The sequence below is a fragment of the Tamandua tetradactyla genome, chromosome 8 (assembly GCF_023851605.1).
Source record: "Tamandua tetradactyla isolate mTamTet1 chromosome 8, mTamTet1.pri, whole genome shotgun sequence".
Taxonomy (NCBI): Eukaryota; Metazoa; Chordata; class Mammalia; order Pilosa; family Myrmecophagidae; genus Tamandua; species Tamandua tetradactyla.
This window is the reverse complement of record NC_135334.1, coordinates 123,968,875-124,107,080: the sequence shown is the minus strand read 5'-3', so window position 1 is coordinate 124,107,080 and position 138,206 is coordinate 123,968,875. Positions and strand designations below refer to the sequence as shown.

Sequence of the window (138,206 nt, the reverse complement as noted above, 5' to 3'; positions counted from 1 at the left end):
CAATACTACAGGAGTGGAGGCTCCCACGCTGGCTGGGCACACTCAAAAAATCTAGTTTTTCCCTTTTAAGGAGCAATTCGCCCCAGAGCTGTGGATTAGCAGCCCCATCTTGTGCTTCTCGGAATTTCTTGGGATCTGGGGTGCGAGGTCGGGGAAGAGTCTCTGGTGGCCTGTGGGACAAGGGCCCGTGGTGGGGGGGGGAGGCAGTGGGGGTGAGGAATGTGGGGTGGGAAATCTGTCCATCTCCAGAGGGCTTTGGCCCTGGACTCTTCTGTGGGTTTCCTGACTCAGGCCCCGAGGCCTCAAGGTGATGAGCTGCCCTTCCCCGCCCAGGACCCACCGCTGGCCTGTCCCGAGACCCAGCCCAGGCTCCTGCACCAGCCTCCCAGGACCTGCCAAGGCTGGGGGGCTTGCTGTCCCCTCGAGTCCTCGACCAGCCCCACTCCCCTCCCGTGCTCCCCGAGCCCCCTCCCCCCACCTGACCCTGGCACACCTGGCGCCCACCTGTGTCAGGTCCAGTCTCTCCGCAGGCCTGAGAACTCCTGCAGGGCAGAGCCAGGCTGTGTGCGCATGGAAGACACACAATAAGAAGCCGAAGACTAAGTGAATGAATGAATAAATGGACACATACAGCACACCAAGGCGATAATGAACGCATGTGTGGATGTACACAACGTCAGGCAGGGCCCCGTTCTCAGGAGGAGACAACACACCCCTCCTCACCTCCAGGCCGCAGTGCGGGGAGCAAGGACGCAGCTGATGCCCGTCTTCTCGGAAGGGACCTGGCCAGTGTAGATGCAAAAAATAAGTGAGGATGACAGTGAAGTGGGCCTAGTGATGAGCCCAGGGCTGTGAGTCCTGGTCTTGCTCCCATAGAGAGGCCCTGGCCTGAGTCCCACGGCAGGAACTGGGGGGACTAGTCCTAGTGGGAAGGGGATATGCAGCGATGGGGCAGACTGTGCACGGAGGAAACTGAAAGCTCAAGAATTCTCCCCCAGCGAGTGGATTCACTAGAGGTCAGTGGTCAAAAAACTTGCTCTTACTATTTCCCCTTCATCTCTCTATCCTCCAAACTAAAAGCTCTCTGAAGACATGGATCTTATCCAGTACTTTTCTGTTTGGCCTGCCCTTAGAATAGGACCTAGCATTCAACAACCAGCAGCAGGATGCATGGATGCCTGGGTGGGTGGATGGGTGGGTGAGCGGACGAATGGGTGGGTGGGTGGGTGGGTGGGTGGGTGGATGGGTGGATGGGTGGGTGGGTGGATGGGTGGGTGGGTGGATGGGTGGGCGGATGGGTGGGTGGATGGGTGGGTGAGTGGACGAATGGATGGATGGGCGGCTGACTGGCTGGGATGAGTGGGTGAGTAGATGAGGAGATGGATGGGTGGGTGGGTGGATGAGGAGATGGATGGATGGGTGGGTGGGTAGATGAGGAGATGGATGAGTGGGTGGGTGGATGGATGGGTGGGTGGGTGGATGAGGAGATGGATGGGTGGGTGGGTGGATGGGTGGGTGGATGGGTGGGTGGATGGGTGGGTAGATGGGTGGATGAGGAGATGGATGGGTGGGTGGGTGGATGAGGAGATGGATGGGTGGGTGGGTGGATGAGGAGATGGATGGGTGGGTGGATGGATGGGTGGATGGGTGGGTGGGTGGATGGATGGGTGGGTGGGTGGATGGGTGGGTGAGTGGACGAATGGATGGATGGGCGGCTGACTGGCTGGGATGAGTGGGTGAGTAGATGGGTAGATGAATGGAGTGCTGGAAAGATGGACCAATGAATGGATGGGTAGATGAATGGACAGATGGATGGGTGAAAGATGGACCAATGGATAAACAATGGACAGATGGAAATATGAACTGATAGGGAGATAACAAACACATGGTTGGGTTGACAAATGGACATAAAGATGGAGAGATGGACAAGTACATAAAAAAGATAGGTGGATGGATGAATGGCTTGACAGATAAATGGATGAATAAATGGATGATTGGATAAACGGATGAAGAAATGAATGTGTAAATGGATGAATAAACAAAAAGCCAAACAGATGGGTAGAAAAAGAGATGGACGACAACTCTTTTTCTAAAGTTTACAAACTCTAAAGTTTGTAAATTAAGACGACTAGACTGAGAAGGGGTGGGGAAATGGAGAAATGTGGGCTGGAATGGACTCCCTAGGGATTTGGAAGAATCTGTCCACTGAGGAAATTAGGAGGGAAGATGGAGACATCCAGGACCCTCTGGTGGAGGGAAGCCCACGCCATGGGGTGTGGGGGGAGGGGTGGCAGCACTGTGCTGAGGGTCCCAGCGTGGAGGCCCAGGGTCTGCAGGAAAAGCTGGCCTGGCAGTCACCGGACGAGAACCCCAGCATGCCTCACTGACCCAGGAAGTGGAGAGCCACGTGGGGGGTCTCAAGCATTTGTGGAGTTGGGGTTCAGAGCCCCAGCAAGGCCTGGCGACAGCAAAGGCCTCGGGTGGCTGAGCCAGCCTATGGCCTCTCACTGTCCCTGCCCGCCACAGCCCCAACGCCACCCCTCATCGCCGGCTTCCCCTGGTAGGGGCCTGGCCCCCACGGCCTCCCAGGCCAGCCCCAGGAGCACCACCTGCCCAGCCGGCCAGAGACTTCCTGTAGCGCAAGAGATTTATGCAAACGGGCTGGGGCCGTGATGTCACCCCAAGGGGACTATCTCCCAGCGGCAGGCCCAGCGATAAAATCAGGAACTTGTGCTGGCCCCGCAATGTCGAGGGAGGGGGCTCGCCCAGGGCTCCTGTAGCTCAGGGGCAGGCCCGAGCCCCGCACCCGCCGCGTCTGTCCAGCCCGACGGGGCGCCCCAGCCCAGGGGCTGCGCAGTGGCCCCGCGAGGCAGGGGACCCGACTGCTCGCATTCGGCTGGATGTTACAGGCGTGCAAGATGGAAGGGTTTCCCCTCGTCCCCCCTGTGAGTACCGGGGCCCGCCACCCGCCGCGGCCCTCACAGCCTGCTGTCGCTGGGAAGCGGGGTTTTCTCCTGGAGCCTGGGCACAGAGGGGCGAGGGCAGCGGCTGTCCGGGCGGCCTGGTGGGCCTGGCCCTCGGCGGGGTGGGGGCTGAGCACTGCCGGGCCTGAACGGCTATTTATAGTTGGGGCTGAGGAGGGCTAGGGCGGCAGGGGCAGGGGAAGAGGCGGTGGGGAGACAGGCCGGGGAGCCGGGACAGCGAGGGCAGAGGGGAGGGGGCAGCAGGCCAGCCATCCAGGCCCACGGCCGGGGCTTCTGGAGACGAGGTGCCTATGGCTCCCCAGCGCCCAGTCTGGGGCCTGGCACAGCGGACATGGCTGCTGGCGGAGGAGGCTGGGCCTCAGGCCCACAGGCCCGGGCAGGCAGCAGCAGGGGCAGGGGCTGGGACAAAGGCTGGGGCAGAGGGTGACACAGGGGCAGGGACAAAGGCTGAGGCAGAGGGTGACCCAGGGGAAGGGGCTGGGGCTGGGGCAAAGGCTGGGGCAGAGAGTGACAAAGGGGCAGGGGCTGGGGCAGAGGGTGACACGGGCTGGGGCGGGAGCTGGACAGGAGCAGCTCCTCAGAGGCTGAGATTGCAGTCGGACTAGGGCAGGGGCTGGAGCTAAGGGAGGGGCAGGGCAGGGCTGAGGGCAAGTTTGGGGCCGAGATTGGGGTTATGGCAGGACCGGGTTGAGCATGGGACTGGAGTGAGGGCAGGGGCAAGGGGCCTGGGGGATGAAGAAGGGAGAGTCCCAGGGGACCCCAGGAAGGGCAGGGCAGGGCAGGGGCATGGAGGGACCGGTGCCAGGTGCCTGCTCTTGGCGGCAGCCTCAGCGGGTGTGCAACCAGGCCTTCTGAGGGCGCGCTCCCTCCTCCTGTTCCTGGAGGAGCCGCCAGCCCAGTGCAGCCTGGTCTGACCCCCAGGACCGGCCGCCGCCCCCCCTGCCCCGGCCTACACCTTCTGGGGCCAAAGGAAATGCTGACTGCACTGGCTCTGACCGTGACCTCCACTCCCCACCTGGCTCCTACAGGGGCCCCCGGCCCCTCTGTCCAGCCCCAGGGCCACTCGGCTGCCTCCCGGGAGGGTGGGGACACCAGACAGCCCTGAGGGGCTCCACAGCTGTGCAAGCCTTGGGCGCACACTGTGGGGTGCAGATGCCTGGTGACTGTTGGAGGGCTCAGGGTGTGTGTCCGTACCAGTGGGAGGAGGAGGGGTGGGGAGGGGTGGGGGAGGGAGAGGGGGAGAGGTCAGGCCGAGGTTCTGGCTGCCCCCAGGCCCCAAGCAGGCCTCCACCCAGTCAGTGCTAAGGCCTAGGGCTTGAGGGAGGGAGCAGGGCTGGGGGGCAGGAGCCTGAGACAGGAGGATGAGTGTGTCTATCCATGAGTGTGCAAGTGGGAGGCAAGTGATGATGCTGAGGCCTGGGGATGCACATGTGCTGGTGTGTTGCCAGAGGGTGTTCCCTTTAGGGTGAGTGTGTAAAGTGGTCTGGGCGTGCGTGTGTGAATGTAAACTGTACAGCCATTAGACTGGAAAATGTGTGCCATTGGTGGATTCTGTGTGCACGCCATCTCTGTGCAAGTGAGGATGAATGTGACACGGGCCCGTGGCAGAGGTTTGGGTGGCTGTGCAAGTGAGTGTGAGACGTGTGGGTGTGAGGCGGAGGCTAGATGAGTGTGAGTCCATGTGCTTGTCCTGCAGGGCACGTGTGTGCGTGTGCACGTTTGAAGGACAGAACGCCACTGGTGTGAGAGGACAAGTGTGAGGCTGAGGTGCAGGAAGGGTGGGTGTGAGCGAGCGGGTGTGAGCGAGCGGGTGTGTGCAGGGTGGCTGTGGAGCAGCCGAGCCCCAGCCTCGGCCTGTGTGGGCCCCTGGCCTGCGGGCACCCTCCGGGGGCCCCCTGCCCCGCTCTCTGCGCCTCTGCGCCCCTCCCCCACCCCGTTCCAGGCAGGGGTCAGGCCTGGCCCTGGTCACGCGGTGCGGGGCGGCCCGGCTGACCCTCGTCTCCCGCAGCCGGCGGAGGAGCTGGTCCCCTACGACGCGGATCTGTACCAGCGCCCAGCTCACGAGTACTACCCCTATCTCAGCAGCGACGGCGACAGCCACAGCGGTGAGTCCGCGTCCCCGACCTCCGACCCCAGCCCTGCGGAGCCATTCCCGGGTCAGCAAAGAGAAAAAGAGAAATGGCTCCCAAGGGTTCTTTGGCATCCCGAGAACTGGACGCAGCTGGCTCTCAGCCCGAGCGTGCCGCACCCCCCGCCCCACGCCGCGTGCCCCCCGCCCCCCTCGCACCCATGCACCCTCGCCCCCTTGAGCCCACGTCCCCTCACACCCTTGCGCCCACACCTCCTCGCACGCTCGCACCCCACGTCCCCTCACACCCCACGCCCCTCGCACGCTCGCACCCCACGTCCCCTTGCGCCCATGCCCCCTCGCGCCCCACGTCCCCTCGCCCCCCGCAGCCATCCACCACGCAAGGCCAGCGCCAAGACACACACCGCGTCCCTCCACGTCCACTTTCCTGCCCAATCCAGTGGCCTTTTTTACAAACGCGGAGACTTAGGCCTTAGGGGCTTAGGGGACCCTCCCAAGGCCACCCTGAGAAGGCCGGTGCCTTGGCCGCCGCCCCAGCCCCTCCCAGCCCCCCGCAGCTGCGGGCATTTGGGGTGGGCGGCCTCTGTCTGGGGCAGGCCGGTGCTCTTGGGGCTCCCACCCACGGATGCAGCACTGTCACGGCATCCAGAATGTCCCCAGACCTGCCTAGGGTCCCTGGTGGGGCGAGCCCCCCCCCACACCCCAGAGGACCGCCCGCTGAGCCCCTCCCTCCAGGGCGCAGAGAGCCGGCACCGGGCGGGGGACCCTTCTCGCAGGAGCAGCCTGGCTGCGGGGCAAATGCGGGGCGGGGGTCGTGGTGGCGGCCCTGGGCGGGGGGGAGGGCTGAGGACTGCGGGGTGCCGCCCTGAGCTGCTCCCGGGCCTGGGGGCAGAGGAGGCCTTCCAGGGGCCCTGGCCGCGGGGTCCTCACCACCCCTCGCTCCGGCCTCAGACGACTGGGGGAGCTCCCACCCCGCGGCCACAGCTGGACGCCACGTGCGAGCGGCGCGGAGGGGCTCCCGTTGGGGGCTGCGGAGCCGGGAGCTCACCGGCACCGCCTGGCTCCTCCTGCGGGGCGGGAGGCGGGCTTGGGGTCCGGGAGGAGCAGGGTCCCCGCTGGGGGCCCAGCGCTCGGGAGGCTGCAGCATAGCCGCGTTTCCATTCTTTTACGTTTATTTGTAATTGTGCAAGATAGGCGTCCTCTCGGGGAAATGCATGCAAGGCACCGGGGCCGGCTCCGTCACCCCACTTCATCCCAGCTCCCCCACGCCGGGTCCTGGGCGGAGGCCGGGCCACCGGCGTCCCCTGGTGGCCGCAGCGCAGCTCGCTCGGCTCAGCGCAGCGCCCGCCCGGCCGCTCCCTCCGCACAGCACCACCGCTCTGGCCCAGCCACCGTGGGCTTCCCTGGGTCCGGGTTTCCCTGAGGCTCCCGCAGCCTCGGCTCTTCCGGCTGTGAGACCGGAGCTGCCCCTCCTCCGTGGGCCTGGGGAGCTGGGAGGGCACGCTCCCGAGTAAGCCCATGGTGTCCTGGGCGGGGCCCTGGGAAGGAACCCAGGCTGATGGAGGGGAGTCCATCTGCGCCACCAGCCCGCAGGCCCCCCAGGGGTCCTGGGCCCCGCCCTCAGTCCTTGCCACCTGGCACCTGGCCATGCTCTAAGCAGCAGCCGAGCGCCTCCTCCAGCAACTGCATGTCCTCTGCACCCACATTTCTCAGAGGTGACACTAAGTGGAAAGCCTTTCAGGCCAGTCCAGGCTCCAGTGCTCACCGTCATGGTACTTGGGGCAACTAACTTGACCACTCTGAGCCCCGGATCCTGGTCTAAAAGCCGAGAGCATAACAAGACTGGCCTCTTAGACTTTCCATGGTTAAATGAGGTCACGCATGGATGCAGTGCCTGAGCACAAGGCCAGGTGAACCCTCAGTATGTGGGATCTTGGCTTCACTGCATCCCACAGGCAGGAGACATGAAGCAGCTGGGAGGATGGGAGAAGCACTGGCATTGCCTGCAGAGGGCTCTGTGACTGGCCAATGGGTCATTTCTTGCTGACCCAGGTGTCTGAGAGACAGCCACCCACGCATCCACCTACCCACCCAGCCACTTCCATCTATCCCAACCACTTATCATCTATCCACTTACCCACCTGCCTCCCACCTGTCCATCCACCAAACAGTCACAGATTGCCATCATCAGACACTGTTCTAAGCATGGAGATTCCATGATGGGTCAGGTAGATGAGGCACCGCTTTCAGAGAGCTCACATTCCAGAGAAGGGAGAAAGAACAAAAAAACAATTAAACAGGCAAACACGTAATATAGCCTAGTAGGAGGTCTGATAAGAAGCAGAGTAATGTAATACAGAGTGTGGGCTGCTTAATTTGGGCGGTCAGGGCCTCTTTGAGGAGGTTGCCGTGGAGGTGAAGTCCAAATAAAAAGAACCAGCCTTGCAAAGGCAGGGAAAGTTTCCAGGTAGAGACAACAGCAAGTGCAAAGGCAGGAGGGCCTGGGGGGCGAGCGGTGATGGGACCAAGCAGAGCAGCGGGCTGCGGCAGGATCACGCAGGCACTGCAGGCCATCATGGGAGTCTGCGTTTTATCCTACTCAGCGGGAAGCCTTTGGAGAGTTTTGAGTATGGAAATGGCATGATTTGAATAGCCCTTTTAAAGGATCACTGGATACAATATGAAGAACAGATGGAGAAAATGCAAGCATGGGAGCAGGGAGCACTCAGGAAACTATTGGAATAAGCTAGGTAATAGGTGCTAGTGGCTTGGACGAGAGCGGTGGCAGTAGCAACAGAAAGAATTGTACAGATAAAGGATAGATTTTGAGGTAAAGCTCATAGGGTTTGTTAATTTGGATGGGAATGGTGAAGGAAAGAGAGTTATAAAGTATGATTCCTTCTCTCTATCCATCCATCCATCTATCCATTCATCCATCCATCCATCCATCCATCCATCCATCCATCCATCCATCCATCTACTCATCTCCCCATCTCTCCATCCACCCATCCATCATCAATCACCCATCTATCCATGTTTCTATCCATTTATTCATCCTTTTATACAACTAATTGTGTACCACCCATCAGCTTGTTCATACAGCCATTTAATCATTCACTCATCCACCCTTCCCCAACTACCAAGACTTCCATCCATTGCCCACTGAACTACTCATCTAATAATTTTTTACTAAGCATCTTTTGTGCCAAGCACTTTGCTTGGTATTGTGGGATGAATATAACACAAGTCCTGTCACATTTACTTTTGCAAAGGGGTGACAATTAAAAACCTAAATAATTAAGATACAAGGTAGAGAGTGATCAGCACTGTTAGATCTGGGGCAGGCCTCTGTATTCCGGGCATCAGTTTCAACATATGAACAATGTGCAGTAGGGGCTGGCCTTCAAGAGCTCTAGTCCAATGCCTCCTGGTTTCCTAAGAAAGGTTTTTCCCTGTCCCCTCTTCCTTGATTCTTCATTTTCCTTCTCACTCTTGAACTTACTTCTGCTCCCCTAGGAAGAGCCCTGGGCTTTAGGCTGGGGCTTCTGCTATGATGATAGGATCAAGTGAATGACACTTAAGGCTTAAATTTTTATGGGTGCATGTGATTGAGTATTATATATATATTTTTCCTGATGACACAGAAGTGTTACAGACAGCAAAAAACTAAGAAACAATAGAATGTATGAGGAGGACTTTGACCCCTGATTGGGAGCTGGTTTAGAGGGAGGAAATGAGAGGTCAGGATGGTGGGTCACTGCTGGCTGGCTGCTGGATGAGTGATGGACAGATGATGGTTGGATAATGATGGGTGATGGATGAATAAATGGGTAGATGATGGTTGGGTGGATGGATGAGTGATGGATGGATAAGGGATGGATGGTGGATGGATGATGGACAGATGATGGATGATGGACAGATGATGGATGGATGAGTGAAGGATGGTTAAAGGGTGAATGGTGGATAGACAGTGGACAGATGATGGGTGGATGGTGGATGGATGATGGATGATGGACAGATGAATGATGAATAGATGATGGGGTGATGTTGGATGGATGAAAGACGGATGAGTATAGATGATGGGTAAGTGATGGTGGACAGACAGATAAGAGCAGTCAATGAAGCCTCTCAGTGTCATCATGATCTTACTTAAAGCTTTCAATGATGGTCTCATTCCTTCAAGGTGGTATGGTGTGATGGTAAGGGTTTAGTGCCTGAAGTCAGACAGAGGAGGCCACCTCCTCAGAGTGGGGAGAGAACTGTTCTACTTTGCTAGCTGCCAGAATGCAATATACCCGAAACAGAATGGCTTTAAAAGGGGGAATTTAAGGAGTTACTAGTTTACAGTTCTAAGGCCAAGAAAATGTCCCAAATAAAACAAGTTTATAGAAATGTCCAATCTAAGGCATCCAGGGAAAGATACCTTGGTTCAAGAAGGCCAAAGAAGTTCAGGGTTTCTTTCTCAAGTAGAAGGGCACATGGTAAACACAGAGTTTCTCTCTCATCTGGAAAGGCACATGGTGAACACGGTCAGGGTTCCTCTCTCATCTGGAAGGGCACATGGCGAACACAGTATCATCTGCTAGCTGCTTCTCCTGGCTTCCTGTTTCATGAAGCTCCTCGGGAGGTGTTTTCCTTCTTCATCTCCAAAGGTCGCTGACTGGTGGGCTCTCTGCTTCGTGGTGCTGCAGCATTCTCTGCTCTCTCTGAATCTCCCATTCTCCCAAATGTTTCTTCTTTATAGGCCTCCAGTAAACCAATCAAGACCCACCCAAATGGGTTGAGACCTGTCATCACCTAATCCAGTTTAACAACCACTCCTGACTAAATCTTATCATCCAGGGAGATGATCTGATTACAGTTCAAACATACAGTATGGAATAGGAATTATTCTACCTTTATGAAATGGGATTTTGATTAAAACATGGATTTTCTAGGGGGCATACTTCCTTTCCAACCAGCACAAGGACTAAAGGAGATAACAGAGATTGAGTATTTAGCACTGTGCCTGTACATGAACATACATTAAAGATGGACTTTCTTGGTTATTTAATCAAAAACCGATATAGGCCTACCTACTCAGTACTGAGCACCTAACAGGCTATAGGAAGAGCCAGAGCCGTCTTCAGATACGCAAAGGACATTACATTCGTTGGAGGAACAGAGTCACGCTAAGGGGATGCACACTGCAGGATGGGCCGGGCGGGCGACCTAGTGAAGGGACAAAACCGGATAAAGGCACTCATGACGAGCCTCGCACTAGAGCCCAGGAGAATCGCCTCTGCACCATGAGGGGCTCCTTGGCCTTTGTTCCTTAGAGAGAGCCCCATATTTGGAACATTCTGCCACCAGACAGCGTTAATTGCATAATCGCCTGAGCACCCAAATCAAGGGTAAAGGCAAGGTTTCCGTTGGGCCTTTTGAAACCTTCTTCAGCTCTGGAGTCCCCTTGGTAGCCTTTGGGGACTCAGGGACATTGCTCCCAAGCTTCAGTGAGCAAAAGACTCTCCTGGGGGCCTGTTAAATGCAGATTCCTAGCTCCACCCTTAGCACTTCCAACTCAGTGGATCTCCAGTGGGGCCCCAAGCAGTTCTGAAGGAGGTGCTCCCTCTCTGGGTTCAGGGTGGGACCTCCAGGGTGGGCCACTGGCTGGGCTCATGGATCTGACGTGGAGCAAGAGCAGAGGTGAGGGGTGGGGGTGGGACAGAGCACAAGGAGACCCCTGACCCCACCAATGGAGAGCCGCCTGCACGCAGGACCCCCATTCCTGATCTGGGGTGGATCTGAGATCGGGGTGGGGGGGGGACTTGGTGGACAGGATCTATAAAGACCTGGTGAGCACTTCAGCCTGGGAAGGAGAAGTTAAATGGGGAGGGGGCAGAGCTGGCGCTGGAGGGGGTCTACTGTTGGCATGGAGCCTGGGGGCCCGTAAACCCCAGAGGTGCAGAAAGAATGGAGCAGAGGGAGGGGGGGGCGCCACAACAAATGGGGGTGTGGCAGCCTTGTCCAGGCACTGCCAGCTGAAAGGAAAAATTGAGTTTTGTTTTCCCTTTAGGTTTAGATCATTTCTTGGAGGGCTCTTAAGAAGTGAGGATTTACTCATTCATTCACTCAGGAATGTTTGTTGAGACCCACCGTGTGCCAGGTCCAGGTGCTGGGAGGGGGGACAGCCAGGCCCCCTGAAAGCAGCTCTGTGTCACTGTACTGACTAGGCGCCAGGGGGTGGGGAAGGAGAGGAGATAAGCGGATGCTAAGTGTCTGCTCTGTGCTCAAGTGCTAGGCCAGGCTCTTTAGAATAAAATAAGAATGACAACGGTGAGGGTGGTGGAGTCTCAGTGCCTGGCTGTGCTCTAAGCACTCCGCATGCCTCAGTCACTCAGCAAGTCTCGGAGACGGTGCTGTGACCAGGTCCACTTTAAGATGGGGTCGGCCGCGCGGAGAGACGGAGGGAGGCGCTGGCCTGCGCCACGGAGGCGGGCACAGCCGGCTTTGCGTCCCGCTCCACCTGCCTCCTTCGCGGGCTCTTTCCCTGGTGCCGTGGGCCCCACACGGGCGGGAGCCAGGCGGCCTGTCTGTGGGTTCAGGAGGTCTCACTCCCGGGTGGTCCCCGATGTTGGGGGAGGGGAATCAGAGGCTCAGGAAGACAAAGTGTCTTGCCCAGGGTCACACAGCAGAGCCACCACGGGGGCAGAGTTAGAACACAAGTCCTTTGCTTTCCAGCCTTGAGCTAAAAAAAAGTGAGAAGTGTTTGTGCAAGGAAAGGAAGGAGAGATGCACACAGGCACACGCTCATGCCCCGGGCCGGTGAGGGGCAGCCCGCAGGGCCTGGCCTCGTGGGTGTATGTCTGTCTGTGCACTCCCTCTTCAGGCCACTTGAGGAAACCCCAAGTGTCATCTCGCCATCACACCGCTTGGGGACCCAGGAAGGCTTCAGACACGCGTTAGTTTTTGTTCCTGGAAAAGGTGCCCAGAAACCCACGTTCAGGCCCTGCCCTCATCACGAGAGGACATGGCATGTGGCTCCAGCCCTAAGCCACTCCGCCACAGGCCGGAAGCACCGCTGCAGGGGAATTTCCAGGAAGGACTCACATCCCAGGGACCTCGCTGGCGCCCGGGCACCGCCATGGCCCACCCCAGCCACGGGAGGAGGCCACACGCCCCTGCGCCTGTGGACGGCAAGCAGCTCGGGATGGTGGGCAGCACCAGGCGAGGGCAGGCAGTGGCCGGGTCCCTGCTGGAAGTTTCCACAGGCGCGAGTTCATGCACATCCTCCAGTAACCGCTAGCCCCATGTCCTAGGAGGGTCAGCCACCCCAGCAGGCCAGCGGGGGGCCCGAGTCTGCGCCCCTGCAGCCATGTGGGCAATAGGCCTCGGACCTGGGCCCCTTGGGCACGTTCTGCGGCCTCCCCAGGCCTCAGGTCATCTATGAAGCGGGGCGCCCACTTCCCAAGATGGGGTGTACGCTGAGTGAGGTCGGCAGGCAGGCGCGTCGCCCGGCCTGGCCCCGTGAGGGCCCCGCGTGGCACTGTGTCTCATTATCGCTGCCTCCACCCCCACCCCCACCCCCGCCCCGGCCTCACTGCGCCCCCTGCTGCCCCCCGCAGACCATTACTGGGACTTCCACCCCCACCATGTGCACAGCGAGTTCGAGAGCTTCCCCGAGAACCACTTCACGGAGCTGCAGAGCGTGCAGCCCCCCCAGCTGCAGCAGCTCTACCGCCACATGGAGCTGGAGCAGATGCACGTGCTGGACGCGCCCATGGCCCCGCCCCATGCCACTCTCAGCCACCAGGTGCGCAGCTCTGCCCCGCCCAGGCCAAGGGCACACAGGAGCCGGCGCGCTCGTGCCCCACACTGCTTCTTGCCCCCCCCCCCCCCCCAGCGGCCTTGGGACCCTCCGGCCGGCCTGGCGATCCCACACCCCTCATCAGCTCTCGGCCCACGGGTGGCCAGGCTCCAGGCAGTCCCCATGGCTCTGCCCCTCCCAGCCAGCAGCCTCCATCGATGGGCGCCCCCAAGGGTGTGGTGTCCAGGGTGCTGAGTGCTGGGCTCTCCTCACCCTTTACTTTCCACACTGACCCCTTTGATGACCCTACTTGGCCCCATGGACTCTGTCCCCATCAGTAACCTCTACTGACCCCTACAAGCCTTCGCTGACCTCACTGCGTCCTTCACTCACTCTTCCCGCCACTTACTAAAGTCTGTCCAGTCCTAACCCAACCCACTGGCCCCTGAGCCCTCCTGCTCCCAGCCCCTGGAACCCGCTCATCCACTCAGCAGGAAGCTCAGCTTGGTGAGTGCCGAGGACCTGCACGCCCTTGTGCAGTGCACAGTCTGCACCCCTGTGCATGGGGGGCCTGGTCGCCTCTGCTGACCTGAGCGACGTCCAGCTTTCCCTGCCTCCCCTTAGTCTTTCTGCCCTCTGCTGACCACCCAGCCTCAGTGCTGCCCACAGCCCTGATCTCTGAACTGCCCCTTACCGACCTCAGCCCACTTGCCCTCACTTGCCCAGGTCTCCTACCTGCCCCGGATGTGCCTCCCATACCCCTCCCTTTCGCCGGCCCAGCCCAGCTCCGATGAGGAGGAGGGTGAGCGGCAGAGCCCCCCACTGGAGGTATCCGACGGGGAGGCTGATGGCCTGGAGCCAGGGCCTGGCCTCCTGCACGGGGAGACAGGTAGGTCCAGCAGGCCGAGGGGCACGGTGCCTGGGGGGTGGAGGGGAGGCGGCATGTGATATGTGCCAAGGGGTCCCCACAAGTTCCCAGCGTGTCCTCATGGGCCGTGTGTGCGCGCGCGAGTGTGTGTGTGTGAGCATGCATGCGCGTCTGTGCTGTGTGTGTGGGCTGAACCCGCGGGGGGGGGCGCGCCCCGTCCTACCCCAGGGGGCCGGCAGGGGGGAGGGGCGGAGGGTCCCGGGCCCGGCCCCCCAGCCCGCCCGCGCTGCTCCCCGCAGGCAGCAAGAAGAAGATTCGCCTGTACCAGTTCCTGCTGGACCTGCTGCGCAGCGGCGACATGAAGGACAGCATCTGGTGGGTGGACAAGGACAAGGGCACCTTCCAGTTCTCGTCCAAGCACAAGGAGGAGCTGGCCAACCGCTGGGGCGTGCAGAAGGGCAACCGCAAGAAGATGACGTACCAGAAGATGGCGCGCGCGCTGCGCAACTACGGCAAGACCGGGGAGGTGAAGAAGGTCAAGAAGAAGCTCACCTACCAGTTCAGCGGCGAGGTGCTGGGCCGCGGCCTGGCCGAGCGCCGCCATCCCCCGCACTGAGCGCGGCCGCCCGCCGCCCCGGCCACAGCATTAACCCCTCGCCCGCCGGACACGGGGAGGGGCGCGGGCCCCGGCAGCCCCCCGGCCCCGCCCCGCCCGCCCCGCCCGCCGGGACCAGCCCCGGGCGCGGGATCGGGCGGCCCCGCCTCGGCCCCGTGGACACCGAATGGTCCCTTCGAAGCCCCCCCGGGCTGCCCACCTGCCCCCGCAGGGCTCGCGAGTGACCGCCGGGACTCTCAGCCAGCCCCGCGCAGCGTTGTTATAAAGCCCGCCGCCGCCTCGCCCGCCTCAGCGTCCTGTGCGCCGCCGGGCCCGGGGTGGGGGGGGGGGGGGGGGAGGTGGGGGACCAGGCCTCGGGGGAGGGGGCCCACTGGGGCCCGGGGGTCCAGGCCTGGGGGATAGGGGGCTCACTGGGGCCCGGGGGGTCCAGGCCTGGGGGGAGGGGGCCCCCTGGGGCCCGGGGGTCCAGGCCTGGTGGATAGGGGGCTCACTGGGGCCCGGGGGGTCCAGGCCTGGGGGGAGGGGGCCCACTGGGGCCCTGGGGGACCAGGCCTGGGGGGAGGGGGCCCCCTGGGGCCCGGGGGTCCAGGCCTGGGGGGAGGGGGCCCCCTGGGGCCCGGGGGTCCAGGCCTGGGGGATAGGGGGCTCACTGGGGCCCGGGGGGTCCAGGCCTGGGGGGAGGGGGCCCACTGGGGCCCTGGGGGACCAGGCCTGGGGGGAGGGGGCCCCCTGGGGCCCGGGGGTCCAGGCCTGGGGGGAGGGGGCCCCCTGGGGCCCGGGGGGACCAGGCCTGGGGGATAGGGGGCCCACTGGGGCCCGGGGGTCCAGGCCTGGGGGATAGGGGGCCCCCTGGGGCCCGGCGTGGGGCGGAACCCAGGCCCGGGCGTGCCTACTGGGAAGCAGGAGCCCTCGCTCCCTACTGTATGAGTCGTGGTTAGCAGCCCTCGGGGGCTGGAGCCCGTCACCCGGGTGACGATGGCCGCAGCGTCGCTGCACTTTCCATGGTGTGAGGCGGATGCTGATGAGGCCGCACCGCGCAGTGGGAGAAACGGAGGCAGGCAGAGATCAGATGCTTCGGCCAAGATCACGCTGCCAGCGGGCGGCCATGCTGGAACCCCGGGCCCCGGACAGGAGGCGCCGGGTTGGCGGCCGTGGGGCGGCTCCGGCTCCGGCTCCCGCTCAGCTCGCAGCCGCGGGGACGCCCAGGAAGGCGGCGGCGGGGCCTCCCCGGCCGCGTGGACAACATGGCGCTCGGCGGCCCGTCCCTTCCGCCCCCGGGGCTCCTCCCGCCGCTGGGGGTCGCAAAGCCCCCCGACCTGGCCGGCGCATGTCTCCGGCCGCCTGGGCTTTCCCGACTTTTCCCCCCCCACACAGCCTCGGGGGGGCCCATCCCAGCTGCAGCGCCCAACAGGCCCCCCAGGGCGCGGGTGGCAGCTCCCCGCGCCCCACCCAGCGCCCCCACCAGGGGGTCACAGGCCACAACGGGCAGGCCCGGCAGCGACAGGGCCCCCCGGCCCCGGGCCCCTAGAGGGCCGCTCTGCTCAGCCCCCAAGTCAGGGCAGGCCCCCAACGCGGGGGGCCGAAGGTGGCTGCCCACGGGCAGGAGCAGCCCGGCCACCTGCAGCACCCCCACACCTCACGTACCCGCCCCCACGCGGGGGCTGCTCTCTGGTCCCCGGTCTCGCTTGGATGAGTCACGTGGGACACGCCTCTCTCCGCGTGGAGTAGGGTTGGGGGCCCCGTTGGAGGGTGGACCACAGATTGGGGACACCCAGGGGCTCAGCTCAACTCAGAGAGTCGCCCCGGCCTCACCCGCCTGCAGTGTTGCCCCCTCTCCAGCCCAGTGCCTTGCGGGCACCTTCATCTCCAATCTCCCAACCGGAGGAGCTGCCCACACCGGCTGGCAATCCAGCCCCGCTTTACAGGTGAAGCAGACGGGCATCAGGCTGGGGACTGCAGAGCCAGGCTCGGGGGCTGCCCACCTCAGGGCACGTGCCAGCCATGGGCAACCCAACCCACTGCCCCACAAAGCCCAGTGCGGCCCCGCCCGGTCCCACCCGGTCCCCCACTGGCCCCCACTGCCCCATCCAGCCCCCAACTGCCCCCCCACTACCCCACCCGGCCCCACATTGCCCCATCTGGTCTGGTACTGCCCCATCCAGACCCCCTCCCCCCACCCCTGCCACTGCCCCACCCAGACCCCACTGTCCCGCCCGGTCCCCCCACTGTCCCACCTGGCCCCCCACTGTCCCACCCGGCCCCTCACTGCCTGGCAAGTCACACAGCCACCTGCCGGCCTCAGGGTTAAGGTCCAGCCCACTTTCCACCTTCAATTTGCCTGTCAGATAGTCACACAGACTGGGCTTGGGTACCCCTGAGGGCACTGAGGATTGGGGTACAGAAGCTGTCCTATTTGTGTTGGGGGAGGGGAAGAGGAAAGGAACAATGGCCCAGACCCTCCCACTGCCCTCTCCACCCCGAGAGAGACCTGGGCTCCCTGGAATTTGTCTATATTTAGCGGGAGGCTGCTCGGAGGCTGATAAGGAGACCGGGGGAGGGAGTGTGACGGGGCCGTTATATAGCGGGGGCTGCCCGCCATCCCTCTGCGAACAGCCTGGGACTGTTCGGTGCCTGCTGTGGTCGCTCCCAAGATGCCGGAACCAGGGAAGAAGCCAGGTAGCTCCAGGCCGGGGTTGGGCTCGAGTGGGGTGCAGGGAGGGTGGGGTGTCTGCATTTGGGGGGCAGGGCTAGGAGCTGGCTCCCGAGGAGGTGGGGAATGCAACACTCGACAGGCCTCGGGCCCCTTCCTGAGGCTCAGGTCCCTTCCTGCTTCAGGGGACGGTGAGGCTGGACCCAGGGCTGGAGCACAGAGAGGGGAGTTGAGTCCCAGGGTGCCCTCCCCCATCTGGGACCTTTTTCAGGAGGGAGGCCTGGCCTGGTGGGAAAGGCTGCTGCGGGCGGGAGGGTTCCCCCCTTCTCTGGGTCTCAGTTTTCCCATCTGGACAAGGAGGGGATGGGCGGAGGCCCGCAAGCCTCCTTCCAGCTAAGCAGTTCCCTCTGCAGCCCTGTGACCTCCACACTGGGCATGGCCCCCACTCTGGGCTGATGGTCATGGGGCCCCAGGAGCCCCCGGCTGAGGGTAGAACAGGGCCCCCAACCTCCCAGGTCCTGGTCCCGGCCTGTGCCCCCACCAAGGGCACTGGGGCAGGCACCCTGTGTCCCACCCCTCCCCACCCCAGGCCAACTTTTTATCTCAGTTGCTGACTCTCAGCCCCAGGCCCTTGGAGGATAAATTTAGCCATACTCCAAGCAGCCTGAGCACCTGCCCCTGCCTGGGGACCCAGACTGGCCTGTGGGGGGTCCAGACCACACCCCCAGCTCTCCCGCCTACTGGCTGTGTAACCTTGGGCAAGCCCCTTAACCCCTCTGAGCCTCATGTCCTCATCTGGGAAAGGGACCTAAGCGCTGCCCCCCTCCTGGAGCTGAAGGAGCATTAAATGGGGGGACGCGTGCCCAGGGCCTCTCCCCAGGCTTGGTGGGGGCCGGTGGGGGGGGGGGGGGGTCCGGGCGTCCCTCAGCCCCGTCTGGGCCTCAGCCTCGGCCTTCAGCAAGAAGCCCCAGTCAGCGGAGGTGGCTGCGGGCGGCACTGCCGTGTTCGAGGCCGAGACAGAGCGGGCGGGCCTGAAAGTGCGCTGGCAGCGGGCAGGCAGTGACATCAGCACGGGCGACAAGTACAGCCTGGCCACCGAGGGCACGAAGCACACGCTGGCAGTGCGGGACGTGGGTCCCGCCGACCAGGGCCCTTACACGGTCATCGCCGGCTCCTCCAAGGTCAAGTTTGACCTCAAGGTCACAGAGGCGGGTAAGGGCAGACCCGTCCCTGAGGTCGACCTCCCGGCACAAGGGCAGTGCCACCTCCCCCCTGCAGGGTGCGGGCCCCTGTTCTCTGTGGCCCAGCCGCTCTGAGCACCCCAGGGCTCCTGGCTTGGGCATGCCCCCGGGGGAGGACCCACTGCAGGGAGGACCAGGCACAAGGGCACAAGCCGCCTCTGGGGGCCCCATGGGAACCGGCCTCAGGCCAGCAGGGAAGCCCCTGGTAGCCTGTGGTGGAGCTTCCAGCTAGGGAGCTGGATGAGGCTGCAGCCTCATGAGGGAAGGAAGGGACAGACGGACCCCGGAGCTGCTCAGGGCAGACCTGCAGTGGGTGAGGGTAGACAACGGCAAGGGAAGCCAGGGGCCGGCAGCTCCCCGCCCCCCCCCCCCAGATGACGCAGCAGGGACAGGAGCCCAGCATGGGACATCATCTGCAGGAGAGGCCTGGCCTGGTGCTCGGGAGGAGGGGAGGATAGGAGAGGGGGAGGAGGAGGGGAGGAGGGGAGGAGGAAAAGGGGGAGGAGGAGGGGAGGAGGGGAGGAGGAAAAGGGGGAGGAGGAGGGGAGGAGGGGAGGAGGAAAAGGGGGAGGAGGAGGGGAGGAGGAGGAGAGGACGGGAGGAGAGAGGAGGGGAGGGAGCTAGCAAGGGGTGAGAAGTGTCATGGAGGGGAAGGAGGAAAGGGGAGGGACAGATGAAGCCCTGTCTACTCTGGAGGAGCCTGCAGAGACTGGGGCAGGGCCGAAGGGTGTGGGGTGGTCTCTGGCTAGGAGCTGCTCCCCACTTGCTCCCCTCCAGAGACGGCAGAGATCGCCCCAGCTGCTACTGAGGCCCCGGGAGCCCCGGGGGGGGCATTGGCCCCGGCTGCTGAGCCGGAAGGAAGCTCTGCAAGGCCTGAAGGTGAGGGGGCTGCAGGGAGGGCAGGACCGGCTGCAGGATGTCCCAGGGCAGGTCCCAGAGGCCTCTGCTCACAGGGTCAAGTTCGGCTGCCCCCGAGAGCCCTGCCCCTGGATGCCCCAGCACCCCCGATGACCCCATTGGCCTGTTTGTGATGCGGCCTCAGGATGGTGAGGTGACCGCGGGTGAGTGCTGGGCAGCTGCACCCAAGGGTGTGGCGGGGAGGGAGGCAGCCAGACGCCCCCATGCCCGCCGGGCCCCCCACGGCAGCTGGGCCCCCTCCCCGCAGGCGGCAGCATCACCTTCTCAGCCCGCGTGGCTGGGGCCAGCCTCCTGAAACCACCTGTGGTCAAGTGGTTCAAGGGCAAGTGGGTGGACCTGAGCAGCAAGGTGGGCCAGCACCTGCAGCTACGCGACAGCTATGACCGCGCCAGCAAGGTGGGCCTGGCACAGGGGTGGCCTGGGGAGGGGCACGGGCTGCAGGACAGGGGGGTGGCTGGGGGCAGGGGTGCAGGGGATGGCGGGGGGACAGGACGGTGTGGAGAGCCCAGAACACAGCCCTGGGGGGTGGGGGGCAGGGCTCAAGGGGCCCTCAGGGATCCAGCAGAACGTCCGTCACCACAGGCACGAGGTAAGCGAGAGGCGGGAGCCCACGGGGGTGCGGCCTGGAGCCCGGGCCCCTGACCGCCCGCCCTGCTGGCCCCCGAGTGGGACCCCCTTTCTCCTGTGCGCAGCGTGCAGAGGTTGGGTGGGGGGTGGGGAGAAACCTCCTGGCCGCCGGCGCCCCAGCCCCTGCCTCCCCCAGGCCTACCTGTTCGAGCTGCACATCACCGATGCCCAGCCATCCTCAGCCGGCGGCTACCGCTGCGAGGTGGCCACCAAGGACAAGTTTGACAGCTGCAACTTCAGCCTCACGGTCCACGGTGAGGGCGCAGGGCCCGGGCTCCGTCCCGCCTCAGGACGGGCGGGCGCCTGGTGGCAGGGTGGGACATTGCATCGCCCGTGTGTCCCTGCTCCTGGCCGGGCCCAGCAGCGTCTGGGTGTCTGGCGAGCAGGTTGGGTGGGAGGCCCCCGCCTGGAAGGGAAGTGGGGACCCCAGGCTGACCCACTGCCCCAGGGCCCTGGCCCTGGTACAGGCCGGAGCGTGGCCTGGGGAGAGCCCTGCAGACTCTTGGAGGGGCCAGGGCAGGGTCCCTGGGAAGCCGCCGCTGAAGTCCTTCCCCTCTGAACCCAGAGGCCATAGGGCCTGGGGACCTGGACCTCCGGTCAGCTTTCCGCCGCACGTGAGTGGCTGTGGGGACTCTCCTTGGGGTTGGGGGAGGATGGGGGGGAGCGGGGGCCAGCGGGGGTGGAGGTGACACCCCCCCTGGCAGGAGAAGACACCACGTCTACCCCCGACAGGAGCGTGGCCGGAGGTGGTCGGTGCACCAGGTACCCCTTCCTGGCTCCCCCCAAGCCCCGGAGGCCCCACCTACCCTCTCCCCCGCCCCCAGTTCCCCCAATGCTCCCGCCCCTCACGGGCCCCACCGCGGCCTCACTGGCGATGGCGGTGGGGGGGGGGGATGTCTCTCTGCAGCGAAGGCCACGACGATGCAGGGACTCTGGACTTCAGCTCACTGCTCAGGAAGAGGTGGGTGCCTGGGCGCAGCTTGGGGGCAAGTCTCAGCCCAGGCGGGGCCCGGCCCACCCACTGACTTTGCTTCCCCTCTTCTCCTCCCTTCCCTCCACACTGCTGCTGCTGCCTCCCAGAGAGTAAGAAATGGGGTCTGGGGGCTTGGGGGCTGCAGGCACTGGGCAGGTGCAGAGAGCTGGGCCCAGGAAGCAGGCAGTCCTGGGGTGGCCACCCGTGTGGGTGTCTGGCTCTCGGGTCCCCCCAAGCCCACCTTCCAAGCTCAGGAGGGGCTGTGCTCATCGCGGGGGCGCCGTGTGGGCAGATGGGGGCACCGGGCGGGGGCGTCCCGGCAGGGCCCAGGCCTCTAATGAGTGCACTGCTCCTCCCGCCCCGCCTGGAGCAGCAGCTTCCGGACCCCTCGGTGAGTGTCCGCCGATCCCGGCACCTGGAGCTCCTCTGGGCCCAGCCCCTCTCGTGAGCCCTAGACCCCTTGGCTCTCAGGCCTGGCCTGGGACCCCTGCCCAGCTGCGGCTGCCCCACCGGGCTGGGGTCAGGGCAGAGAGTGAGGGGTGCATGAGGCCCCGGGGAAGGGGAGGGGGGCTGCGGTCCTGCCCCGGGGGGGGGTCCGGGGTGTTCCCTGAGGCCTCTCGCGTGGGCTGGGGATGCAGTGAGGCGAAGCTGGAGGCGCCGGCCGAGGAGGACGTGTGGGAGATCCTGCGCCAGGCGGCCCCGTCCGAGTACGAGCGCCTCGCCCTCCAGTACGGCGTCACCGACCTGCGCGGCCTGCTCAGGAGGCTCAAGGGCATCAAGCGGGACGAGAGGAAGAGTGCAGGTTAGCCGGCTGTGGGCCGGAAGGGGCAGGGCCCAGCTTTGCCCAGCGCCAAGCAGGGAGGGTGCAGCTTACCCAGCACCATGCAGGGAAGGCGCAGCTTCGCCCACCTGGAAAAGGACAGGGATGGGCCGGTGCCCGCACCGTGCTACATGGAGGAAGAAGAGGAGAGTCCAGCTTAGCCCAGAGACACCCGGGAAAGGAGGAGCCCAGGCTCACCCCAACTTATGTGAGAAAAACCCAGAGAGCCCAGGTTAGCCCCTTTCCACACAGACAAAGAGAAGGGAGGAGGTTAACCAGAGACACCTCCAAGCCAGGCTAACCCTCCTCACTGAGTCACAGTCGGGTTGCCCCCCCTGCCCCCCCCCCCCACAACCGATGAGAAGGTGCGGGGTGAGTCTCTTCTTCTCCGGCACACAACCAGCTAGTGGCCCCCAGGAGGGTCAAAGGGGGCCCAGGCTGGCCCTTCCCTTCAAGGGGTGGCGGGGGAGGCAGGGTGGGCTATGTGCCCCCCGCACCCAGGGTGTTCCCAGACACCAGGCACAGGAGGAGAGGAGACTTAGCCCCCAGCCCCCACCATTCCTTGCCACAGGGCATCTCCTTGGATTCCTGACCCCCCCCCCACAGCCCCCCTTTAAAGTGGAAATCTACTCGCTGCTCCCGACGCCTCCAGGCCAGGCACTGAGCGTTTACAATTTTGTCACTTCTCATCGCTGCCCTTCTTACAAATGAGGAAACTGAGGCACAGAGAGGTGGCTAAGGAGCGGGGTCATAGGGCAGCAGCAGAGCTCGCCTCACATGCTCTGGGGGCCCTGGACCAGTGTCCGGCCAGGGTGCGAAACCACGCCCCACCCCCAACTCCACCACGTGGCCCTGGGCGGGTTCTCCCCAGCCCGTGTCCCTCTGCCGCATGGGGGCCGCAGTGCCACCTGCGCCAGGAGCACCAAGTCCGTGGGGGTGGGGGGCACCCCAGGGGACACACGGGCTGCGGTTCCTGTGGAAACAGGGCTGAGAGCAGAGAAGGGCCACTTGACCCACCTCTTGGAGGGTTCCCTGCCCTTCTGGAGGCCCCTAAGCTGGCCTGGCCCCGTGAGCTGAGCAGGTGGAGGGGACTGCAAGGAAAACAGGACAGACAGGCAGACGTGCACACCAGCCAGACGGACAGAGAAAGCAAGGGCGCGGGGAAGGGGGCCAGGCCCGGGGGGGGGGGGGGGGGGGGGGGCGCGGGCGGCCAGCGCATCGCGGTGGCTCAGCCTTTCAGAGGAAGCTGGAGCCCGCCTACCAGGTGCGCCAGGGCCGCAAGGTGCGGCTGACCGTGGAGCTCACCGACCCCGACGCCGAGGTCAAGTGGCTCAAGAACGGACAGGAGATCCAGATGAGTGGCAGGTGGGTCCTGGGTGCCCGGCTGGAGGGCGCGCGGGGGGTGGGGGTGGGGAGGGGAAAGCTGCTCCCCCGCCCGCTCCCCCTGCCGCTCTGGGCACGCGGGTCCCCTGCCGCCCCCACCTCCTCTCAGTGCTCAAAGTCCCGGCGTCTGTTTGTCTCTCCGGCCCGGCCTTTCCTCCTGATCCACGTCCCTGGATCGCTCCCTCCCATTTGGAACGTTCCAACGGCCCCTCCTGTCCCCAGCAAGTAAGTGCAGCCGCGGGAAGGCTGGGGCTGGGGGGTCCCGGCGGGCGCATTCCCACGGGGTTTTTTGGGGCCGGCCGGCCAGGCGCCAAGCGCGTCCCCTGCGTCCCGCAGGTACATCTGCGAGTGCGCGGGCGGCAGGCGCACGCTGACCATCACTCAGTGCTCCCTGGCCGACGACGCGGCCTACCAGTGCGTGGCGGGCGGTGACAGGTGCAGCACCGAGCTCTTCGTCCAAGGTGGGCCTGGGGCCGGCGGGGGTCTGGGGAGCCGGGGGTCCGAGGGACCGCACACCCACCCCCGCCCCCCGCAGAGCCCCCCGTGCTGATTACGCGGGCCCTGGAGGACCAGCTGGCGACCGTGGGGCAGCGCGTGGAGTTCGAGGGCGAGGTGTCGGAGGAGGGCGCCGCGGTCAAGTGGTGAGTGCAAGGTGGGGGGTTGCGGCGGCGGGGGCGGGGGCGGTACGGGGGTGGGTCCCGGCGTGTGCCCAGTGGCCGCCAACCCCGCGCCTGCCCCGCAGGCTGAAGGACGGCGTGGAGCTGACCCGGGAGGAGACCTTCAAGTACCGCTTCAAGAAAGACGGCCGCAGACACCACCTCATCATCCACGAGGCCACGCTGGAGGACGCGGGCCACTACGCGCTGCGCGCCAGCGGAGGCCAGGCGCTGGCCGAGCTCATCGTGCAGGGTGCGCGGGGCGGGCGCGGGGCGCTGCGGAGAGGGGGCGTGCGGGGCGCCGCGGGGCTGCACGCAGGGATCTGGCAAGACCCAGCCCAAGGCCTGCGTGGACCCGGCCAGGTCAGTCGCAGCCGGGCCCCCCCTTTCTCACCTGCAGAAGGGGGTGCCGAGGTGACCGCCCAGAGCTGCCGGGAGCGTATGGCCTGGGTCAGCTGGCGGCCCGCACACCTGCGGCTGCTCGAGTGCGCGCGCGCGCGCACACACACACACACACACACACACACACACACACACACACGCGCGCGTGCACTTGGGCAGGCGCACCCCGACCCCCAGCACTCACGGCACCTGCCCCCCAGAGAAAAAGCTGGAGGTGTACCAGAGCATCGCCGACCTGACGGTGGGCGCCAGGGACCAGGCCGTGTTCAAGTGCGAGGTGTCCGATGAGAACGTGCGCGGCGTGTGGCTCAGGAACGGGAAGGAGCTGGTTCCCGACGGCCGCATAAAGGCGTCGCACATCGGGCGGTGAGGGGGTGGTGGGGAGGCAGGAGGGGGTGCCTGAGGGGGACGGGGGGGGGTGCCAGGAGGTGGGCAGAAGGGACTGAGACAGAAACAGAAACTGAGAGACAGATGTAGAGACAGAAAGACAGGCACAGACAGACGGAGAGGCTGAGGTAAGAGAAAAGGAAAGAAACAGAGACAGGCAGATAAATAGAGGTGGATGGAGAGAGAGGTGGAGGTAGAGGCAGAAAGGAGAATGATATCATGTAGAGGCAGAGGAGAGACACAGAGAAGGCAAGACTGCACCTGGGACAGAGAGAGGCAGCGGAGGTAGAGACAGAGAGGGCAGCAGGGTCACGCCCGGTGCCCACTATGGCTCTGCCCAGAACCCGCCCCCCGAGCCCCTCCCGCGCGCCCCTCCCGCGCCCGGGCATCTGGGCAACCCGTGCTGGGCCTGAGTTCCTGGCCGGCCTCCGAGGCCCCAGCCCAGGGGACAAGGTGGTTGAGACCCACTCCTGCACTGTCTACTTCTGAAACCAAGAGAGGAGGCTGGGAATGCCAGAAAGCATTTCAAAAACCCAGACTTCCCGCGAGCTAGGAGGAGGGGGCACGCGGGGGCCCGGCCAGGGTGTCCGGGAGGTCAGGGCTGGGTGGCCCACGGGTCCCCTGAGCCACCACTGCCCTGCAGTGTCCACAAACTGACCATTGACGATGTGACACCCGCGGACGAGGCCGACTACAGCTTCGTGCCTGAGGGTTTCGCCTGCAACCTGTCGGCCAAGCTCCACTTCATGGGTGGGCCTCTGCGGGGGGCTGGGAGGGCGGCGGGCGGCCGGCAGCAGGGCCAGGTGGCTCTCACTGGGCCCTGTCTTGGCCCCATGCCACTTGCTCTTCCTTCTCTTGCAGAGGTCAAGATTGACTTTGTGCCCAGGCAGGGTGAGTTCCAGCCCATGTGCTGCCTCAGCACCCTCCACTTCCCTGCTCCCACGCCCCCCCACCTCTCCTTACCATGGGGACAAGCAGAGAAAAGAGCTGGGGTCTGGATGTCGCGGTCCTGAGTCTCAGCCCCAGCTTGGCCACCCACAGCCACAGGCCAGGGATAATCTTCCTGAGCCTCAGTTTCCCCAACTCTGTAATGGGTGCCCTAATAGCCCTCTCCACAGGGAGGTGGGGAAATGAGATAGCACCGTGTGTGCGAGCCGTCCAGTGCATCACAGGTGTGAGATTTTATTACTAAACCCTTTCTTCTTTTGGACGTTGCCCCTCCTGCTTCTAGATTAAGCTTTAGGTAAATTTTAGAGTCCTTGTTTCAGGAGAAAGGGCCAGGCTGAGGCTCTCTAGGTCGGTGCCCAGTACATGGTACGATGCTCCATTCAAAACGAGTTCCCTGGGGAAATAAGTTTGGGAAACACTGATGCTCCACATCTGAATGATGGAGAAGGTGCATTAGCACATTGGAGGTTCTGAGAAGTCCTACAGCAAGGAACCAGGCTGCACTTCCTTGGAACCAGGCTGCACTTCCTTTGCCCCAGGCTTCCCAGTGGCTAGAGAACGCTTTTTTCCTGGCAGGCATTGGTGTTCCCTTGAACATAGTCTGAGAAATGCTGCCCTGGACGAAGTGATATTATGAACTTCTCAGGGAACTTCCTAGCTCTTGATTGGGGTGGGGAAGAGTATGTTACTTACACAGGTATATACAGTTGTCAAAACGCATTAAACTGTATGCACAGATCTGTGCATGTTAGTGTGTGTAAATTATATCTCAACACAACTGATTAGAAAGAAAACAAAATAAAACACGGGGCTGGGCAGGTGGGCTCGCAGCCCCCTCTCCAGGACTTGTGCTCTGTCCAGGCACCCCTCTTGTGGGTCTTCGTCCCCTTTCTCTGACTGGGGCCTCCTGCTCCCCAGAGCCCCCCAAGATCCACCTGGACTGCCCGGGCCGCAGTCCGGACACCATCGTGGTGGTGGCAGGGAACAAGCTCCGCCTGGACGTGCCCATCTCCGGGGACCCGGCCCCCACGGTGATCTGGCAGAAGAGCCTCACACAGGTACTGTGGGCCCTACCTTGGTTTCTCCACCTGTAAAATGGGTGCAAGGGACCCCTGAGCGCCCAGGCCTGGCCACTTCCTCCTTAGGGCAGAGTGGGCAGGGGTGGTGGGAAAGGAGGGGGGACACTGGGCAGGGACCCCCTCCAGGCTGAGTCAGGACCCCCTCTGTTCTCAGGGGAAGAAGGGCCCAGCACGCGAGGCCCCCGGGGATGACGAGTGGGTGTTTGACAAGAAGGTGAGCGAGCTGTGGCTGGCACGCGGCCCCTCTGTCCTCGCTGTCTTCCTGCAGTGCCGCTGTCCCCGCCCTAGTGGGGCGCTGGGGGTGCTCACACCCCACGGGCCTCGGCAAGGGTAGCCACCCCGCCTGGCCCCCCAGCGTCCTCACACGCAGCCGGGACAGGGAGGCCCCCCCCCCCCCCCCCCGCCATTTCTGGGCCTCTGCGGAGGCGGGGTGGGGGGCTGTGCCTGCTAGTGGTCCCCCCAGCGCCTGCTGCCCCCCCAGCTGCTGTGTGAGACCGAGGGCCGCGTCCGCGTGGAGACCACCAAGGAGCGCAGCGTGCTGACCGTGGCGGGGGCCGAGAAGGAGGACGAGGGCGTCTACACGGTCACCGTGAAGAACCCGGTGGGCGAGGACCAGGTCAACCTCACGGTCAAGGTCATCGGTGAGGCCGGCGGGCCCCACTCAGGGGACCCTCAGCACAGAGTCGCGCTCACCGCAGTCCTGCCCTTAGGGAGACCCCGGGGGGGCGTGGTGCAGGCAGAAACACCTACATTTCCTGGGGCGCGGCTGCATGCGTGGGGGTTCCAAGTGTCGTGGGGGCCCCGAGGGCAGAGTGGTGGGCGCAGCGGGCGCAGGGTCCGGAGGTGGCGGGGGCCGTGGCTCAGACTGGGGCAGCGCTGAGGCGGTCACCCCTGCAGACGTGCCGGACGCCCCCGCGGCCCCCCTGATCAGCGACGTGGGCGAGGACTCGTGCACGGTGCGGTGGGAGCCGCCGGCCCACGACGGCGGGCAGCCAGTTCTGGGTGAGCGCCGGGGCGCGGGGCCGCGGGGTTGCCCGGGCCGCGGGGGCCACCGCGCCCGACGCCGCCTCCTCCCCAGGGTACATCCTGGAGCGCAAGAAGAAAAAGAGCTACCGGTGGATGCGCCTCAACTTCGACCTGCTGCGGGGGCTGAGCCACGAGGCGCGGCGCATGATCGAGGGCGTGGCCTACGAGATGCGTGTCTACGCGGTCAACGCGGTCGGCATGTCCAGGCCCAGCCCCGCCTCCCGGGCCTTTATGCCCATCGGTGAGCCCGCGGCACTGCGCCCGGTAGCTCGGCCCCGCCACCCGGCTTCTCCCTGAACCCTTGGCCGGTGCCCGCTGGGCGGGCCACGTCTCCGTTGGGCAGATGAGGAAACAGGCCCGGAGAAGTCGAATGACTTACTTGCTCGAGGTTAGGTGGGGGGTAGAGCCAAGACCCACGGCTCTGGCCCGGCTCGACCCTTCGCCTCTGGCGCCTCATGTGACACATATTTGGGGTCTCCCAGAGAGCACAGTTGGGGCGAAGGGAGGTAAAGCAGGCGGGGCATCGGTATACAGCAGACGCTCGGTAAATGGGAACCGCCCCGCAGCCCCTCCCTCCACCCCGGGTGGGCGAGGGCCGTGGTGCTTGGGGGTGGCTGGGGCGCCGGGGTGCCCGTCCCTGGAGGCCTGACTTGGAGAGCCGATGTCCCCTGACGCCCCGCGTGCCGTGGGCGGGACGGGAGACCTGTGCCGTCTCACCCCCTAACCCCCATCCCCTGCCAGCGCGTGAGGCCGGCGGGGGCGGCAGCTTGGGGCGCGGCTGAGAGGGCTTGTGCCGGTGGGGAGAAGAGGGGGCAGCCTCTCTTTGGAGGTTGACTTCTGGTCGCTCGGACTTAGCTCAGCTCAGCACAGCTCCAGGGACTTTCGTGTCTTACGCGGGCGTCTGCTTCTCTTAGATCACCTTTATGCAGAGGCGCCACCTCTACCAGCGTCTGTGCTCTCTTGGGTGTCTTTTCCTCCTTAGCTCCCTCTTTCGTAATTGCTGTTGTTTTGTTTTAAATTTTAAGAAGCTTTATTTTTTTAGAGCAGTATTAGGTGTACGGAAAAAAATTATGCAGAAAGTACAAAGAGTTCTCACATTTGCCCCTTCCCCCAGTTTCCCCAGTTTGTAGCACCTTGCATTCACGTGGTGCATTTGCTATGGTGTTGCAATGAATCAGGAGTGAAGCATCATCGGTACTAAGGGCTCACTCCGCCTTGCTGGGTTGCGTGGGTTTTGACAAATGCACAGTGTCATGTATCTGTCACAGTAGCATACAGAATAGTTTCACTGCCATAAAAATGCTCCCTGATCTGCCTGTTCACCACTCCCTCTTCCCCAACCCCTGGCAGCCACTGACCTTTTTGTCTCTATCTATAGTTTTGCCTTTTTCAGAATGTCATGTAGTTGGAATCAATCAGTGCGTAGTCTTTTCAGACAGGTTTCTTTCACTTAGAAATACCTATTTAAAGTTCCTCCATGTCTTTTTGTGGCACGAGAGCTCATTTCCCTTTATCACTGAACACTATTCCATTGTAACACAGTTCATTTATCCACTCATCTATTGAAGGACATCTTGATTGCTTCCAATTTTTGGCAATTATGAAAAACCTGCTTTCAACAGCACTCATGCACAGGCTTTGGCGTGGACGTAGCTTTCAGCTCATTTGGGGAAAGTACACAGCAGTGCGGTGGCCGCACTGGGATCTCACTTTGTAAGAAACTGCCAGGCTGCTGTGCAAAGGGTCTGTGTGGGGTGGCATTCCTGCCGGCTGTGAAGGAGAAGCCCTGTGGCCCCATATTCTCCCCAGCGCTCAGGTTAGTCAGCTTTTTGGGTTTTAGTCATTCTAATAGATGTGGGTTCGACTGTTTCTAAGCCCATCTAGAGACATGCTTTTTTTAAAAAAAAAAATTTTATTGAAATACCTTTCTGCACCATAAGTCCATCCACACTAGAATACGATCAGTGGCTCACAATATCGTCACATAGTTGTGTATTGTCCTCATAATCATTTTTAGAACATTTGCATCAGTCCAGAAAGAAATAGAAAGCCAAAAAACCCCATACATCTCACAATGCCTTACTCCTCCCTCATTGACCATTAGTATTGCTGTCTACACAATTTTTCCCCATACTCCCCCCATTATATAGTTAGTTATTGTCCTTATTTTTTTCTCACCTTGCTTTTTTTTTAATAAACTTTTAAAATTGTATAGTATAACATATATACAAAGCAAAGAAATAAAAAAGCAGTAGTTTTCTAAACACTCTTCAAAAAAATGGTTACAGGACAGATACCAGAGTTTGTCTTGAGCTACCATACGATCTTCTCATATTTTTCCTCCTAGCCTCTCCAGAATATAGGAGGCTAGAGTGCTTAAATACTTTTTTAAATCATCACAGTCGACTTTTTTTCCTTTTTTTTTTGTGAAAAATAGCATACATACAAAAAAGCTATAAATTTCAAAGCACAGCACCACGATTAGTTGTAGAACATATTTCAGACTTTGACATGGGTTACAATTTCACAATTTTAGGTTTTTACTTCTAGCTGCTCTAAAACACTGGAGACTAAAAGAGATATCAACTTAATGATTCTGCATTCATATTCATTTGTTAAGTCCTCTCTTCTATCTATAATTCCACCATCACCTTTGATCTTTCCATCCCTCTCTTATAGGGGTGCTTGGCCTATGGCAATTCTAAATTTTTGCTATTGGAAGTGTCTGTCACTAATATGGGGTAGGGAGATGGAACCATCTGATGTTCTGGAGAGGCTGGGCTAGATTTCAGGACTTATCTGGACCAGGGACCCATCTGGAGGTTGTAGGTTTCTGGAAAGTTACTCTAGTGCCTGGAACCCTTGTGGAATCTTATGTATTGCCCTAGGTGTTCTTTAGGATTGGTTGGAATGGTTCTGGTTGGAGGTTGGCAGGTTATGATGGGTAGCAAGGTCTACCTGAAGCTTGTCTAAGAGCACTCCCCCTGCTTTTAATGGAGCTTCCGGCCTATTCCTGAAGCCTACAGAGGGTGCTGCCCGGTGCAGGGGTGGGGTGGGGGCCCGGGGGGCGGGGCGGGGTCCGCAGCTAACCCTAACCCTAACCCTCCCGGGGCGCTCAGCTGCTCTCGCCTCCCTGCCCAGGCCCCCCCGGCGAGCCCACGCACCTGGCTGTGGAGGATGTCACCGACACCACCGTCTCCCTTAAGTGGCGGTCCCCGGAGCGTGTGGGAGCGGGAGGCCTGGACGGCTACAGCGTGGAGTACCAGCGCGAGGGCTGTGAGCGCCGGCCCAGGGCGTGGGGCGGCAGTGGGCCGTGGGCCGTGGGGCGGGGTGTGGGGCGGGCGTGGGGCGCGCGCTGACCCGGCAGCCCGCAGGCTCCGAGTGGGTGGAGGCCGTGCGGGGGCTGACGGAGCGCCCGGCGCTGCTGGTGAAGGACCTGCCTACCGGGGCGCGGCTGCTGTTCCGGGTGCGCGCACACAATGTGGCCGGGCCGGGGGCGCCCGCCACCACCGTCGAGCCCGTGACGGTGCAGGAGATTCTGCGTGAGCGCCTGGCAGCCCTGGGCGGTGGCCGGCGGGCGGGCGCGGGGCGGGCACTTCTTGGCGGGGAGGGTGCCCTAGATTTTCCGCGTCGACACCCCGCTTCTGCAGCAGGGATGCTGGGCCGTTGGCCCGTGGCCTCAGAGCTCTGCTCCGTGAGTCTTAGCTCCGCATCCTCAGGACTGAGCGGAGGTCACTAGGGTCACCTTGCCCGTCTGAGATCAACTTCCCAGTCCTCTATTCCGTGTCCCAACGAGAATGGATGGTGTAAGGACTGGTTCTCTAGGTTGGAAAAAGGCAGCAAACTGGGGTGGAAACAGGCTGGGGCGTGGGCTCCAAGAGTCCCCATGTGTATCCCAGCCTGCGACTTACTAGCTGTGTGACCTCAGACAGTTCACTTACCCTCTCTGATCCCCGCCTCCATTTCTGGAAGCAGGAGCTTTGTAAGCCGCTTGCGACTAGTTAGACGCAAGCTGCTGTGGCGAGGGGGAGGTGACCGAGGGCGAGGTCCGGCAGGCAGCTTTGTCTTGGCTGCAGCCTTCCCCTACCTCGAGAGAGAATGGAGACGGGGGCCTCAGGGTGGGGCCGTGGGAGTCCCCTGCTGAGCCACCCTCTTGGGCCCCACAGAGCGGCCCCGGCTCCAGCTGCCCAGACACCTGCGCCAGACCATCCAGAGGAAAGTCGGGGAGCCCGTGAACCTCCTAATTCCCTTCCAGGTACTGCAGCCCGGTCCCCACGGAGGGAGGGTCTTAGGCTGTGGCGCCGCGGGGCACCACTGGCCTCGGGAGAGCCGGGCTCCGAGCGGGACTGTCCCCGCCCCAGGGCAAGCCGCGGCCCCAGGTCACCTGGACCAAAGAGGGGCAGCCCCTGGCGGGCGAGGAGGTGACCATCCGTACCAGCCCCACGGACACCATCCTTTTCATCCGGGCGGCACGCCGCGCCCACTCGGGCACCTACCAGGTGGCGCTGCGCATCGACAGCATGGAGGACAGGACCACGCTGGTCCTGCAGGTCGTAGGTGGGTGGCCCTGGGTCCTGCCCGCTCCTAGTCCCTGGGCTCAGCTGCCGGGGCCCCCAGAGCTCCCCACTGCCAACCTCGCCGCCTCAGGGTGCGCCCCACTCCCCCCCACCCCCACCCCGGGCTCAGGAGGCGGGAGCCTGAGCGTGCCTCCCCCTGCAGACAAGCCCAGTCCCCCCCAGGACATTCGGGTCACTGAGGCCTGGGGTTTCAATGTGGCCCTGGAGTGGAAGCCCCCGCAGGACCTCGGCAACACGGAGCTCTGGGGCTACACTGTGCAGAAAGCGGACAGCAGGAGCATGGTGAGCTCGCGGCCCGCGCGCACGTGCCCAGCCTCTCCTGCCCTGGGGGAGGGGGTCCCGGGATGCCCAGGGGAGCCCGCAGAGAGCCCCTCCCCCGCAGGAGTGGTTCACGGTCCTGGAGCACTACCGGCGCACCCACTGCGTGGTGTCGGAGCTCGTCGTCGGCAACGGCTACTACTTCCGCGTGTTCAGCCACAACATGGTGGGGCCCAGTGACGGGGCCGCCGCCACCAGGGAGCCCGTTCTCATCGCCAGGCCAGGTGCTGCGCCCAGCTCCCACCCCAGGGCGCGGGGCCGGGGAGGGCCCCTGGTGTGGCCGCCTCGGTAGAAGGTCCTCTCGCCGCCAGGGGGCGCGTACGAGCCGCCCAGCCACAAGGCTCTGGACTTCGACGAGGCCCCGCGCTTCACGCGCCCCCTGGTGGACCGCTCGGTCATCGCGGGCTACAACGCCGCTCTCTGCTGCGCCGTGCGCGCCAGCCCCAAGGTGCGCACCACCGGCCCCGCTGCAGGCCGGCCGCGCGGGGCCGCGGGCTACCTCTTCTCTTCACTCCTTCACCTATTGCTATCAGTGTGGCCTCATGAATTTTCTTCAGTGGGTTATACTCTCTATCATTAAAAAAATGTTCATTCTCAAATTGCTAGATTGGGTTAGTGAGCCCGTTTGAGCTGTTCCTGGGTCTCGTGCTACATCCCTGCCCGGGGGTGCGGGCGGCTAGAAGGCTTAGCTTGTCTCCTGCTTTTCCTCCCCCTCTGGGTGCGGCCGGGCCGCAGCACTCACTGTTGGCTCCCTGTTTACTCCCAGCCTTGGGGCATAATTTGGGATTCCAGGGGGAGTCCCAGAGTCGAAGCACCAATGTTAGACCCCCTGGGCTTCTGCCAGGTCCCCTGGCAGCCTGAGAGGGTTCCCGTCCTTTACCCGATTTATAGCCCAAGATTTCCTGGTTCAAGAACGGCATGGACCTGGGAGGAGACGCCCGCTTCCGCATGTTCAGCAAGCAGGGTGTGCTGACGCTGGAGATCAGAAAGCCCTGCCCCTTTGACGGGGGTGTCTACGTCTGCAGGGCCACCAACCCACAGGGCGAGGCACAGTGCCAGTGCCGCCTGGAGGTCCGAGGTGAGGACCCGCGCTGCAGCCTGGGGAGCTGGGGCAGCAGGGCACCCGGCACTCTGGGCTTTGGCTCTTCTGTCCTGGCCCAAGTAGCTGCTCTGGCTGGAAATGCACTGGCTGCATCATGCCAACTGGGCGCTGGCTTCTGGGCTCCACTACCGGAGCAGCTACAGCACCCACCCCAACACACACACTGGGTGGAAGGCAGGGAAGGACACATGTGGAATGGCCTCCTTCTCTCCTGCAGTGCCCCAGTGACCAGGCCAGCTCCCCTGTGATGGCAAGGTATGTACTCCAGACCACCCTGACACCCAGGCCCCAAATCCTGGGTGGCCACAGGAAATGGGGGTACAGGTGGCTCTTGGAGAGGTTTCAGTCCCCTTCACTCACAGGGAACCTGTGTCGCAGGTGCAACCATGTACCAGCCCCACGTGCGAGGAGCCTGGAGGGAAGCTGGGGAAAACCTGCCTGCAGCTGTTGGGTGTGTGTGCACCTGTGTGTGTCTTGGGTGGGGTGGGGAAGGGTCAGCGTGGCACAGTAGTCATAGCAGGCACTGGTCTGGACAGAGGAGCTCTCAGAGCTCCCGCTGGAAGCTCAGATCTTCAGGCAAAAAAGGGGGCGGTCTCAGGAAATGCTGGTGGGGGCAGCCCGTCTGGCTGCGGTGTCTTCTCAACAATGTCCGAGGGCAATAAACAGCAGGCTGGAGCCCCAGCTTCGTCACTCCCAGAGAACTGCCTCTGTCCACTGTGCTTGTTTTTTGGCTTTTAATAAAAGGGGATTTATTTTGTTGGTTCTTCAGAGGAAAGGCAGCTAACTTTCCACTGAGGTTCTTTCTTACGTGGAAGGCACAGGATGGTCTCTGCTGGTCTTCTCTCCAGGCCCCTGGGTTCCAACAACTTTCCCCGGGGTGACTTCTTTCTGCATCTCCAAAGGCCTGGGCTGAGCTGCGAGTGCTGAGATGAGGAATGCCGAGCTGCTCGCTTGTTTTTGACACAGCCAGTGTAAGGCCATTGACTTCCTCTTCACAGCACACCGAGGGTATCCGTCTCGCAGGAGGTACAGGAGACCAGAGCAGAATCCTAGGTTCGCGGGCCACTGGCTCTAGGGGCCCACGAGGCAGGCCCTGTGGCATACTCTTCGGATGAGGAGGTGGGGGAGATGTGAGGTGCATTCCCCAGTGGCAGAGCCGGGATCACACGGCATCCCACAGGGCTGTGGGCACAGCAGCCTGGGGGCTGGGGCCATGCTGGGCCTTGAGGGGGGGGGGGGGGCGGTCGCGTGCTGTGGCCTGGAGTGCAGCTGCCCCGGATTGCTGTGGTTCCAGAGGGCACAAGCCTGCAGTCCCCTGCCCCTGTCCAGCTCAAAGCACTGGGCATCAAGGGCGGTAGGAGACCGGCCCCTGACTCTGCTCCCTACCCCTGGGGAAGCCACGATCCAGTTGGCAGTTTCTTTTTGGGAGGAGGAAGGCACATCACTCAGGCGCCCCGTTAGAGGTCAGAAGGTCCTCCGTGCCCAAGGGGTGCCAGAGAGCCTCGCCATGGCCGGGACAAGAAGCGTCCAGGAAGCTGGTCCTGGGGCTGCTCCTCAGTGCACTCCCCCACCCCGGGGCCCCAAGACGCTCCTGGCCATGCCAACGCCCCCCCAGGCAGTCGCTGCAGGGGGAAGGGGGAGCCCCAAGGCTGTGCTGCCCTCGTGGGGACTCTGGGCAGTGCCGAGGCCGGGTTCGGGTGCCCCTTGTGGCCGGCCTGCAGCATGCCAGCCTGCAGCTAAGGGCTGTGGACGTGCTTCCTCCAAGCCAGGGGCCTTTTAGAGTCCAGGGACAGTCCTTCCTCGGGCTGGCCGAGAGGAGGCACCATTTAACGGAAGGCAGCCCAATGGGAGTTGAGGACATTTATTTCACATTCACACAGCTGTACACTTTCTATAAATAACGTGGAGCAGAGATATTTACAGAACCCTCTTGCCCACCCAGGCCCTCTCTCCCTTCTGGCACCCAGTGCCTGCAGACAGGGGTGTGTACTGAACTGGCCTCTCCCAGCGCTCCCTGGTGTTCGGGCAGAGCACCAGTGGTCCCAGGCTAAGCCTGGGAAATGGGTGCTTAGCAAGCAGGCTGCCCCTCTGCGCTGCTCCACCACAGTATGGGAGGCCCGGCAGGCAGCAGCAAAGCCTGGGCCCTCGGGCAGGAGCTGTCTGCTTAGGAGACGCGTAAGGAAGCAGGAAGGTTGCCACTCACGCCGGCTGCTCCGACTCAGCCATTCCTTCCCCTGCTCGTCCCTTCTGTAAGAGAGCAGCCCCCAAGCTTGCCTCACTTTCTACTGAGTGGACCTGCTCCAGGCGCCCACCTCGGCTGGACCCGAGAAGAGAGACCCTGCCCCAGAGGGCTATGTGCCCAGAACAAGGACCAAGGGAACAGCATAAAAGTCTCAAGGACACGCAGTAATGGAGTCACACTAAATTAACCTCAGAGTTCTTAGAAGCCACTGACCCAACAAACAGGCAGACAGAAACGTGCGCGCACACACACGCACACCCCGCACACACACACTTGAGCCCTGAGGGGACAGCAGGCTGGTCTGGGAGTGAGGAGGGAGAAGGGGGAAGAGAGTAGCTTGGCCCTGATCACACACTCAAAGACAGCCTTGGAGAACTGCAGAGCTGGGAGCCAGGCCCGGCAAGGGGCTTGTGGAGCACACCCACGCCACATCCCGGCCACAGTGGCAGCGAGCAGCAGTATGCACGAGGACAGCTGGAGGCCGGCAGCCCCAGGCGGGGGCAGCAGCTTCAGTGCCTCGGTCAGCTGGAGACAGGCCGGGGCGGAGCTCTGAGATCGTCCTCGCTGCTGCGAACTGCAGCCACGTACGAGAAGAGACACAACACAGAGTAGCAGATCTCATGGGCCTGTGGGGAGAGAAAAGCAGGCAGGTGAGCCACGCTGAGGCTGCGGAGGAGCTGCCGAGTGGGAGGCTCCTGCCCTAACTTTGGGTAGAGGCTTTGGGCTGAACGTGCGCCCCAAGCAAGGCCTCAGAAGCTGTCCCGGCGGAAGGGGGATTGGGGTGTGTGTCTCCCAAGGCTGAAGACCAGTTTCAGCTTCAGGTGAATCTCTGGTCTCAAGACCAGACACACCTCCTGAGCTCCTCCTCATGCCCTCTTGTCCCTGCTTTCAAGGCACCCCCTTCCGTCTGAAGGTCCCCAGGGAGCCCTGTGCACGCGCTGGCCTGGTAGGGGTGGGTGGCACACTCACCATTGGTGTCTTGTACTTGTGGCTCACCACTTCTTTAATTTCAGGAACTAAAACCGGACGGGCAAGAGACAAAACAGAAAGTTCAAAACTCAGTGCGAGCGCGCGGTGCTCCCCCAGGCGGCGGCGCCCGGCAGCAGGCCCTTCCCCTCTGTGGCTGTCCGTGGCCACAGCCGCTTGGGCTCTCAGGGCAGAGGCTGCCGGAGGTGGCCCCCGGAGGGTGGCAGAGGGCTATGTCCAGATTTGGGAGAAGACGGTGGTCTCTAGCCTGTGCCTCACCTTGCTGAGATGCCTGTGACTCATCCCTGCCACCAACCCAAAACTCTGGTCACAGTCACCACAGTCCCCTACTCCTGGCCCCACCCGAGGGTCCTGAGGCTGGGTGAAGACGCGACATGGCCCTACGCCCATCAGACCTGCCGTTCCCCCTGAGTGGCAGGAGCAGCCCGGGCCTGCCTGTGTGAGGGAGAGCGTCAGGGGCTCTGGGGAAGACACACCGAGCAGAAAAGACAGGGAGGCAGGTGGCAGGGGCATCAGGCAAAATACACACACGTCCACAGCCCAGGATGCAAGGCTAAGAGTCGCCTGTACCCCGGCCATGCAGGGGAGCTGCTTGGCCAGGGGAAGGAGTAAGGTCTCAGAACCAGCCAGCATCACAGCCCCTGAGGCAGGTGGAGGGGCAGGGCAGCCCCTGTGACCAGAAGAGCAGGCTGGGAGTTGGCCACGCCTTTGGGCCCCGGGAGGGAGGATTCTGGGGGCTTGGGGTTACAGGGAATAAACTCATCAAATGGACAGCAGGAGGCCCCAGGTCCTTTTCCTGAGTTGGAAGACTTCCCCAAATATCTCTCTAGCAGGAAGAGAGAAGGGAGCACACAAGGGGAAGAAACTCAGAACCAGAGAGCCAGCACGAGGGAGGGGGGAGTTGGGAAGGAAGAGGCTGGGGAGAGAAAGGGAGAGACAAAGGGGCGCTGTGGCAGCCGGCTCGGTTGAAGGGGGCCCACTGCACCCACTGCAGGGCCCAAGGCAGGAGGCCTGGGGGCAGCAGCACGAGCTGAGACCACTTTACCTGCTGGAGAACGAAGGTTTTCATAGCAGCGATGAGGGGCACAAAAGAATAAAGCACAAACACAGCAGGGACTCAAAGCCCCAGGGCGAGAGCCCACCACGCTCCTTGGTGCCTGGTTGGGAGGGAGGCCACCCCCCGGCCCGCCCCGCAGCTGCACTGACCCTGACTGAGCCCACCAGGCTTCTCTTCTCTCTCCGGAGGTCTGCCTGCTCACACCACACAGCCCCCACTCTGGCCCAGAGGCCAGGGCCCAGGTGGCCAGGTGGAGCGCTGGGCTGCTAGAGGGGTCTCAGCAGGCGACAAAAACACAGCAGCGCTCAGAGATCGCCAGTCCGCTCTGCCCCAGAACTTTCTGACCACCAGCTGCCAAAGCAAGGGAAGCTGGCATGGTTTGGTGAGCCTCTTTGTACCGCCTCTAAACCCCAAACCCACATAAGGCCACCTGCTCTTCTGCTCCCTGTTCCCTGGCAGCCACGGCCAGCATTCCTTTCTTTCTCCCTTCTCGCTCTCAGGGCTCCCTTCCCTTCCCTATCATCCCTGTGCCTCCTGACTCGCTCTGGAGGTTCTTCTCCTGCCCCTAGTCCCTCTTCTGGAACTCCGAGGTTTGAGTTACTGCCATGTGAGTCCAGACCTAAGAGCAAAATAGTGTAATTACCAAATTCCTCCAGGACAAAGACGCCTCGAACTGTATTGCACTTTTTAATGTGATTCAGCTCTATGAAAACCTGCAAGAGAGGGAGGGAGGGCGGGGTGAGGCCCAGAGGCTGCACCCTGGCCCCATAAACCCCACTCTCCCAGCTACGGCCCCACCCGCACACAGAAAACCTACTGCCCAAAGGGAGGGCTGAAGAGTGCACACGCACACAACTCAAAAGTGCTAAGAAGCGAAGAAAGCAGAAAGGGCATGTACCTTCCGCTCCTGGCCGGAGGAGAAAGCATGGGAGAGAAATGAAGGCATTAGTTTTAATGGTCAAACCCACCCCGGAGGCCCCTCTGCTGGCCTGGGCTGCCCGCCATACCCTCTGCCCAGGGCAGCGCTGGCAGGACGCCGTGCCCCCGGGGGCCGCGCTCAGCCCCTCACGTCTCCACCCTTCCATGCATCCTCCTCCGGCGCAGAGGGCTGGCACTGGTGCAAGGCTCCCCGGGCTGCCCCTGGGGCGGGAGGTGTTGATCTTCCTTGAAACAGGGTCCAGGATCTCCCGAGAAGTATGTGGTGCCCCCAACAGCAGCTGCCACCCGCTGGAAGCCCACCAGGAGCTCCACAAGTGCTCCTAATCCTCACATCTACGTGGGCCGGCATATCGCACCACGTTCCACAGCGAGGAAGCCGGTGATGGGCGAGCTTATTCGCCCGTGACCAGAGAAGCCAGACTTCCAACACGTGTCCTGACTCCTAAGTCCCTGCTTCCACTTAGCGCACACTGGGCGACAGCTGACCGTGGGGCGGTAGGGCATGCACGAGGCCTTAAAGCACTGCAAGGCTGTGAGGAGAGGCAGAGAACTGAGGGTGCGCTCCCTGCCCCCCAGGACGCATGCTCTGGGGGCAGAGCCTTCAGCTGCACACTGGCCTGTGCATGTTTCCCAGCTTGTGGACGAGTGGCAGGGTCCGAAGGACCTACACCGAGGGGGCGCCCAGGGAAGAGGGCAGGGCACCTGGCGCTTCTCACAAACTCCCTTCTTAGAACAGTCTGGAGCCCGGGGCGAGGGGCCCAGCGAGCAGCACACTGAGACGGGGCAGCCGCTGCTCCCTAAGAGCGCCAGTATCTTCACACAGGGTCCAAAGAAGGCCTGAGGTGGGCCTCTCTCTGGGCTGACCCTGGGGCCACTAGAGCTTTCAGCTGCCTGAAGCTCAGGCTGAAAATATACTAAGGGGCTTCCAGGAAGCCAAGGCACCAGGGCTGCCCAGCCGGAGTCCCTGCGGGAAGAGGTACTCTGATGGCCGGAGGAGTGGGCCCGGCCAGAGCACCCCTGCAGCACGCCGGGCGGAGGTGGCGTTGCCATGGCTCGGGCCTCGGGCAGCCCGTACCCGGGGGCGGGCACTGTGAAGAGGCAGAGCTGGGGGTGGGCCTGGGGACACGCGCTGGCCTCAGAGAGGAATTAGCTTAAGGGATGTCCACTGAGAGAAGAAGTAACAGTGTGTTAAAAGTCCAGGAGAAAAAAAAGTCAGCTCCTACGGTGGCAGCACAGTCAGGGAGAGAAATAGCCTGGGGTGCTCCCCAATTAGAGAAGGGGGGCCTGTGGAGCAGGGGACAGAACGGGAACACTTGGGGAAGGACAGGAGGACGGAGAAGAATCAGCAGGAAAAGAAAAAGGCAAATGAACACACACACTCCAGGGACACAAGCTACTCACACGCACACGAAAGCCTCACACATGCCTGAAACACGCGAGGACACCGGCCACACTCGGCCCTCAAAGCGACACCACCAAGCAGCAGCCCCGGGGCAAGGGGGCAGGGGCGCGCAGGGGCCGGGGAGACGCTCCCGCTCACACTGGGCTGAGCCTGTGGGGCGCAGCGAGCCCCTGCCTCCCGGGCTGCCTGCTGCACCCTCCGGGGCCTAGGGCGCCGCCACCCCGCCCTCCCTCGGTGGCGGCTCTGGCCTGGACACGGCGCCTCCGCCCAGTGGAAACACAGGGCCAGGGCCCTAGCCGCCCCTTGCACAGCCCACCTGGTTATGCATGAACTTGAGGTTGATCCCCTCCAGGGTGACCTGCAGCAAGCCACCTTCACCGGTCTTCATGTCCTGCACGGGGAACTCGCCACCCAGCTCGGGACCTGCGGGTGGGGGGGCCGGCCGTCAGCCACCGGGGGGGGGGGCGGGCGACCCCCGGCGCGGCGGGTGAAAGGGCAGCACCCCCCGGGGCCTCACCGGGCTTGACGCGGTGCTGCCGGGCGGCGGCGCGCTCCATGCTGTCCTTCACGCAGTAGTAGAGCTCCCGGCACTGCGGGGAGAGCACCGGCCTGTCGCGGGCCACCGAGCCGCCCCACGCCTGCGGGCGCCCAGAGCCCCCACGCACAGCGGCCGCCAGGGACCCGGCCGCTCCAACCTCCGCGCGAGCAGCGCACCCTCGCGGCCCGCGCGCACCGCGCCCCAGAGCCCCGGTACCTTCTTGGTGTAGAACTTGTTGAGCTGTGTTTCGGAACCGTTGCGGCGCCACAAGCACAGCACCTTGGTCTTGGGGCAGTAGGTCATGTTGATGAGCTTCTCGTACCACCAGCGCTCGTGCACTGTCCCCAGGCTGCTGCGCAGCACCACGCAGCCGTCGCACACCTGCGCGGGCATGGGCGGCTCAGGGCGCGGGGTCCTGCGCGCTTCCCACCCTTCCACGGCGGGGCGCCCTGCGCGCTTCCTGCCTCTCCACGGCGGGGGGGTCAGGGTCCTGCCAGCCGCCCTGGACATGCTTCGGGCTTGACACCAGCAGACCCCACCCGGGGACACGCCCACCCACGTGGGGACACGCCCACGCGGGACTGCCGGGTTGAAAGCAAAGGAGTCCCTGCAATGAACCTGTCGGCAGGGAAGGGGGTGCACCTTGCAGCTCAGCTAGTGTTTGCCTATTACCTCTCACACGTTCTACACACTCCAGGTGTCCCGGGGCTGCCTTATGCCTCCATCCTACAACCGTTAGGCCCACCCCTGCTGACAAACACCACGGGAGAGGCAGGGCAGGCCTGACCCGGGAGAAACAAATGGAACCAGTGTGCCTTCTGACTTTGGCTTTGCCCTATTTCTGCATAAATCTTACTAAAAATTAACTTACACAAATGATACATGAGCAGCGCTTATTGTGAAAAAAAAAGTAAGAAAAGTACACACAATACAGAATGCCATAAACTGAAAAGCAAAAGTTCCCTCCCCATCCTCTTCTGCAGCTTCAATTACTATGCAGTTATTGCAGCACAACGGTCAGGAGCACAGGCCTCGGATCGGACTGGCTGGGGTGCATTCTGGTTCTCCCAGTAATGAGCTGTGTCCACCTGGAGCAGGCTCATCTCTCTCCATCCACGTCTGCAGTTTCTCACGCACAGAGTGGGGAGTGCAATAGGAAAACCTTCCGCAGTTACTGTGAAGACTAAACGAGTCCACGTACATACAATTCTGAGAGAACGCCAGGACAGAGAATGCACCCACCTCAGTGGCTATAGCACAGCGTCTTTATGAATGAGAGATATAATAATAATGATAGTAATAATTATTATTACTTCGGCCTTAGAACTGTAAACTAGAAACTTATAAATTCCCCCTTTTTAAAAAGCAATTCCATCTGGTATTTTGCATTCCAGCACTAGCAAACTAGAACAGAATTTGGTACCAGGAATGGGGTGTTGCTGTGGTTTGCAGATACCAAACACGTTGGAACAGCTTTTTAAATGGATAAGGGGAAGATTTTGGAGTTGTGAGGAGCTTGATAGAGACGGCCTGGAATGTTTTGAAGAGGCTGTTGGTAGAAATGTGGACTCTAAAGATACCTCTGACCAGGCTCTAGACAGAAATTAGGCGTGTGCTATTGCAGACTGGAAGGCAGGTGATCCTTGTTTTAAAATGGCAGATAACCTGGCAAAGTTGACTAGTGACTTTGTCTGAAGGCAGGTTTTAAAAGCCATGAACTTGGATATGTAGCAGAAGAGATCTCCAAATTAAATGTGGAAAGTGCTGCCTGGTTTCTCCTCACAGCTTCTAGTGAAATGTGACAGGAAAGAGATAAGCTGAGAACTAAACTCCTGGGTACAAAGAAACCAGAAATTGATGTTCTGGAAAATGCTGGGTTTGCAGGAAGGGAGACCCCACAGAATGGTGCCCCACATGAGGATTTGGCCAAATGCAGAACCAGCCAGCCATTTCAGAGAAAGTCAGGATCGGACATGGAGTTATCCAGGAAGGATTTATGGAAACTCCTTGTGTCTGATGCGCACCATCCAACGCTACTGCATAGAAAGCCAACGAGAGTGCTGTGGGACCTGTATAAACAGAGCTGCTGCCAGTCTGGACTGAGGGATTCAGAGAAGGGACACATTGGAGGAAAAATAACTTCAGAGGCAAAACCATGGAGGCTGAGGTCTGAAGTCAAGAAGCCTTGGGCCAGGAGAGCGGACCCACCCAAGCCCGTGGAGAGGGTGAGTTTGCCCCAAAGGTAGTGGAAGAGTTATGCTGCCTCAGGCCTTGGAGAGAGTAAAGCACACTCCTTGGGGTTTTGGGAGAGCCTGGCTGCCACCACATTAAGTGTGTGCCCCAGAGATGGCAGAGAGCCCGGGTGTAGCCCCAATGCTTGGAGAGGGTAGAGCCGAGAAAAAGGTGGTCTCCCCATTGTCCCCCAAGGTTGTGTTGAGAGAGAGGCGGGCCTCTTTGTAGGCCCTCAGAAAGGGTGCGACTGCTGCTTTCTAAACCCCAAAGATAAATGACTCTCAGACTTTGAAATCTAATGGACTTTGCTTTTCGAAATTGTATGGGTCCGGTGACCCCTGTGTTCTTTCCTCCCTATGGAAATGGGTATGTGTATCCCATGACTGTTCCTCCTTTTTATGTTGGCGGCAAATAACTTGTTCTGAGTTTCACAGGTCCAGAGCCAGAGGATTTTTCCCTTAGAACAGACTATGGCTGAAACTAACTTTGATAGGAGCTTGTACTGTTTCTAACTTTGTATTTCATTTGTACTGCTGCTGTAATGGTTTAAAGCTTTCTGATATTGTGATAGAATTGATGTATTTTGTATATGGGGAAAACATTTCTTTTTTAGGGTCCAGAGGGTGGAATGTGCTGGTTTGAAAGGATGTATGTACCCTAGAAAAGCCATGTTTTAATCCTAATCCCATTTTGTAAAGGCAGCTGTTTCTTCTAATCCCTATTCAGTACTGTACGTTTGAAACTGCAACTAGATCATCTCCCTGGAGATGTGACTCAATCAAGAGTAGCTGTTAAACTGGATTAGGTGAAGATGTGTCTCCACCCATTTGGATGGTTCTTGATTAGTTTACTGATCTATAAAAGAGGAAACATTTTGGAGAATGAGAGGATTCAGAGAGAGCAGAGCAGAACGACATAGCCACAAGAAGCAGAGTCCACCAGCCAGCGACCTCTGGAGATGAAGAAGGAAAATGCCTCCCAGGGAGCTTCATGAAACAGGAAGCAGGAGAGAAAGATAGCAGACGATGCCGTGTTCACCATGTGCCCTTTCAGCCAAGAGAGAAACCCTGACTATGTTCACCATGTGCCTTCGCACTTGAGAGAAAAACCCTAAACTTCATTGGCCTTCTTGAACCAAGGTATCTTTCCTTGGATGCCTTTAGATTGGACATTTCTATAGACTTGCTTTAATTGGGACATTTTCTCAGCCTTAGAAATAGAAACTATAAACTTATTAAATTCCTCTTTTTAAAAACCATTCCATTTCTGGTATATTGTATTCCAGCAGCTAGCAAACTAGAACAGATTTTGGTACCAGGAGTGGGGTGCTGCTGTGGTTTGCAAATACTGAACATGTTGGAATGGCTTTTTTTTTTTTTTTGGAATAGCTTTTTAAAAGCCATTCTGTTTCTGGAATATTGCATTCCAGCAGCTATCAAACTAGAACACTCTTCCTCCAAGTCTAAGCCCAAATGTCTCTTCTTCTGAGGGGTCACCCATGACCTACACTGCCTGCTATGTACTTCTATAACACCTGCCCTGTGAACATCTTCTATAATAATACTTCTTGTACATAATTACATTGTTCAATTTTCTCTCTTCCCCAAAGGTTTGTCAACTAAGGGCCACAGAAACCACTTCTATAACCCCACACCTAGCAGAGGGCCGAGCATATAATATGTGCTCCATAAAATATACTAGGTGAATGACTGAAGGATACCTGAGACTATCAGGTTTGGTTTACTACGTAAGAATTTACTGGGGTTCTAAAAGCCTTATGAGGGAAAAGGGCAAAATAGCAGGGTAAGAACTGGAAACCTGAGATCTAGCCCCAGTTTGACTCTGTGATTTTCAATAAAATCTTCTCCATATGAAAAATGGAGACTACTATGCCACCTTCCCTAATCCTTTAAGAATATCATGTAAAGAAGGACAGGAATTTAGGAGAATACATGATTTCTAGACTAGTAATGAAGAAAATAACATGCCATACTTGCCAGTACTGCAGGCACAGGTGTACACTGCCATAGTCTTTGCCAGAATCTATCAAAATTTTAAATGTATACAACTTTGATCTGGAAAATTCATGTCTAGGAATTGAATCTATCCCATTGAAATACTAATTTGAGTGTGCCAAGATATACGTTCAAAGATATTCAATGAAGCAATATTTTAAAGGAAAAAAAAAACAGGGGTAGACTAGTTAGATAAACTACAGTATATCCATAAAAGAAAATGGCTAAGCAGCCATTAAAATAGAGACATATTTCCATAATAGGAAACATAGAAAGATGTCCATCACAGATTAAGTGAAAAAAAAGCAAATTATACAACAACATTCGTAGTTGAATACCACTTTCGTAAACACTAAAATAAAATTCCACATAAACTGTATTTATACAAATATGCATTTTTAAATACAAAAAGATTCATACCAAACTATTTCACTGGTATATGGGATTGAAGGGTAGAAGGAAGTAAAGGGAAACTTTTACTTTAATCACGCCTACATGGTTTGGAACTTTAAAAGCATATATACTGCTTTACTTTTGTTAAAAAAAAAAAAAAAAAAAACAGGAAAGATGACTTTAAAAAGTCTCTCCAAACTGCTGTCCCACTGACACACAGCTGGCAGGCCCTGCTCTGAGAAAGGCCACATCTGGTAACCTCCCAGTAGCCTGCGGCTGATACAGCGATGCAGGTGCATTTTCTTTCTCCAGGAACTGATGACCCAGCCCCACACTCCAGAAACATCGTTTGAGGCTCCCCCATACAGTGGTGAGAATGAGTTCTATCTTTGGGGAGACCCTCTGGAGAGATTTATTTTGCAAAAGGAAAATAAAAGGGCAAGAATCACCTGCCACAACCTCGTGGGCTTGAGAACGCCCTCTTGACTGGGGAAGAGAGAAATGAGACGAAATAAAGAGTCAGTGGCTGAGAGATTCCAAACAGAGTCTAGAGGTTATCGCAAAGTTATTCTTATGCATTATATAGACATCCTTTTTAAGTTTGTGATGTATTAGGGTGGCTGGAGGTAAGTACCTGAAACTGTTGATACCTTTATAGTTTACAATGTGACTGTGATTGTGAAAACCTTGTGTCTGATGCTCCTTTTATCCAAGGTATGGACAGATGAGTAAAAAAATAAGCGCAAAAATTAAATAAATGATAGGGGGAGATAAAGGGTAAAAATTGGGTGGATTGAAATACTGCAGGTCAACGAGAGGGAAGAGTAAGGGGTGTGGGATATATGAGTTTCTTCTTTTTTGTTTTAATTTCTTTTTCTGGAGTGATGCAGATGTTCTAAACAATGGTCATGGGAATGAACACACAACTATGTGATGACACCGTGAGCCACTGACTACACACACGTATGGACTGTGTATGTCCGAAGATTTCTCAATAAAAAAGAAGAAAAAGAAACCCTATTAGGCCCTCGGCTTTACCTGATGTCTCAAATGCAGCCCCTCAAACTCATCATGTCCAAAACTGAACTCATCTCCTCCCAGGTAGGTCCTCCTCCAAGCCCTCATCTGCGCAGACGGTACCACCATCCAGCCCTCAGTTCTGAGACAAATCTAGCCATATTTTAACACTTCAAAGGGATGAATGAAGATAGTTCCCGTCTCACAACCCCGACACGTGTGCCTGTGTCTGAGCAGCATGCCTCTGTTTGGCAAACCATCGGTTCATAGCGCTGTGAAAGCAGAAATCAAATTCAATCAAACAAAGGAACAGATAACTTACAAAAATTACTTTACTTCACTGATTCTATAGGTGTTCACTGGCTCCTAAAATATTCAGAAGAGATTCATTTTAGAATTAAAAATGAAGAAAACATGGACAATGTTGTCCTTGACATCTCTGGAGTAAGGAAGACTTTTACTAACTTTGCCTCAAAATCCAGAAGCCACAAAAGAACAGATTGATTAATTCAACTATATAAAAATAAGAAACATCTTCATGGTATAAAAAATCCATGAGCAAAACCGTAAGACAATGAGGACCGTTGTGGTGGATAGACCAGGCTGCGCACACACGAACCCATCGACCACCAGAAGAGAGACACTCTATGAGCAGCAGGAAATACACAGCACTACCTGTCAATTATTCTTTTTTTTTTTTTTTTTTTTTTTTTTTTTTTTTTTTTGCACAATCTCAATACCTTTAATACTATAGTCTTCAAGATACACAAAAATTAAATTTTAAAGGGAAAAATAGCATTTTGTAACAACAATAATTAATTATATTACAGTAGCATCAGAACAACATCTACTAATGCTTCTTTAGATAAGAGTCTTTCACCATTTCCACTATAGGTTCTATTTATGAGAACTTACACTTTATAAAATTCATTTTAATAAAACTTGGCAAGTAAAGCATAGGGCAGGAATTGGCCTCTCTTTCTCTATTTTTCTTCTCCTAGTTTCTTTATTTTGATCTATCAGTATTCATATTGTATTTTAAAGCTGTAAAATGGCACTTATTTTTTAATAGTTGCATTATTTTAAAATGATTTTTTAAGATGAAGTTCTAGAGAAACTATATAATGGACAGGGTTGATTTAAAATTTCAAATTTTCTGAAAATCAGTTTTGGTTTTACAGCTAGTTTTTTCATTGTTGGAAAAAACCCATCAGGTTTAATCACATGCTTTAAAAATGATTACTCATATTGCAATCTTTAAACAGCTACCTGTCAATTATTCTTGACAAAATACTGAACCTGAAGCTGAGCAAACCTCTAGATTGAACCAACAGTTCACAGAAAATAGGTGACAGAGAAACACATTAAACGATACCAAGGTGATGCAATCAGTGAAAATCTAGAATGTGTGATACACTAAAAGGCAAATGTACCAATTTCCTCAATAAAATAAACGGCAAGGGGAAAAAAAAGAGAGAAAGGGGAGTGTGCGTGGATGGAGCTGTGTACCCCAGAAAATCATGTTCTTAATCTTAATCCATCCCATGGGTGTGAAGCCTTGTGCTTAGGACTTTTTAATGAAGTGACTTCAGCTAAGGTGTGACCCAACCGACTCAGCACGGGTCCTAACCCTATTACCAAGGCCTTAAAGAGATGACCACAGAGGGAGAAAGCCAGGGAGCAGCCACGAGAGAGAAGATGCTGTCGTGTGCACGGACAGGGGATGGAAAAGCCGAGGAACCCTGAGGACCACCAGCAGCCAGTCCCAGGGTGTCAAAGTCTTAGGGGAGGAAGCATCGTCTTGCTGACACCTTGACTTTGGACTTCTCTTAGCCTCAAAAACATGAGGCCACAAATTCCTGTTGTTTAACCTGGTCCACTGCATGGTATTTGTCTTAGCAGCTCTAGGAAACTGCAAAAGGGAGCGCTCAATGACACTTAAGAGTCATATCAACCAAAGCCAATATGTAGACCTTGCTTGAATTCTGATTCAAAGAAACCAGTTATGAAAGGACATTTTTGAGGCAATCAGGGAAACATGGTTGGATATATAATAATTTCCAGAGGTGAAAATGGTAGGGTGGTTGTATTTTTTAAAAGGTATCCCTATCTGTTACAAGTGTATACTTAAATATTTATGGTTGGGGTGGTGCAACAGTGGCTCAGTGACAGAGTTCTCACCGGCCATGCTGGAGACCCGGGCTCAATTCCCGGTGCCTGCCCATGTGAAAAAAAAAAAATATATATATATATATAGATAGATAGATAGATAGATAGATAGATAGATAGATAGGATAGGTAGATAGAGATACATTTATGGACGAAGTGGCATGATGTCTGAGATTTACTTTAAAATAATTCAATGATGGGGAAAAAAGGGGTATAGATGAGACATGTTTATATGCAGTAGATAGATATAAGGGGGTTCATTATGGTATTCTCTCTACATTTAGGTATTTGTGAAATTTTCTATAATAGTTACAGTTAAATGACAAATTGGAAAAAAATGTTGACAGCTCATATCATAGATAAATAGGCTAACTTCCCTAGTCAATAAAGATGCCTAAAAATTTGGAAGGAAAAAAACCAACAACCTAAAGTAAATGGACAAAGGACATAAAGAGTTCACATGAAAAGATTTACAAATACTGCTTAAACACATGGAAAGATACACAGTCTCACTTGTCGTAAGAGAAATACAAGCGAAAAACTACACTGAGAGACCAATTTTAATCTCAGACTGACAAAAACTCCAACACCACATTGTGTGGGTGAGGGTGTGGGAAATAAGCACTCTTAAAACACTGTTGGGTGGGAGTGCAAAATGGTACAACCCTGTGAAGCATAACTGGGCAACAGCCATATGAAAGGACAAATGGAGTTACCTTTGGACCCAGTAACCCCTCTGGGAACTCTTATAAACACACCTGTCCATGTTGAGATGAGTTGGTAGTCAGCACTGCTAGCAACCCATATGCTACAGCCACACTGTGGGATGTTATGGAGTTGTAAAAAGAATGAGAAAGCTCTTTTTTAACTAACACAGATGATCTCCAGGATGGTTTAATGAAAAAAATGCAAGATAAAGAAAAGTGGATAAGATATACTAACTTTTTGTAAGAAAGGGGAGAAATAAGAATTTATGTTCAAATTTATTGTGTTTGCATAAAAAAAACCACCTCAAGACACAGGAAACTAAGAAAGGTGCTTACCTGTAAGAGGAGAGGGATGAGGCGGAAAGGGGCCAGAATGAGAATAAGACTTCCCAATGCAACTTTTATGTTGTTCTGATATATGAACAATGTGACTGTATTAACTATTTAAAGTTTAAGTTAAAAAAAAAAAAGAAATTGCGAGGAATTAGTTGCATAGTAGCCTAACAATTTTATGAAAGATGAATGAGACAAACAGGAAAAATACCTGGCGTCAGTTCTGGGAGTCCCTTTTGACTGCTAGTTAACACGCTCCTTTGGGCTCCCAGCGTGGGCTAGCACTTACCTCCATGAAAAATATATCTCCATTTGTGTCTGTCCCTGCGTGCACCACAAACGTCTGCTTCTTCATGTGCCGGCTGCCACTGGACCGGATAGAGAGGTCACGTCCATTCTAAGGAAAGAGATCTTTTAGGGACATCTGTAAATCCTCCTTGGGCTCGGAGCCAAGACCCCCCACCCAGCAGTTAAATTCATATCAGCTTCCTTAGCACAGCCTTATCTCTGGCCACTAACCAGAAGAGTTGTTCTCAAACTATTCCAGTTCAGAACCCCTACACCTGTTAAAAATCACTGAGTCACACTAGTCAAAAGGTGGCAGCCACCCAAGTGTCTATGGACAGAAGAATGGATAAACAAACATGACGTGGCTATACAATGGGATATTATTCAGCCATAAAGAGGAATGAAGTTCTAATACATGCTACAATATGGATGAACCTTGAAAATGCTACGTTACACGAAATAAGCCAGTCACAGAAGTACAAATACGATTCCATTTATATGAAAAATCTAGAATAAGCAAATTCACTGAGAAGAAAACAGATTAGAGGTTACGAGGAGCTGGGAGGAGGGGAAATGGGAAGTTATTGCCTAAAAGATAAAGAGTTTATTTGGGGTGATGAAAAAATTTTAGTAATGGAAGGTAGTGTGAGAACAACACTCAAGATAATTAATGTCACTGGATTGTACGCTTAAAAATGGTTAAAATGGCAACTTTTATATTATATATGTTACCATGATTAACAAATAACTTAAAAAAATTATTGAGGATCCCAAAGAACTTTTGTTTATGTGAGTTATAGCTGCAGATATTTACCATAATAGAACTTAAAACTAAGAAAAATTTAAAATATTATTAATTCATTAAGAATAATCCATTAATGATAAACCCATTACATGGCAATATAAATAACTTGTAAAAAATAATTATTTTTTCCAAAAAAAAAAAATGAGTGAGAAGAGTGCCACTGTTTTACAAATTTCTTTGGTGCCTGGCTTAAGAGAAAACAGCATATGCTCCATATTCAATCTGATGCTATATGTTGCTTTGGTTGAGGTTTATGGAGAAAATCTAGCTTCATAGATATATATTTGGAAAAGGGAAGAGCATTTTAATAGCCTTTTCAGATAAGTATGCACAGTCTTCTGTAATACCACACTGGAACTCAGAAGTCAGTTGCGGTGTGGCATCTGAAAACACATCATTTCTCATACTCTGTTACATTAAAGTCCACTGGTCGGCTTTACTTTTTGAATGGACCATTTACCTATGCTCCAATCTGTTAACATCACACATCGGTCATTTAGAAAATGCTGGTTCACTGGGTCCTGCAGTTCTCTCAAATGCTGACAAATTTCATTATATAATATCACAAAATTACATTCATTAATGTTATCATCTGTGGTAGTTAGGTTCAGGTGTCAGCTTGGCCAGGTGAAGGCATCTAGTTCTGTTGCTGTGGCCATGAGGCAATGGTACGTGAACCTCGTCTGTTCCTGATTACACCTGCAGTCAGCTAGGAGGCAAGCCTGCTGCAATGAATGATGTTTGACTTAATTGGCTGGTGCTTAAATGAGAGACTCAACGTAGCACAGCCCAAGCAGCTCAGCATACCTCCGCTTTGCCCTGCAGGTTTTCAGAACGGTTTGGGTCTAGTGACCCCTGTGTTCCTTCCAATTTCTCCCTATGGAAATGAAAACCTGTATCCTGTGAATGTCCTCCTTTGCATGTTGGCTCCAGATCATTTGTTTTGAGATTCATAGGTCCACAACTAGAAGAGAATTTCTTGCACCTTAATATTCTTTAAGGTAATGCATGCAGTTGTCAAGTTGACAAGGGGTGGACATGTAGTAGTTAGATTCAGTTGTCAACTTGGCCAGGTGAAGGTGCCTAGTTATATTGCTGTGGACATGAGCGGATGGCATGTGAACCTCATCTGTTGCTGATTACATCTACAGTCGGCTGGGAGGCATGCCTGCTGCGATGAATGATGTTTGACTTAATTGGCTGGTGCTTAAATGAGAGACTCAACATAGCACAGCCCAAGCAGCTCGGCATACCTCATCTCAGCACTCGCAGCTCAGCCCAGGCCTTTGGAGATGCAGAAAGGAATCACCCCAGGGAAAGTTGTTGGAACCCAGGGGCCTGGAGAGAAGGCCAGCAGAGACTATCCTGTGCCTTCTCATGTAAGAAAGAACCTCAGTGGAAAGTTAGCTGCCTTTCCTCTGAATTATACGTTAACTAAATAAATCTCCTTTTAGTGAAAGCCAGTGTGTCTCTGGTGTGTTGCAGTCCGGCAGCTAGCAAACTAGAACATCATCAGTCTCATTTAAAACATCTTTAAACATTGGGCAGCTTCAAGTACAAAGAAGTTTCCCAAAATTCTAATTTTCACTTAACAGTTTGAATTTTTACCACTGGCAGTTGTCTTCCTTGAAATGAGACACATTTTATTAATTTTCTGGTTCAGTTTAGTGTGTCGGTCATTCTTTAAATTAAAACGGCATCCATGAAGAAAAGGGCAAGCTCAACTTGCAGCTAAAACTCTCAGCAACAACTTCTCCTCAAAACAACCATTCTGCCTGGGCTTGTAGCAGAAGTGCTCTATGAATACTCCCCACTTTGTCACAGGGACTACGACAAAGACGAGGGCTCAGTCACAGAGTTCATCCATTTAACTGTTTTAGCTGCTGCATCAAGCACCTTTGTAAGTGAGCCTGCTTTTGTGTGTGTGCTACTGTGAGTGTGTGGAGGTGACATGTGTAGTGGTTTACCCGCACAGTAATGCAAGTGCTGACCCAGTGACAGCAGCAGACAACCCTCGGGACTGGGAAAGTCGCTTCGAGTTTGCGGACCCTCAGTGGCCTGCAGACCCCACGTCCGGGCCAGCAGGACAGTTCTGGCACAGTGACCCCTACCCCAGAGCAGAAGGGCTCACGTCTCGTCTAGAGCCGTTTTCAAAACTGGGGGTGACCCGGACTCCACCGAGATAGAAACAAGAAATGACGCATGGGGAAGGCTCTGCGTGGGGCCAGGAGCCAAGGCAAGGGAGGCCACGGGTGGGCGTGGTGGGGCAGCGGCAGGGACAGGCCCCACCTGCTTACCAGGCTCGCCAGCTGGTCGAGCACTTCGTTGATTTGCTGGCTGTACACAAGCCCGATGTGGGACTTGCCCATCAGACGCCTCACCTTCTTCCGGATGTCATTCTTATTTACCTGGAGAGTCAAAACAGGATCACAACACAGAAGGGCTCTGCTCTCAACTGGGGCAGCGAGGAAAGAATGTACAAGTAAGCGCCCTCACTGCCTGAGAGGAGAGGAATCCTGAAAAAGCCCATCACTGGACATGGGAGGAGACACTCAACTGTGTATTTGGCCAGTGGGTTGGGAAGGAAAACCCTGGCTCTGCCCCAGGTGGCTTCCGCAGACAGGCGGCCCTTCGAGCAGCTCTTCACTCGGACAGGCGATCAGGAAGACACTCCCTTCCCATCCCAACCAACACCACAGCACCGGCCCCTTCAGCAGCTCTAAAAGCCCTGGGGCTCCGCAGAGACTAACTCGGGAACAGCTACTCGGAGCAGCAACATCCTGGACTCAGTCTTTCGCCAGCCAGAGTTCCCCGGGGCCCGCGGGGCACAACAGAGGGCAAGCCTTGCAGCAGAAGAGCAAGCCAACCCAGGGGCCTACGGGCTTCCCCTGCATTTAATCAAGCAATTCCTGCAAACTCAGGGAGGTGGGGAGACCAGGAGGGGAAGAGACCCAGGGGCTCGTTCTCAAAATAACTCTGTTCTTCCACCACCAACCCCCAAACACAGGTTTCTCTTTCAGAGCAGGACTCTCCTATCTGGTAACTGCCTCTTCCACAGCTATAAAACTCAAATACAATAAAACCGAACTAGAACCCACCACTTCCTTTTTCATGGAGAGCTCTTCTTACTTAGCTATGGAAAATTCTATATGATTAAGACTTGGTGCTGAAAAGTGAATTCTGAGCTTCCTTTCTAAGATTTTAGAAACTTTTAAAAATATTTTTTTAATTCATTGTATGTTGTGGGGAGTTTTATTTGCATCCTAAAACTACTTCGCAAAAGGAGCCAATTTAAAAGTTGAAATAAACAACTGATATAGAATCGTCAATTAACTTCACAACATTCCTTAGCAAAACAGCCTCTGATAAATGGATGACAGGACAGACCTCCAGCTTTTTTTTTTTTCAATTTTCCAATAGGTCTTTTAATAATTCCCAATGGATTTGCAAATGACAAACTTTTCTCTTCTACATGTTTGAAGTGGGGAGAACTGGAGAAAGAGAGTACAATTCCTTACCTACCTAAATGTCTGTATGAGTGAAGGAGTGACTATGTAATGGGGAGGAGCATGTGAGAAGTCAGTTTTTGCAGACACCAAAGACCAGAGGATGTTTTCAAATGACTTTCAACTTTTAATGATGAAGAAAGCTGAAGCGAGGAGCTCTGCGGACACCGGCTGCCTCAAAATTGAGGTAGCAGGAACAAGCTTTGTACCTGCAGCAGCAGCAGTAAAACCGACATTACCTTCATCAGCAGCATGTAGGAGATGAGGTTGTGCAAAAGTGTGGCCAGCAAGCGATCTTCGTCGTCCTCCAGGCGCTTCCGGTCGTGCTCTCCCAGGGACAGGTACCTCAGGGGAGGAGCAGGGACAAATCAGCTCGCAGGTGGGATCAGAGGGCTAACTGGAAGGAGGCGAACGCTATTCTCCCGAGAGTTTCCGAAGCCCCGTACCTGTCAATCATTTCCTGTGGCCCCTGGTCCATCCCCACCCCCTCTCTCTCCAGCATCACCGCGTCCAGGAACGCATCTTCCCAGAACTGCATTTGGTCCCACAGAGAAGAACGCTCTTTGCCTGTGTGGAATAGAATTTTTTTTTTTAACTTTTTTTATTAATTAAAAAAAATTAACAAACAGAACATTAAGATATCATTCTGTTCTACATATACAATCTGGAATAGAATTTTTTAGGGGCTTCTTTAATAGATAAAAAATACAGCTACCAAACCAAAATAAAGAGTAAAGCCCAGAGAAAAGGGAGTCATCACAAATTCCAGGGCAAAGGGAACGTAAACTTCTCTACCCCAGACCTCATATTCCTGCCACCAGCCCCAGCTGCCTCCCAAGAGGAGGGATGAACACAGCACACACAGAGAGGCGGTTACTTATAGAAAAGGTCTCCATAGCAGCGTCCTCTAACTGGTCCCACATCGATCCTTTGTCCCTTCCTGCCAATGTGTGAGTAGGAGGGACCATGGTAAGCAGGAAAGGAAAGAAAGGAAGAAAGAAAGACAGAGGCTACTGATTAACACCAAAATACTATCTCTTCTAGTGTCTACCCACTGCTTTCCCCAAACCCAGTAAGTCACCCGGCTCAGATATAAAAATACCATCTATAAATTGGGTGGATGGAAGTAGCAGTGGTCAATGAGAGGGAGAGGGAAGGGGTACAGGATGCATGAGTTTCTTCTTTTTTCTTTTTATTTCTTTTTCTGGAGTGATGCAAATGTTCTAAGAAACGATCATGGTGATGAATATACAACTATGTGATGATACTGTGAGGCACTGACAGCACACCGAGTATGGAATGTTCGTGATTGTGTTGTTTGGTTTTATCAATAAAAATTTAAAAAAATGTCACCTAACACCAGCCACTGAGATCAGCAGAAAGCCAAGCAGCTGCTCGATCAGCTACCCTACCACCTGGCTGAGCCCAGCTGGTTCCTGGGCAAGGGGCCTCCCTGGCAGTCTCTCACCTAGGAGTCCCTCGTAGAGATAGACCCGCTGGCTCACATCCTCGGAGGAGCGAACTGGGCTGCCCACCAGCTTCTCCTTTACGCTTGGCTTCAAGCTGTGGGCTTTCCCCTGGGGAGGAGAGATGACGGGTTAGCTGCCAGAGGCACAAATGAACAGGGCAAAGAAAACCAAGCAGAGCATTAGCTGACACCAGTCACCGCCCACCAGCAACTCACACGCTCCAGCAGGCTGCTGCCGCCACGCTGTCTGTCTCTAGGATTCGACCCAAAGTGGATTTGATTATCCTGTTTTTGGTGATTAAGTTTTCATTTTGACTTATCTTTACCCCTCGGTCTCTATAAGACTCTTTTCTCTAAAAAACCAGGCAAATGTTCTGTAGCATTATGACACAACAGAAAGGGTCTGAAGTCAGGTTGACCCAGGTTGGATCCCTGCCTCCTCTTAGCTATGTGACCTTAGGCAGGAGACTTTGCTTCTCTGAGCCTAATCCTCCTCATCTGTGAAATGAAGGTTCTAATACCTACCTCCCAGGCCTACTACGAAGATTAAATTTGAAAATACATATAAAGCACCTAATAGTACCTGGTACATTGCTGGCATTCGATAAATGTTCATTTTCTCTTACTTTCCCTTAGAAATGTCACTTACTTTATCTGCCACTTCTGCAGTACTAAACTTTCTATTTACCCAAAAAAGATTTTCCATTGGGTAAAAGGTAGGCAATACCATGTTCATTTCATGACCGATGAAACAGTAAACAGAGAAGCAGCTGATCAAAGGTTATCAGGCAAATGTGAGACTAAATGCCAGTCTCCCGGTTTATAACCCAATACTTCATTCCGTGCACCACAAGGGCTTAACGGAATTTATTCCTTGTTAAAACACCATTTGGGCCAAGAGATTTGGATAACTGCTCTCAGCAACTCTGTGCAAAAAGCCCCTGCCCACTGGCACAGGACAAGTAAGAATTTTTCCCAGGAAGATCCTAGAAGAAGGTAGCACACATCTGATGGTTCTTGCGGGGCTACTACTCCACACTGCTTATCTTACTGTCCAGAATGGAAGCACACTGGAAGGGTTAGCATATTCACACTAAAATCAGTCCATTTGTTAAGAAAGAAAGAGGAAAGGGGAAAGGGAAAAGGAAAAGGGGGAGGGGAAGGAAAGGAAAGAAAAAGAGAACGGAAGGTAACAAAACAGAACAGACTGTTTAGACTCAATATTGGCAGATAAATTGACACCTAGTAAAGCAAATCTAGCAGAATCTTAAGAACTGGGAAATCTAAGTGGTAGGTATATGGGTAGTCACTATACAATTCTTTCAACTAGTCTGTATGTTTACAAATTGTTATAATAAAGTTTGGAAGATAATTTTTTTAAATGAAAAATAAGTTTTAAACAAGAAGAGGCATTAAAGTCCTTTCACTTGAAGAGCTGTGGGGACTCCAAACCCTCTCGGCCTTCACTCCGGGAGGTCACATGTGCTATTAGAGACACATCCAGAAAGCCCCGGGGAGGGAATGATCACTTGTGTCAAATAACCGGTTTCCTTTCTCTGCATAAACTGAAGACAAGGCCTATGAGCTCTTTTAGAGAATATCCACTCTCATCTCCAAGAAAATGTATCAGAGTGATTAACATGTCCAAAAAAGGCATGTATAACTAAAAAGCAGTATATTTCAGGCAAAGACTGAAAAGAATTAATTTGGTTGGCTTATCGTGTGGCCCAGGGTGAGTTCTCTGTTTCCTAAGGCTTCCCCCACACCCCAACTGTCAGAAGAGACTATTCACAGCAATCTAGTAAACGGCAAACTTCTTGAGAGTGGAAATCACGCCTTATTCAGCCTGGTTTCTTTAGTACAGAACCTGGCACTCAGTAAATCACTTAGCAGATGCTTATCAGTGAATGAAAACATCAAATGACCCTTAGGAATTTCTAAAATAAATGCTATTTTAAGGTGCTATATAAATAGAGCCTTAACAAGAATAAAATAGAAACAGTCCACAGAGCTAGGTGGACTGGGGCTGACTGAGAGCAGTACTTGTCCTGACATGACCCTGAGACAGGGTTCTCATATACGGGTCTCTAAGTCCTCATGTGACCCCGCGGGGGCCAAAGCCGCCATCGTCAAAAACCCTTAAGAAATATTTTCTTTAAAGCCAACACAGGAGGATTCCCTGTTCCCTTCTTCATCTCTTCCTCCTTACTGCCACTTTTCATTCTTTCCTAGCAGGCCTCTCCCCCGACCCCCATGACCCTACAGTCCCCCCAGGCCCACCTCCACCCCCACGGCCTGGTCAGCAAACAAAGCTCACAAAGATGGCGCTCGTAGCGGCGTTGGTCTCAATCTCACTGTCGGACAGGGTGCCCCGGGAGCTCGCCAAGTGGGCACTGCCCTCGCCGCCTGGCCCATCCCCGGCGGTGCTGCTCAGGTCACTGTCTGCTCCCAGGGTCTCTCCAGAACTGTTACTCACCTGGCGAGGGAGAAAGGTAGTAAGGGGCAGCCCCCGAGGAAGGCCAGGAGCCTGTGCAAGCGCCTTCCTCACAGATCTTGGGTCTGGTCCCGCGGGCAGGCCTCGGCCAGGTAAGTGTCTCAGCCAGGGGAACTCGGCCAGGGGAACCCAGCGGGCCTGAGACTGAGAACAGCCTCCAGGGGAGAAAGTAACCCCAAGGCGGGAAGCTGCGCCCACCCCCCAAGATGCCAGTGTGGTGTTCCCCTACCACGGTGCTAATTTCAGAATCCTCACTGGAGCTTCGGATCATAACAGCTGGGCTCACGCCAGCGCCGGGGTCTGGGTCAGTCCTCTGAAGGGAGACACGGGACACGGCACATCAGGAGGTGTCCGATGAGCAGTGCTGTGACAGCAGGAGTCCAGCCTGCTCTCGGTTTCCCAAGGAAATGCGGTGCCACCCCCACCCTTCTGTTATCCCGGGAGAGGTCACAAAGACAATTGTCATGAAATATTAAAGAAATACATGCTCAGTGTAGAAAATCCATGAAAGAAAAAGGAAATAAAATAAGCCACAAATCTACCACCCACATTAACCACTGTTTTTCTATACACATTAAAAAGTAAAAGAGGAATCATCCTGTATATAGATTTGTGAACATTTTTCTATGCCACTATATTTTTGAAAACATAATCTTTAATGGCTACTAAGCTCACATTATATGTATATATTGTAGTTATTTAATCATTTCCCTATCTTTGGACATTCACAGTGTTTTGAGGCTGTCATTTTTGTAGTAGTTGTTGTTTCAACACAAAGAAGTATCTGAGACAGCAAATTAGACCCTCAAAATTCTCAACAAGTCATCACGAACCTGGGAACCAGACGTCAGGCTCACAGCACTCTCCGTGCCAACCTGAGACTTTCTCTCCTCGGTCTCAGCAAGGCCAAGGACAGGCGTGACCGCTTCAGGTCCTGAGTAGGAGAAGACGTGTGGTAACCCAGCATCCCAAGGGCAGGGGCGGGCTGCTGCAGGGAGCGAGTCCCATCACCTTTCCAGGCGCTGCCCGCCCCAGGGCCCCTGGAAGAAGAAGTCCCCAGATGCCTTAAGACCCAACTAAGACAAATTAGACCTGGTCTCAAGGGGGTCTGCAGCCATCTTCTTCACCTGAGAAAATTCTGGGCAAATCACCCAAAAACAGAAAAGTTCCAGAAGCAAAAGTCTGAACCGTATTCTACCGCACTGAGAAACAGAGCATCACTGAAATCAATGAAGGGTCGCCAGGCCACTCAGTGTGTCCTAAACATACGTCTCTCAGGGGGCTAGAAAAGGTTAGGTCCAGTGCAATAAGTACTGGACACTGCCTACCCCCACCCTACCACTGCTACTGTGGGACAAAACCCGCCCTGCTTTCCCCCATCCATGCACAATGGTATGGCAGAAGGACAGAATGACAGACAGCAAGAAAGCGTGCCTAGGCCAGCCACCGGAGAGAGCTGGGCAGCTACAGACTCAACACGGAGGGACAGCAACCATCTCTGCCAACTGCGCCCACAGGCCTTCCAGTGGGGGAGGGAGGTCTCAGCCAACAGGGGCACCAAAATAGGCAGCCGCTCGCCCCACCAACTCAGAAGCCATGGAGAACCGAGTCCTAAGGGGTTTTACTCAGTAGACACCTTGATCGCAGCATGGACTGCTATGGAGGGAAGGGAGTGGGAAAGAGCAGCCTACAAGCCACATTCCTATCCATCACATACCACCTACCTGCTTTCATTCCAAATACCCCCCAGAGCAAATTTTGGGTGGGGCTGACAAAGGGAGCCTGCCCCAACTGGGCCTGGGGAGTTGGCAGGTATGGGAGACTTGGGAACAGGAAGGGGCATTTGTTCCTTACTCTGTTTTTCCAAAGCTTTTTGCTTTTTCACTTCCTGGTGCTTGTTCCACAATTCTACCCCAGATGCAATGCAAGCAGGAGAAAAAGACAGAGAGAGTCAGAGGCTGGTCAGAGAGACGAAATGGAAACCCACCCACCCAGATGATTCAGTCTCAGGCATGGGATTACAAATCAAGAGATAAAAAGATAACTTCATTTGGGGGGGAGGGAAATCAAGAGACACAATGCCTTTTCCTAAACTCATGAACTAAAGACTCGAAAGTTCTAGTCCTAATTGTGGCAGTAAAAAAGTTCTAGTCCCATTGTGGCAGTAAAAACCCTTCAGAACATGAGAGCAGGAAGGGCCCCCAATCAAGTTCTTTCATTTTAGCACCAAGAAACCAATCCTAAAGAAGCAGCAGTACTTGGCTCAAGATCACGTAGCTCAGAATCAGTTTAAACTTCCCATCGCATCATACTTTTCCTGCCAAATGAGCTTTACTTTCTGGGAAATGGTAATTTTTAAAGATTCCAGACAAGGGAGGCTGTCACTGCAAGCAGTCAAAGGGTTTCAGAAGCATGAGTCTAGATCTGTATGCTTTGCTGGACTAGACAGAGGCCAGCTCACGCAGCTGGGTAGCATCCCTCCTTCTTCCTGGTTTCACTACCAAAAACACAACACAACTCACCCTTAAACTCAATGAAGGTCCTGCCAGGAGACCCATGCTCAGCTAGTCATCTGGAAAAATGCTTTTACCTGGCCCAAGAGCTGGTCATTTCAACTGAGCTGGGAAGATAAAGGGAAACTAAGTTCCTCTCTTTCTTTCGGTAGCAGTGAGAGGGAACTGGTCAAGGACAGCATCTTAACAAAGGTAAAGAAGAGAGAATGCTGATCACACCAACTTTTTTTTTTCCTGGAAGAACTTTAGAAGTTACTTAGCCTCATCTCACTTTGTAGACGAGGAGACAAGGACACTGAGAGGGGAAGTGATTTGTTCAAAATCACATTCGTAGTTGGGGGCAGATATAGGACTAAAACGCCAGACCTCCAGACTTACTAGAATGTCACTTCTGGCAGAGAAAAGGCAGGGTTGATGGCCTCTAGGTCAATACTATACTGGGCTAGAGAAGTGCAGCTCCCCTAAAAAGGAAACGCTTTCCTCACTGCCATTTATGGGCTCATGATGGTTGTGGAAAAGAGGAATCAGCAGGAGGCATATTACCCAGGAGCCCAGAACCAGAGAAGGAGAGACAAAACCTAGAAGACCCAAGATGTACCAGCAGGAACTGGGTCCAGAGAGCTCACTAAGGCGCCTTCCTACCAGGATGGGAAACAGCAAACACAAGCAAGCCCCTGACCAGGTCCAGCGAGGAGGGATTAAAGAAGAGCTGACCAGAAATGTACATCTGAGATCCAGCCCCAGGGAAGCGGGGCTGCTGGAGGAGCGCCAGAGGAGTGGGTTCAAGGGCAGGGGAAAGGCTGATGGGGAGAGATGCAGATGATCATAATCTTATGACTCCATGTTGCATCTGTAAACTTCCTCATAGCTTCCAGTTCACAAGGTCTCCCTAGTGTGGACAGAGAACTGCAGATGTAAATAAAAAGAGGGTTCCAGGAGTGCGGTCAGATTCCCTACCCAAAGCCTTATGAGCCCCTTTCCTCTGAGATACAGGTGGGGGTGGCAGTTAACCAGACATGAGAGATGGAAAAGTATAAAGAAGCGCCATTTGAAATGGACACAGACGTTTTTCCCTCTCTGAACAGCGAAGCATGGGGAAGAGAAAAGTGGGGTTCTTCATGAACTGAGGGGGGGGCATTTAAGAAGCCTGGAGGACCCCTCCACCGCATCAAACTCATATACACATACCGACAGATGCCACAAAATTCTCTTCCTTTAAGCTCCTGGTGTCCAGTTCCTTAGGACCCTTTCCTGAAGCACTTGGTACCCAAGGTCCCAGCTGGGGAACTCTCAACTGTGCCATAGCCTTTGGGTCCCCCCTGGCAGCCAGGCCAGGATCCTTGCCAACTGGCATATTTACACTCTCTGTTGGACTTCTTTTCCGCTTGTCTGGTTCTGAGGAAAAGAATGAATACGGGTAGTGGTCAAAAGAGATTAGTAGGTGAGCAGCAAGTTATGGAAATGAGGTGGGAGAGACAAGGGTACAGGAGGGTATGGAGTGGAGGGAGTGTAAGGAAAGCTGACATCTTACTTTACGGTGGAGAAATACCTGCCATGTATAAACGCACCCTAGAAAGTAAAATCCCAAAGCCTGGTGGGAAGCGGACTGCTGGGAAATCTTTCACGGGGATAACTAAGTCCACTCTCTCCTAGAGACGAGGGGGCGCGTGGCGGGCGGCGTGGCGTCCCGCCGGTCAGTCCCTACCTTTACTGTAGTAGTGGGTCTGCGCAATCTCCAGAAGCCCGAAGGCGCTGGCCATGCCCCCCAGCCCCGCGCGGGCGTAGGACTGCTCCAGGCTGAGGACGGCGCACTTGAGCAGGTCCAGCATCCCCTTGTACACCTTCCGACTGACCTCCTGCAGCAACGACCCAGGGGCCGGGGTCGGCGAGACCGCCTCCGGTGCCCATGCCCCACCTGCCAGTGGCTTCCAGCTCCCCACGCCCAGCACCGACCACATCTGGGATGGTGTCCTGCCGGGCGTCCTCCTCCGGCGGCTGCGCGCTGTGGGTCAGCTTGCTCAGGACGAAGACGCGCAGCTGCTCGCTCTCTAGCAGCCGCCGCACCTTCTTCAGGCTGAGCCAGCCCACACCCTGGCCGTCCAGCACGCCATGCACCACCTCCTTCAGGAACTGCTGGTTCTCACTGCGGGGGCCGCACGGCACCACCGGTCAGCGGCGCCTTGGCAGAGTGCCCCCCCCCCTTACCCCAGACTAGACACTTGTCTCCCCAGACTAAACACAAAGTCACGTCTCCAAGTTGCCAAGTCCCGCATGCCCTCCACCTCTCCAGATAATCTGAGTACCCATGTGCCCTCCGCTGCGGTCCCACCCGCAGCCCTGGAAGTTGCGACGCTCACGCGGGGTTGAGTCAGAGCAGGAAGTGCTGGCAGGCCCTCGCTTTGTCTACCCTGCTGAGAGCTTTTCTCCCACTCCTGAGCATCCCTAAAGTTTCATCTAGGAATCATTACCTCTACCCCGGAACTTTGAAAACAGCTCTTCTGTGCATTACCTAGAATTGCTGGGTCGACCCTGGGGTGACGGAGGCTCTCTTTTCACTGTTGGGCTGTGTTTAATGACAGACGACTTCTGATCCACTAAGGCCCTCCTGTTTCCTGTAAGCCAGGGAGGTAGGAATGAGAGACATCACCACTGCAGTTCAGCAGCTAGTGGGAGCACAGCCTGGGCCACTGTGCTCCGCCAGGGCGTCACACACAGGCAGGAACCAGCAATGCGGAGGAGGTGGGGAGGGAGGTCAGGCCACTCCGCATGCACCCGCAGCAGGCTCGACGGGCAAGCACGGGGGTCACAAGGAATGGGGCAGGGCAGGTCACTCATGAGATGCGCTTGCTTCCTGAGGAGGACGGCCCTCAGGCAGGCACGGAAGATGCTAGAAAAAAAAAAGACCATGCACAGCTCACGGGCGAGACCCACCTTCACCACTCCCGGGGCCGGCTTCAGTAACAATCTCCATTAGAGTATTTAGCCCAAATACTGGGACACAAAATACACAATTAGTAGGTGCACCACGATACCCCAATCCCTGCGCCCCTCAATGGAGTAGGAAACCAGATAATCTGAGCATTCTCATGACGCTTGAAGAGGGCACAAAGCCTTGGTTCCTGGGCACCTCAGAGCTGGAAGCCTGATCCCAGCGACCAGGAGCCAAGCAAGGCTCTAGGAAAGGCTGTCCGGTAGGACTGTGGCCTTGCCAGGCTTGTAAGCACAGGGAACATGACACAGGGGCCTTTGGGCACTCCACAGGCACGGGCACGAAGAAGGGACACAGGCAGCCATGACTCATCCAGCACAGGGGTGCAGAGGGCTCGCGGGCGTGCAGAGGGAAGGGCCCACCCTGCAGACACTGTAGTGGGGTGGGGAGGGGTTGTGCGGTATGAGGCTGGAAGGCGGACAGGAAGTAAGTGCACCAAATGAAACGAAGCACCAGCATGCAATGAAAGAGTGATCAGCTGCTCTCCTCTTCAGACGCACCAAATGCAAAGCCGACGGCACTGACGCCTTTCCCCTCCTAACCAGAAGCCATGTGTGGACTCATCGCAGCAGGGCTATCGGGGCGCCACATCACTAAACAAGAAACCCTTCTGCCCACTGCCCTATTCTTCCATCCCCAGCAGGGGACATTCCTGAGACTCTTGGCAATTTGAAATCACTGGGGATGAGGGACAGTTAAAAAGTAAGTGGCACTACAACCCAGGCTCCATCGATTCCCAGAGCTTACCATGCCAAAAAAAAATAGGGGGCATTGCTTCTCACTGTACTTCCTACCATAATTAAATACCAGCATAATACCCAGAGAAAACAAACAGAAGTCAGACCAAATTCAAGAAGTTCCTCAAACTGTCAGCGATCACAAATGAAACTCATGTAAAGTCTTCACTCCCCCGGAGCAGCCAATACTGCGCGGCCCACTGAGGGCCCTAAGCTGACATGCAGCCGATGTAAAGAGGCTTCCGGACTCTACAAACACAGCCAGTCTCTGCACGGCTGTCCTCTGGGGAACCCATGCCTCAGGACGGAGCTCACCTGCACACCCAGGCAGCCAACCGGCGGTGCCTGAAGACCCCTTTGCTAACCATGCACCTCTGACAAAGACCCCCAGGTAGCAGCCGTCTTACAGATGCGTCATCCTAAACGCGGAATGGCCTCTTCTTTAGCTACAGAGACAACCATCCAAGCCCGCGGGGTGCAGGGACAGTCACAAGAAGTGCTGTGAGGGGTGCAGCCAGGTCACGTGATTCAGCAGACACAGGCTCCCACAGCACCACAGGCTTAAAATAATTCCCAGAGAATCCTGGTTTGGTGAAAGGGGAGCCGCAGTTACCTTTCAGGCTAGGAAAGGGCGTGGTCTTCTCTCGGGCACCCTTGGTGGGCAGTGTGAGGTTGGAAAGACTGAAGCTGGTACTATGGTTCCGATAAAGGCTGCCTATCAACGAGAGGGTGTTAGAGTTAGGAGTTGGGGGGTAAACAATATAGCATTGTACCTCAAGGGATGTATCATCTCCACCTTCCTCCCTTGCAAATACAATCCCAGTTCCTCTGTCTTGGAAAGGGTCAAGTCCAACTTAAGGTAAACAGAGAAGCCACCACCAGGATTGCTTGTAACCCAGGAACAACCTCCTCTAACTACCACCAGTAACAGCCCAGTGCCTCCTGTTCTGCGAGCACGGCCTGAGAGCCAGGAGTTAACCGTGACTCTGGGCTGAAGGCAGTGCTGTCCCTGATCTCCGTAAATGCCAGCGACCTCACGTGTCCTCCAGGCCGGCTCTCTGCAGTCTCCAGTCTTTGACACTGCCTCCTATATCTAAAAATATTCTCTATGTACAAAAACCAATCTCAAAATATGTTATAAAAAGGTCCCTCACCAGTGATGGTGGAGTTATACAGAGAAGGTCGGGTTTAACAAATGAGTATGATTGCTGAATCATTATATTGATATTTCTTTTAGTCTTCAGTCTCTTAGAGTAGCTAGAAGTAAAAACCTAAAATTGTGGAATTGTAACCCATACCAAACTCTGAAATCTGATCTACAACCAATCGTTGTGATACACTTTGAAATGTATTGCTTTTTTGCATATATGTTATTCTTCACCAAAAAGAAAAAAGTCGAGTGTGGTGACGGATGCACAGCTATGTGATGATACTGTGAACCACGGATTGTACATGTCGGATGATTACGTGGTATGTGAATATATACTGTATATCAATAAAAAAAATCCCTCACCAGGTGAAGAATATATTCGATATATACCCGAAACAGATGTGACCAAAATCTCTCCACAAAATTTATGTACAAATGTATGACTCTGAACATAATGCCTACTTTTCAGTTGACCACTCAGCTGTCCTCTCTGAAACAGTCTGAAGCCCCAGGTGTAAAGGTGATAACAAACCTGTCCTTGTCCGGAACGCCCTCACCTGAAAATACCTTACTCTGCATCCCCCAAATGACCCCAACTGGGGCCTGGTGATGCCAACACAGCCTCTGTCTAAAGTCTGAGCCACAACCTGCCGTGGCCAGGCTCTGCTGGAGAGAAAATGAACTGAAGAACGAGAGAGCTTAAGGCACTTACTGGCGAAGGACATGATGCCGCCGAAGCCCTCCGTGCTGTTGTTGGAGACGGTGGAGGTGGGGGAACTTGCTCGAGAGTCTGACTCCGCCTCCGAGTCGCTTGCCAGCTTCAAGCTGTTGGGCCGCAGCAGCTTTTGAGCCCTTGGAATGCACAGGGGCACCTATGAGCCCCAGGCAAGGGCAGCTAATCTTGGCAGCGTGGGCCTTATGCTACCTCTCCCTTCCCACAGTCCTCCAGTCCCGACATCAGGGCACACCCCCTGGGGATGGCAGGACCACGAGGAACCCTCTCCCGGGGCCCACTTCCGTGAGGTCCTCCAGTCACCCATCTAGAAGGGATCCCCAGGCTCTCACCGATTGCCATTGACATGTTGGCTGAATCGGGGGGTGTAACTTTCCCCCTCCTCCTCCTCAGGGGGAGAGCCATACTGGGGCTCGAAGCACGGACTGTCAGATGTGGGCAGGCGCACTGACCCCTCTCCAATTTCTGTCGGACGCTTGTCCACGTTCAGTTTGCCGATGCTGGGAGGCACGGTAGGCAGAGGCTTGGAGATGCCTATTGCTGCCTCTTCATCCATCTCTGTGGAGTCAGCAGGTCCCTAAGGGTCATATTCAAAGAGAAGGCAGTCACCTGGGGCCCAGTGAGCTCATCTGCATTTTCAGTCTGGCTGGGCCAGCCCTCACCTGTCTCATGAAATGCACGGGTAGCACAATCCCAAGATAAGACACAGACCCAGAAAGAACAGCTTCTGATACTCAACAGAATGCCCGTCAGCTGGTTACAAACTCAAGAAACAAACAGCTCAGGGAATAAACCCCAGAGTTAACATTTAAAATATTAAAATGCATACTCTACAGCAAAAGATCAGAAGACAAAATAACAGGAAATGATGGCCCATCCAAAGGAAGAGGATAAAAATCCAGAAAACATCAACAAAGAAGACCAGACTGTGGACATGGTGGACAAAGACTTTAAAAAAATGATTTCAATATGCTCAGAAAGATGAAGGAAAATACAGAGAAAAAACTAAAGGATATCACTAACAGTCAATATGGTTGTGGAGATGAAGGAAAACACAAAGAAATCTCTAAAATAAATGAGGAAAACAATGAATGAACAATATGAGAATCTCAATAAACAGAAATTTTTAAAAGGAACCAAACAAAACTACTCGAGTTGAAGACCCACACTCACCAAAATGAAAAGTGCCCAGGAGGGTTTCAATAGGAGATTGAAGCTGGTAGAAGGAAGAATCAGTGAACTCAAAGACAAGACAACTGAAATGCTGAGAAGCAGAAAGAAAGAGGAAGTCTAAAAAAGCAAAAATAGCCTAAGAGGCGTCTGGGACACTATCAGGCATACTAATGTATGTGTATGCATTAGGGAAGTCCCAGAAGCAGAAGAAAGAGAGAAGGGGGCAGAAGGAATATTCACAGAAATGACAGAAAACTTCCCCCAAAATTTTAGCAAAAGACATGACTATGTGCACCCTAGAAGCCAAGAGAACACCAAACAGGGAAAACGTGAAAAAAATACACCCTGTCTCATATTGATCAAACTGTTGAATGCAAAGGACAGGAGAGAGCATTGAAAGCTGCAAGAAAAAAGCAGTGAACGTGGTGGCTCCACAGGAGACCAGGGTGGGTCTGCCACAGGATCCTGACACGGCATTTCTCAGTACGTGCCTGGAGGAGCCGAGTGTGGGACCCGAATGGACATCTGCACACTGGTGTTTGTGGCGGCAGTGATCCCAGTCCACAATGGATGGAAGTGGCCTAAGGGTACAACGAGGAATGGAGTGGTATTTACATACAATGGACTACCTGAGCAGCCTCAAGAAGGAATGAAGCTGTGAGGCATGCAACTAGATGAATGAACCTTAAGGACTGTATGTGGAATGAAATGTCAGGGAAAAAAGACAAATACTATCATGCCTCAATCATATGGACTAACCATGATATAAAAATTCAGTGAACTAAAGTCGAGCGCATGGGATATCAGGTTGGGGCATATGGTAAACTCTTACAGCAGTCACATATATTCAGATGTAAGTGTTAGAATAAATTCTAAGTTCTCAGATACTGAGCTGTTTGTATATAACATCGTATTTCTCAGAAACTTTGGGTATTTATGTGACACCTGAGACTCAGAGTTAGAGCTCTGAATCTATGAAGGCCAGCAGCTCCCCACATAGGAACTGTTAAAAAAGTTGAAGAAGTGATCAGACATTGAGTAGAGATATGAATGAAGCTGATCTAGATAGGACTAGGGTGAATCAGAAGACTGGGTAAACGATGGTATGGGTCACTTTTTTTTTTTTTTAATGCATGGGCAGGCACTGGGAATTGAACCCCGGTCTCTGGCAGGGCAGACGAGAACTCTGCCTGCTGAGCCACTGAGGCCCGCCCCATGGTTCACATTTTAAAACTTCAACTTCTGTGTGAGAATAAAGGGAGAGATGCTTATTTGGTGCATAAACCAAATGGCTAGTGCATTTCCTAATTTAACTTGTATGGTCAGTTTAATTGAACACCGTAAGTACATGGAATCTTGAATAGGGCATTAGATTTTGTCGGTCTGTCCAGGTTAGTGTGATGCCCTGATAAATCCCAGAGTGATTTGGGCAGTGAATAAAAAAGTGTTTGCAAAGTCCCCTTGGGGAAATGGGGAGAAAAGGGGAAATATTCAGTTTCCCATTTGGAGAATTTCTGATATTCTTGCAACGAGTGGGGGTGACCAAGTCAACAGGCCAAACCCTCAATCTTGGGATTTGCCCCTATGAGACTTATCCCTGCAAAGGACAGGCACTTGAATTAGGCCTAAGTCATCCCTAGAGAACCTCTTTCGATGCTCAGGTGTGGCCTCTCTCTTTAAGCCAACATGGCAAGTGAACTCACTGACTCCCAGGGGTATAAATCTCCCTGGCAACATGGGACAGAAATCCCAGGATGAGCCAAGTCCTGGTAATAATGGATTGAGAAAACCTTCTCGACCAAAAGGAGGAAGAGAGAAATGAGACAAAATATAGTGTCAGTGGCTGAGAGATTCCAAACAGAGACAGAGTCAAGAGGTTATCCTGGAAGTTATACTTATGCATTATACAGATGTCCCCTTTTTAGTTTATGGTGTAATGGAGAGGCTGGAGGGAAGTACCTGAAACTGTAGAGCTGTGTTCCAGTAGCCTTGTTTCTTAAAGATGATTGTATAATGATATAGTATTTACAATATGACTGTGTGATTGTGAAAACCTTGTGTCTGATGCTTCTTTTATCCAGGGAATGGACAGATGAGTAAAAAATACGGATGCAAAATAAAGAAATAATAAGGGAAGGAACAAAGGTTAAAATAAATTGAGTAGATTGAAATACTAGTGGTCAATGAGAGAGAGGTGTAAAGGGTAGGTATGTATGAGTTTTTCTTTTTTCTTTTTTATTTCTTTTGCTGGAGAGATGCAAATGTTCAAAAAAAATGACCGTGGTGATGAATACACAACAATGTGATGATACTGTGAGCCACTGATTGTACACCCTGGATGAAATGTTTGTATGTTTGTATGTTAAGTTTTTAAATAAAAATATTAAAATCAGGAGGAAAAAAAAGAAAAAAGCAATGTATCATGTACAAAGAAGTCCCAATGAGATTGTGTCGATTTCTCATCAGAAACCATGGAAGTAAGAAGGCACTGGGTTGAAGTATCTCAAGTGCTGAAAGAAATAATTGCCAACCAAGAATTATATATCAAGCAAAAGACTGTCTGAAGACAACATCCTTTGCTATATCCCCAAGAAATGCACCTCAAGGAAAAACCACGAAGGCACCAGATTCTCTACACGATGACCCAAGTTGAATGCTCCATTCCCACCTTCATCAGAATGATAAATAACTGCTTGTCCTCAGGTGGCTTTCCCAGGAGTTCAGGCCTCTGCCATCGAATTCAAGGGACAGGGTGTGGGTGGGGACTAGCGAGTTAAGATTTAAAATGTGCAGTTTCTGTTTGGGAGAATGGAAAAGTTTGGTAATGGATGGTGGTGGTGGCACAATGTTGTGAATGTAATTAACAGTACTGAATTAAACATTTGAATGTGCTTAAAAGAGGAAATTTTAGGTTGTATATTTGTTACAAGAATAAAAAACTATTTTAAAAAGTCCATGGGGGCGGGCCACGGTGGCTCAGCAGGCAGAGTTCTCGCCTGCCATGCCAGGGACCTGGGTTCCATTCCTGGTGCCTGTCCATGGAAAAAAAAAAAAAAGAGAAAGAAAGCAAAAAGTCCATGGAACTGCACAATACTGTGAATCCTACAATAACCACAGGCTACAGTTAATAAAACAAATCATAAAAAAAGTACTCTCATCAATTGTAACAAATGTACCACACTAATGCATGCTGTTAATAATAGTTGGTATATGGGAACCAACTGTATTTTACACATGATTTTTCTGCAAACCCACAATTTCTCTAATAAAAAAGGGGGGGGGATGCATGGGAAAACATCTCTGCGATGCCCTTATCCTCCAGTCACAAACTATATAAGGGGGGTCTTGGCCATACCCTGGACAAAGCCCGATGGCCTGCTTCTGGGGCCAAAACTGGTTCTGGTAGGCCCTAAGCTGTACGGCCTAAGGAAAGGAAGACAGGAAGGTTGAGAGGAAAGAGGCATGTTAATGGCTACGACGCGGCTTTCCGTGGGATGAGGCCCACGTCCCAGCAGCTCTCATTCCTGTACCCCTCCAAGTCCTTACGTACAGAGCCGGCTCCACAGGTGACGCTGCTGAGGCTACTACTGGCAGTGGAGCTGGAGCGCAGTGGGGGGTCCTCCTGGGGATTCTCGCTGTCTGGGCCAGGACCCTCTACTTCCTTCTGCTTCTGCAGCTCCTCAATTCCCACCTCACTGGCGTCCCCCAGTGCCGCGTGCGTCAGAGGGTCCACATCTGCCAAAACCCAAGGGTTTCCACCATATTGCCCCAGAACCCCAGACCCTTCCCAGAGCGCTCATTTCCCCAAGTACTTACTGGGGGTATCGCCATTGATGTCACATTTCATCATCTCACTGACAAAGTCACCAAGGGACGAGTAGGAAGAACTCGAGTCGTCATAATCCATGCTATCACTGCCACTGCAGAGTGAAGAGCAGGAAACAGAAATACAGGACAGAAAAAAGAACACACAATCGGCATTAGGAAAAATAAAAGTAAGTAAACTCACTAACCTCCCCCTTACATGGGACATGCCTTTCAGGGATGTAAGTCTCCCTGGCAACATGAGGCAAAACTCTCAGGGATGAGCCTGGCGCTGGCATCATGGGATCAAGAATGCCTGTTTAAAAGAACAGTAAGAGGCACCCCCAGAGCACCTCTCTTGTTGCTCAGATGTGGCCTCTCTCTCTAAGTCAACTCCACAGGCAAACTCCCTGCCCTCCCTCCTACATGAGACATGACTCCCAGGGTGTAAATCTCCCTGGCAATGTGGGCTAAGATTCCCGGGGATGAGCCTGGCTCTGGCATTGTGAGATTGAGAAAGCCTTCTTGACCAAAAGGGGGAAGAGAGAAATGAGACAAAATAAAATTTCAGTGGCTGAAAGATTTCAAACAGTTGAGAGGTTACCTTTGAGGTTATTCTTTTTTTTCTTAGTTACCCAGATAAAAATTTTATTAAGTAACACAATTAAATTCAGTGGTAAAGTAGAAACAAATTAACTTTTTAAAAAAACCTTTTTATTGTATAATATAACATACATAAAAAGCAAAGAAAGAAAAAAGCAATAATTTTCAAAGCACTCTTCAATAAGTAGTTACAGAACAGATCCCAGAGTTTGTCATGGGCTACTATTCCATCATCTCATATTTGTCCTTCTAGCTCCACCAGAACACTGCAGGCTAGAAGGAATATATATACATATTTTCATCATTACAATCAACTTTTTTTTCTTTTCTGTGAAATATACACAAAAAAGCAATAAATTTTAAAGCACATTGCAACAATTAGTTGTAGAACAGATATCAGAGTTTGGTGTGGGTTACAACTCCACAATTTTAGGTTTTTCCTTCTAGCTGCTCTAAGATACTGGAGACTAAAAGAAATATCAATATAATGATTCAACAATCATTCTCATTTGTTAAACCCTACCTTCTCTGTATAACTCTGCCATTTCCTTTGATCTTTCTCCCACTTTTAAAGGGTATTTGGCCTATGCCCATTCTAAGTTTTTCACGTTGGAAGGGGTTGTCAACAACATGGGATAGGACGATGGAACTAGTTGATGTTCTGGAGAGGCTGGCCTTTCTGAATTTTAGAACTTACTGGTCCAGGGAACCATCTGGAGGTTGTAGGTCTCTGGAAAGTTGCCCTAGTGCATGGAACCTTTTAGAATCTTACATAGTGCCCTAGATGTTCTCTGGAATTGACTGGAATGGTTTTGGTTGGGGGTTGGCAATCTATGATAGGTAGCAATATCTAACTGAAGCTTGCTTAAGAGTGACCTCCAGAGTAGCCTCTTGACTCTACTGGAACTTTCTCAGCCACTGATACCTTATTTGCTCTACTTCTTTCCCATCTTTTGGTCAGGATGGAATTGTTGATCCCACAGTGCCAGGGTCAGATGCATCCCTGGGAGTCATCTCCCAGGTGACCCGGGAGACTTCTACCCCTGGATGTCATGTCCCACGTGGGGTATCCTGGAAGTTACTCTTACACATTATATAGATATCCCTTTTTAGTTTATGGTGTATTGGAGTGGCTGGAGGGAAGTACCTGAAACTGTTGAACTGTGTTCCAGTAGCCCTGATTCTTGAAGATGATTGTATTATGATATAGCTTTTACAATGTGTGACTATGTGATTGTGAAAACCTGTGTCTAATGTTCCTTTTATCCAGGGTATGGGAAGATGAGCAAAAAACTAAGGATAAAAATTGAATAAATAATAGGGGGATATAAGAGGTAAAAAAAGGGAGGGGGTAGCTCGCAATACCAGCAGTCAATGAGAGGGAGGGGTGAGGGCTATGGCATGTATGAGTTTTTTCTTTTTTATTTCTTTTTCTGGAGTGATACAAATGTTCAAAAAAATGATCGTGGTGATGAATACCCAACTGTGTGATGATCTTGTGAGCCGCTGATTGTGTGCTATGGATGGACTGTGTGTGTGGGAAGATTTCTCAATAAAAGTATTTTTTAAAAAAGAATGCCTGCTTAACAAAAGGGGGAAAAGAAATGAAACAAAATAAGGTGGCTAGGAGATTTCAAATAAGAGTTGAGAGGTCATCCTGGAGGCTACTCTTATGCAAGCTTCAGCCAGATATTACAAATCACCATGATAGACCAAGCCCAACCAACAGTATTCCTGAAAACCCTAGAGAAAATCCAGGTCTCTATTGTAGACCCTATAAAAGTTTTACTTGTTAAGTTTATTTTTCAGAAACTGAAAACCTCCAGATGGTTCCCTTGCCAGATAAGCCCTGAAACTCAGAGGTACCAGTCTCTCCCTGAACAGTAAACCAGTTTCATCCCCCTACACCATGATGTCAATACCGTTTTTCAACATGGAGTTAGAATGGTCGTTGCCCAAATCCCTGAATATTGAGAGACTGAGCAAATGAGGAGGACTTGTAACAGACATGATGGGATTTAACAAAGGAGTATAACTACTGAATCATTATATAAATACTCTTTTTAATTTCTAGTGTATTAGTACAACCAGAAGGAAATACCTTAAATTGTGGAAATGTAGCTCATACATACTATAAATTTGCTCTATGACTACTTGCTAAATTATAATTTGAAAATTTTCATTTTTCTGTATATACACTATATTTCACGATAAAAAATTTTAAAAAGGCGGTGGTGGGGGGACACTCCTACCTCAAGCCCAGGGAATAAAATAAGGAAGCCAAGAAAAAACAATCAGCTAAAATATAGCCCAAGACCTCAAAGACTGATCTAAACCCTTGAAGTTTTGCCCCACTGTGCTAAATGAGGGCTGGTGACAGCCTCCCAGCCTTCGGTCCTGCGCTGTAAGGGGTGCTCACCTGTCATCAGTCGGGTCAGAGTCAGACACGCGATCTGGCGGCGCGCTCAGTGCCTCGGCCAGCTGAGAACCGCTGTCGTAGACCCGATAATGGATAGGCTGCAGCTGGTGAGCGTACCATTTTGGCTTGTCACCAATGAGGGCTGGATCGAACATACCTACCCAAGAGGGAAAAGAACGGCATTAGCAGCAGGGGGAAGAAAAGGCAAGCAGAACAAAAAAAGAAAAGTAGGAAGAAGCCTAAAGCAAAACAGGAATGGAAGGGCAGATAAGGAGGAGAACTGAAAAAGGCAAAAAGAAGAACGATGAGAGGGACAGAGACGGAAAGTGGTCAGAGCGGAAGGTGGGGGACTCACTGTTGTGAATTCGCTGGAAGGCGTAGTTGGCGGGATTAAGGATCCATTCTCCAAAGTATTCCACAGCCTGCGTCCTGGCCAGCTTCTCGGCGAAGGGAGTCTGCCGGGGACGTGAAGCTAGGAAGGAGCCAGCTTGGAAAGCGACCACGGGCCGAGGGAAGAGACGCAGGGTGCGCGTGTGCATCTGGAAGCCCTGCAGCACGTTGGGGGAGTTGAAGAACCGCACCATGGCCACTCTGCGGGGGGGACAGGAGGCCACCTGAGTCCTGGTCCTTGCAGGGGAAGAAGTCCTGCGAGCCGCAGTCTCAGAGCACCTCCCACAGCCACCATTCAACAGGCTTCCAGCATCAAAGGAGACAGAGTTTCAAAAATTATCAATCTCTCTTTTCACCCGACGCCTCAAAGTGGGTAACATACTATTTCCTTCTTGCTTTTACTAAGAGGGCAGATATAAGCCAAATATCATACCCATTTTATATATAAGGAAACTGGCTCAGGGAAGCAGTCTGCCCCAAATTCACTGAGAGAGCAGAGAGGCCAATTTAAGAACTCATGATTGCAGATTCTGCTTGGCCTCACCTGGTAGCGACATCCACGGAGTCCACATCGTTGCCATAGATGAGTGGATTGAACTCAGTGGAAGGCGTGGACTGCAGGTCATTAGAAGGCCTCCCCAAGAGAAGTGGGACATCCTGGCCCTCGTGAAATTTCTCCAGATTGAGGATGGGCTGGGTATTAAGACTCATGCTGGCTAGGGCCTGTGGAATAAAAAGAAATCTTCACACAAAACAGATTTCTGGGAGACAAGCTATTATCATCTAGCAAAGAGCTTTCTTAAAGTTTCTACATAACACTCTCCACTGAAAAATTCTGCAACAAAGAACTGTGCTAATTTGCAAATTATGGGCAACCTATTTCACAGCCTTAATCTTTGAAATAAGAATAAGAATCCAAATTTTTAGTTTTTGAAAATAATCTTAATTATATAGATCTCCAGCTCAAGCCAACCTAGCTCAAAGTAACTTGATTAAATCTGAAGTCCAGGGCAATGGTTTTCAAACTTGAACCATGAAATATTGTTTTTCAATTGAAACTTTATGTGGAGATAGAAATAGCTGAAACAAGTAAAAGTAGAGCTTCCCTGAGGGGCACAAGGGCACAAGGAACCAGAGCCTCAGGGCGTAGAGCTCTCAGCTTAATCACGCCTACGAGGCTCCACGGAGCAGCGTGAAAACCCTGTTCCGGACCAACAGTGCTCAAACTTAAATGAACACAGGAACAACCTAAGGTGCAGAACTGCAGAGGCTAATTCAATGGGTCTGGGGTGATTCTGTACTTTTAACAAGCCCAGGTGATGTGATGGTCTTGGGACCATCTTTAAGTAGCAAGGGTCAGAGTACAGGACCAGTGAGCCCAGGGACCTAGCTCCTACCGCAGTTAACATGTGGTCCCCTGTGCCAGCCCTTCCATACTGAAGCACTCATCAGGAATAAAACACAGCAACGGAAGACAGCTAGAGAAATCTCTGAACTGGCAACCTTCCCTAGACTCTGCAGTAACAAGACATTCTACATCAGCAGGGATGAAACAAGTGAGATGGAGAGGGATGACACAAAATGACCCACTTAAATCCAAATAGATAAAACCTGAAGGTACTAAGAACTTCAGACAATACAGAGATTCCTGAAGACCCTTCAGAAGAGAACAGGCGTTCCCAAAATTAAATACAGTGCTATCAGGGGCCTAGATTGTAAGCTTCTACAGCAGACACATTAAGTCTGGAGTGGTGATTATTATTTCTGGATTTTGAGAGGCTGTTTTATATATGCAACCTGATATTTAGAGATAAGAATGAAGTCTAACAGGTTGGGGTTAAAGCAATTCAGAACATAGGGGTAAGGAAGACAGTGTCTTTATTTTAGAACCACACATACTCTTTGAGACCTATGGAAAACAGATTTATTTGGTCTGGAACTGAAATTTTCTGTTGTGCATAATCTAATTCAACCTATCTGTATAGCTCATCTGAAAAACTGAAACACAGGGAGCACAAAGTAAGAAAGAGGTCCTTTAATCTTGGACAGATTATTGTAATGCCTGGATACATCCTAGAGTATATTAAGCAAATAATCAAAAAGTATTGGCAAAGTTCCCTGAGGGAGAAAGAATATGGAACTATTAAACCTTACCATCAGGGAATCCCCTGATACTGTGTCAAACTTTAGTGACACCCAAATCAATAGGCCATGCCCTTGATTATGAGGCTTACTCTTGTGAAGCTTATGTAGGGAGCGGAGAAGCTTAGACTACCTATAGGCATGCCTGAGAGTTACTTCTGGAGGACCTCTGTGGTTGCTCAGATGTGGCCTCAGTCTCTCTAAGCCCAACTCTGCAAGTGAAATCATTGCCCTCCCCCCTACGTTGGACATGACCTCCAGGGGTGAAAGTCTCCCTGGCAACATGGGAGAGGACTCCCAGGGATGAATCCAGACCTGGCACTGTGGGATCAACAATTCTATCCTGATCAAAAGAGGGAAAAGAAGTGTAAGTAATAAAGTATTAGTGGTAGAGGGAGTTCAAATAGAGTCAAGAGGCTACTCTGGAGGTTGCTCTTATACAAGCTTCATTTAGACTTTGCTACCTATCATAACTTGCCAAACCCCAACCAAACCTATTCCAATCTTAAAGAACACCTAGGGCAATATATAAGATTCCACAAGGGTTTCCAGGCACTAGAGTAACTTTCCAGAAACCTACAACCTGCAGGTGGGTCCCTGGTCCAGATGAGTCCTGACACCTAGAGGGCCCAGCCTCTCCAGAACATCAGATAGTTCCATCTCCCTACCCCATATTAGTGACAGACCCTTCCAACAGCAAAAATTCAGAATTGCCATAGGCCAAACACCCCTCAAGAGAGGGATGGAAAGATCAAAGGTGATGGTGGAGTTATACAGAGAAGATAGTATTTAACAAATGAATATGAATGCTGAATCATTAAAGTGACATCTCTTTTATCCAGTATTGTAGAGCAGCTAGAAGTAAAAACGTAAATTATGAAATTGTAATCCATGTCAAACTCCGAAATCTGTTCTACAACGAATTGTGGTGCTGTTGCTTTGAAATTTATAGCTTTTTTTGTACATATGTTATTTTTCACACAAAAAAAAGAAGGAAAAAAAGTCGATTGTAATGATAAAAAAACATTTAAGCCCTGTAGCCTCCTATGTTTTGGAGCAGCTAGAAGGAAAAATATGAGAGGATGGCAAGGTAGCCCATAACAAACTCTGGGATCTGTCCTGTAACCACTTATTGAAGAGTATTTTGAAAACTAATGCTTTTTTATTTCTTTGCTTTGTATATAATTGTACAATAAAAAAACTCAGAACAGAACAGTGCTGTTTACTGCTGGTCCTCCATAACACACAGAGCAGGGCGAGGAAATGGAGACTTGTATTTTTTCTTCAGTACTGCACTTAGCATGCAGAAGACAATCAATCCATGAAAGTAGATTTAAGGGACAACTCAAAGAAAGGAACTTTTTTTTTTTTTTGGTGTGCTGTATGGCGGGGTCACATTTCATTATTTTTCCATGTGAGTAGCCTGTTATTGCAGTATCATTTGCTGAATGTTTTGGTTGTTTGTTTTGCTTGTTTTTTTAGGGGGGGAAGTGCATGGACTGGGAATCGAATCCTGGTCTCCCGCATGGCAGGCGAGAATTCTACCACTGAACTACTCTTGCACGCCCCTCAAAGGAGCTTTTGAAGAACGAACTCTGTAGGGTCCTAGGATCAATCCAAGGAGAAAATGTAAAAGGAGGCAGATTGTCCAAACTACTAACTCCTACTTTACAAGGCCATGAAGTCGGCAGGCAAGACAAGAAACAGGAATTGATGAGTTGTGTTACAGAGCACTGCTAGCATTAGAGGGTGGTAGGGGAGTCGATGAATTAGAAGGAATTTAAAAAGTGCTTTTTGAGATAATGTTCACCCTGCCACCCAGAAATGGGATGCAATATCTCTTAAGCTTATTTCCTAAACTGTCCATTCAAGGCTAATAAAATCAACATCACCTGAAGTTTGAAATGAAACTGGCTCTTAGAATAACTGTCTCCCTACTGCAATCCTATAGAATCTTTTCTTCATCCTTCACCTACCTGCTTTAAATGTTTTTTAAGCTCTAATGATTCTGGTTCTGGCAGGATAGGCAGCATTTCTGCATTGGTTGGGGCAATCACCTGCACAAGAGGAAAGATAATAGGTCTGATCTTAGAATTGCTCAGGAGTTTCTCTTACATAATGTTAATTAGCAAGAAGAGGCCATCCTGTATACAACATACCATATGACATAAATACATACACATTTCACACACTCAAATATATGATTTACATACATATCTGAAAGGAAATATACCTAAGTGTCATTGGTGATTATCTCAGGATAATAGGATTATAGTTTTCATTTTTATGTTTATTTGCGCTTGCTAAAGTTGCAATAAATATAAATAAAATGAATATATATAAAGTTACAATGAATATACAAAGTTTGAATCTATTCACACTGCAGATGCCAAATATAATTTTTTTTTCAAGTCTGCACCAAAAAACCAGCTTCTTACTGAAAACCACAGCTCAGAAAGCCATTAGGAGGTGGCCTACACCCTCGGGGGTGGTCCCGCAGCCATGCCTGGCCTACCGCTCTTGGAGACTGCAGGGGCAGAACTCAATGCTGGCAAAACTGAATCCTATAGTCCTTTGAGTTCCAGCCAAGAGGTGTTTTTTAACAACTTACTATTCAGTCAATGAAGTAAAAGCAGAATTGCAAAAAAAAAAAAAACTGATTTCAATCCATCTCATTATAGAAATCACAAAAACTGAGGTTCCCTTCCTGGGAGTAACCTAGAAAAACAGGACGTAACCCTATTCCAGACCCTACAAGGTCTCAGCCAAGACTCTCACCCTGCTGCTGTCCAGGTCCACTAGCCAAACGTCGTCCGGCATTTTGAAGTCCAGTTTGTAGAGGAAGAAGCTGGCAGGGACGCCGATGATGTATGGGGTTGGAGCCAGCAGCAGCTGTGGAAAGGACACAGAGCATAAGAAAACAAAGAATAAAACCTAGAATGATCAATCCATTTATTGAGGCAGGATTTTTCTACTTAAGGAAATTCAAGTCTATGACCCCTTCTCCAAGACCTCTTCAGCGTTTCTGAATGTTTCAAAATGCAGAACTTCTCAGATTTTAGAAAGGTAAAATGGTATGCATTCTGTACACTACGGAATACCAGCAGCAGGGCTGGGGCCAGCAGCCTGTAATCATTAACATTAACTGATAAATAAAGGCTATAAATAGTACTGGTTTGGACAACCTGTACAACGTGACCTCTACTGACCTGTAATCGTACAGGTCAGAGAAGATTTTGACAAGCAGGTTATGACAAGTGACTGAGGACCAGCACTAACTGATGACTTTCTTGGGCAGAGTTGGAAAAGAGAGGTGGCAAAGCCAGAAAAGACTCACCTGCTCTGCTGATGCCATACAGGTGGGAAGCAATGGGATAACAGGAAACATATATTCCAGGGGGTAAATCATTGCCACAAATGCCATCACAGACATGGAGAGAGCATTGTAGTCTCGAGACTGTAGCACCACCTGCCACAAGGCCATACCATAAGATCACTCAAGAGCAGAACAGAAGGTTTAGGGGAAAACTGCTTCCAGCACTACAGTTTATTTTGTGTTCCACCATCCCTCCAGCTCCAGGAGCTTGGTTTCTACAATCTCCACTGCCTCATGCCTCAGCCTGCCGGCTACCTCCCAACCCAAGCACTCCTGCCATACTCTTGGGAATCACTCCCTTACCATCCCCTGCTTGTGCAGCCTCACACACATACCCCCAGCCCCGGCATCTCAGGACAACTCACTGAAAGAAAACTATTGATATTTCCAGATAACTAGGTCAGAATAGCTAAGGATAACTCAAATGGGTAGCATGTCCTATGAATATATTCCCCTACAACACCTTAACTCAATCCACACCTACTTAGCACCTGCTGTATACCAGGCATCATGTTACTGCCTAGAGACAAAAGATGGAAAAGACGCAGTCCCGCCTTCAAGGGGCACATGGTCTAACCTCTGCCATACTTTCAGCTCTTACCCCAGGAAGCTGGCCCTCTCACCTTGTGCTCTAATAGGATGCAGGTTAGCACCTGAAGACAGGCATCAACACCCAGAAGTTCCAAGGGAAGGTGCAATGGGAAATCCACCAGGGTGAATCGGGAGGGGTCTGGAAGCGCAAAGGTCAGAGCTGGCTGAATCTCCTGGGGCAGGACCTCAACGTCCACTCTCTTCTGCCCGGAGACGGGCACGGGGGAGCGCAGCAACCGGTAGATCCAGGCCTCGATCTCTCGAAGGTCATGCAGAAGGGCACTTGACTTCTCCTCCACCAGCAAGGATCCAGTAAAAATGCGCCACATGGTATCCCTGAAGCAAAGACAGCAGGAAGCACACATCAGCCTCAGACGCTCATAACCCACTGCGACCCAACATGATCAGAAGGAGTACGGTGATGACAATTAGAAGACGTGTGTCAGTAGAAAAGCCTATCCTTTGGGCTCAGATAGGACCAGAGGTTGTATATGAGGGAGTGAATAATTTTGTTAAGAGTGTACATTGATAAAATATCTAGGAATAAATTTAACTAACGATGTAAAGGACTTGTACACAGAAAACTACAAAACATTGTTGAAAGAAATTAAAGACCTAAATAAAGGACATCCCATGTTCACGGACTGAAGACTAGATATGGTTAAAATGCTGTGGGGTGTGAACTGGGCACCCCAGATTGGAGATTTCTTGGTCTTGGATTATGGTGCTTGTGGACCCGCAGTAAATAAGACTTTCTGAGGACATTACTCCAGTTGAGGTGTGGCCAGCGGGATCAGTGTGAGCTTTGACCTGGGTTACCGGAGTACTTTATAAACAGAGTGAAAGCCAGACAGAGAAGAAGCCGCAAGGACCCACCAGAAGCTGGAAGTCAACAGACCCAGAGGAGAGAGGAGAATATGCCACCTTTCTATTGTCATATGACATAAAAGCTAAGAAACAAGGATTGCCAGCCAGTCCCAAAATGCCACAGCCTTCAGGGAGAAAGCATCACCTTGCTAACACCTTGATTTTGGACTTCTAGCCTCAAAAACATGAGCTGATAAATTCCTGCTGCTAAGCCAAGGCATTTATATTAGCATCTGGGAAACTAAAACAGATGTCAGTTCTACCCAAAGCGACTTCCAGATTCAGTGCAATCCCAATCTTTGCAGAAATGAAAAAACCAGTCATCAAATTCACATGGAAGGATAAGGAGCCTCAAACAGCCAAAACCATCTTAAAAAAGAACAAAGCCAGAGGACTTCCACTTCCCAATTTCAAAACTCATCACAAGTTGCAGTAAAACAATAGAGAATCAACAAAAGCAAAAGTTGGTCTTTTGAGAGGATCAATAAAATTGAGAAATCCTTAAGTAGACTGACAAAGAAAAAAAAAGAGAGAAGATGCAAATAAATAAAATCAGAAATGAGATGGGGGGACATTACTACTGACCCCACAGAAATCAATAAAAAAAATCATAAAAGGATGCTATGAACAATTGTATGCCAACAAATTTTACAATTTAGATGAAATGAGCAATTTCCTAGAAACACACAATCTACATTGCCCTTAGGAAGAAAGAGAAGACCTCAACAAACCAATCACAAGTAAAAAGATTGAATCAGTCATCAAAAATCTATCAACAGGGCAGGCCATGCCAGAGGACCCGGGTTCGATTCCCAGTGCCTGCCCATGTTAAAAAAAAAAATCAACAAAGAAAAGTTCAGTACCAGATGGCTTCACAGGTAAATTCTACCAATCATTCCAAGAAGAATTAATATAATACCAATCCTGTGCAAACTCTTCCAAAAAGTCTAAGAGGAGAGGACAGCTACCTAACTCATTCTATGAGGCCAATGCCAAACCCAGATAAAGATACTACAAGAAAAGAAAATTAAAGACCAATCTGTCTACCAAATACAGAAGTAAAAGTCCTCAACAAAATACTTGCAAATCAAATCTAACAGCACATTAAAAGAATTATACACCTAATTAAGTGGGTTTTAACCACCGGTATTCAAGAGTGGTTCAAAATCACAAAATGAATTAATGTAATACATCACATTAACAGATCAAAGGGGAAAAGACACATCATGGTATCAATTGATGCAGAAAAGGCATTTAACAAAATCTAGCATCCTTTCTTAACATAAACACTTTGAAAGACAGGAATAGAAAGAAACTTCCTCAACACGATAAAGGGCATATATGAAAAAGCCACAGCTAACATTGTACTCAACGGTGTACTGATTGGAGAAAAGACAAGGATGCCCACTGTCACCACTGTTATTCAATCTTGTGCTAAAAAGATCTAGAGCAATTAAGCGACAAAAAGAAATAAAAAGTAACCAAGTTGGAAAGAAAGAAGTAAAATTTTCACCATTTGCAGGTGACATGATCCCATATTTAAAAGTCCTGAAAAATCTACAACAAAGCTACTAGAGCGAATAAATGAGTTCAGCGAAATGGCAGGATACAAAATCAACACGCAAAAAATTAGTATGTTCCTATACATTAGTAATGAGCAGTCTGAGGAGAAAATAAAGAAAAAAATTTCCATTTACAGTAGGATCTAAAAGGATCAAATCTCCAGGAATAAATCTAAGGGCATAAAGGACGTGTACTCAGAAAACATCACTAAAAGAAATCAAAGAAAACCTAAGTAAATGGAAGAACACTTTATGTTTATAGATTGGAAGACTAAATATCATTATGATTGTCAATTCTACCCAAATTGATTTACAGAAGCAATGCATTCCCAATCAAAGTTTAATAGCCTACCTTGAAGAAAAGCCAAGTATCACATTTATTTGGAAGGGTAAGGGGCCCTGAATAGCCAAAAACATCTTGAAAAGGAAAAATGAAGTTAGGGACTCACAATTCCTGAATGTAAACATAGTTACAGTGGTCAAAAGAGCATGGACATATTGATCAATGAAACCAAATGGCGAGTTCAGAAATAGACCCACACATTTATAGTCAATTGTTTTTGTTTTTGTTTGTTTGGGGGGTGTGGTTCAGGAATCACACCCAGGTCGCCTGCACAGAAGGTGAGCGTTCTACCTCAGAACCACCCATGCACTCTTGTCGACTGATTTCTTACAAGGTTGCCAAGTCCACTCAACTGGAGAATAGTCTCTTCGACAATGAGTGCTGGGAGAACTGAATATCCATATCCAGAGGAATGAAAGAGGACCCCTATCTCACACCATACATGAGATTAATTCAAAATGGATCAAAGACCTAAATATAAGAACTAGGACTATAAAACTCCTAGAAGAAAATGCAGGGGAGCATATTCAAGATCTCGCTGTAGGCAGTGACTTTTTAAACCTTACACCCAAAGCTACAAGCAATGAAAGAAAAAAACAGATAAATGAGGCCTCCTCAAAATTGAAGACTTTTGTGCTTCAAAGAGCTTTATCAAAAAAAGTGAAAAAGCAGCCTATTCAATGGGAGAAAATATTTGGAAACCACATACCCAATAAGGATTTAATATCCAGAATATATAAAGAAATCCTACAACTCAACAATAAAAAGACAAACACAATTACAAAATGGGCAAAAGTCTTGAATAGACATGTTTCCAAAGAGGAAATACAAATGGCTAAAAAGCACACGAAAAGATGCTCAACATCATTAGCTGTTAGGGAAATGCAAATCAAAACCACAATGAGGTATCATCTCACACCTACTAGAATTGATATATTAAAGAAACAGAAAACTAAACGTGCTGAAGAAAATGTGGAGAAAAAGGAACACTTTATCACTGCTGGTGGGAAGGTAAAATGGCACAGCCGCTGTGGAAGACAGTTCAGCATTTCCTGAGGAAGCTCAATACAGAGCTGCCATATGACTAGCAATCCTGCTACTGGGTATACACGCAGAAGAACGGAAAGCAGGGACACAAAGAGACGTGTACACGACGCCCATAGCGGCATTATTCACAATTGCCAAAAGATGGAAAGATCTGAAGTATCCATCAACTGATGAAAGGGTAAACAAAATGTGGCTGCACATACTTGGGGATATTATTCAGTTGTGAGAAGAAAAGAAGTCACGATGGATGCAACAACGGGCTGAACCTGGAGGACATCAGGCTGAGTGAAAGCAGACAGGCATAATCGGACATCTACAGTATAATCTCACTAATATGGATGAAATAAAATGAACAAATTCATGGAGCTAATGTCTAGAAAACAAGTTACCAGAAGATAGTACGAGCACAGAGAATGGGGAACTGATGCTTAATTTGTGCAGAATTTCAAAATAAGGTTGATCATACAGGTTGGGCATGGACGGAGGTGATGTAAGCACACAGGCGTGAGTGTAATTAACAGTGCTGGGTCATGTGTGTGATTGTGGTTGGAAGGGGAAGTCTAGGGTCCTGTGTGTCACTAGAACGAAAGCTAGAGGATGAAACGTGGGACTGTACAGCAGAGAGAACCCTGTTGTGGACAACGAAGGTGGTTAATGGTACAAATATAAGAATGTTCTCCCATAAACTAGAGCAAGTGGATGTCACTATTACAAGGTGTGAATAATAGAGTGCATAAGGGAAAAATACACCTAATGCACACTACGGACTACAGCTAACAATGATAGTATAATCTTCTTCCTTCAATTGCAACAAAGGTGCCAGACAAATGATAAATGTCAATCATGAGGTATAAGGGGCATGGGGGTTTTCTTTTAGGAGCAAAGAAAATGTTCTAAACGTGACTGTGATGATGGAAGCACATCTCTGTGGTTATACTGAGAACCACTGATTACACGCATTGGATGGACTGTATGGTGTGGGAATAAAACTGCTGAAAAAAAGAATAACAAAAATCTAGGAATAAAAAAAGGATCCATGAATTTTTTTGGGGGGGGTATTAAAGAGCACTGAAAAGAAACAGGGGAACAACTTCAAGACCTTGTATTTCGCAATAGAATCTTAAGATTTTACACCAAAAGCATGAAGAACAAAAGAGAAAATAAAGTGGGCTTTATCAAATTTTAAAACTTGTGTTCATCAAAAGAACATTATCATATGAGTGAAAAAAAATAAGAACAAATAAATAAATAAATAATGGGGGGATGAGGGATAAAAAAATTGGGGATGGAAATACTAGCAGTCAATGAGAGGGAGGGGTAAGGGGTATGGGATGTACGGGTTTTTCTTTTTTTCTCTTTATTTCTTTTGCTGGAGTGATGCAAATGTCCTAAAAATGATCACGGTGGTGAGTACCCAACTTTGCGATGATATTATGGCCCACTGAGGATATTCTTTGGATGGACTGCATTGTGCGGGAAGATATCTCCAGAAAAACATTTTTTAAAAAGGATATTATCGGGCGGGCCGCGGTGGCTCAGCGGGCAAGGTGCTTGCCTGCTATGCCGGAGGACCTCGGTTCGATTCCCGGCCCCAGCCCATGTAACAAAAACGGAGAAACAGAATACAATAAAAACAAGAAAATGTTTAAAAAATGTTTCCCTTTCTTCCTTCCTTCCTTCCTTCTCTCTGTCTTTCCTTTAAAAAAAAAAAAAAAAAAAAAAAAAAAGGATATTATCATAAAGTAAAGAGCAAACCTACAGAATATGAGAAAATAATTTGGAAACCACATATCTGATAAAGATCTAATATCAAGACTATATAAAGAAATACCATAACAACAACAAAATGACAAACAACCCACTTAAAAAATGGACAAAGGATTTGAAAAGACATTTCTCCAAAGAGCATTTACAAATGGCCAAAAAGCACATGAAAAGATGCTCGACATGATTAGCCATTAGGGAACTGAAAATTAGGAACAAAACCATGACGTGATATCACCTTATACCTACTGGGATGGCTATTATTTTTTTAAAAAAACAAACAGAAAATAAATGCTGGCAAGGACGTGGAGAAACAGGAACTCTTGTACATTGCTGGAGGAATTTAAAATGGTACGGCTGTGGTGGAAAACCATTTAGCGCTTCCTCAAAAAGTTAAATATAAAACGACCATACGACCCAGCAACCCACTTCTATGTATATACCCTAAAGAACTGCAAGCAGGGAGTCCAGCAGATTAATTGCACACCAATGTTTTCACAATCACCAAAAGGTGGCGGCAACCCAAGAGTCCATCAAGAGACAGAGGGATAAACACAATGTGGGACTCCCATACCATGGGAAATTATTCAGCTGGAGAAAGGAATGACGTTCTGATGCTACGACATGGATGGAGTTTGAAGACATCATGATAAGAGAAATAAGTCAGACACCAAAGGACAAATTCGGCATGATCATGTATATGAAATAATTCGAATGTACAAATTCGTAGACTCAGAACTGAGAGTATGGGTTGGTAGGGAGGCGGGCATGGGAAACGGCACTGAGTTTCTCTGAGGGTGATGAAAAGACTTTGGTAACGAATGGTGATGGTAGGCCAGCTTGATGAATGTGATTAACACCACTAAATTATATACTCCAAGTGGTTAAAATGGAAAATTTCAGGTTGTATTATGTTACCACAAAGATTTTTGAAAAACAAAACAAAAAAACCACAGAACTGTACAGCCTAAAGAGTGAACACTAATGCAAACTATGGACTTCAGTTAGTCAAATAATAATATTAGTTCAGCTGTAACAAATGCATCACACTAATGCAAGCATATTAATAACAGGGAATTTCCACGAGGGGCGGAGGGGCGTGTGTGCGTTCTGTTAGCTTACAACTGCTCTGAAACATAAGAATAAACGCATTTTTAAAACAGGGCACACGTGGCAAGACACGGCGGTGCCCACACCACAGTCTGAGGTTTGCGTGAGTCTGTCTGCAGGCCCGCAGGCTCTGGAAGACGTTTCCTCTGCCCTCCTCACAGACAACTAGACCTAAGCCCTCGGTGCTGCCCGCCTCCTCGGGGGGCCGGCTGAGACCTGTACCTTTGGACGCCTCGAGGGGCTCCTGGCTTCTTGGCCAGGAGGCGCTGGCTGCAGCAGTCCACCAGGCGCTTCAGGGCGTGCAGACACTCTCGGAAGGTGGAGAAGAAGGGGTAGTGGCTGAGCACGCACAGCGACGTCAGGGTGCTGTTGCGGGACCGCGCGCCCCCGCGGGCCCGGCGCCTGCCCCGCGGAGACTGGCCCATGTCAGGGGTGGACTCGGCACTGGGGGGCGGCAGGGACGCGCCGCCCTCGGCGCTCTGGGGGCCGGCCTCTTCGGAGGCACAGGGGGCCCGGGCTCCCTCCTTCCCGCGGGCCCCCACCCCGCCATCCCCCTTCTCCTTAGGCGTCCGCCTTTGGAAGGAGCGGTAGAAGTTGACACAGATGCCGTAACGTGTGACCCCAGAGTCCTTGTCCGTGAGGGTGAAGACAAAAGAGGTGTCATCCCGCAGGCTCAGGCGCCGCTGCCGCACACTCAGGCACCCCTCGGGCTGGCAGAAGAACACCACGTCCGGGGGCAGGGGGAACTCGGCGTGGTCCTCTAAAGGGTATCGCCGCAGCAGTTCTGGAGTCTGGGCCACGCTGTCGCTGCTCGGGTGCCTGAAGGATGTAAAGACAAATGCAGTGGCCTGAAGGACAGAACGATCTATCAAATTTTAGCCACAGCCAACAAATAAAGCTTAATATGCACTTTCAGATAAAGTGACCTAAATGTACGACCTTGGAAAAGATGAGGGCTGCTTGCCATATTTAGTGGGCAGGCTAAATGAGGTCTGTGCCATCATGACACCTGTGCTGAAACGAAAGGAAAACTGCAACAGCAAGATTATCCCCAGCACCTTAAAATCACGAATTCCTTTAAGGGTGCATTAGCTAAAGCATCACCAAACAGCATATGTAGGTAGAGAAGGAGCACAATGTCCTTTTTCTTTTTACAAAATAAGGAAACTGGAGTATAAAGAGCCCATTTGCTCAAGATCACAGAGGCACCGGTTAAGAGCAGAGCTGAGGACTTCCGGAGAAGATGGCGGCTTAGTAAGATGCGCGGGTCTTAGTTCCTCCTCCAGAACAGCAACTAAAGAAACAGAAACAATACAAAACAGCTCCCGGAGCCACGACAGAGACCAAAAAGACAGCACACCCCATTCTGGAATGGCTGAACAGGCACGGAGAATCCACTGCGGTGAGATACCCGAGGGGTGCGCGTTTTCCCGGCCAGGGCGGCTGGCGACTGGGGTCCCCTCCACGCACGTGGCTTCCCGGCCCGACTGGGAATGTTGGATAGCGGGGCCCTCCCGCCATGCTTGGCGTCTCGGGCCAGCTGGGCAATTTGGACCGGCACTCCCCCAAGCCGCGGCGGCCGGCGACCCCACCTCCACGCGCGCGGTTTCCCGGGCTGACTTCGAGATTCGGATTGGCAAGTTAAAGGAGCCACAGCATCTTTTACTGGTGGGACCCGCAGACAGACGAGCGCCACCTACTGGGCAGGAAAAGAAAAACAGAGCCCAGAGATTTCACAGAAAAACCTTTCAACCAGCTGGGTCCCACACCCAGGGAAATCTGATCAAATGCCCAGACACCAGCAGAAAATAACGGATCACGCTCGGAAAATTGAAGATATGGCCCAATCAAAGGAACAAACCAATAGTTCAAATGAGATACAGGAGCTGAGACAACTAATGCTGAATATACGAACAGAAATGGAAAAACTCTTCAAAAATCAAATCAATAAATTGAGGGAGGACATGAAGAAGACATGGGCTGAACAAAAAGAAGAAATAGAAAATCTGAAAAAACAAATCACAGAACTTATGGGAGTGAAGGAGAAAGAAGAAAAAATGGAAAAAACAATGGATACCTACAATGGTAGATCTAAAGAGACAGAAGCTACAATTAGTGAACTGGAGGATGGAACATCTGAATTCCAAAAAGAAACAGAAACTATAGGGAAAAGAATGGAAAAACTTGAGCAGGGGATCAGGGAACTGAATGACAATATGAAGCGCACAAATATACGTGTTGTGGGTGTCCCAGAAGGAGAAGAGAAGGGAAAAGGAGGAGAAAAACTAATGGAAGAAATTATCACTGAAAATTTCCCAACTCTTATGAAAGACTTAAATTTACAGATCCAAGAAGTGCAGCACACCCCAAAAATAATAGACCCAAATAGGCGTTCTCCAAGACACTTACTAGTTAGAATGTCAGAGGTCAAAGAGAAAGAGAGGATCTTGAAAGCAGCAAGAGAAAAACAATCTGTCACATACAAGGGAAACCCAATAAGATTATGTGTAGATTTCTCAGCAGAAACCATGGAAGCTAGAAGACAGTGGGATGATATATTTAAATTACTAAAAGAGAAAAACTGCCAACCAAGACTTCTATATCCAGCAAAATTGTCCTTCAAAAATGAAGGAGAAATTAAAACATTTATAGACAAAAAGTCACTGAGAGAATTTGTGACCAAGAGACCAGCTCTGCAAGAAATACTAAAGGGAGCACTAGAGTCAGATACGAAAAGACAGAAGAGAGAGGTATGGAGTAAAGTGTAGAAAGAAGGAAAATCAGATATGATCTACATAATACAAAAGCCAAAATGGTAGAGGAAAATATTATCCAAACAGTAATAACACTAAAAGTTAATGGACTGAATTTCCCAATCAAAAGACATAGAATGGCAGAATGGATTACGACCCAGCAATACCACTGCTAGGTATCTACTCAAAGGACTTAAGGGCAAAGACACAGACGGACATTTGCACACCAGTGTTTATAGCAGCATTATCTACAATTGCAAAGAGATGGAAACAGCCAAAATGTCCATCAACAGACGAGTGGCTAAACAAACTGTGGCGTATACCTACGATGGAATATTATGCAGCTTTAAGACAGACTAAACTTATGAAGCATGTAATAACATGGATGGACCTAGAGAACATTATGCTGAGTGAGTCTAGCCCAAAACTAAAGGACAAATACTGTATGGTCCCACTGATGTGACCCGACATTCGAGAATCAGCTTGGAATATATCATTGGTAACAGAGACCAGCAGGAGTTAGAAACAGGGTAAGATAATGGGTAATTGGAGCTGAAGGGATACAGACTGTGCAACAGGACTAGATACAAAAACTCAAAAATGGACAGCACAATAGTACCTAAGTGTAATGTAACTATGTTGGAACACTGAATGAAGCTGCACCTGAAATATAGTTTTTTGTTTGTTTGTTTGCTTGTATCTTTTGTTTTTTCTTTTTTTCTTTTTCCTTTTTTATATATATATACATTTTTATTAGTATTATTATTCTAATTCTCTTCTCTATATTAACATTCTGTATCTTTTTCTGCTGTTTTGCTAGTTCTTTTCCTAAATCGATGCAAATGTACTAAGAAATGATGATCATACATCTATGTGATGATACTAAGAATTACTGAGTGCATGTGTAGAATGGAATGATTTCTAAATGTTGTGTTAATTTCTTTTCTTTTTTTTGATTAATAAAAAAAAAAATTTTTTTTAAAAAAAGAGAGCAGAGCTGAGCTCTGTCCACACTCCTCAAGGCCACTACTGAACTGATGGTTCACTGCCGGTTCACTGCTGGTATCAATGCTCCCGTCAGGGCAAAATAATAGGGGAGGATGAGATATGCAAAGCAGCCTGGGGGTGGGGGGATGACTGGACACTTTAAAGCTCTCCTGGATGACAACGTGAAAATCAGTCTCTTCTAGACTTACCTGGTGCCGATGATCACTAGATAGTCCAGCAGCCTGGGACAGAACTTCTTCTGCGCCATGGTTCCAGCACGTCAGCGCATCTCAGAGGAACTTCAGGGCATCGAGAAGCAAGGAGCCAATGTTTCCAAAGGGAATTCTGACAATACCTGAAAAATTCAGACTGAAAAGGAGAAAAGTCCTGATAAGCTGCTGTGCCTACGAGACTCAGCCTCTCAGTTCTACAGCAGACAGGGGCACAGGCCACAAAGTCTTCCATTTCAGCACTGATGACGGGAGAACATGACACGCTCCTGGCCTGGAGCCCTGGCGAGGTTTAGGAGCTCATGGAGTCAAATGTCATGAAGTAGGATAACTAGGGGCCCATCTCCCCATCCCTACAATCCAGTTTATTTCTAGCCTAGCCCCTGGGGCTTTGTTTCTGAAAAACAGACCCAGGCGATCTAATCTGGATTCAGAACAAACAAATTGACTCACTTTCGGGACTGCTCCAGGGTGGATTAGGACCAAACTAGACTCTTCAACCACACTACTTCTAGGTCTAGAAGGAAACTAATTATTCAGATTGATGGGAGCTACCACATAGCCTGCACAGTTAATCACACTCAGACAATAACAACGGCTGGAGCTACCACATAGCCTGCACAGTTAATCACACTCAGACAATAACAACGGCTGGAGCTACCACATAGCCTGCACAGTTAATCACACTCAGACAATAACAACGGCTGGCTATTCTTATTCCACTGTATATGAGATTGAGTGAAGAATGTCCATGCCCCAGTTGTCTCATCTAAGCCACTTTTCTCCCCCCTTCAAGGAAGAAAGGGAGCCCAGTGGCTACGGCCACTAGCTCTGCCCTTGGTGCTGAATCAGTCTTTCTCCTCTATTCCAGCTCCCGGATCGGAATCGGTAATACATACATACAGATGAGGTCTTGTCCCTACTATATCTTTTTTTTTTCTTATCTTTTGTTTATCTGTTTGTTTCCTCCCCTCTGTATTATTATCTTTTTTTACTTTTTAAATTGTGTAATACAACATATATACAAAGCAAAGAAAGAAAAAAGCAATAGTTTTCGAAGCACTCTTCAGCAGCCTACTACATCTTATAGAGATTAAAAAGTCGATGCAGGAATACCAGGATTTCTCCAGGATGAGATGTGCTTAGAGGAATGTGTAAACTATAGTCCTAAAATCAGGAAAAGCTTACATGGTCTTACTTATAATTTTTTTCCTGTTGGGTCTCCATATATTTCCCTAAATAAAATGGTTCGCTCCACTACCAGGGTATTTTCCAGTGCTTCCAGGAATCCAGCTCTGCGCTCGGCATGGGGCCACACTAACACCTTGTTCCCTGTACATCCAAAAAGAACCCCATTAAACTACATACACCCAACTGCATGCACACAGCCACACACCTTGTTTGCCGCACCTGTGGCCCCAGACACACAGGCGTGTACACACTCCCTGTGCGCATAAGGTCCTACTGGATTTGGACAGTGGGTACGGTCCTTCTTTTCTCCTCTACCTCATAATAAACAAGACCTATTTGCATCACCCCTCTAATCCCCCAAATGCTGCTCCCTCCTTTCTCTTACTCCCAGCAGAGGACCTGCAGGTAATAGGATTCAGTTTTGTCTCCATAGCGACTCCCAGCGCTGTATACAGCAGAGCCATGCTCTCCCCTGCTTGGTGACCCACAGTGCTAGCAGCTGCTACTCTAGAGTCAGCCAGGGCCCAAAACAATTCATTCTCCTTGAACCTGGAGACACCTCTTCCACTGACACCTGCTAAGGATTAGGCTGTCTTCTCGCCGACCTGTCTTTACTTTGTGCTTTGTCTTAATTCTGGCTCCTAGCCCCCAAGCAAAACCAAGTTCCTGAGCATGCCGTATCCTCTTTCTTAGGCACCACCGCTGCTCAGTTTACCCAGCCTGTGGCTCTCCCAACCGCTGTGGCGTGCTAAGCACACTGCAGAAGGTGGGGTACTATTCCAGAGCCAAGCAGAAGGAGAAGGGGAGGGAAAGAGAAACGATGTAGGAGGTCATTAAAGCATAATCCATTCCATAAAGAACCACAGAGAAAATGCCAAGGGTGAGAACAAAAGCATTTGAAACTAAAACAGAATCTGCAAGACCAAAACTCAAGGCTAAACCTTGAAATCTATGTTTACAATGAAAACCAGAAGCCCTTTTCCTGCCCAAATCACCAAAGATCACGCCTGAAGCATCTCCTTGAATATATCAGGCACGGGGGCTCTAGCCTTGCTGGGATCTTCTCTCCACCAAGAATCATTTGATAAAACTCTCAAGTCATTATTCTCTCCAGCCGCCACCTCTCCAGAGCCACACCGGCTGTGAGATCCCGTGACTCGTTGAGCGACAAGTGACAGGACAGATTTTTAGCCACAATTCATTCCTTAGCCATTGCCTTCAGTTATTTAAAATGCAGAGACAGCCAAGGCTTTTCCTCCTACCCCCTTCTCCCCTCCTCTCCAGAAAGACTCTGGATCCTCCTGTACTCCCCGGAACCCACACTTTCCCTTCCCAGCCAGCCAGCCTCAGCCCCTGGCTCCTGTCTCAACCACATTCACTAACTGTAGTTCCTATTTCCCCATATTTCAAAGGCATTAAGATCACCGCACACTCCTCTCTGCTAGGGCCCTTCATCACCGGTCCACTCCATCCAGGCGCAGATTCTATTTGGGATCCACAGACCTTCCAATTATCTGTGCTTCTTCAGCCGACCAAGGCCATGCTAACCAACCTTTTAGATAAGTCCTTCCTTTGGGCGCTGGAGCTCGTGGTTAAACCACAGGAACCGGAGAGCAGTCTGACATCTCAGCAGAGCCACAACAGGGGACCCCTCCCCTCCTCCCTCCGCGTTCCTCGGCCTCCTCCCTCTCCTCCTCTCCCTCCTTTCTCCACCCCATCCTCTCCCCCTCCCGTCCCCCTCCTCCCATCCCCCTCCCCGGGCGGTGACCTTGCAGGTGCATCAGCACTGACTGGTCCAGCTGGGGACAACTGGGGCAATGAGGCAGGGCAGGGGAGGAGGGAAGGGCAGGAAAAGGAAGAAGAATTTGGCGACGCACGAGGATGGGGAGACGGGCAGGTGCAGGGAGGATTCAACATTGTCCTCACTCTCCAGCATGCCACATTTGAAATGTCAAATTGAAAAGCTAAGGAAATTGCCGAATGAGCAGTCTCGGCTCTCCGACCCCTAACCAGAAGTAAAGTTCACTCTCGCACAGACCGGGCCGCGCACGCTCCGGGGCGGCCCCTCGCCCGCCGGGAGGAACCCCGCCCGCGGCCCGGCCTCCGGAGCCCCCAGGCCCGCGCACCCCTCGGGGCCTCCTCGGCCCCCTTGCTCGCCTCTCCCAGGCCGCAGAGCCCGGCGCTCCTACCTCCCACCGCCCGTGCCCGCGCAGCGCCAGGCCTTCCCCGGCGGGCGCCGGTTCCGCGTCGGCGGGGCTGGGGCCACTCGGACCGCAGACGCCGAGGCCGCGCTGCCCCCTCGGGCGCTGGGGCGGCCCCGACCGCGCGGGACGCGCCGCGCTGAGGGAGCACAGGAATACCTTCTGTTCGGGTTGCGCAGACGGCTTTCAATTGGACGCGGTCATAGAGTCCACTTCGGTGAAACGTTGATTAATGGGGAGCGACTTGTCAGGATAAACTGCCCCCCGGAGACTTCCTGGCCGTCCCACGCCTCCCCCCCCCCCGCAAGCGAATTGGGAGCGCCCAGCTTCCCGGGCGGGACGCCGGCTGCCGGGAGGTGGCGCCTACCACTGCCGGCGGAGGGGGGTGCGGCGCCCAGCGCGCGGCGCCGCGGTGCCCGCCGGGAAATGGGGTCCAGCTTGGCGGCGGCCGAGCCCAAGCGCTGGCCACCTCCGAGGGGCCTCGGGGCACTTGCTCTCGTCCCAGGGCCCGAGGGGGGCATGCCTCGGCCCTGGCCTTTCCGGCTGTGCCCTCCTTTTAGATGCTCAGATGCCTGCTGAGAAAAGGAGCAGTGCCGCACATGCGTGACACGCTTGGCTTAGGCGATGGTTCTGAAAATCCACCGCCGCCCACTCCCCCAGACAAGACAAGAGGATGCCCGCGGGTCGTTAAGGGGAAGCCGGCGTCTGCACCCCAGAGTGCCATCTGCCCACATGGCGCAGTGGGGCTAGTGGAAGGAGGCCGCCCTCATTGCCAAAGCTGACGGCGGGACTGGGGTCCCTGCTGAGTCTGGAGGCCGACCCTACCAGACACCTTTCTCCTCTACCCCCGGGCCCCACCCGCAGGCCAGAAATGATGTCTTTCATGCTGTGCTCACTTTGGGCTTCCTGTTCAGATAGTGCCAGACTTATCAGAAGGAAGCCCAGAGGCATGTATGGCCAGGCCACAGAGTGACAGTGGAGAATTTCCCTCGGGGCCCTGTGGGGAGAACAGGAAGTGGTGGAGGCAGATGGGCAGGACCCTGGACAGCCTTGTGTCAAGTGGCCCCCCCAGGGCACCCAATGGCCTGGGTCAGTGCCCCCTGCCAAGGCAGTGCATCTTCAACAGGACCCCGGCTACCCAGCAGCCACAAAACTTCCAACCCTTTGACGCTCCTTTAATGCCCCATAAGGGTCTCTGTCCCTCAGCCCCTGGGAATGTTTGCCCTTCTCAGTCTGCTCCCTGTCAGGGAGGTTCAGCCAGTCCAGCCCAGAAAACAGAAGGCCAGGAGAACGGTCATTCATGCACATCCCAGATCTCAGAGAGCAGCGGGGGAAGCTTTTTGTCTTGCAGGCGCAGTGCAAACACCTGCTCTGAGTGGACGCTGCTCAGTGTCCGGAGGCTCACCAGCTTCATTAGCATCCGTGGGAACATCAGCCGGTCCTGGGGAAAGGAGAGGGACGAATACAGCCTTTGCTCACCCTGGAAGGAGAGGTGGGAGGGCAAAGGTAGGGGAGCTGCGGGAGAGGTAGAGACTTGTCTGTGCATGATGTAGTCAGGGATTCTTGCAGGAGAAGTAGGTGGTGAGGTGTGGCCAGGGATAGACTTGTGGAGCAGGGGGAAAGGGTGCCATGGGGAGACTCACGTGGGGGTGGTGGATGGAAACGTAGGCGTGCAGGGCCTCCACATACGTGTGCTGCAGCCTCTCTACCTGGAGCTGGTCCTGCACGTTGGGCCGGTCTGTAGGTCACCAACAGAGTTGAGGAGCAGGTCTGGCCAGGGTCTTGTTTCCATGACCTACCCAACTTCTCCCATCCCAAAATACCACAGCAAGGGCCTCCACCCCCACAGTGTCTGCACGTGGGCCCTGTGCCCTCCTTGGTGCTTTCTTGCTCGGGTTCCCTCTTGACCCTCCTCCACACCTGCAGAGAAGATGCTGATGGCAATGAGCAAGGCAAACTCGGCGTCGTTGAGCTTCAGCTCGTTCATGGCTCTGGAGAACTCGAAGATGGGGTTGATGAAGTCCACCTGCAGCCCTGGGGGGAGGAGGGAGGCGGGGCGCGTGGCCGGAGCAGCAGGGGCTCCCCTCTCGCCTCTAACTCGTCTTCAGCTTAGGAAACTTTGAAGGACTCACTAAGTCTCCAAGGCTCTGTTGTGTGGCCTTGGGCAAGTTTCTCAACTTCTCTAAGCCTCATCTGTGAAATGGGAGTCCTATCTGAGCCTGTCCCTGGAGGCGCCTGTGAAGGCTAAAGGAGAAAGCATGCGGAGCATTCAGCACAGTGCCCAGCATGGACGAGGTGCTGGAATACAGGATATTAATAATCCTACTATTCCTGTTAGAATTAATGAGGGCCCCACATTGCTAGAAAGAGAGGCAACTCTTATTTTTGTGAGATTTTTTCCCATTAGCAACTGACCCTACTTTTTAAAAACAGTAGAGATACATTTCACGGACTGCGCCACGTCCCAGAGGGAAGACAGTTGAGAGTGTGTACTTGAGCTGCCTGGCTTTGCCTCCTGGCTCTGTGACTTGGGTAAGTTATTTAAGCTCTCTGGGCCTTAATTTACCATCTGTAAAATGGAGATAATACAACCTGATACAGCCTTATAATGGGTCCTTGGAATAATGCCTAGCACATACCAACTGCTACATTAGTGTCAAATACATTTTTTTTTTAAGAAAAAGAATGGACCCAGCCTTCTTGCTGAAAAGTCTGAGGATCAACAAATGATGACCAAAAGCCACAACACCTAAGAGCACGGCTCTCCCATTTGCACCAAACCCTCCCCAGCCCACACTGGCTCGGGGCTCCCTCAGCTTTCTTTTAGCAACCATCTGCTGCAGTTTTCCATTCAAAGTTTCTTGATTAATCACTTCCTGTACTTTCACCCTGATGTTTATCAGCATTATGTGTTGATCCATTCAGTGAGAAGCCCCATTTTAGAAAGCATTTCTTGGTGAGTATCCTGTGCTCGAGGTGTTGAGCCCCAAACTGCCTGCCAGCCCCTTTGCACAGAGGGGGAGAGAAAGTTCTAAAGCTGGGTGAGGGGGTGCTGTGAGGGTCCGCTAGGGCCCACTGAATGAATGCCTGAAATGTAATCTGTCCACATCACCCTCCATCTACAGCATATGGTAGTGGGATGTGGAGGGGAGGAGCCCTGACAGAGCAGAGCCCCTGCTCCTTCTCCCCAAGACCCCACTGATAGAAAGGAAAAATGAAAAACAAACATGATGACACCAAATCTGCTTATACAATACATCTATAAATAGGTGCAAACTCAGATAGCATAAGTTAAGTCCACTAGTGCTGAAGGAACGGAGCTGGAAGGGGTTCAGAAAAAAGGATGCTGTGGAGGAGAAGGGCCTACTTAAGAGGAACTGGGGTAATAACCATTTGGGGAAAAATGGTTTGGCAGAGAAAGGGGGCAGGGTTGCACTTTTACAGCTGGATGAAGTCATCAGCGAGTCCCCATTAGGTGTCTCACCTCTGGGCAGCACCCCAAGCTGGCAAGAGGTGCCAACACAGCTCTGTCATGCCCCACAGTCCAAGGGGGCCTTTGGGTGGCCTGGGCTGGGGCAGCAAGAGGCACACACGGCCTGAGGGGTGGGAGCCCAGGGCGGGCTTTACGAGCTCTGTCCTGGCAACCAGGAACAAGATCACAGCATCGGCCACACCAGCCACACTGTACAGACGCAGACGCTCGGCGTGGGACTGCTCAGTCTCCTGTTGAGCCTCAGTCCCGCTCCCTTCAGAATTCCCTCCCCTTCCATCCTTTCCCAGCCATGCTCCCGTAAGGCATACATTGTCCACAATGGAAGGTGGGAACCCCACCGTCTTGCATCAGGGGGAGAGCAGGAAGGTGAGCTAATTATTGGAGAGAGTACTGCAGATTTGGGATGGGGAGAGACATGCCCACTCTCAGGCTAAAGCTGCCATCTGGGCTCCTGTGCGATGTCTCAGCCCTGGCTCCATGGCCAATCAGAAAGCAGAGGGCAAAACCAGCCCAGGGAAGGAGAGTTTTTGATTCTTGAAAAGGATGTCTAAAGACAAATTTTTTTCCATTATTGATCACTACAAAAGTGATCAGTACAGTGGTTTTCAAACTTTTTTTTCTAGCTGTAAAATCTTTTCTTCAAATGTTATGCAGGAGCCCAAGATAAAATGTAGATTTAAATGGGGCTCCTCGTTTGCTCAAGTAAGGGTGAAAGCCTCTGCTGTGCCTCCCTGTTTCTCTTCTAAGGTGACACTTCATGGGATGCCTCCGATTCCTTGGAACACAGTTTGTAAACCACTGTCTTGGAAAAACAAGTGGAGCCTTCCTTTTACAGCCCCTCAAACCCTGGGCCTGTGGCTCTGCAGTCACGGTGGGCCCCGGGACTAAGAGCATCTGTCCGTCCAGCCCAGTCCTCTGGTGATCTCAGTTCTCACCTGCTTTGGCAAAGTCTTCCCGGTTATAACTGAAGTCCTTGAGGAAGGTGATACTTTCATTCCCGGGGTTGTACCTCCGAGATGTCTCCAGAAGCATCACCTGCACGCAAGTGGCAGACTTCAGACAGGGACTGGGGGCTCGTCTTGGCACACAGCCCCAGGAGGGCAGCTTGGCCTCCCTCACCCCCGCTTCCCATCAGATCTGGTGCCCCAGCTGCACGTCCGCTGCCCCCTTCCCGCAGACAGTCCTGCCCGGCTTCCCTTCGGCCGCGTGGCCTTGTCCAGCCACCTCGATGGCAGAGGTCTTCAGCAGGGCAATCTGGTCCTCCCGGCTGAGCTGCAGGAAGCCAGGCAGCTGCTTGGCAAAATCAACAATCTCCTGCACCGAGACGATGGCCAGCTCAGTGAAGTGGGCAAAGCGCTGCTGGCGGGCCTCCCGGCTCTGGGGGTCTGGTGCCATGGGCCAAGGCTGCCCGGAAGGGCAAGGAGGGAAGAGGTACACAGCTTGAGCCACACACTGAGAGCCACCTGGCGCCCCGGGCAGAGCCACCTCTCCCTGGGCCCTCGAGTACCGTGACCCGAAGCTGGTCGGAGAAGGAGCGTCTGTTACACTGCTGCTGGGCAGCCACCAGCTGCTCAATCATGCCCCGTTGTTCTGGGCTGAGCTGGGGCAGGACCTGGGGAGGCGAGGAAGCCCTTGGGGGAGTGGACACGGCCTGAGCCTGCTCCTCCTCTTGCCGCTTCAGTTTCTTCAGGCGGATCTGTTCTTCTGACAGGACAACTAAAGGTGGGGCCAGACATGAACAGGGGAGGGAAGGGGGAGACAGGACACAAGGATACGGGAGACGGGTGAGGCTGAAGAAGGGCAGAGGACTTCACGGGAGGCAAGGAAGAGATGTATCCATACTTAGGGACCCAACAGGTTAGGAAGCCCCTGTAGGCTCCGGCCCCTGCCTGCACCCTGGCACCTACATGTACCCCCCCTTTCCCGGGAGACCCTCCCCCAGCCCTGTCCCCAGACACTCACACTCCTCCCGCATGCCTGCCTGGTGGCATTTGCGAAGCCGACACTCCTGACACTTGCGGCGCGTGTAGGTGTCCATGAGGCAGTGGCCGCCGCTGTGGCAGGTGTAGCGCGCCCCCTTGATGACGCTGCGGCGGAAGAACCCCTTGCACCCCTCACAGCTGAGCACGTTGTAGTGGAAGCCCGAGGCCTTGTCCCCGCACACGCTGCACAGCTCGTTCCCCAGCATTTTGGGAGCTGGTCCTTTCTTCCGCTTTGGTGGATGGAACTCTGGATACAGGCAAGAGCTTTATGTCCTTCCCTAAGGCGAAAGCTTGGCACCCACGAGCCACCACCTGGACTCTGAGTGCCTTCGCCACATGCAGTCCATCCTGTCTGTTGTAAGAACAGTAGTCCTCACCCACCGAGTGCCATTGCATCTTAGGGACTGTTTTAGCTTTTTAGAGGCACTGGTCCTTACAATAACCATAAGACTAGGCACTATTATTATTTCCACGATACAGATAAGGAGATTGAGGCTCAGAAAAGTTAAGTCATTGCCTAGGGTCAAGAAAAAGTTCACACTCAGCTCACTTGGGTCCACTCGTCTCCAAAGCCTTTGGGCTTGCCCATGGCATTGTAGGGTGAAGAGCCCGGAGGGAGCCTTCCCAGGCCTGGGGGCCCCCTGCCTCCTCTGAGTCCAGAAGCGCCTCACCTGTGGCTCCAGGGGGGGCCTCTGCCCTGAGGAGCAGGGCCATGGGCTCCGCTGCCTCCAGCCCCAGCCCTGAAGTGGATTGGGGCGTCCTGGCGCCCTCCCCGAGGGTGCGGGTGCTGCCCCCCAGCACCTGGCTGCCTGCATCGCGTGCCTCCGGCGCCCAGGGCTCTGCCGCAGAGTCTGAGCCCCCAAAGAAACACAAGGAGCTCTCACACCTCGCCGCAGTCCCCGCCCTGGTGTCCCCGCTGGGCAGCTGCAACTTTATCTCCTCCCACAGAGGGCAGCAGAGCCCCAGGTCGGGCTCTGGGACCCCAGGGGTGTGTGGGCCTGGACTGGACTCCTGCACCTCGGCACCTGAAGTGAGGATATTGGCCTCTGTCTTCCCAAGGGCTGGCAAAGCCAGAAGTCAGGGCTCTCCCCAGCAGCCAGCCCAGCCCGTGGGAAGGACAGGGAAGAGCCTGCAAGGGTAGCGGCGGGGGCTGCGCAGAGGCCAGCCCTGCCCGGAGGGGCCTGGGGCTGCGTGCTGGGCAAGGAGAACACAGGGGGTGTTTCCCAGAGTGGCGAGGGGCTGAGCCTGGGAAGAGCTTACCAGGGGACACGCCATGCTCAGGGGTCTCCAGCCACAGAGACATCTCTTCCCGCAGCCCTAGACATCACCGAGGGACAGTCCTGCGGGAACAACCCCGGTGGCAGCCTCTGGAGCTTCCTTCTCCTCCCGAACCTGCCTTTCATCAGGACTCACACAGCAGCCGGTGTTTCCGTGTGTCTCAGTTTGTGCTACAGCCTCTGGCTCCTTCCCCACAAACACCCCCATGAGGTCAGGGCGATTCGTAAGCCCATTTTAAGATGGGAGAACTGAGGTTCAAAGAGACGAAACAGACTGCGCCCAGGCCCGCCGCAGTGGTGCCAGACTCCGACCCTGGCTCTCCAACTCCGAAGCCGAGCTGTCGGCGCCCCTCGCCCGGGCCCCTGCAGGCGCGCAGCCCCCGGGGCAGCGCGGCCCGTCCCGAGCCCAGGGCCCCTCGCTCACTGCGCCCAGAGGCTCACCCCCGCGCCCCGGCCCCGGCCCAACCTCGCGCCTCGGCGCGTCGCCCGGGTTCACACCGGGACCCCTCCCCGGAGCCCCTTGGACAGAGCCTCGGCCCCGCCCGGAGCCCGCCGCCATCGCTCCTCCCGTCTCCCGGCCCCCGCCCAGCCGGCGGCCCCCGCGCCGCCCGGGCCGACCCACCCACTGGGCACCGACCTGCGGCGGGGCGAGGATGGAGCCCCTCGTCCAGCGGCGCCGAAGGCCAGGCAGCGCGGCCGGCACCGGCACCTCCGCTTCCTACCAAGCAGGCCCGGGCCGCCCCGCCCCCGGCCCCGCCCCTGTCCCGCCCCCGGCCCGGCCGCTTTCCCGGCCCGCGGCTCCTCCCCGCCACCGCCCCCTTGCCCGCCCCCTGGCCCCACCGCCCCTCACTGGGCGCTCGCCCCCCTCCCGCTCCAGGTGTGTCCCTCGCCGCGCCTCCCCGCGGCCCCCCAGCCCCGCCCCCGGCCCCGCCCCCCGGATCCAGGTGTGTCCCTCGCCGCGCCTCCCCGCGGCCCCCGGCTGCGCTTTCGGGTCTACGACCCTCACCCCCGACCCCAGCCCCGCGGCCTCCAGAGTAGGCGTCCTCTCCCCTCCGCAGGCAGCTCGCGGGGCAAAGGTCCCGGCCCGGCGGAGATTGCCACACCGAGCCCCGGCCGGCTTTCCCAACCGCGCTCTGCGCCCCCAGCCTGGGAAGGGGCCAGGCTGCTCTCCCCGCCAGTCCAGGTCTCGGCCAAGCCGTGGGGCCCGGGGCCAGGCGGGCAGGTGCAGCCGTCCAGGAGGTCTCCAGCAGTGCCGGTGCTGGGGCCAGAGGGCAGGCGCCAGAGGGGGCTGGGAAGTCTGATGGGAGCTGGGCCTGGGGAAGTGGGCAGGTCCCCCTCGCCTGGAACCAGTCCCATTTGAAGGGCTGGGCGCTCCAGGTATCATCTGACCGGATGACCACAGCCATGGCCTTCCTGCCCTGTTGCAGGACAGGAGATGCGGCCCTGAGGTCAGAGGTTTAATTTCACTGACTATGTCTCCTTCAAAGCCCCTGCCTAGGGGAGGCATCAGAGGAGGTACTGTGTTCCTGTTTGCTGAATGAATACAAGTAAAAGAACGTGAGAGCCCTTTGTCCCACAGTCATTAGCTCTAACTGACTTTATCTCATCATATTTAGATTAGCATTTGGGCTCTGGATTTAGAGTTTGGGTTCACATCCTGGACTCTTTTCAGCTGTATGGTTCCGATTGAGCAAGTTACTTGGTATCTCTGAACCTCTGTTTCCCTATCTAAAAATTAGAGAAAATAATAATTCTTGCATATAAGGTTGTTGTAAAGATTAAACAATATATTGGACCACAATGTATAGCACTTAAGTGTTCAAGAAATAGAAGCACTTACCCTACCCTCCCAGCCCTTTCAGCTATGGGTCTTTCCACCGCCTTGAATCTCTATACTGTTATGGTCTCAAGTGCTTGTTTCCACATGCACATCCCTCACTGCCTCTTTTTGTCCTAGAGCTAACCCAGGAGGGAGGGAGGACAAATAACAAAAGCTTCTTTCAAACAAGAACACCGAAGCTCATTTGAGAGCCTTTTCCAAGACCACACACAGCTAGTGACCCAGCTGGGATCAGAATCCAAGTGTCCTCGCTCCAGTCTCGGTCCTGTGGTCAGAGCCCACGACGCTTGTCTTCTTGCCTCCCAGGTCTGATGAACCAGTGAAGTGCTGGGGCTGGTGGGCTGCGAGGGAGAAGCTAAGAGTCCTGCAGATGCTTCGGTCCAGATGTGGGAGGCAAGGAACTGAGGTTACTACTGGCCATTCACCCCCTGCCCCACTCCCAGTTTCCTGCTCGCAGGCTCTTCCTGTTTTGCTGTAAACGCTAATTCCCATGGGCTCCACAGTAAAGCGTAGGAGCACAGGGATCCAGGGCAGGCAGCCAGTGGGACCCAAACGGAGATGAACAGGGCACGAGGGAAGAGGAAAAAAGAGGGAACAGGGAAAGAATGGACAGGGGGGTGGGGTGGAACAGAGGGAACAGGATGAGAGGTCAGGGAAAGCAGAAATAGAAAAGGAGCCTGAGGGAAAATGAGAAGAAGCCCAGGGTGGAGCAGGGGGTGTGCTGTGGGGGTCGGGGAACAGAGCCTTGAGAAGACAGCAGGCTGGTGATGTTGCAAAAACTGCCCATGTATTCATTTTCACATTTCAGAAAAGCCACTCCAGCACACCGCCCCCCCCCCCCCCATCTCAGAGTTCTGCCTCCAGCTTTTGTTTGTGTTCCCTCTTGTCACGAGGTCATCTCCTCACAAGGTCCTCACCCTGCTCTGGGCATCTCTGAGTCATGAGCATAAGGCATGCCATTCCTCTTGTATTTGTCCCTTCCCTGATTTTCATAGGCCCCAGTTGTCCTGGGAAACTGGACCTATTCTGTCCCAGCACATTTATCATGGACCCAGCACTTTCCTCTACCTCCCTCACCCTCTACCCTTCCAATGGCCCTGAAACTCCAGCATAGTCAGAGATGTCCCTAAAACACCTGGTTTCAAGGAACTTGGGACGTATCATGGGTCTGAAGCCTTGTGACTTGTGAAATTGGGAAAAGCCTCCCTCGTTCATTTCCGATCCTCAATTCCTTCTCCGAATACCCTATTCTCTCCACTGGTGTCTTCCCAGGACCAGACACAAGCCACATCTGGAGCTTCCAGCCCTCTGACAGAGGCCAGAGCCAATTGTTGGACAAGCAAGTCCTATTACCATCTCCCCCAAGTTTCCGTGCAGAGGAGGAAGCATTGCTAGTGCTTCACTGACAAGAGTTGCCCTTTCAGGTTCTAGGGAGTGCATGAAAAAGAAAGGGGAAGGAAAGTGCGAGGAGACCAAAACCTAGTGGAGATTTCTTCATGGAGTTTCTGGAGGTCAGCTAATGGACTTCTCCTCCAAGTCAGGCCATGTGGCAAGGTGGAATGATATGTCCCAGCTGGCCAGCCCCACCCCATGGCACAGTCCCACCAGCCCCCCAGGAAGTATTATGTAAAAGGCCTCCCAGACCCATGGGGCTCTTCCTGTTTCCTTGGCTCCCAGAGGCGACATCCCTGGAAACATCCTCAGGGAGCCTCCTAACTCACATTTCTAATCCTCAGAACTTCCCGAGGCTTCTCCTTGCAGCAAGAACAATCCTGAAGAGAAATGGGGGTATTCTCTAGCCCTTGACTATGTACTACTAGATAACCCCCCAAAGCAATCAAATTCCCAGGCCCCAAGGTAAGGTGTGCAGGGACTCAGGAAACTGCTTCCGTGCTCCCGATCTTCTGGAAAGGCCCAATATGTGGCCACTGGGGATGTACTCAAATGACTTGTGTTCAAGCTCCCAATCACAGGATAGAGAAGAACCAAGCAATTCTTGGTTCCCAGACCCAAGCTCAAAGATGATGCAGAAAGGACAGAAGAAAAGTAACATTTATTTAGCCCCTATTACATCCATTTATTTTTACATGTATTATTTTACTTATCCTCACAATAACCCTAAGAGATATTACTTGCAAGGGGTAAATAGCAAATTTGAATAAAGGTATAGCCAACTAAAAAGCTCAAACTGAAAAAAAAGACTCCCTCACACAAAACTGCCTCCCCCAGTGGGGAAAAAAATGGTAATGAACCTGGATGCAGGTTCATTTCTGCCCACACGGTAGAGCAGTGACTCCCACATCTGGCCTCCCCTCTGGAGATCCTGATTTGTCAGGGGTAGGCCCATGCATCCCTCTACCTAACTAGGGTTTTATATTTGTAATTAGGAACCCCAGGTGTGAAGACCACAGAATCATCTGGTAGAAAATATGCAGAATCTGGGGGTCAAGAGACCAGAGCGCAGCTCCTGGCCCTGCCACCTATCTGTGGTGTCATCTTCATCCTTCCTGGAGTTCTGCCTCGCTGTAAAACCTGAAATAATATCTAATCCCTTCATCCCTCCTGCATGGGATATGTGCAGGCACAAAGGATACAGACATACTTGAGCAAGTAGGAAGAAAAGCAAAATGATGAATTTGAGGAATTTCTGTTTTGTTTCCTAACATTTAGAGAGCCAAAGATTTACATTCTAAAGGCACAATGGTCTGGCTAGTTTGCAAAGAAAGTCTGGGGCACTTTAAAAAAAATAAGCAAAAACACCACTTAAATGCAGTATTTTGTCATAGCCATACCCCGTTCAATCCCATCATTGTGAAAAGATTTCCTTTGTTAGAAACCTGTTTACTGAAAGTGCTTTAGGACCAGCAAAATATAGTTTAGCAACACAGTTTGAATAGTTTGTGGGAAATACCCTCTATAAAGACTACGTTTGACTGGGGATCAGACAGCTCCAGTCTTAGCACGTCTCCTAAACTGTGACCTTGGACAAGTCAGTTCCGCCCCTCTGGGTTTGTTTCTTTATTTGTAAAGTAAAAGGACTAGATTAGATCAAGAATCCAGAGATGCTGATTTACAAAGCCTATAGATGTTCTTGAGGCTTGCTCTTGTGAAGCTTATGTAGGTAGCACGGAGAAGCTTAGCCTACCCTTAGGCATGCCTAAAAGTTACTTCTGGAGGACCTCTGTTGATCTGATGTGGCCTCAGTCTCTCTAAGCCCACCTCTGCAAGTGAAATCATTGCCTTCCCCCCTACGCGGGACATGACATTCAGGGATGAAAGTCTCCCTGCCGATGTGGGAAAGGACTCCCAGGGATGAATACCGGGTACCATGGGATCAACAATTACATGCTGACCAAAAGGGGGAAAAGAAGTGTAATTAATGAAGTATCAGTGGCAGAGAGAGTTCAAATAGAGTCGAGAGGCTACTCTGGAGGTTGCTCTTATGCAAGCTTCAGGTAGACTTTGCTACCTATCATAACCTGCCAACCCCCAACCAGGACCATTCCAGCCAATCCTAAAGAACACCTAGGGCAATATATAAGATTCCACAAGGGTTCCAGGCACTAGAGTAACTTGCCAGAAACCTACAACCTCCAGATGGGTCCCTGGTCCAGATAAGTCCTGAAACCTAGAGGGCTCAGCCTCTCCAGAACATCAGATAGTTCCATCTCCCTACCCCATATTAGTGAGAGGCCCTTCCAATATCAAAAATTTAGAATTGCCATAGCCCAAACATCCCTCGAGAAGGATGGAAAGATCAAAGGTGATGGCGGAGTTATAGAGAAGATAGGACTTAACAAATGAATATGATTGCTGAATAATTAAATTGATATCTTTTTTAGTCTCCAGTATTTTAGAGCAGCTAGAAATTGTGCTCTAAAATTGTGAAATTGTAACCCATATTGAAGTCTGAACTCTGTTCTACAACTAACTGTGGTGCTGTGCTTTGAAATTTATAACTTTTTTGTATATACATTATTTTTCACAAAAAAAATAAGGAAAAAAGTTGTGATGATAAAAAAATATTTAAGCCTTCTAGCCCACTATATTCTGGAGCAGATAGAAGAAAAACATGAGAGGATCGTATGGTAGCCCATGACCAACTCTGGGATCTGTCCTGTAACTCCTTGTTGAACAGTGCTTTGGAAACTATTGCTTTTTTATTTCTTTACTTTGTATATATGTTATACTATACAATAAAAAAGTTTAAAAAAATGGTGAGAAAACAAGAAGGAAGGAGAACTGTTATGAACTAAAAGAGACTTAAGAGGAACAGCAACCAAATAAAATGTGTGGCTCTTGCTTGAAAAAAAAAAAGTTAATTATAGAATTACCATATGACCCAACAATTCCATTCCTGGGTATACACCCAAAGAAACTGAAGACAAGGACTCAAACAAATATGTGCACAAAATGCTCACAGCAGCATTGTTCACAACAGCCAGAGGGTGGAAACAATCCAAATGCCCATCAACAAACGAATGGATAAACAAAATGTGGTACAGACAATGAAATATTATTTGGCTGTACTAAGGAATGAAGGTCTGAGATGTGTCTAAACATGGATGTATGGTGAAAACATCATACTTAACAAAACAAGCAAGGAGCATAAGGAAAAATACTGTATAATTTTACTTATATGCAATATCTAGAAATAGCAAATCTGTAGAGCCAGAAGGTGGATTAGAGATTACCAAGAGATCAGAGAAGGGTGGGGAGGGGAAATGTTGCCTGGTGGGAATACAGTATTTGGAAATTTGGGGAAATTTTAAACTAGAAGAAGAATATGTATGTATGTGTGTATATGAATATATATAAACTATTATATATATGCGCATAAAGCATCCCAAGGGCTGGGATCTGACTTTCCTGTGGAGTCACAAAACTACCGGCCGCTCCTGGATTCCAGGGGTGACTGCCGAGAGGGCTCCGGCCACGTGAACTGCACCTGCCCCTCCTGCCTAGCCATCTCCCCGCGGGTCTGAAGTTCGTCCCCTCGAGCTTCCCTGCTTTGGGTCTGCAAGGTCCCCACGCCCCGCGCAAGCCCACTCCTCCCGGAGGAGGCACGACCCGTGCGCCCGCAGGCAGGCGCGCTCGGAAGCGGACGGGCGGGAGGGCAGGTCAAGGGCCGGCGGGTCAACGAGACGGCAGCCTGGGCTTTGCTCAGGGCAAGAGCCGCGCACGAGACTGGGCCCAGCTTCACCGGCACGGAGGGTCCAAAGGGCTGTTTGCGCTCTGCGCCCTGCACCGGCTCAAGGTCCACCCGAGGGCGGGGCGCGGCGCTGGCCCCCGCCCCATCGCAGCCCTCCCGCCCCGGGGCGCAGAACCGGCAGCCCCCGCACCGACGGGGTGCCCGCCCTCCGGCCAGCGCGAGGCCTGCTAAGGGGAAGAGACAAGCCCGCCTCGCGACCTGCTTCGCGAGGCGAGGCCTCCAGGCCCTTCCGACGGCGCTGCGCGGCACGCCCCCGCCCCGGGCTCCTCCCGCCCCTCCGCTGGCAACATGGCGGCGCGCGCACTTCCGGCGGGCGCCCGAGGGCTCGTCCGGGCGGCTGCGGCAGGTGCGGCCCGCGCGTTCCGGTCTCCCTGCGGCAGAGGCGACCGGGCGATGGCGGGCGGGCAGTCTGGCTGCGGCTGGGCGGCTCTTCTCCAGCTCCTTCTTGGCGTAAACCTTATCGCCCTGCCGCCTGTGCAGGCCCGGAGTCTGCGCTTCGTTACCTTGGTAATGAGGGGCAGGGTCCCCAGCGGCTCCCCCGCTAGGGCAAAGGCCTGGGGTGGAGGAGGCGCGGGCTGGGGCTGGGGCTGGAGCTGGGCAGGGGCTGGGGGCGCAGGCTGGGGCTGGGCAGGGGCTGGAGGCTGGGGCTGGAGGCTGGGGCTGGGGGCTGGGGGCTGGGGCTGGGGCTGGGCAGGGGCTGGGGGCGCGGGCTGGGGCTGGGGGCTGGGGGCTGGGTCTGGGGCTGGGCAGGGGCTGGGGGCGCGGGCTGGGGCTGGGCAGGGGCTGGGGGCGCGGGCTGGGGCTGGGCAGGGGCTGGGGGCGCGGGCTGGGGCTGGGCAGGGGCTGGGGGCGCGGGCTGGGGCTGGAGGCTGGGGCTGGGCAGGGGCTGGGGGCGCGGGCTGGGGCTGGGGACGCGGGCTAGGTCTGGGGGCGCGGGCTGGGGCTGGGGACGCGGGCTGGGGGCGCGGGCCTGCAGGAGGAGGAGCCGCGGCAGGAAGGCACGACAGGCCCGCGGCTTGGGGTCTGGGTTCAGAACTGGCCTGGCACCCTTGGGGGCAGGGGGTTGGAGGAAGGACTTCTTCTGTACCAGCGGGCTGGTGCAGTAAGTCTGCCCAGGGACCGGATGCAGTCAAGTGGATAAAAGTTCTCTCCTAAAGAAGACTGTGGTGGTCTTTTTTTTGCCCGGTTTCCCCCACTGTCTTGCTTTCATTTCTCCTTTCCCTTCCCACCTGTACCTTTGGTTTTGCCTGGGGTCCCAGTGGCACCACTTGCCCAAGGTAGAATCCCTGGAGCCTGGGGGAAGCGCTGAGTCCTGAGTTGTCCTTTGCACTGGGTAAGGTGCGGCTTCCTGCCCCAACATGGGGCAGAGGTGGCTCTGCAGTCCCTTTCTGACCTGCCGGCAAACTGTGTTTCTTTCCTCAGCTGTACCGACATGGAGACCGGTCGCCCGTGAAGACATACCCCAAGGATCCATATCAGGAAGACAAGTGGCCCCAGGGGCTTGGTCAGCTAACTAAGGTGGGTCATAGACCAGCCCACCTGCAGGACCAACTGTCGCAGGGTGACCTCTAAAGCTGGCCACAGAACTTGGGTCCCCCCCAAACTTCCATTTCCCAGCATGGGCACTGACGTTGGTCAGAGTTCTTAATGTGGCTTTCCTCTGTGCCCAGGGTGGCCTCCGCACAGTTGGTCGTTTAATGAATGATTGTTGGGATCAGGTGACCCGTGCCTACTTCCAGCCAGGCACAGACTTGGCTAGCAACAGTGTCTGAGCCCCTGGGACCTGCACATCCCGCCTTCCCTCCAGATGCTCTAACTTTGGATTTCCTGCAGGAGGGGATGCTGCAGCACTGGGAACTGGGTCAGGCTCTGCGGCAGCGCTACCACGGCTTTCTAAACACTTCTTACCAACGACAAGAGGTAAGCTGAGAACTCAAGAGAAAGGAGAGATGGGACCTGGCGTCCTCAGCCCCTGCCCTTAGGAAGCCTCAGACGGAGGCTGGGCACTCAGGCGTCCCTCCTGCGTCTCTGGGTACAGCTACAGGCCAGGCCTTCGGGACCTGTGTGCAGCAGAGCCTGAGAGGCCGCATGACCCCTGCTAGTCTAGAAACTGACCAAGCACCAGGCTCAGACTTAGGGAAGGGTCTGGCAAAGTGCCTTCTGACTGTGAGATGGCTTGGACTTTCCATGCAGCCGACACTGGGTGCCAGGGGCCCAGTGCTGTGCTGGCTCAGGGCAGACGGTGGGGAACGACGGAGACAGGAGCTCAGAGTGCAGTGGGGGTGTCACAGGACAGACCAGGCAGGGCTGAGTGATAAATGGCTAACAGGGAAGACATGGCAGGTCAGGCGTGCTCCAGAAGACCATCAAGCGCGCTGGCCTCTTGAGGTCCCCTCCCTCCCCGAGGCAGCCGTAGCTGTTACACTCTCAGCCACGGCTGCCTGAGTCTCTAGGTGTTTTTGATCCCTGGAGGCCAGTCTCTAGCCTGAGTTTGCCCTTCCCTACAGCTTCCTTCCCCTGGTGACAAGCACTGTCTCTCGTCCTTGTTTCCTCTCTCTGGACTTTAAGCCAGCTTATGGTGGGGCAGTGACTGGAGCCAGTCTCTGCCCTCAAGGAACGTGGCCTAGACAGGGAGACAGGCGTTGCTTGGACACAGCTGACCTGAGTCTCAGTGGCTAAGCACTGTGGCTGGGAGGCGGGAGCCTTGGCGCTAGAGCCATTCTCGGGGGTGTCGTGAGCAGGATGGCTCTCAGCTGCGCCTTGGGCCTTGGCTGGGCATCCGCTTGGGAAGTCCATACGGGGAGAGGGCCAGGCGCACACGGGCCTCGGGTGTGCTGGGCGACCGTCCAGGCTAGCTTCTCTCCCTGGGGCCCTGTGAGGGGCAAAGCCTTCCCCACCCCTGCGGCCATCTCTGCAGGTTTACGTGCGAAGCACAGACTTTGACCGCACCCTCATGAGTGCCGAAGCCAACTTGGCAGGCCTCTTCCCTCCTGCCGGGATGCAGCGCTTCCACCCAAACATCTCATGGCAGCCTGTCCCCGTCCACACGGTGCCCGTCGCTGAGGACAGGGTGAGACCGGCTAGCCCTGCTCTGGAGCTGGAGAGGGGAGCAGCTCTGGCCAAGGGCCCACTGGTCTCCTTCCTTGCCTGTTCCCCGACTTGTGTTCTGCAGCTGCTGAAGTTCCCGCTGGGCCCGTGTCCCCGTTATGAGCAGCTGCAGAATGAGACCCGGCAGACGGCAGAGTATCAGAAGGAAAGCGTCCAGAACACAGTGAGCGGGGGGCTGCGGGGAGGCCAGCCGACGCTCCCTTCCCCCAGGGCAAACCTGACCTCCTGATCCATTTTTCATAGCAATTCCTGGAGATGGTGGCCAACGAGACGGGACTTGCAGACCTAACGCTGGAGACTGCATGGAATATCTACGACACGCTCTTCTGTGAGGTGAGCAGCCTAGGACCCCAGGTGCGGTCACTCTCCTCTCCCGCCTCACGGGCCCAGGTTGCCACGGCCAGCAGAACACAAGGCCTGGGTGCCATCCCCACCGGCGACACTGAGGAGGCCACTTCCTGGGAAACAGTGGAATTTCCCTCCCGGGTGAAAAAGGACCTCAGAGTGGGAAATGGTTTGTTAGCTGTCAGCAGTTCCTGCTCCTCTCCGCCCAGGGCTCTCATGGCCTCGGACCCCGTTTTGCTGAGTCACCCTTTCTGTGCCTGAGCTTCCTGTCCTGTGCCCTGCAGCCTCCACACTGTCCATCTCGTCTCCTGGACCAGGCCCTCTCCTCTCCTCGCACACACAGGCACCTTCCCACCCGGGAAGAGAGCCGCCCGGGAGGGCTCTGCCCTAGGCCTGTGGCGCTAACGTGCCTGCCGCGGTCCACAGCAAGCCCATGGTCTGGCCCTGCCGCCGTGGGTCTCACCCCACACCATGCAGCGCCTGCGCCGGCTGAAGGACTTCAGCTTCCGCTTCCTCTTCGGGATCTACCAGCAGGCAGAGAAGGCCCGGCTTCAGGGCGGTGAGTGGCAAGAGCAGCCCGTCACTCCCCTCCTCGGGAACCTGCCGCACTGAGAAGTCCAGTCTCTGGGCTTCTCACACACTCTTTTCTCTACCTGAAACATTCTCTGCCCCTTCAAAGCCGATTCCCACAGCTGTCACTTGGTCACCAAAGTCTCCCCAGTTCTCCAGGTGCTTGGCACTTTTCTCTGGGTGGCCGTGACCAACTTTGCCTGCTCCTTTCCTGCCATGCCTGGTCTGGAACCCTTCCTCTCCCAGAAAAAAAACCCAGCTCCTGAGAACCTCAGGGGCCGTGTGGAAGGAAGGCAGAGCAGGACAGACATGCCGACTCTCTGATCTGTGCCCAGAAGGTGCAGCTGCCCAGTTCGCAGAGCTGGGTGCAGCAGTTACGTGGGCCTGGAACCCCGTCTTGTGTGTTCTGAGGCCATGTTAAATTTACATGTGTTCCACACTGGAGTGTCCCTTCAAACATGGGCAGGGCCTCATGGCCATCTGTAAATGGACACGTGTGGAAATGGAGATGGATGTCGTGTTTCATCTTGCCTTCCTGTGGATCTGAAGCTCTTAGAGCAGGGAGTCCTGTAGAGCCCCGCATACTGCCCGTGGACTGAGGCGTGTCCGTGTTGGTGATGGGGCGTGGGAGCGGCGGGGCGGAACGGCAGTGGGGTCTGAGCGGAAGGCAGTGGTGGCTGTAGCCCCCAGCACAGACTCTCCCCCTTCAGGAGTCCTGCTGGCTCAGATACGCAAGAACCTCACCCTGACGGCCACCGCACCCCACCTCCCCAAGCTGCTGGTCTACTCTGCGGTAAGCATCTGGGCCCCCGGATGCTCACGCCCCGCAAGGAGCTGCATCTCGTGCTCCGGTTCCTGGGGACACAGGGAGCTGTGCTGACGGTCCCCCGTCTCCCTCACAGCACGACACCACGCTGGTCGCTCTGCAGATGGCATTGGGTGTCTACAACGGGGAACAGGCCCCTTACGCCTCCTGCCACCTATTTGAGCTATACCAGGAGGACGATGGGTGAGTGGAGCTGCGGGGCTGCCCCGCGTGGGGGCCCCGAGGGGGGTGAGGCGGGTCACTTGTCTCAGTGCCCACGGACTCCACCCCGCCGAGGGTCCGCCTTGCCTTCCTCAGGACGTTCTCCGTGGAGATGTACTTTCGGAATGAGAGTCATAGGGCACCCTGGCCGCTGACCCTGCCCGGCTGCCCTCGCCGCTGCCCGCTGCAGGACTTCCTTCACCTCACCGAGTCTGTGGTGCCCCAGGACTGGCAGCAGGAGTGCCGGCTGGCGAGTGGCCCTGCAGACACAGGTGACCGCTGCCTGCCCATGCTCGCGGGCCCCAGACCCATTTTAAGTCCATGTCCATGGCCCTCGAGAGAGCTGTCACACGTGGGGCCGCCGCACCGCCTCTCCCTAGACGGTTCACTCTCCCGCCCTCAGGCCATTTTACACTCCCCTCGGTGGTGCCCTCCTGTCTGCATCGCTGAGGAAATCAGAGCACGGGAGAAAACTGTCTCCCTCTCCCGCCACCACGTCTGCCAGCTTACTGCATGCCTGGTCTCCTCTCCTGGGATGGCGGATGAGCTGCTACCTAAAGCCAGCCCCTCCATCTGTGCATAGGGCCCTTCTCTTCTCACCTCCACAAGGTCCTCTGCTGCTCTGTGGTTCCCTCTGTTGGGCCACTGCCATCGCACAATCATACAGAACTCTCCAGCTCCCTCCCCGTTTCACTGTTCCCTTGTAGAGGGAATCCTAGAGAGAGTCACCTCAACTCTGGCTTGGCTTCTGCACCGCCCATTCTCTCAGACTTACATTAGTCAGTCTTGTGTCATCTTCCCTTCCAGTGAAGCCACTCTTCTCAGCTGACCTGTGACCTCCTACCAAGTGACCACTTTCGTCTCACAGTGGTCACACCTTCCTTAAAACACTTTCTTGGCTTCTGGTTTTTCTCCTGATTTTCAGGCAGTTTACGTAATGGGCTTCACTTCCATATAAAACAGTGGATGACCCAGGGCTTGTCCCTGGCCCCTTCCCCCATTTATGCCCACTGCCAAATAATCTCATCTAACCCCATGGCTTTCTTTACATTCCATCTCTGTGCAGAGTTTGGTCATTCTGTTATGATTCACAGATTCCTAGCTTCAGCCATTGCATCTCTGAGCTTCATATGCCTATATCCAGCTGGCAGCTTGAGGTGTCTGCATGGTTGTCAAACGAGGCGTCTCCTAATCGACACGTTTAAACCAAACGCTTTCCCCCCACATCTGTTCCTCCTCCAGCTTCCCGTCTCAGCCACTGCCACGTCAGTCATCTAGTGGCATGAGAGCGGTGTGGATGCTCCTTCCTCACGCCCCGCATCCAGTCCCCCCGCAGATTCCATCTGAAGTGCATGCTCTCAACTGCCTGGTCGTGTCTACCACCACCTCTTGCCTGAATTACCGAGGAGCGTCCTAACATTCTTTCTGATTCTGTCCTTGTCCCTGCGAGTCTTTCAGCACAGCAGAGAGTTAGTTTTTGAGAAACATGATCAGGTCACTGCCCTTCTCAGACCCCTCCAGCGGCTTCCCATCAGGACCTGTCGGGTCCCATAGGAACCGGTGGTCTGCCTAGTCCCTTGCTTGCCCTTCCCTCCCTCTCCTCTCCCGGGACTGACTTTCTTGCTGATCCTAGAACATGCCAAGCTTATTTCCACATTAGGGCCTTTTGCCTCTCTTTCCTCACATCTTGGTACATCTTACTGCTTGCCTTCAGCTGGGTCTCTGTCCAGGTTATCGGGAGGCCTTCCCTGACTGACCTCCCTGTCCATCACTTTCCCCCGGCTGGCTTACTGGGGCTCCCCTCCCCAGTGCAGACCCTGTAAAGGCAGAGATTGGGCCTCTTCCGCCTTTCTATCCCCACTGTTAGGAGGGAGCTGGCTTATGGGGGGCACTGAGATCTCGTGGAATGAGCGCTGACCCTGTGCTGCTCTCTCCCGTGCCCAGATGTGGTTGTGGCCTTGGCTGTGTGTGGCTCCATCCTCTTCCTCCTCGTTGTGCTGATCCTCACCATCCTCTTCCGGGCGCAGGCCCAGCCTCCTGGCTACCGCCACGTCGCTGATGGAGAGGACCATCCCTGATGCGCCTCGGCCCTTCCCTCTGCCTCCTCGGGCAGCAGGCTGAGCCCTTGCTCCCGACTGTTGCTGCTCCCCAGCCCATGGACGGGGCGCTGGGCTGGGCCTCCCTCCGATCATTTCAGCCCAGATGGATGCGTGGGATGCGTGGGGCTCGGCCCCTGGCACCTATTAATCTGCATCCATGTGCCTGAGGTTTACCAAGTACCGTGTTGGACACCAGCTTTCCCCAAATGGGATTTGCCTCCTCCGTGTTCCATATGGGCCTGAGATGCTGACCAGGTTCCACTCAGGACCTGGGCCAAAAAACCCACGAAAACCTAAAAATGAAGGAACTGGTGCGTGCTCTGCCTTACCCCTCCATCCTGCCCTGCTCTTTCTCTGTCAGCCTGGGGTCTAGCAAGTGGCTCAGAGGATGTGGTCTTGCCGCTCAGGATTACTTTATTGGAAAAATCAGCACAACACTGACACTGTGCCACAAACACTGGCCTTCAAGGAACTGGGTCACCCAACAGCCAGCGAAATTTTCCTTTGTCCAGCAGAAGCCGTCATTAGACATAATGCTTCAAACATCTCTGTCTCCCCTTCAGCTAGAGCAGATCTGAGGGTATTTGCAGTTGGGGGGAGAGGAGGGAGGTGGCTGGGGGTGGAGTTGTCTTGCGAGGGCCTGGATTGCCCTCCCCCTTGGCTGGGCTGGGCTCCAGGGACCTGAGTAAATGCAGGTCCTGAGCAGGACAGCGCCTGACTAGAGCCCAGGAGAGGGCTGGGGCAGCTTCCAGAGAATGAACGTTTTAGACTCTGTGCTGTTTCTGTGCCTTCTTTCCGTTTCTGGACCCCAAGAAGCTGCTGACCAAGGCAGTGCTGGAAGATCCTCTCAGTTGGATGTTGTTTCATTGGCCGTGTCAGTAGTGAGAACCAGCAAGCCCCACCTGGTCACCCTGCGCTGAGTGTCAGGAGGAGGCGAGGCCCACCGCCCCAGGGTGGATTCAGCTCCAGGGAAGCTAGAGCAGGGACCACTGAGGCAGCGCTGGAGGAGTGTCCGGAGCTGGTGCAGGCCAGCAGCAGGCCAGCATTGCTGCCCCACTGCCCCTCTTCCAACCCTAAGAATGTGTGCTTTTTGGCCCTTTAACAAATAGCTGCCTCTTCTCACAGACTCGTTCCCATTTGTGGCTCCCAGCCCTTGCTTGCCACATGCCTTCATTAATGTCTCCCTCCCGTATCCCAGTCTCCCCCTGCCCCAAGTGAGAACGTGATGACCTGGGAGCAGTGAGGCCAGCCTGACTTGCGCCTTCCATCGTCAGTCTCTGAGCGCTTGCGACCAGCCCAGGGGACTTAGACGTTATAAAAAAATACCAGGAAACTGAGCACTGGCCAGGCATTGCCATGACAGATAAAACAACAGGGACGGAGGTTATCTAGGCCAGAGACCCCTGTCTCCCAGTTGCCCATGGGGGAAATGCTTTCCTTTAGCCTGGCACAGGCCCCAGATTTTCACTGATTGGCCAGGAGCCAACCCTGGCAGGGGGCAGGGCCATGCTGGTCACTTTCTCTTGGTGCACTTTGAGATTCCAGAGCTGCGGAGAAGCGTTTGGCTCACGTCGGGGTGAGGTGGACAGGGCACTTCAGAGACGCAGGGCAGGCCCCTGCCTGCGACCGTGTCTCCTGTGACCACCATGAGGCTTCAGGCCTGTCCAGGTTGCAAAAGAGAAGCTAGAGGGAGAGGCTGTGGGATCCTGGGGACAAGGATGCTTGCTATTCCAGTGCCTTGCACGCAGTAGGCACCTGATAAATATTTTGTTAAATGAATGAATAACTGCCAGGAATTCCCAGTGAGGTACACGCAGACTTGTCTCCCACCGAGACCGACGGCCTGGGCACTGCGGCTCAGACCCAGCTACTCAGCACAGAGGCACTGAGGCAGCCGACCCTCAGAGCCACAAGGCAGTCCCCAGGCGGAGTTGCCAGGCCAGCCCCCCCAACTAGCCCAGGCTCTGAGAGACCCATTCACCTGCTCTTTCCCTCTACAGTCCGTCCTTCGGGTCAAGGAAAGGATTTCCCAGCCACACAGGGACTGCCCCGTTCTGGTCCTCAGAGCTAGCTAGGAGGGAACTTCTGCCCCATCCTGAGCAGTCAGGGAAAAGGCTCGCAGGACCCAGAGGCCCTAACCTGGTGCTTTTGCTGCTCCGACTGCTCGAGGACCAGGAGACTGGGCAGGGGGTGCTGCAGGGATCCTGGTACCCAGCCAGGAGGACGTAGATTCTATTTTTCCTCTCAAATCCCCAAGTCCCGCCACGCCGCCTGTTGCACCCTCTATGAAGGTCTTTAGGAGGAGGAGTTTCTTGTGGAAAGGTGGCCTGGAGTGAAGTCTGTCCACTCACCTGTCCTAATTGCGCAAATATTTCTTCACCCTGCAGGGCAGGCTGGGATAACATCTCTGCTAGGGGAGCTCTGACACCCTCACCTAATTCCTAAGGGAACAGAGAGTGTTCATGCCTAGAAATCAGAGTAACACACATTTTGTAATTTCTCCAGCTGCTTGCTCAAAAAGACGTTATGGACGTGAGTCTGTCCACATCAGCTTCTGACCAGGAACTGGTCGGGCCGTTAAATCCAAGCAGAGGCAGGGAATTAAACCTGAAGTCCTTAGCCCGGCTCCGGCCTCTGAGCGCCTCTGTAGGGCAGTGCCATGCTGACCTGTCTAGTAGGAACCCTAACCTAGTGGGTGTGACTTCAACCCCTTGTTGAGAGGAGCTGAGGCTCTAGAACCCTATAGAAGCAGTAACCCCACCTGTACCAAAGTAAGGGCAGCCAAAGAGAGAGTGTGAGATGGAGGGGAGGGCAGGAAGTGGCTAGACCTTTACCTTCTTGCCCGGCCAGCATGGGTGCAGGAGGTGGGCCCTGGGCCTCTTGCCAGGACGTCGCCGGGAGCCGGGAGCCCTTTCCCCAGATGAAGACCCGCTCGCAGGTGCCTGCGCTGGTGGCTGGGAAGGGGCGCCTCTGAAGGCTTGCAGCCCAGTTCCTTCCACGCGGGTGAAACTCTGGTTGGCGCTGGGAGGTTGGACCTCAGCCCCGTGATGCCCCTCCCAGTCTAAGGGGAGGAAGGAAAAGCCAGTGAGCGGCACTGGGCAGGGAGTGAAGGCAGCCTGGGCACACATGCCCGCCCCTGGGAGAGGCTGGGGCAGACTAGAGGACAGGCTGCTCCTGGCGCTTGTGCTTTTTCAGTTTAGTTTATTTTCTTTAAGCTTTTAATTTTTTTAAATTAAAATACAGAATCTTTGAGTTTTGGATGAAGTTTTATGAATTTTCACATATATATATAGATTCAGGTAGCTGCCACTATAATGGGGGTGTAGAACAGCACCCCAAAAACTCCTTCATGCTTTCCGTGTCGTCACCCCCCGCCCCACCCCAGCGCCCAGCAAGCAGTGCTCTCTGTCACTGTGGTTTCGCCTTTTGTATCATGCCTTGATATGATACGGTACGTAACTGCAGCCTCTTGAGACTGGCTTCCTTCACTTGATATAACACCTTGAAAGTCATCCAAGTGGCTGCGTGGATTGATGTTTGTTGTTTTATTGCTGAGAAGTTTTCCGTTCTTTGCATGGATGTAACGTAGTTTAACCCACAGTGTCCTTTGCAGACCTTCACTTGCAAGAGTGGCTGGGTTCGGAGGACAGGACTCAGGCCTGGACTCCTTCCTATCCCCACAGCCGGAGAATGATGATGAAAATAATGTCAGTGGCTTAAACCTGCTAAGTGGGCGTAGTGCACCAGCCACTGCGTAAGGGCTTTACATCTCCAAGAGCTCTTCTCGTCTTCCTTAGGCTGCTGCTATCCGGTCTCATAAACCTATACAAGTTTTTTTAAACAGTGTCCACTTTACCAACTCTACATACTAACTAGTCCTGTCTACTACCTCTCTAAAATACTCTAACCAGTGCTGCAGCCTGCCCACTCCTTATCCCCAATAAGGCGGTCATCTGCTCCCACCTGTTGAGCTCCATCCTTACCCAGTTTAGCTATGTTTGATTAAAAATAACTATGCCAGTTGTACTTTTTTTTACTCATGTAATTTAAATGCAATCTGATAAAAATAATTGCAAAAAAGAAGATTGTTGGTATTTCCATGTAAACCATGTTGAATGCTTTGGAAAAACTACAAAAAATGAGTTGCTAAAAATAATAGTTGTCAAGTTAAGCATGGCCGAAATACTTATAAAAGATTAGGGTGGGAAAAAAAGATTAGGGTGGGGAATAATAAAAATTAACAAAGACTCTGCAAACAGATAGCTTCATATGCATCTTTAAATTATCTCTCAACTTTAGAAAAAAAGGAAACCAGACCCTATAAAGAATACATTATAGGTGTGGTTTACGTGAAGCCACATGAGCCCTAATCAGCAGACCATATCCAGGAAAAGCATGGCCCACATCAGAGCGTTAGTGAACAGCGTGCTCACGTGCTCTGAGTTAGAGGCTGAGTGCACCTGTCGCGCAGTGGTGCACTAGATGGTTGGGACCAACTCTTGCTCTGAGAAGGACTAGAAAAGCTGGACAAAACAAGAAAATCTATTTGAGACTTCCAATTCCAGCTACGGTGGGTTCATTTGTATCAGACCAATCTTCTGTTGACAAGAACTAAATTGTTAGATAAAATATATGGGTTTAGGGAAAAACGTATTTATCTATATTGATATATATTATACGTTCCCATACTGTGTAATCATCCAAAGTGTACAGTCCGTGGTTCACAGTACCATCATATAGCTGTGCATCTGTCATCACAATTGACTTTTTTTTTCTTTTTTTGTGAAAAATAACATATACAAAAAAGCAATACATTTCAAAGCACATAGCAACAATTAGTTATAGAACAGATTTCAGAGTTTGGTATGGGTTACAATTCCCACTAATTTAGGTTTTTCCTTCTAGCTGCTCTCAGATACTGGAGACTAAAAGAAATATCAATATATGATTTCACAATCATACTCATTTGTTAAACCTGACCTTCTCTGTATAACTCCACCATCACCTTTGATTTTTCTCCCACTCTTTAGGTGGGAGAAACTATAACTCCCATTCTAACTTTTTCATGTTGAAAGGGGCTGTGAATAACGTGGGATAGGGGGATGGAACTAATTGATGTTGTGGAGAGGCTGGCCCTCTGCATTTCAGGACTTATCTGGTCCAGGGACCCATCTGGAGCTTGTAGGTTTCTGGCAAGTTACCCTAGTGCATGGAACCTTTGTAGAATCTTATATATTGTCCTAGGTGTTCTTTAGGATTGGCAGGAATGGTTTTGGTTGAGGTTTGGCAAGCTATGATAGGTAGTAATGTTTAACAGAAGAATGTGTAAGAGTGGGCAGGCCACGGTGGCTCAGCAGGCAAGGATGTTTGCCTGCCATGCCAGAGGTCCGGGTTTGATTCCCGGTGCCTGCCCATGTAAAAAAATAAATAAATAAATAAGCCTAAGAGTCACCCCCAAGAACCTCTTTAAAAAAAAAAAAGAATGTGTAAGAGTGACCTCCAGAATAGCCTCTCAACTCTATTTGAATTAGAGAAAAATTTTTGAAGGCAGTGGAGATGACACATCCTTGGCAGGACTATCCTGTGACTCTGTGCTCTCCTGGGGCCCCATCTGGTGGCATGTGATTTTGATTTGTCCCATTGCTGGTGGTTGATAATGATCACTTCTTTAAGATGCTGTCTGACTGGATTCTCCATTGTGAAGTTATTTTTTTCCCCTTTGGAGAACTATATAAATATCCTATTTGTCACCAAATTGTCAAATTATTCAATTATTTATATCAATGTGGACTCACAGATTGCTATTTTATTCGGTAAATTATAATCTGCTACTGTTATTATATACATAGTATATATTATTACTCCAATTGTCCCAAAGTTTGCCTATTTAAGCTGGCTCCTGTGTCCTTTTGACACATCCCTATCATTCGTTGATTATTTCTTTACTTTCAACAAACATGATATTCAGGGCTCATCTACTTTCCCTGCCCCAGGCCTGGAATCAGTCATCTCTCTAAGGAACTTTGGTTTCTTTTAGCAAAGCATGGCATATAGAAATAAAATCTTGGTGAAAAGTATGCCTCTCAGGGTGTAGAGATGGAGGACACACACATACATACATTTATGTCTATTTTATTTCTATATCTACCTACATATATTGAAAACCATGGGTTCACCCCAGTGCCTCTTATTCCAATCAGACACCACGGAGTTCATTCTAGTTTCTCCCTTTCCATATTTGTAATTCCCTTCTCTGACATCAGTGAGAAACCTGGCTCCCATTATACTCAACGTATTTACAGAGTCGACCCACCCCTGGTCTAACCAGTGTTCCATCACTGCTGCCAACCCTCCCCAGTGCAAATCCTCATCAGCCTGCTGGGACGCGGTCACCCTCACTGGCCACGGCCCCTCCACTCCTACACAGACACACCCTCCTTGCTGCAACAGCCGCCACTGACACTTGTCTCCATGCAGAGGCCTTCCTCAGCCCGCTGGGCCCATGCCCGCCCTCACTCGGGCTCGTCTTCATCCCTCGGGCTTCAGTATTCCATACCATGCCACCACTGCCGTCCTCCGTCCCTCCTCCCTGCAGGGATGCCCTCCGGGCCCCTGGGGCTCTGCCCCCATGTGCTGAGCTGCCACCGCTGGCAGGGATGCCACCTCGCCCTTGTGACTCTAGCGTCTGGCAGTGGCCACTGTATGAACTCTACCTCGCTCGGTCTACCTAGTGACTTTGGTTTGAATTATTCAGGAAAAAGAGAAAGAGGAAGAGATAATATCAAGCTGATACTCTCCAAAGTCTAGAAAGAGGAGTTACCAAGGCCATGAGACCAGCATATCCTTGATACCCAAATCTGATAAGCACATATCAAAAAAGAAAAATTACTGACTTACACATCAACCCAGATGCAAAAATCCTGAATAAAATATCAAGAATGTTTAATCCAGTGGTGATATTTTTAAAAGGATAGAGACACTACAACCAAGTGGATTTATTCCAATACAAAAGATTGGCTTAAATATTAAAAATCAGTCAGACCCACTCAGGTGACTAAAAAAAACAGAAACAGAAAGTAACAAGTGTTGACAATGATGCAGAGAAATAGGAACCCTCCTACGCTGATGATGAGAACTTAAAGTGGTGTAACTGCTGTGGGAAAGAGTTTGGCAGGTCCTTAGAAAGAGAAGTGTAAGCTTTTTTTTTTTAATCTCATTTAATTAATATCAGAAGAATCCTGCCCTATATCCCAGCTTCCACTCATAGGTATTTACCCAAGAAAAATGAAAACACATCCATACAAAGACCCGTGCGTGAATGTTCTTAGCAGCTGTATTTATAAGTCAAAAACTGGAAAAAATCTAAATGTCCTCCAGCAGGTGAATGGATAAATAAATTGTGGTATACTGATAAGATGGAACAATACTTAGGAAAACAAAACAAAAAACTATTGATATACCTAAAAGTGTGGATGAATTTCAGATAATTAGTGAAAAAAGCCAGACCTCTCCCTGCCAAAAAAAGAATATATTCTGTGTGATTCCACTTAAATAAAAGTCTAAAATATGCAAATTCATCTATAGACTAGAGAGCTGATCCATGCTTTCCTGGCGTCAGGTCAGGAGTTAGAGAGGGAGGGACCATCAAGGGACACCAGGATACTTTGGGGGTAATGGGTTTGGCTGTTGCCTTTGATTCGCTCCTCCAGATGGCGGGGCCGGGCTCTCACGGTGGCCATCGCTCCAACCTGCCCAGGACAGGGCCCTGGAGGAGACGCTTCCTCTTCCTTGAGCCGTGGAGGACAGCTGAAGGACTGTCTCTGCCAGGTGGTGCTGAGACAAGAAAGAGCAGCCCTGGAAGCCATGGGAGAAGCTCTGGCCCCCTGCCTGGCCCTGCCTAGCCCTTCCCTCTTTCTCCCCAGGGCGATTTGCAGTCAGCCAGCACTGCCTTTGTGGCTCCCTGACCTGGATCCCAGAACAAACAAATCTCTGCCTGCCTGGGCTCTGTGTTCTGCCTGCTCTCCCGGGAGGGCAGGAGGCCACCTGAGCTCTGTCCGCAGCACTCGTCGGGCCGCCTTCCTTCTAATGTCGGGGACGTGTGTTCTGAAAACCCATTCACACTTTGAATCCTAATCTCCCAAACCTTCTGACCTTTTCTGATGGGCTGCTCTCCAAACTCTCTTCTTGAAAGACCTCTTCCGGGGTTTGCTCTAAGACGACGACGACCGTGGAAACGGAAGCCACCCCTACTCCTGACCCCCACCCACAGAAGAGAAAACAGAACCTAATCCGGAGGTTGCTAACTGTATTCAACATTCAGTACAGAACAGATGGGCGCTTCGGTTTTTTAAAGATGTTAAAAGCAAAACTTGGCAAGCAAACCTTCGACTGATCTCTAAGTTTGGTACCTTCGAAGACGCCTGGGCTCTGTACAACCATATCCAGCTGTCTGGTAATTTAATGCCTGGCTGTGACTACTCACTTTTTAAGGATGGTATTGAGCCTATTCGGGAAGATGAAAAAGACAAACAAGGAGGACAATGGCTAATTACATTGAACGAACAGCAGAGACAAGTGACCTCAATTGCTTTTGGCTAGACTCTGCGGTGCCTTACTGGAGATCTTCTGATGACCCCAGGGCTGATGTATGTGGAGCAGCACTAAAGGTGATCAGATAGCAATATGGACTACTGAGCGTGAATGCAGAGAAGCTGCTACCCATATAGGGAGGGTGTATGAGGAACAATTAGACTTCCTCCAAATACAGGGATTGGTTATCAGTCCCATGCAGACACCGCTACTAAGAGCGGCTCCACCACTGAAAACACGTTTGTTGTTTGAGAAGACACTTCTGAGTGTTCTCCTAGGAGACCGCATCAAGCCATTGAGATTTGGGGGCTGAACCAAAGCCTCTTCAAAAGCAGAGTGGACTGTATTTAAATCTGATTTCCATCTAAGATATAAGAGAAGTCTCGTTCCCCTTTGTCTTGTACTTCTGTATTCATGTATTATTATTATTTTTTTAATTTTGGCTAGCGTATCCCAATCAAAGAATTACAGGACACATTGTCCCCAGTATCCATAAATGTATTCTTGACCCACTCTGTAATAGCTTGGTAGAATTACCATTACAAACACATTTACCCATCCACAATACTGAAAAAAGAATTTGCATTTCTATCCCTTAAAGGAAAAAAATTCTGTTTATGTTCATTATATGCAGGAGTATATTTTGCTGATTTGAAAGAATATGATGCATACAATTTTCTAGCAATTTTGTTTCTTTTTACAGTATTGTTGTTGCTGTACTCTTGCTGATGGCTGCTGGATTTTAATTTGTTTCTCTGCTTGATAACATTAGTGATTCTGATTTCAGTTATTCATTTTGTTTTGCTTTTGTTTTTTCCTTCATGTAACATTGGTGAAGGATCCAGGAATATGACACAAAGGTGGAATAAACATTAATTTTGTGCATTCTTTGGTACATTTTTTCTATTTTTGTAACTACAAAGCTTTGCTACAAATTTATGCGTTTCATTCAAATCAGTAACCTATGTTTGTGTGATTTCCTAAACATAATTGTGGATTTTTAAAAATGTAACATCATAATTACATTCCTAACTAGAATTAGAATGTTTGTTTTTATATCTTTTTTATTATATTTAAAAAGTTTATTTTTAATTGCAGTAAAAATATACATAACAGAAAAATCATTTTAATCATTTAAGTGGACAGTTCTTTGATGTTAAGTACGTTATTAACACAGTGGAACTTTCACCACTATTTCCGACTGTTTTTATCACCCCAGTGAGAACTTGTACTCATTTAGAATAACTCTCCACCCCCTCCCTACCCCCTCATCGCATCGTGCTTTCTGTCTCCTGAGTATTTCGTGTGAGAGAACGCATCCATCTGGCCTTTGGTGTCTGGCTTATTTCACTCACCACGAGGCCCCTGAGGCTCACCCACGTTGCAGCATGTTCTAGCCCTTCACTGGTTGCAACGAGATTTGTTCATTAATCGCTCTCTGTGTTGTTACAGAGACAGGTGAACCACCTGAGAATTGAGAGATGGTGTTGAACCTTCGGTTCTCAGTAGTAAGATTTTTGTGGTAGTAAAGTTTGTCTTGTTCTGTCCCCAGGAGAAAACTTTAGGTCAAGATGCTGTGGTAGCTTGTTCTTCTTTTAAAGCTTTTTGAGATCTAAGTCACATCCTTCAGCAACTAGCATCACAACTTCCAGAAGTCTTCCCCCACTTTAGAGGAACCTGTTTCCATTTTTGTTATTACTTTTTGTTAATTTACTAGTACTGTTCCAATTTTTAAAAAAAAATTTATTTATTAATTAAAAAATAAACAAAATAAAACATCAACATACATAATCAGTAAGTCACAATATCATCACTTAGTTGCATATTCATCATTTCTTAGAACATTTGCATTAATTCAGAAAAAGAAATAAAAAGACAATAGAAAAAGAAATAAAATGAACACAGGAAAGAAAAAAAAAAGATTATACATACTATACCCCTTACCCCTCGCTTTCATTGATCACTAGCATTTCAAACTAAATTTATTTTAACATTTGTTCCCCCTATTATTTATTTTTATTCCATATGTTCTACTCCTTTGTTGACAAGGTAGATAAAAGGAGCATCAGACACAAGGTTTTCACAATCACACAGTCACATTGTGACATTATTATTGTATCATTATTCAATCATCCTCAAGAAACATGGCTACTGGAACACAGCTCTGCATTTTCAGGCAGTTCCCTCCAGCCTCTCCATTACTTCTTGAATAACAAGATGATATCTACTTGATGCATAAGAATAACCTCCAGGATAACCTCTCGACTCTGGAATCTCTCCGCCATTGACACTTTTTCTCATTTCCCTCTTGCCCCTTTTGGTCAAGAAGGTTTTCTCAATCCCTTGATGCTGAATCTCAGCTCATTCTGGGATTTCTGTCCCACGTTGCCAGGAAGATCCACACCCCTGGTAGTCATGTCCCACAAAGACGGGGGTGGGGGGGTGGGGGGGTGGGGTGAGTCTGCTTGCTGTGTTGGTGTTTTTATATCTTAATGCTCTATTTTAACACTTTGTATTACTTAGGTTATTTTGCTTTGGTTAAAAATGGCTCAAGTAGAGAAGTGGTCCCATTCATATGAAGACAGTGTAAAAACTAAATAAAATGTGTATAGAGAATTGTCTTTCAGACAACCAGATTTGTCCTTTTATTTCTCCATCTCTATAGAAGGAATATGTACTTCTGATTGCAAGGCAGTCTCTATTGTGTCTTCTCTTGTAATATTTGGAGCACTAATTTGATTATGTTTATTAAAATTTTAAATAAATTGAATAAATTAATTTAAATTGAAATTTAAATTAATTGAATAGCATCATATATATGGAATTAAATTGATGTGGCCATCTTTGTTTTTTATGAACCAAGGTAAATAATGTAGTACTCTATTAATGTTAAACCTCCTAAGAATTGGGCCCTTGATGTATTACCATTTAATTTACAAGGACAGCAGTTGAAATGCTTGATTGCTGAATTGAAATATTCTTATGTAGGTGTCAAAATGATAGAATACGGAAAGAGTACAGGATGGTGGAGGCATGTGCATTAAGAAGTTACACAGCGTTGCTGTCTAGTGTAATGGGATAAGCAGAGAAGGAAGACTTGGATTTACATTGATAAATTGGTACAGTGTGGTTTTACGTACGCTTGAGAACTTGACCTCTTTATGGACATTATTTGAAAACAAACTTGAACAGTTTTGTCTATAAGATACAATTGTGTATTTCGGATCCTGTGAAATGAAAAATGGTTACTACAATAGACAAAAGGTGGTAAGCTGAACTGTAGGTAGCAGGATGAAAATCACTAGTTGAGAGGAAAATTTGTCTTTCAATGTCATGAATTGATCATTTTAAAGCTGATAAACTTGTCAAAGATCCTGTACAAAATAAACATGAAATTAATGATTTATTTCATTGCAGAATTTTAAAACAGTTTAAAAGCTACCCTCTGAGTACTACCAATGCCAGCCATTTTCCCAGGGTTTGGGAGCGGGGAATGATAAATTATTCTGAATCACTTTTGACAGTTACCACTTAAGAATCACAATGACTTCCACCTTTGCATAATTTCTTTACTAACTTTTCTAAAAAATAAGATTAGACTGTACATATTTTTCTAACTTAAAGTTTTTCCTCCTCTGTTCAACAGGATATTATGAATAAATACACTTTGATATCAGGAAGAAAATAAAAGACCTCTTCCAGGGTTCGCCCTGACCTCATCTACCTCTAGACCGGAGATGGCAAGATGGTGAGCTGGGGCAATCTACCTTACAGCGTGTTCTGTTCAGCTTAGATAGGGTTTACTTTTGTTTAGTTGCCAAGATTAAAAACCAGGAAATTTCATGTAAATAATCAGGATTTCAAGCTTCACTGGAAAAATCAGATGTGATAGCACTGGCTCTACATTCTTGCCTGGCAGCCATCAGACCCCAGCAGCCTACATGTTCATTTTTCTGTTTGGCCCCTTAGGCATAAGAGTTTGTGACTTCTGCTGTCAACCGCAGCACCCCTTTTCACTGTACAGCTCTCTAACGTCAGCCCCCAGCTAGGCAAGTAAAGTTCTCTTTGGGACTAACATGCTCATCCCTCTCATGATAAACATGAGTAGGTTTAGTGCTAAAGCTCTGTGTCAAAACTTGTTTTGAACACACTCTGCCTTTCCTCCTTTTCTCTTCATTTATCTAAATTTTGCTTGTCCCTCGTCTATGAGGCCTTCACCAACTCTGATTCACCAAGTGTTATTCCTTCTCTCACCTTCTGTAGCGCGCAAAAAGCGTGCTTTTGCACCTTTACTGTTAAGCATCTTTTATGTGCACATCCAATCTGTCCAGTTACACTTCAAGCCCCTCATTCATTCCACAAATATGAAGCAACTACACTTGGCCAAACATTAGTGTTCAAGGCACTGGGATGTAGGAGTGGGCCAGAAAGATGACGCCCTACCACTGAGATGCTCCCTTTCCAATTGGGAAGGACATACAACTCAACAAAAGTGAGATATTTCTGGGGGGAGGGGGGTTGAAGCAGGGGTGAGGAGTGACTGGGTGGAGTGGGGGCCACTTTAGAACAGAGTGACCCGTAGGTGCTGCCTGAAGAGGGCTACTGAGCTGAGCCCTGCATGATGAGAGGGAGCCAGTCATAAGATCATGGGAAAGAGCAGTCCAGACAAAAGGGACAGCAGTTTCTGGAATAAAAATAGCCAGTGTGGCTAAACCATGGAAAATGAAGAGAGACAGTAGAAGAACATGAGGTCAAAGAGGTAAGAAGGGGCAGTCTTAGTGCCTTACTAGAGGGTGATCAACATTTTACAGCCTCTTACGTTTTAAAGGCAGGCGTTCAATAAAGATGTGTATCATTATCATTTACATATTTTGAAAATACACACAGTTACTTTTTTATTTTCAAATTTTTTAAAGTTTAAAAATTTTTAAATTTTCATTCTTTTTCCATGTGAGTATCCCATTATTGCAGCACCATTTGCTGATTTTTTCTTTTGGCGGGGGTGGGTGGGTGGGTGGGAGTGCAGGGGCTGGGAATCAAACCCGAGCCTCCTGGTGAGAATTCTCCACAGTTAGTTTTTTTTTATATACATAACTTTTCTTATGTATAGTACAACATAAATACAAAGCAAAGAAAAGCAAAGAAAGAAAAAAGCAATAGTTTTCAAAGCACTCTTCAACGAGTAGTTACAGGACAGATCCCAGAGTTTGTCTTGGGCTACCATACCATCCTCTCAGATTTTTCCTTCTAGCTGCTCCAGAACATAGGAGGCTAGAAGGAATAAATATCTTTTTACTCATCACAATCCACTTTTTTTTTTGTGAAAAAAATAACATATATACAAAAAAGCAATAAATTTCAAAGTGCAGCACAACACTTAGTTGTAGAACAGATTTCAGTTTGGCATGGGTTACAATTTCACAACTTCAGGTTTTTACTTCTGGCTGCTCTAAGATATTGAAGACTAAAAGAGATATCAATTTAATGATTCAGCAGTCATACTCATTTGTTAAACCCGACCTTCTCTGTATAACTCCATCATCACCTTTAATCTTTCTTCCACTCTTTAGGGGTGTTTGAGCTATGGCCATTCCAACTTTTTCATGTTGGAAGGGTCTGTCACTGATATGGGGTAGGGAGATGGAATTATCTGATGTTCTGGAGAGGCTGGGCTAGGTTTCAGGACTTATCTGTACCAGGGACCCATCTGGAGGTTGTAGGCTTCTGGAACTCCACAGTTACTTTTGAATCCAATCATCTCCCTGTTACTGGATGACTGTTCATTCATTCAACAAACACTTCTTTAGCACTCTTGTCTGGCACAGGAGCTGCTCTCCCCTGTAACGCAGACAGCTCTGTCCACTATATGAAGGTTCCACTGCATGAGATCTCCCCCTGCAGGACCCAAAGTCAGAGTGCTGTGGTGAGTCGGATGCCATGAGGATGTGGCCTCTGCTAAAGGTGGGAGCCTACTGGAGCATCTGATAAGAAGCTGCAGAGTGCAAAGAGGAGCACTGGAGACTTTAACACAGAGAGAAAAGAATGAAGGTGAATTGAAAGCCACATCCTAAGTAAATGGCCAATCTCTGCCTCCTCCACAGATGAGTCCTAGAGCCAAGTCTTCCCACCAGCCATCTGGTCCCGTGCCTGACAGTGCCCTCCCACCCCCCACCTGTATGTATTTGCAATGCACAGGTAAAGAAATCTCAGAAAGCAAGAGGGCAGAGTTCATTCCGTCTGGGACTTTTACTGTATAAGACTTCTACCTGGCTGGGAGCCCAGTAGGCCAGTCACTAGGGTGATGTGATGACTCTAACCACGTGCTAAACCAACCATTACCTAACTTCAGGGTATCCAGTAGAAAAAGGCACCATGCAAACTCTTAAGCACTTCAGCCACGAAGTACTGATGGCAGGCAGCTGCTCCGGCTTCATCTGGTGGAGAGCCCTGAGGATGCTCCTGCATATGGGGGGAGTCATGTCTTCTGCCAGAACCAGCCAAGCAGAACAGAGACATATTTTCCTCCCTGATCTCATTGAGGAAAGATTTTTCTACTGAAATCCCAGAAAGAAAGTCTAGTTGTCTGGTTCAGCATAGCCAATCCATCATCACCTCCTAAGGTCTTCCCATGATCTGCTGAGCCTCACCCAGCACATGAAATGAATAGCGAGTAAGGATTCCTCCCTTTTCTGTCCACCCTCCCTGCCACCCCCTCAAACGAATAAACCAACAACTGTAGGAGACAAGGGTTAAAACAAGACCTGCAGAATTTGTTGGGAGTAGCTGGAGTTAAAGTGAAGGCAAGAAATTGAGGAGACAGTTATTTGCTTAATGGGTAACAGTCTGGGAGAGAGAGAATGTTTGTTTTGTCTTAGCTCCAGGTTCTCCGAGGTCATCTTAAGTAAGCACTCTGTATTCTCACCAGGTGCATGCGTACTCTTTGTCACGTGAACCCTGCAGTATATAAGCAGGAACCAGTTAAGAATAAAGTTGTCTGATGTTTCTGGTCTGTTATCGCTGAGCTTCAGACCCCCTGAACCCATCTGTGTCTGTCTTTCATTCTTTCTTTCCATTTCATAGGAAGCAACAAACAACCATTTCATTAATTCTGAAATCAAAGCTAAATATCATCTTGCAGGGCTCTTGAGAGCTGAACCAAAGGAACACACAAGAATACAGTATATTGCAGAACTCTTTCCAGTTTGGACTGGAAAACTCAAGACAATTTTAAAGTCACATATAGAATGCAACAAAAATATTTTAAGCAGTCTAGTAGAACTGACTATTTAGGAAAAGAAGTATCTTTAAATCCTATTTATAGTAACTAGAGGTATCCTGCTGTTGGCCCCAAGTCCTCTCTTCCTCCTTCTGGACAGCAGCAGGATCCAGAGGATCAGGCATAATTCCAAGGAAACTAGGCTGGCTCTGGAAAGGTAAATGCACATGGAATAGGAATAAACCAACTCTAGATAAGGCTGTAATTGAGGGTTGGCTCTCTATAGACCCAGAATCTAGACAATCAATTCCTTTTCACGGACAGCAACACTTCAAGAACTCCCTGCTGGGTACTCATGTAACACCTGAGACTCAGAGTTAGAGCGCTGAAGCTATAAAAGTGAGCAGTACTCCATATAGGAACTGTTTAAAAAGTTGAAAAAAGGATCAGACTTCAACTACAGATATTAATGAAGATGATATGGATAGGACTAAGGTAAAGAATATTATTCATATTTTGAAACCTCAACTTCTAGGTGAGACTAAAGGGTGAGATATTTATTTGGTACAGAATTTCTATTTTGGGTAGTGCATTTCCTAATTAAACTGTTATGTTCAATTTAGCTGCACACCATAAGTACAGGGAATCTTGAATAGAGAGTGAGATATTGTTGACTTGCCCAGTGTGATGGTCATGTTCATGTGTCAACTTGGCCAGGTGGTGGTACCTGATTGTCTGGTCAGGCAAAACTGGCCTGTCTGTTGCTGTGAGGACATTTCATGGACTTAAATCATGACCATGTTGGCTGCATCCACAGCTGATCGCATTTGCAATCAGCTAAGGGGAGTGTCTTCTGCAATGAGTGACAATTTAATCACTGGAAGGCTTTTAAGGAGGACTCAGAAGAGACAATCACTCTTCCTGCTTCAGCCAGCCAGCTTCTCCTGAGAGTTCGTTGAGGACCTTCATTGGAGCTGCCAACTGGTGACCTGCCCTACAGGTCTTGAAGTCTTACAACCCCACGGTTGCTTGAGACACGTTTATAAATTTTATATTTACAGATATCTTCTGCTGATTCTATTTCTCTAGAGAACCCTAGCTAATACACCCAGGTTAGTGTGATGCTCCGATAAATCCCGAAGCGATGTGGACAGTGAATAAAGAAGTATTGGGGAGAAGTTCAACTTCCCCATTTGTAGAATTTCCTCCAAATTCCCCTCGCAAGCAGTGGGGAAAACCAAATCAGTAGGCCAAGGCCTCGATCTTGGGGTTCGCCCCTATGAAACTTATTCCTGCAAAGAATGGGTTAAGCCTTCTTAAAATTAGATCCAAGAGTCACCCCCAGAGAACCTCTTTTGTGCTCAGATGTGGCCTCTCTCTCTAAGCCAACTCCACAGGCAACTCCTGTGTGGGACTTGACTCCCAGGGATGTAAATCTCCCTGGCAACGTGGGACAGAAATCCTGTGATAAGCCAGGACTCAGCATCAAGGGATTGAGAAAGCCTTCCTGACCAAAAGGGGGAAGAGAGAGATGAGACAAAGCTTCAGTGGCTGAGAGATTCCAAACAGGGTGGAGAGGCCTGGAGTTTATTCTTATGCATTATTATAGAGGTTACTCCTATGCATTATTATAGAGGTTACTCCTATGCATTATATGGATGTCCCCTTTTTAGTCTATGGTGTATTGGAGTGACTGGACGGAAGCACCTGAAACTGTAGAGCTGTGTTCCAGTAGCCTTGTTTCTTGAAGATGACTGTATAATGATATATATAATCCAATGAAGGTTTTACAATGTGACTGTGTGATTGTGTGAAACTTGTGTCCGATGTTCCTTATATCCAGGATATGGCCAGATGAATAAAAAATATGGGTAAAAATAAGTAAATAAGGGCGGTGTGATGGTGGCTCAGTGGCAGAATTCTCACCTGCCATACCGGAGACCCAGGTTTGATTCCCAGAGCCTGCCCAAGCCAATAATAATAATAATAATAAATAAGTAAATAAATAATAAGGGGAAAAAGGTTAAAATAAATTAGGTAGATGAAACACTAGTGATCAGTGGGAGGGAGGGAAAGGGGTATGAGTTTTTTCTTTTTATTTCTTTTTCTGGATTGACGCAGATGTTCTAAAAAAAAGGATCATGGTGAGGGATACAAGACTATGCGATATTGTGGGCCACTGCTTGTGCACCATGCATAGAAAGTGTGTGAAGATACTTCTCAATTAAAAAAAAAGGTCCGTGCTTCAGTCTTTGAGTTCCTCTAAACTTCTCCCAGCCCCAGACTCGGCCCCAGCAAACCGCACAAACTGGACTTTCGGAAACTGAGGGCTCCAGCGAACCGTCCCGACGCGGCACTTCACACGCACCGCCCGGGCAGGGATTTTTGCAGCAGTCTTCGCGTGTAAAAACCCTGCACAAACGAGGAACGAGAGCGTCCCCTGCGTCCGCCGAAGCGCAGCTCGTCTGCCATTTCCCCACTGCGGGGACTCGCGCCGCGCTCTGCGGTCTCGCGGCTGACCGGTGAAGGCCAGGCCGGCAGGACGCGGGGCCCGCGGCGTCGCCACCCAGGCCTCGGGCGGAGACTCGCGACGGCCACGCGAAGACGCGGGCGGTCAGGCGCCCTCGGCGCTCACGCGGCGACCCGCGCCTCTGGGCTGCCGGACTGGGGGCGGTTCGCAGAGGCCGCGGGAGGGGAGTCCAGACGCCGCGGCGCCCCACGGGCGCTCAGGTCCGGCAGCGCGTGGGCCCGACGGCTGCGGGCACGGGCGCCTTCCAGCCCCGTCCACGGGCGCCTTCCAGCCCCGTCCACGGGCGCCTTCCAGCCCCGTCCACGGGCGCCTTCCAGCCCCGTCCACGGGCGCCCAGCTCGGACCCGCCTCGTTTGGAAACCGCCCCGCGGCGGCAGAGAAGGGGGCTCAGTGCCGGAACCGCGACTTCAGAAAGAAGCTCCCGCAGACCCCTTCCCCAGACCCGCCTGTGTCGAGACGGCACCCCGCCCCCGGCGCAGCCCCCAGCCCCGAGCGCGCACGTCTGCGGGGTCTTTCACAGAAGGCCGCGTGCCGGGTGCCGGAGGGCACGGGACGGGGGCGCCAGGCCGCCCCATCTCCTCAGGCCGCCCCGTCTCCTCAGGCCGCTCCCAGGTCTCCCCAGGCCGCCCCAGGTCTCCCCAGGCCGCCCCCGCTCTCCCCAGGCCTCCCCGTCTCCCCAGGCCGCCCCGTCTCCCCATCTCCTCAGGCCGCCCCCGCTCTCCCCAGGCCTCCCCGTCTCCCCATCTCCCCAGGCCGCCCCCCAGTCTCCCCAGGCCGCCCCCCCGTCTCCCCAGGCCGCCCCCCCGTCTCCCCAGGCCGCCCCCCAGTCTCCTCAGGCCGCCCCCCAGGTCTCCCCAGGCCGCCCCCCAGGTCTCCCCAGGCCGCCCGCCGGTCTCCCCAGGCCGCCCCCGCTCTCCCCAGGCCGCCCCCCGGTCTCCCCAGGCCGCCCCCCGGTCTCCCCAGGCCGCCCCCCGGTCTCCTCAGGCCGCTCCCCGGTCTCCTCAGGCCGCTCCCCGGTCTCCTCAGGCCGCTCCCCGGTCTCCCCAGGCGGCCCCGTCTCCCCAGGCGGCCCCGTCTCCCCAGGCCGCTCCCCGGTCTCCCCAGGCCGCCCCGTCTCTCCAGGCCGCCCCCCGGTCTCCTCAGAAGAAGAAGCACAAACATCCCCAACACATACGCTCAGCAATTCACAAACCTGATCTCGTTTTGATGACTAAACATGCCAGATTCTATTTTTCTGCCTGGGGATGTTCTGTGCCAGCTGCACAGTATTCTGAGGGGGAAAAGAAAAAGAAAAAGGTGGGGGAAAGAGGCGGCTGTAGTAGAAACCTCTTCCTAATAACGAAATGAAAACACGTCAAAAAGAAGAAAAAGCAGCAACAACCGCCTCCGCGGAGATAGGCGGGGGCCGCTTCCCCGGAGATAGGCGGGGGCCGCTTCCCCAGCGCGCCCAGCGCCCGCCCCGCCCCCGTCCCTGCCCCTTCCGGGGGCGGATCCGGGGGCGGGCTCATCCCTCCTGGGACGCCGGCGCCCTTCTTCTCTCGGAAGGAACCGGAGTTTGCCGATGACTGCCTGACCGCGTCCGAGGCAGCAAGTTTGCCAGAAGTAAAGATGGCCGCCGGGGCGAGGCCGCCCTTCCTGAGGCCTCTGCTGAAGCGGTGCCGCCAGGCCTGTGGCTTCGCTGCCGCCTTTTCTGCCCTCTGCTGGGCGGCGAAGCGCGCTCGGGCCTTGGCATTGGCTGCACCGCCCAGGGCGAGTGGGGCGGAGCGGCCGCGGACGACGCCCGCGGTGGTGGGACGGGGCGCCTCCCGCCCGCCGGCTGGGCAGTGGCTGACCGGTGCCTCCCGGCCCGTCGGGGCGTAAACTGAGACTTTTCAGAATCGGCCGCGCGCCCGCGCAGGTTGCAGCTGGGGCCAGGGACGGCCGTGAGGTCCTGTGCCCTTCGGCCACAGCCCCGACAGGGGCCTCACGGATGTTTCTCCAAGGAAACAATAAAAACGCTCTCACCCAGCAGTACGGAATGAGGATTAAAGGACAGGGCTTTTCTGGGTACGTAGTCGTTCCAAACTGGCACAGTCACCTAGTGGCCTTGTCTGATGCTGATGCGCTGTGAGAATGTGTGATTCAGCGCAGCACCAGGGCCTCGCTGGTGGGAACAGGCCAGTTTCCAGCTGCCACGGGTGCTTTTCTCTTTCTCATAAACCACATCCACGCCTGATTTTTTCTAAGCTTTGCTCCAGCTAGGATGCTCCTCTCTCTCACCCAGCCAGCCTGTAATTTACTTTATAATTCCAGTAAAGCTAGAGGAGATCCCAACTTTTGGGTCAGGCCTTCTGGCCTCTTCCTCGGTTGGGCTGTCTCTTCTGAAGACACCTGAAAGTTCGGGTTGGCTTCACACGAGTTAGTACTCGGCAGGGTTCTGTCTCGAATGGTCTCACGTGCTTCCCGTGCTTTTCCTCCCCACGGGTGGGTCGTGCACGCCTTGCCGGCAGGACCCATTACAGAGGTGTCTGTGCCCCCCGGGGGTCTGCGCAGAGGCCAGCTGCTCCCACCGTGCAGCTCCGAACACAGCCCTGAGCTGCTGGTTGCCCTTCCCTGGCGGGCGCCGCACCTAACAGTCCGAGCTCATCTCCCCATGTGGGAAGCCCTGTCCAGTTCCTCTCTGGGGCGCGCTTTCCTCTCCAGGGCTCCGTGGAAACGTCTCCGCCTCCCTGCTGAGAGCTCCTACCGCAGCTCCACCGCCAAGGAAAGCGCCAGGCACGTATAGACCGCGGCTGGAGGGGCCCCGTGGCTGCCCGCCCTTCCCAGAGGCGGGGGCCCTGCTGCGGGGCCCCTCCAGCCGTGGTGAATTGATTAGGGTGGTAATTTGATTAGATGGTTTCCATGGAGCTGTGTCTCCACCCATTAAAGGGGGTCGTTAATGAGCCCTTTGAGAGGGAACCATTTTTGGAAAAAGCTTAGAACCAACAGCTTCCACGCAGCTAGAGACTGTTGGAGATGCATAAAGAAGATGCCCCCAGGGAAGCTGTTAAAGAAGCCTGGAGGGAAAGCTAGCAGACATTGCCGTATGCCCTCCTAGCTGAGAAACCCTGAACATCATTGGCCTTACACCAGGGTATCTTTCCCTGGATGCTTTAGTTTGGATATTTTCATGGCCTTAGAACTATAAACTTGCAACTTAATAAATCCCCCCACTTAAAAGCTGTTCCATGTCTGGTATTGCATTCCTGCAGCTTGCAAACTAAAATAGTGACTAGGATAGATCAAGATAGAAACAGGATCACTCACACAGGCAAAAATAGGAACATTGTCCTTAACACAAGAATTACCAAAATTTCCCTCTTTTGCTAATGTGAATGCCTGCTGCTTCTTTGCCAATTACATCTTTATCTTTGCTTCATTCTCCCCAACCTTTGTAGATAAGATTTATTAAGATACCCAATCATCTACCTCCTCACATCATAGAATGGTGCAGCCCTTCTAGAAAGCAGAGTGGTGGCTCCATAGGAGGCTAATTATAGAGTCACCATATAATCCTGCAACCCGTTATTAGGTGTATACTTGTGTGCTGGTTTGAAAGGAAGTATGCCCCCTAAGAAAAGCCATGTTTTAATATAAATCCCATTTCTTAAAGGTAGAATAATCCCTATTCAATACTATATATTTGAAACTGAGATCATCTCCCTGGTTGATGTGATTTAGTTAAGAATGATTGTTAAACTGGATTAGGGGATGACATGTCTCCACCCATTTGAGTGGGGTTTGATTAGTTTCTGAAGTCCTATAAAAGAGGAAACATTTTGGAGAATGAGAGATTCAGAGAGATTCAGAGAGAGCAACACTACAAAGCAGAGAGTCCACCAGCCAGCGACCTTTGGAGATGAAGAAGGAAGACGCCTCCCGGGGAGCTTCATGAAACAGGAAGCCAGGAGAGAAAGCTAGCAGATGACGCCGTGTTCGCCATGTGCCCTTCCAGCCGAGAGAGAAGCCCTGACTGTGTTCGCCATGTGCCTTCTCACTTGAGAGAGAAACCCTGAACTCCATCGGCCTTCTTGAACCAAGGTATCTTTCCCTAGATGCCTTTGATTGGACATTTCTTTAGACTTGTTTTAATTGGGACATTTTCTCGGTCTTAGAACTGTAAACCAGCAATTCATTAAATTCCCCTTTTTAAAAGCCATTCCATTTCTGGTATATTGCATTC

At 52.4% G+C, this 138,206-nt stretch overlaps 5 protein-coding genes, 2 long non-coding RNA genes and 1 pseudogene across 27 annotated transcripts in view; 5 read left to right on the top strand and 3 right to left on the bottom strand.

Moving 5' to 3' along the window:
- The window catches only part of LOC143644947 (uncharacterized), a 15,912-nt gene extending 1,548 nt beyond the window's left edge, over positions 1-14,364 (bottom strand). The window contains exons 1-4 of one of the 14 annotated variants that reach the window (XR_013156989.1): positions 14,053-14,328; positions 9,497-10,284; positions 7,215-7,327; positions 505-782 (exon numbers count right to left, since the gene is read on the bottom strand). This is a non-coding gene — a long non-coding RNA (uncharacterized LOC143644947). Of the gene's footprint in view, positions 1-493; positions 783-7,214; positions 7,328-9,496; positions 10,285-13,950 lie in introns of all 14 variants that reach the window. The other 13 variants (XR_013156997.1, XR_013156984.1, XR_013156994.1 and 10 more) reach the window with 13 other exon arrangements.
- SPI1 (Spi-1 proto-oncogene) lies at positions 2,667-14,343 on the top strand. Its single transcript, XM_077114614.1, has 5 exons — positions 2,667-2,945; positions 4,993-5,089; positions 12,678-12,865; positions 13,586-13,748; positions 14,027-14,343. Exons 1-5 carry the CDS (start codon positions 2,901-2,903, stop codon positions 14,341-14,343), a joined length of 810 nt encoding a protein of 269 aa, XP_076970729.1. The 5' UTR covers positions 2,667-2,900.
- Positions 14,365-16,882: 2,518 nt separating the features above from the next.
- MYBPC3 (myosin binding protein C3) lies at positions 16,883-34,151 on the top strand. The gene is made up of 34 exons (XM_077114613.1): positions 16,883-17,019; positions 17,939-18,205; positions 19,012-19,113; positions 19,188-19,295; positions 19,400-19,548; positions 19,916-20,033; positions 20,345-20,393; positions 20,512-20,541; positions 20,687-20,740; positions 21,123-21,143; positions 21,391-21,554; positions 22,805-22,937; positions 23,178-23,180; positions 23,292-23,416; positions 23,491-23,596; positions 23,698-23,864; positions 24,214-24,379; positions 25,044-25,150; positions 25,262-25,291; positions 26,267-26,406; positions 26,582-26,641; positions 26,909-27,068; positions 27,325-27,429; positions 27,506-27,694; positions 30,595-30,729; positions 30,828-30,995; positions 31,620-31,708; positions 31,815-32,010; positions 32,173-32,312; positions 32,413-32,572; positions 32,660-32,796; positions 33,240-33,426; positions 33,668-33,705; positions 33,829-34,151. Exons 1-33 carry the CDS (start codon positions 16,995-16,997, stop codon positions 33,676-33,678), a joined length of 3,801 nt encoding a protein of 1,266 aa, XP_076970728.1. The 5' UTR covers positions 16,883-16,994; the 3' UTR covers positions 33,679-33,705; positions 33,829-34,151.
- Positions 34,152-35,129: 978 nt separating this feature from the next.
- On the bottom strand, positions 35,130-95,069 carry MADD (MAP kinase activating death domain). Of its 7 annotated transcripts, none has more exons than XM_077114609.1 (34): positions 94,877-95,069; positions 91,305-91,464; positions 87,578-88,174; positions 80,695-80,998; positions 80,033-80,164; positions 79,474-79,587; positions 78,672-78,752; positions 75,098-75,276; positions 74,519-74,754; positions 74,164-74,320; positions 71,154-71,257; positions 70,888-71,072; positions 66,497-66,741; positions 66,144-66,256; positions 64,895-64,996; positions 63,065-63,167; positions 62,509-62,698; positions 62,261-62,411; positions 61,744-61,950; positions 58,876-58,976; positions 58,272-58,355; positions 57,866-58,024; positions 55,549-55,657; positions 54,958-55,020; positions 54,527-54,647; positions 54,320-54,425; positions 52,872-52,982; positions 49,771-49,878; positions 40,832-40,996; positions 40,595-40,667; positions 40,394-40,500; positions 38,380-38,449; positions 36,662-36,708; positions 35,130-36,318 (listed from the first exon to the last, which is right to left on the bottom strand). In XM_077114609.1, the coding sequence occupies exons 2-34, from the start codon at positions 91,361-91,363 to the stop codon at positions 36,214-36,216; spliced, it is 4,788 nt and encodes a 1,595-aa protein (XP_076970724.1). In that variant the 5' UTR covers positions 91,364-91,464; positions 94,877-95,069; the 3' UTR covers positions 35,130-36,213. The 7 variants fall into 7 exon arrangements, with proteins under 7 accessions (XP_076970724.1, XP_076970725.1, XP_076970721.1 ...); XM_077114610.1 differs by having other exon boundaries at positions 58,275-58,355; XM_077114606.1 differs by having other exon boundaries at positions 35,131-36,318; positions 66,144-66,283; positions 94,877-95,068.
- Positions 95,070-95,466: 397 nt separating this feature from the next.
- Positions 95,467-97,249, top strand: LOC143644943 (uncharacterized). Its single transcript, XR_013156983.1, has 2 exons — positions 95,467-96,223; positions 97,151-97,249. It is a non-coding gene; the product is annotated as an uncharacterized LOC143644943 (long non-coding RNA).
- Positions 95,877-102,220, bottom strand: NR1H3 (nuclear receptor subfamily 1 group H member 3). 2 transcript variants are annotated; one of them, XM_077114603.1, is made up of 10 exons: positions 102,107-102,220; positions 101,453-101,532; positions 100,864-101,217; positions 100,173-100,439; positions 99,718-99,926; positions 99,435-99,614; positions 99,146-99,245; positions 96,638-96,751; positions 96,361-96,455; positions 95,877-96,158 (listed from the first exon to the last, which is right to left on the bottom strand). In XM_077114603.1, exons 2-10 carry the CDS (start codon positions 101,493-101,495, stop codon positions 96,012-96,014), a joined length of 1,509 nt encoding a protein of 502 aa, XP_076970718.1. In that variant the 5' UTR covers positions 101,496-101,532; positions 102,107-102,220; the 3' UTR covers positions 95,877-96,011. The 2 variants fall into 2 exon arrangements, with proteins under 2 accessions (XP_076970718.1, XP_076970719.1); XM_077114604.1 differs by lacking the exon at positions 100,864-101,217.
- Positions 102,221-108,852: 6,632 nt separating this feature from the next.
- Positions 108,853-116,444, top strand: ACP2 (acid phosphatase 2, lysosomal). The gene is made up of 11 exons (XM_077114602.1): positions 108,853-109,028; positions 109,944-110,039; positions 110,355-110,441; positions 111,439-111,591; positions 111,694-111,792; positions 111,873-111,962; positions 112,401-112,533; positions 113,255-113,337; positions 113,447-113,553; positions 113,668-113,843; positions 115,516-116,444. The coding sequence occupies exons 1-11, from the start codon at positions 108,915-108,917 to the stop codon at positions 115,647-115,649; spliced, it is 1,272 nt and encodes a 423-aa protein (XP_076970717.1). The 5' UTR covers positions 108,853-108,914; the 3' UTR covers positions 115,650-116,444.
- A 2,077-nt stretch (positions 116,445-118,521) lies between these two features.
- Positions 118,522-124,707, top strand: LOC143645289 (eukaryotic translation initiation factor 4E-like; annotated as a pseudogene).
- The last annotated feature ends 13,499 nt before the right edge of the window (positions 124,708-138,206 follow it).

Bases quoted from the DNA above. Each gene is read 5' to 3' on its own strand.
- ACP2 (XM_077114602.1), top strand. From the start codon at position 108,915: ATGGCGGGCGGGCAGTCTGGCTGCGGCTGGGCGGCTCTTCTCCAGCTC. The intron at 110,040-110,354 runs GTGGGTCATAGA...GATTTCCTGCAG, and splicing joins GGCTTGGTCAGCTAACTAAG to GAGGGGATGCTGCAGCACTG. The intron at 111,793-111,872 runs GTGAGCGGGGGG...CATTTTTCATAG, and splicing joins AGGAAAGCGTCCAGAACACA to CAATTCCTGGAGATGGTGGC.
- NR1H3 (XM_077114603.1), bottom strand. From the start codon at position 101,495: ATGTCTCTGTGGCTGGAGACCCCTGAGCATGGCGTGTCCCCTG. The intron at 96,752-99,145 runs GTGAGAACTGAG...TCCTCCCCCCAG, and splicing joins GGAAGACTTTGCCAAAGCAG to GGCTGCAGGTGGACTTCATC. The intron at 96,456-96,637 runs GTGTGGAGGAGG...GGTGACCTACAG, and splicing joins CATCAGCATCTTCTCTGCAG to ACCGGCCCAACGTGCAGGAC.
- MADD (XM_077114606.1), bottom strand. From the start codon at position 91,363: ATGGCGCAGAAGAAGTTCTGTCCCAGGCTGCTGGACTATCTAGTGATC. The intron at 71,258-74,163 runs GTGAGCACCCCT...TTCACTCTGCAG, and splicing joins TCTGACCCGACTGATGACAG to TGGCAGTGATAGCATGGATT. The intron at 54,648-54,957 runs GTAACCGCCTCT...TATTCCACACAG, and splicing joins TATGGAGACCTTTTCTATAA to GCAAAGAGCGTTCTTCTCTG.
- MYBPC3 (XM_077114613.1), top strand. From the start codon at position 16,995: ATGCCGGAACCAGGGAAGAAGCCAG. The intron at 20,542-20,686 runs GTACCCCTTCCT...GTCTCTCTGCAG, and splicing joins GGAGGTGGTCGGTGCACCAG to CGAAGGCCACGACGATGCAG. The intron at 31,709-31,814 runs GTACTGCAGCCC...TCCCCGCCCCAG, and splicing joins ACCTCCTAATTCCCTTCCAG to GGCAAGCCGCGGCCCCAGGT.
- SPI1 (XM_077114614.1), top strand. From the start codon at position 2,901: ATGTTACAGGCGTGCAAGATGGAAGGGTTTCCCCTCGTCCCCCCT. The intron at 12,866-13,585 runs GTGCGCAGCTCT...TCACTTGCCCAG, and splicing joins ATGCCACTCTCAGCCACCAG to GTCTCCTACCTGCCCCGGAT. The intron at 13,749-14,026 runs GTAGGTCCAGCA...TGCTCCCCGCAG, and splicing joins CCTCCTGCACGGGGAGACAG to GCAGCAAGAAGAAGATTCGC.